The sequence below is a fragment of the Mercenaria mercenaria genome, chromosome 5 (genome assembly GCF_021730395.1).
Source record: "Mercenaria mercenaria strain notata chromosome 5, MADL_Memer_1, whole genome shotgun sequence".
NCBI lineage: Eukaryota > Metazoa > Mollusca > Bivalvia > Venerida > Veneridae > Mercenaria > Mercenaria mercenaria.
Window position 1 is genome coordinate 67,600,673 of NC_069365.1, and position 129,682 is coordinate 67,730,354.

Consider the following 129,682-nt stretch of genomic DNA (forward strand, 5'->3'; position numbering starts at 1 on the left):
TCTGGATCCATGCTGGTCGCAAACCCACTATGTTGGTTTTCTCATGGCACGACTCATATGTGTTTTTAAAGTTTTAATGTTTTTAAAGTTTATGGTTAATAAAATAAAGTATAATAGTAATAAAAGAGTATAGATGTAGTTCATGGTCACTGGCAGTTATTCTCAGGCGTTTCAGGAGTGTAAGAAAGGTAATCGCGGTTCTTACCCTGGATGACAAAATTTAATAAATTTAATTATATATTTCATAATCTGTTCATTATTTTGTCAATTTAGACACAATTCAGGGGGATACAACAATTAAACAATGCAAAAACAATAAATACTCCAGCCTAGACCCAGACATGCTCCAAAAATAACACCCGGGCCTTGAATTAAGGTCCCCCTTTTACTATATCATATGGTTCTAATTCTTTGGAATCAATCCAGGCACCGACCTGTATCTGGCAACGGGTCTCAAAATTCAAATCTCGCTGGGCTTACGATTGATTAGTTTGACTGGAAACAGTCATAACCACGCAGCACAGCGTAAACAAAATAAAAAATGAATAAAAAAAAGTTTGTTTTCATACTTTCCTCGATTATTTGAATGGTTCAGTCACAGGAACAGATGTATTTATAATTCTTTAATCCCGGAAAAGTACAAATCGCATATTAAAGATAAAACATATAGCTCTCTCGCTATTCAAATTGATTACCGGACCTCAGCCTGTCCTGTACGAGTTACCGGGCGCCTAGCCACTTCCATTCAGTAAGCGTATAATATTACATGATTCTTTTTAAAATTCACCGATCAATAATTTGTGCTAGTGTTTGTTTTTTCTGATGCCGTGCAATAAAACACGTGCAGACCTCGAACATATTTTTTGACAACTGACCTTCAAGTCATTCGATCAAAGGTTGAATAATATATTTTGTGTGTATATTTCTTATCTATATTCCAAAGTAGGTTATTTTGTTAAATCGCCATTACGAAATTTATATATTAATATTTCTTAGCCGATAAAGCTAGACGTCTTTGCCTATCACAAAAATCAATAAAAACCGATAATCCAATATCACAGCCTTCGGATGGATTCGTGGATTTCCGTACCAGTTGTTGTTGTATGGTAACACTGGTACAAAATAATTCCAGTATCTGACTTGATACATCTACAGTATAGAATTAAATGCAATACAACTTTTAACAATGCTTAAAAGAAATAAAAAGAGAAACATCATATTCAAAATATTATTGTTTTAAGTAAAAGTTAGGCCAGCATTTTATATAAGTATTAGGGACCTATGGGTTAAAGGTCAGTAATTCAAATTCTTCTTTGTTTCACATAAAAAAACGACAACTTCATGTCCTCTTTACGTATCTTTAGAGAACATCACTTTTACATACACCAATTTTTCATAAGAGTTCTATCACAAATGAACGAAAAAAATGAAAAGAAAATAGGGGGTTGAATAGTTCCTAGTGAAATGCCAGTCAGTTGTGGTCTGCTACCCTAAAAATGGCGCATATTTGCTCTCCTCCGCGCAATAAACACCTACTTTCGGTTTCGATCTGCAAAATTGTATGAACATGAAAACCGTCCCATTTCATGCAGAATGTATTCTAGTAGCAACAGAAAACGCGTGAAGAGCATTCATTAATTAATAATTTCGCTTCAAACTTTCAGTATCGATAAAGAATAGATATAACTCGAATGCTAGAGCATTTTTAATGAGATATTAATGTAATAATACGCAAAATCATACAAAAACAGCCGATTTGCAATAAATTGCCTGTAAAATTTCATACATCGCATTCGTAAATAGATATTTTGTTTTATCAGAAAATGTATTTAAACCGCTGCGACCATTAAATTCAGACTTTCGGTCAGATAATGCAAGAAAACAGAATAGAAAAATATTAAATAATAAGAAAATGGCATCAGTTTAAAAAAAAAAATGGCCAACATAGTTAGAGCGGCTAAGTAATGCTATATAGAATGACACATCTATCGATACAACATATGAGCCGCGCCATGAGAAAACCAACATAGTGGTTTTTCGACCAGCATAGCAAAATAAAAAAAAACTGAGTTATTGATATGAAACAACATATTTCTACCAATACATTCGTTTGGAAGTAGTTAAAATCACTTTTTAAGAAAAATGGAAAAAAAATTGCCATGGCAATTTTGCCATGGCAAAATCACGAATTTTCTTGCCATGGCAAAATTATTTTGCCATGGCAACACATTTTGCCATGGCAAAAGACCGATTTGCAATGGCAAAACCGCTTTTGCCATGGCAAATGTAATTTTCTCGCACTGATTTACATAAAACTAGTAATGATATCATATCAAAACATACTAACTTTAAAATAGGTGGGTTAATGTAACAATTTTAGGCAATTTTCATTTTTGTAAAGCGCGTATAAATATGGGCTGAATTTGCCAAATACCGGCGTGGCAAAAAGAAACCGGCGGCTATTGATTATGGTTTCGGTTCAAAATTTCAGGAAAAATTGTTTTCGATTATTTAAGCACCGGGAGTAAACGTTGGAAGAACGTGTTAATGTGTGTTGTTGTTTGTCAGTTAAAATGCGTGAATTTTTGTTTTTATGTCTATGTTTTATATGGTGTGAAATAAAGAGGTTATTTAACAGTGTTGAGTGCAAAACTAAATTCAATTGGACTCGTACACAGCAGCAATAACGCATATTTGGACTCGGCATTCGCCTCGTCCAGATAAGGCTTACTACTGCCTTGTGCTCGTCAATAGAATTCAGTATTGTACTCGACACTGTTAAATAACCTCATATTATATGCCTTTCTCTAAACTTTAGCTATTTCCAGTGTTTTCATTTCTATGGAAAGTAAACACTTTAGGCGCCGATATAAGATACACGATACGTTATGTAATTCCATATGCTGTACGGACCGAAAGTTTCCAATAAACTACAAGTGTATCAGATTTAAGAAATAAATGAGATCGATTAAATAGAGAATCGACGGAATATGTAATAAAAGCCGATAAGAAGTTTAGATGAAAAAAGTCACTAAAGATCATTGTAATGATAAAATATTAATTGTAACATCAAAATAAACGTGAACAAAAATATTACATATTCAGACTTTATAGAGTGAACCTCGAAACTTTTAACGCCGTGGAGCAACGTCCAAGGAATTAAAATATCATTAACAGTAAGTGGTGCCTGACACGGTATACATTCAGGTTGACCTTCTTCCTTTATAAGATAAATGTCAGTGCGTCAATTGGGTGTGAACTTTTCTAGAATGAGAATAAGTAAGTCCAGTCTGTGAACAAATCTGATCCCTTGGTGCCATTCGCCTAATGTGTTTTTGATATCACGGAGTTTATAAAAAGAAACATTGTTCCAAGACGAGTCCTAATTAGATCTATTTTAGGTTTTAAAAAAGCATATCATAATTTCGAATAACATTGTGGTAATGAACGGGATTTCTTTGCTGTAATATCTTTATTTCCATTAATGACAACATGACTTGAAATCCAACATAATATGATTATATAACTTTTTCAGAAATAGTGCATGAATCTTGCGTAATATATTTTGAATGAAACTCTTTTTCATATTTCAGTTATGAATCAAAATTAAGACAGGAAGTGGGCCAGAAAAGATGTTACAATGGTCTTCTCGGTATTTCGATATAAAGTTTTAAAATTTAGTGCAAGTCAAATAGCTCTTGCTGCGGTTGAAATTATGGTTGCGATATTTGGTAAGACCTACTTTTCATTGTTAAAGGTGACTGAAGGTAATACAAGTTATCTACAAATGATTGTATCAACGCATTATTTTGACAAGCGCTATGTTCATATTTATTTTGAAAATATTGAAGCCGGAAAGTCTGATACCCTGTACGAATGTGTTATTAACAAACGGAGTCTGGTATAAACAAAAACAATATACAATAACATAATGAGCGATGTCATATTCAACACATCCCTCAGGAAGCACTACATTTAGAAAATAAAATTACTTACGCTTTTTGAAAGCAAGGTAAAAAAATCTCTATATTCATAAAAAGAAAATGTAATGTTTGCCGCTGCAGGCGAATAATATCTTAACAACGCCAAATGGCATGCTTAAAAGCCTTTTGTCAAGTGCATTTAGACATATCTAATTACAGAATCTGTTCAGATTGCCTGTCGATTGCAATAACTCGTTCCTAAAGAGGAAGCCAAACAGAAGTAAATTGTGATATTTATTCTTCTGTTGTTTAATTTAGACATTACTTAACCAATTTGTCTGCAGAGATAAAATTATAGTGAAACTGAATGCGTTTGCGTTTATTTGTTCTTACGGGTGATTACAATAAGTTTCTTTTTGGCAGCAGCCTCAAGGTTGTATGCCAAATTCTAGGAACTGCATCATCTTGTTTATTTGTCTTGAATATTCAAAAGATAATTCAAATAAGATTTCTCTTTTAGTTTATTTATTAATATTGCAAATAAATTGATTCTTTTACATATCTAAACTATCTCAGATTACACTAAAATACATACAAAAGCATACTTTTTATGGTTTATTGTTTTTAGGTAGACCTAAGCGGTTCCAGTGGTTCTGCTTTTATTTTGTAATTTGGCATTTATTGTCTTCATCTACCGGTTACTTCATAGTTCATAGTATCCATTGCAAGCTTTGCATATAGTTGGTTATTAGTTTTGTCATTTGTATATACTAGGAGGTTATTATCAAGGCACACCAGCCTTGTTTATAATATTTTTATTGCGTATGATCCATTCGCAAAATAATTAAATATGTGCGTGTAATGTGCGGGAACGTCAAAGCTGTCTGATAACATTAACCTTATTTCCTTCCAACATTTTTAATGCATTCTATGACCGTAGTTTTTGTGGCAGTCTTACATCACCACATTAAAAGAGAAATCTAGCGAAATTATGGGATTTTTTGTAAAAGAAAATGATGATTGTTTCTCTGCGCACCCGGACGTGTGTCTGGTATCGTTAGAAGTGTGCAAAATATCGGTATCTCGCACACCAGGTCTCACGACCACTTATATCGACCCCATACTGGTCATATATGTTTAATTTCAGTACAAATACATTACTACTTTTAGTAACGTTTAGTTATTGGAATTAACACTCTACCGGTCCTGTAAGTAACGTAATTAATTTTTTCAAACTTTATTGTCGTAGCTCAGGCTTTTTTTTGAAATTGATCTCCTTTTTGTTTTTGCTGGGTTCAAAGTCACAACGACACAATTATAGGTAATGTGATGAGATTCCAGCGGTTTTTGATAGTGGTAGAAGATCGTAAGCTGTTCTAGGCATTATTTAAGGCCTAGGTTGACACCGAGTAGAACCACCGACATGACGTATGCCAGCTCGATAGTTACCTTACATGAAAGCATTATACACCTAAAGCGAGGTTTCGAACCCACACTGGTAAGGGGCAATTATTTCGACCTAAAGTTAATAGTACTGGTAATGCCAAACAATTCTACCACAAGGAATATGAGTATATCACACCCTGACTGTATTGGGGATATTGTTTAGAAACTTTCCTTTTGTATAAGTTAAATTGAGTATCTGCGTATATGATTCGTTAGGCTATATCACATCAGAATGTTCGTGTTTGACGTGCCTTTCGTTATAATGACATGTTTTAGGGATTCGCTAGTTTTACGTGTATTTACACTATTTCGTATGTTTGAGTATGATGTTGACTATGAGAAGGGCTTTAACTGTTGTAAACTGCCGTGTGTTGTTTGCTTCCACTGACCTATCCGATGCGGTGCTGCGCAGTGTTTCTGTCTCTCCGCAGTGTACTTGCTCGGTACTTATTTTACTTTGTCATTATATTCATTCTGTACATATTAATTCATAAATCTCTCTAAAAGTTTTGATCTTATTCAATCTTTGACATTGATAAACTCTATATACTACATAAGCGGTAAATGTCTAGATGTTTATCTAATTGTCTTAATGTGAATTGCCAAGACCTTCTGAATTCTCAAAATTGTCAATAAAACATTGTTTTGCCTGAGAAAAGCCAATGGCTGAACAATACTATTGCCAAATGTCAATACATTATATTTTCTCACAGAATTCAAACTGATTTAATTAGAATGTGTCAAAACTAAGTTATATCACGTGATCAAAACACAATATTGTCATTTTATTTTGAATTATAAAGGTATTTACGAAAGAAATATATTTGAAAAAGGCTAATAATCAGTATATCTAAATCTGTTCATAAATTCCTATTTAACCGGTATCATTAAACCTTGTATTATCAAGTTAAGAAGAAGATATATCAATACATTCTGTTTCGAAACTATTGAAGACAGGGTAAATTTAGAAATCTATACTTAGTCAGGAGCAAATAACAACACGGATATAAGTTTGGCAGCGCTCCTCTTCGAAAACACTGTATATGTACTGTAGTTCCGTATTTATTTGATATGCTTCATATGATATTAAAACAATATATGCCTTGTTTTTTCTTATTCGAACATGTCCTTTGAGATTTTCCAAGTTGCAAACAAAATGGTTTCCAATGTGTATTTTTCAAGTCAAATTGGTATTTTTTTCTATATTTTCCGGAAGGATTTATAGACAGTTTTAACTTGGAAACTTTTCACATTTTTGGAAGAATTAAACATTTTTCTTTTACGGTTGTTTAGCATAACATAAATTTCATTTACCAATTAGGTGGGATATATCTACTGGAATATAAATCTAAATATTCACTTTAACAGCACTGCATAACAAAAATGCATAACAAAGATTTCATATGAAACAATTAACTAAACTTAAAGCAATGGAATGTACATTTTGATCAAGTATTTTATGCAAATCTTAATATTATTATAATATCTTACAATTAGGTAATAATAGATAATTGATTCAAATGTAGAAACTTTTCATGATCATACGTATCCGACCTGAATTTAATTTAAAAAATAGTCATTCTCAAAATAGGGATAACATTCAATGAGAGGTCTAACAGATTCAAAATTATGGTTCAATACCGACAACATAGAGCATAGATAAAAATATAGAAAGGAAGGTATATTTTCTAAACTGACATTGACTTTCAAAACAACATTTCCATCTGGATAATTTGCCTATTATAATATCTTGAAATTTATTGTTTTCCCAGCATTTAAAATTTCATTTTTATTCGATCTAAAAGGAAAAAAATAATCCACAGCTGAAAAGAGAGCATTGTTCAAACATAGAATCACAAATATATTTTGCATTCATGAATATTGAATATTTATATTTCTTGCTAAGCCAATAATTTCTCAACATAAATAACATTTTTTATTCAGCTGAATTTTATATATATATATATATATAACTTTATATTAATTTATTATCAATTTGAAACAAGTTCTATAACTTTTACTTATCACCCTCGACAACTCATTTCTGAGGTTTTCTACCGCCACATGTAAAAAAGGGAAGCCAGTTCCACATTAATGTTGTGCCTAACAGCACGAGGGCTACAGACACTTTTTCATTGGTACTCCACAATTAAGCTACCGAAGCTATAAACTATCAAATAAACCTACCTGAACATTTATGTTTTTGTAAGAGGTTGATTAGCCAACAGTCTAATTTCATTTGCAAAGATACCCCCTTTCAATAAAGACAAGATAAAATGTGTTTCTTGTAAGAACATGGCAATATTTTTGTTATTATCATTCTTCATATACATCTTTAAATCCCATAGAACTATTGTACTTTTTATAATACTTTGCAAAGATATTGCGCGTAACGTCATTAAACAGATATGAAATGCAAAGCAAAAGAAACAAAGAAGCAGTGACTGGAATCTACATTGATCATAACCATCAAAATATATATTGAACCGCTTTAAAATAACAACGCTTTTTTATGTTCAGGCAAAAAATAATTGTGAATATATGCATAAAGTTGATTCTCTAATTTCTGATATTTTATTTTTAAATCACTCATGCGTGAAGACGGGGTAAATGATTTAGGAATTTTTATCATGATTTCCGGTCTGCGATAAATTTTATGAGAAATATGAGGCTAGTATTGATGAAAATCCCTATCTGTCCTAAAATTATTTTTTTTCTTTACACGATGTAGACATGGGTAATATCCACGTTTTTTTCAGTCCTAGGGTACATAGGATTGATTTTACAACACAAATGGAAATTCCAATTACCACGCTCATCGCATGGGGCTGTTTTGATCTTTGAAATTTTCCATATTTCTAGGTAACGAAAAATAAAGTGAAGAAAAAATGATGATATTTATATTCGCTGATTTGATCAGCATATCAGGCGAAAGGCATACACTGTAATTATTTGACTTTCACTTTAGTAAAGCGTCTCATTTTTGTAGTGTGTAAAATAGGAGTTATTAAGAGCTGTGTAAGTGGTGCGTTTCTAAAGCGGTTCAGTGTACATGAAGCAGTAATCAAAGTACCATGGCCCTTGACTGATTGTATCAATTAAAAGGATCGCGGAAGCGGCACCTGAATTTCGCACTTTATACAATTCAAACTTGAGACCTCCTAGCAAAGATTCATTACTACTACCCACACATTTAGCTTACTTTGCATATTTTTTCAAATCATCCTTCCGTATCATGAACTGTTATTAAAGTCTTCGACTTACTGGATTGTTCATGAACTTTCTTCAGTAAATTAAAAACTACCAGGGCAAATATGAAACATGCAAACATGACGACGCTCAAAGTCAAAAGCGAATAAATGAACCACATCTGTGAAATTTTGTCCATAAGGTGTCCAACTAAAAGTGGTATCGCCATGTTTCCAACACACATGAAAACAAAGAAAATACTGGTCATTTTACCTGTAAGCGTTCTAACGTTTTGAGATAGCCACGAGAAGACTAACCCAAAAATGGCAGACATTCCATACCCAACAATAACAATGGAAACCCAAACTAGAATATCTTTACCAAACACCACAGCGAGCAAAAGTAATACAGCACCAGACATTAAAATTGAGAAAAATGTAACAATCATTGTAGAAATATTCACGAATTTCACAATTATTACACCAGATAAACGCCCTATTGCAAATGCAATCCAAAAGACAGAGGAGGCGGTGGATCCCCTTGCTTTACTCCACTTCAGCTCTGATATGATAAAAGTCATAAGGAACCCTATAAAGCAGTGTTCACTTACAACATAAAACAGTAACACCAATGCTAAAAGTATTGTAAATATAACTTTCATTTTCTTACCTAGGAAGTATCGTATTTTGGACATATCTGTTTCCCTTTTTGAGAATTCTTTTAGAGAAACCTTATAGATATTACCATATGCAAAGCTCACAAGCAAATACAAGCATGCCGATACTAAGCAAACAAGTGATGTTATACTATATGGAACGTAAATTTGAGTTTTTCCGTATTTTACTAATGTGGTGTTGACATAAATTCCAGGTTGTGTAGGGATATCTCTAACATCTAATGGCGATGTAGTTACTTTCTGGTATATCGATGTCACCGTAGACGAATTTGAAAGAACTGAGTCGTACTGGCTATCAACGTTAATTCTTTCGGCTAGAAACGGCTGCGAAATCAAAGGTGATACAATTGCCCCGGCACTATATGCAAAGTGCACAGCTTGCATAAAAGGTCCAGCATTCTGCTTCCACACAACAACCATGTCAGCGGTACCAGCTATAAATAAAAAAGGTCAAATCATTCTTGTTTTTCATACTCAAGCTACCAAGTGCTTAAATACTGAACAAAATTGATTTCACAATTTACAACAAAAATAATACATGTGCGTAAAAGATCTTTCATTCCTGTACACTAGATACTACATTTGCATTTACTGTTCACTTGAACAAAGCATTTTGACACTGCACAAATATGTTCTATGTCATCTTATCGCTCGTTTACGAAAAGAAAAAGACTTGTTTCACATACACACAGTATGAAGTACCGTAGCATAATTTTATTACAATTATGGCGTCAGAAGGAGAACAAAAAACCTGTATCAACTGCAGCAGCGAACACCCCGTGAAAAACGTGCACAACAAGCATCGCAGCAAAATGAAAGCACCAGGGAGTGATAGCTGCCACAACACCCATACCAAGGACAATCGAGATGAAAACGGCGACTTTATTGAAGTGGTCGTAGGCAAATCCTGCACAGACTGAACCCAGCAGTCCTCTGAAGAGCACAGTATAACATATTTTTATAACTGAGAAAACAGTTTTTAAATATTCCTATCGCAATTCAGACTTGGTTATAAATTTAACGCTTAGCCTTACATTTTGAAAAAAAATCAAACACCAACAGATCCAAAAATGAAACTTTAACAGCTTATAAACATTTATATTACTCTACAAATCAATTGTCATGTCAGCAAACTAATATATACATTTTATTCTGGAAAAGGACTTCATAAAGGCTTTTGGACAGCTAAACGCCTTTTAAAAACTCACCATTTTCAAAGAACTGTTACATATCTTCGTTTTGATGCATATGCAATAATGTCCCAGGTATTAAATACATGCGTATTTGGGTCCATATGTTTGCTTTTAATCTATTTTAACGAGCAAGTTTATTACTTATATACTCTTCCTTTTTGTAGGCATTTTTGTAGGCACATGTTAAACTGACATCTGGCGTAACATGTTTGGAGTCCAGAGCGACGTTAAGTGAGTCCCGTTCCATAATATTATTGGAACTGTAATCCTCTGTCATAACTCTTCTTTGCCTTATACCTTACTAATTATCACAAATTTTTACGTTGGTGATCTGTAGTAGTAGCATATAATAGTTTGCTGATACAGTAAAGAAAGATGACTTTCGGTAGATAGATGTTTTATTTTTAATGTTAATTTCATAACCTTATTTACCCCAATGATTTTGCTGTAAATATCCAGGACGCAGTTGAAAGATCTTCATCTATTATCAGTCTTAAATCGGGGAAAGTGGGACCAATTAAAGCGCTTCTCCATCCCTGCAATTGAAATTTGAGCGGTGTTCATATAACGACGTATATTTTACAGTTCTGCAACAAAAAGCAACAAAGTTTCCTAGCTTTCATATCGTGTAAAATTGAACAATTCTGAAAATTAATATTAAAGGCACTGGACTCCAGATCGTGCGACAACAAAAAAAAAAAAGAAATTTATTTAGATATCTGGAAATTCATGCTATAATTCTTAAGAATGCTTTGAAACTTAATTACTGACAGACTATATGTAATAGAAACACATGAGAATTAGTTGTTTTTACTATTTTTTACAATGAAAATCGAAAAGCGTTTGTAACTCTTTACTCAAGGTATACTGCCTTACTGTAATTATAAATATCTATATATAACGCTCTTGATATACAAAATCCTCCGTAACGGTACTGGTAACGACAGCGGAAAAGTTCTTTCTTGCCGCGACGGTCCGGGTTTGATTCCCAACGCGGGCATCCTTTTTCTTAATTTGGCATTTTAAAGATTGTTTAGAAACAAGAAATCATATTCTAAATTAATATTATAATATGAACAAACTTTAATTTTAAAGAAAGATCATTTTTAGCCAAAGTCTGGAGGTCAGTGCCTTTAAACCCTTATTCAAAAAAGGTAAAATCCGCAATTACGATTAGACTTGATAGACTTGAAATTTATATTAAAATAAAGAGATTTAGCAAGATGTAAATATTTTACACTTGCTTGCTAATCTGTAGATGACAACATCTTACCAGTGCAAACATACTGATAAAGACGCAAGCCGTATGAAAAAGTCGATGTCTATATTCCATGTCTTTTGCCCTCCTACCAAGTAACGTCCCTTTCTTGATATCATTTCCCTCGTGTTCGATTTCGGCTTCAAAAGCCTCTACTGGATGTGTTTCAAGTTCATTTTTTACTTCTGTTTTGTCATCCATGGTAGGCTACATAATATCCGTCATCACATCAACCATTTTGTATTATTTTCCATTAAACTTATACTGACTGTCTGTTTCGTAGTTTTATAGATTACATTATGTAATTATTTGATTTCAGAAAATAGATAAATTCCAAGCATTAACTAATATCATAAAACACTTTGAAAAATGCCTTTGGCTACATAAGTGTCATATCTACTCATTTATTAAACTTTTAGGTCACATCATTACTATCTGTTAAAGTAAATTGACCATATTTGATTATTTTAAAGTTGAAAGATAAGGTATACGGCTGGTTTTACGATAAGTCTTGTAAAAGAACAATTAGCGCACACTCCTGTGGATTGTTTTGTGCTGTTACAAAAATTATTCTAACAATTAAATTTAATCAGATCGTGTTAAAAGATGCAGTAGGTAAAAATTACGTAAAATTAAGAACTGTAATATTCGGATTTCGCAAAAGGGTATTTGCAAAATATCAGGTATTGCGTTAGAAGATTTGTGGATTTGTTTTGTGTAATTATTGGATTAATAAATGAATGCGTGCGCATTACTTTTGACTGATGGGAAAACTCATCCAGTACAAAGGCATTTCACGAGAAATGGAAATATTTTGATTGCTAATTTCAGTTTTCGAAGAGAGAGCATTACCTTCTGAATGAAGATACCACAAAATGTGAAAGTCAAATTATAAAAATTAAACGACTCAGTACATACAAGAGATCTTTTTTATTCCATCCTGCAAACCGTCAAGAAAAAAATTGTAATTCATATTTAGATTTCCCCTAACAAAGTGATATCATTAGCTTTTCGCAGCGTCTGCAAATACCAGGTCTGGCTTTCGATTGCACGAAATATGATTAAATGTTTGATGTAGAAAGGGTAGTCTTCAAGTGATTAATGACGCTATGAAAGCTGTTATGATTAGTTTGAGTGTTTGAGTGACAGAATGCCAATACAGCTTCAAAACATATAGAAATACCATCCAAGACAAATTGCATACAATTATTACATAATCAGTTGAGGATGTCTTTCTCCGAATTATTTTGATTAGTTTAGCTGATGACTTATAATTCCACTCCATACTTTTACATGTACGCCTGCGCACACAATGTTTATTTCTTAAACTGAAAAATACTTGGGAGTGTAATGAGAGGGAGGAGGGAGATAATAAGACCGAGGAGTAAAAATATGATTGGTTGATGTCTACTGTTGACACTTTTTAAAACCTTTGTTGTGAATAATGTTAATGTCTATCAGATATTTCAAGCACTGTGGGCCGAATTGATTCTTTAACTTCATTGACATATTGCTTTAATATACATAATTATATAAAGTATGCAAATCTCTTATAATTGATGCAATCTTAAGTATTTAACAGATGAGTTTATAATACGGAATTGGTGAAAAATATAGGAATCAAATTAATCACGAATAAAAAAAAATCTGTTTGTATTTTGTAATTTTGTTTTTGTGTGACATGTTACTTATATGCATTTTGAAAAGAGCTAAAGACTGGTATAGAGATCAATTAAAAGTGCGCTAAATTAATTAATTATCGCATACAAATTAATAGTTTTAGATAGGATAATGTATATGTTGCCCCATATTATATACTTCTACTGTCTCTGATTTATATACATATTTGAATTGTATCAGGTCAATATGTTTTGCCCTGTATATTATTTACTTTTTCTTCTGTCACTGGTCTACATATGTCACCCTATATGATAAGTATTTCTTCTGTCACTGGTCAGTTTATTTAGTTCTTCTGTCGCAAGTCGATATATATAACCCTGTACAATGAATAATTCTATTGTCGCTGGTCTGTATGTAAACCTGTAAAATAAATATTTCTTCTGTACCTGGTCTATAATATTATATGCTGCTCTAAATAATATATACTTCTACTGTTACTGGTCTATATATATGTTGCCTTGTATGATATATACTTCTGCTTCGCTGGCCTATTTTTAACGATATATTCTTGAAAATAAATTATTTTTATAACAAACGCTACTTTCATGTATAGACTTCTTGTAGAGGTTACCGTCATATGTTCTTATTAAGAACGTTTTGATCTAGTAGTTATTGATATTTTTATAGCGATGAATTATGTAGAGAGGTTGTCAGGATGAAATGGTTCAAAATATAATGCATATTTTATACATCGAAAGTGTATTCACAGAACCCAATAACTACTAAATCGAAACGTTCTTTACCCTTATCATGCTGAACACGATTGATTCTGCTTTTTTCGCCATTCAGTCAGTATCATTTTTGGTAAGCTCCCCTTTTAACAATTAATGGTACTGTCCAAATTGAAAGATGGACAAGTTCATTATAGAAATTTAGCAGGGTAAGGGTTAATGAACACATATAACGGTTACCTCTTCAAGACGCGTCTCTTTATGACAGAAGTGCTTGTTATAAACATAAGCTTTTTGCAAGAAAATATAAGTTTGATACTCAACTAATGCATTCGGTACAAAATACCATGGATACTCTGGATGTAAGCTGCATACTGCTGTTTTTTACGTTATATTAAAAAATACATTAGTACCAATATCAATAAAACAATCACTCATTCAATAGATACGTTCCATTACAAATGTACTTTAAGTAGCTATTTGATCTACATGTATTGGTTTATAAAGTAGTACTGGTATTTGATGCAATATAAATATGCATATCATAACTGACTAATGGTAAAGTAAATTTATAAAAATTAGATGACTAAGTATGAACAAAAGATTTCAAGAGGCCCCGTCTCACTCCGTATTACAACAAATCAGACAACAAAATCAAATACTGTATAAGAATTTTCTTTTCCTACAAGTGGTTTCGTTAACCTTTCGCAGCGTCCTCAAATTCCATGTCTTGCTGGGGATTGCACAAAATCATGAAATATGACAGAATGTTTAACGAATAAAGTGTAGACTTCGTATGATTAATGAGGCAATGGAAGTTTGAGGTTTTGAGTGACAGAATGTCAATACATCCTCACAACAAATAGGCAAAACTAGCCAAGACAAATTGCTTACAACTATTACATAATCATTAGAGGTCAATACATCCTCACAACAAAAAGGAAAACCAGTCAAGACAAATGGCATGAATTATAACATTATCATCAGACGATATGGCACAACTAGGTACCGTAGAAAAGCATAGGCTTTTATATGTACGTACGTGTGCAAAATGTTATTTCTTAAACTGAAGACCACTTGAAAACTGATATAAATTAAAACAAGTCTATCAGGATTAATGATTATATTTTGGCAAATCATAATGGCATATTCATTATCCTACCTTTTCAATATTGTTGATTGCTTGTTTGGGCTTGAATGTAAACGCCTGCTACAACATATATTTAAAAATGCAATCGTATTACAGACCAGTTGTTTCCATTATGTATATGTAAAGTTCTCCCTAACTACAATTTTTCGAATGAATTACTTAATTTAGATAAAGTTATAAAGTTTTACTACAATACAAAGAAGAAAAGATCTTGCGATTTTCATTATTTACAGTCCAGACAAGTTTCTTGAGGTATATATAGCTGATGGATACCAACCCCCATAGCATTCTGTTACTCGAAGGTTGAACTTTCAAGGTTTTACAGCCTGCGATTGGCTACGATTTTTTAAGCATCTGGATGTTAGATTACAGTAGGCTGTTGAACGCGTATGCATGAAGGCCGTGTGTACGCCATTACAAACTCGTGTACCACCTAGGTAACACACAAGTATAACAAACATGTTAAAGAAAGTAGTATGATGTTCGACACAAAAAGACATTTGAAGTACATATTATAAAATATTGAAAATATATAAAAGAAAGGTTTTTTGTATTCTTGTAAATATGACAGTATAACGAAATATACAGAGATATTATTGTATAGTTATATATAGGCTAACATACCATTGTTTTATTATAAATGGTCATTTTTCCAGTGAACTTCCTGAACTGATCGGATTTCCCCAGGGGTCTGTTCTTGGGCCCCGCTTTTCCTGATATATTAATAATGACTTGCCAGACTCGGTCAAATGTAACGCAAGAATATTTGCAGATGACATCATAATATACCTTACCAACAACTCCATTTCAGATAATATATCTCTGCAACAAGACCTCATTAGCTTAGAAACCTGGGAGAAGACATGGTCCATGGAGTTCAACCAGGACAAGTGTGAAGTCCTTAGAATCTTTAGAAAGAAAAATCCTGTGGTCTACCCCTACAAACTTCACAATATAGAGTTAAAAACTTGTGAGGCAGCTAAATACCTTGACATAACTATTTCCAAAGATCTAAACTGGTCCAAACACATTGACAATATCACTTCCAAAGCAACTTCCACTCTTCGCTTCATACAACGAAATGTCAAAACTGACAATAAAAAGGTCAAAATTGCTGCCTATAACACCTACGTCCGCCCTCAACTGGAGTACTGTTCAAGCGTCTGGCATCCTTGGCAAAAAACCTTTACTGGCAAAGTCGAAAATGTCCAAAGGTCAGCTGCTAGGTATGTCATGTACGACTACAGTTACACCAGTAGTGTTACACAAATGCTGAAAACGTTAGAATGGAATACAAACCAATATAGAAGGTTACACAGTTCATTAGTAATGTTTTATAAAATAAGGACCCAGACAGTTGCAGTCGACAATCTCATCTTATTCCAACTAGGAACCTAATTACTTAATTCCCATGTTTCACACTCAGTACTTTTCTAACTCCTACTTCCCAAGGACCATCCGAATCTGGAACTCCCTACCAACTTACGTCAAATCTAGCCCCAGTCTCAGTATTTTTAGAGAGAGACTGGCGGTGGTCAGTATGTAATTCTATTGCCTCTGTCCTATTTTAACTATAGCATACTGTCTTTTTAATCTTTTTTTCTTTTAACATTGTAACATATCATTTCTTTAACAATTGTTTCTCTGACAGCGCCGCCCAGTGATGGTCGGAAATCGACGGTTGGGTGAAAGATGTAGATGTAAATGTAAATCTCAAATAATTTTTTGTTTAGTGAAATGAATTATGTACAATTTAATATGCTCAGTTTGTGATACATCTTGGAAAAAATCAAATCGAATAGTGGTTTTCTTGATCAGAAAATTTTTCATTTGGTAGGAATATTGAAACAATATTTTTCGCATATTTACATAAAACATCTTTTATATTAAATCTAGACTACACATATTTAACAGCCGAACAATACGGCCTCGGGAGAACATATCGATCAAACTTGCATTACATTTTGCATTAACAGTTGTACACTGCGGATATATATGACATCGTTAGAAGACAAATAGACGCATTCCTAAGATGTCGGGAAATAGCTTTAAGCTAATGTTTTTGTTATATATAGTATCCGACGTTAAATAAAGTTTCTTGTATCTTGTATCTTGTAAAGAAGTTGTTTTACATAAATCCAATATAAACACATTGTGCCTTGTCAGTAAAAGTCATATAGGGCCAGATTCAGAGTAACGCTTTTGTTAAATGTCGCCAAACTTTATTTACTTTGAAATTGCTAAAGCTGTATACGTTAAACGGACAACAGATTTTACGGAATCTAATGATTCGATGTATTTTGCAAATTTGGAAAAGCAGTAGAGTTTACACGTTTTTTCGTGCTAGAGAATTCCGAGAATTGATTGGTGCAATAGCCCTGAATGCACCAACAAAACCCGAGGGACACTGCAGGTGTTGTAACATGAAACAAACGTGTGTTATAGCTATTCTTGCATAAAACACAACCAAAATGCTGGAAATATCGAATATACAAGACTTTTCAGCTGACTTCAGCCAATCAAAGCCGGTCATTTCACGTTGTTATATATAGACACATGTTAATATGCATTCCAGGGGCTACTGTATGCATCCTTGTGTGCCGGGTGTACATTTATAAGTGTAGCACATATTGACTTATGAAAAGTTCTTATTAAAATCTAAAACAAGTGTAACTGCCCCTTTCTTTGATGTAATCGGTATACAATGAAACCTTAGCTGTCTTTACAGAACGTACAGGTGTCGTGAAATGCTGAGAGACCACAATTCTGCCTGCTTCATGCTGTTCTTCACACTTTTTGAAATGTAAACACTATCGTGTAATAGAAATGGACACACGTGTACATTTTTTCACATGGTGAACATGGATTGGCTGAAACAACTCCCGGTAGTAATTAGTGCGCATGCTCACCAAAACAGACCGAAAGAAAATCAGAGGTTCGTCACGGGAGTTCGACTAACCTCCAAGAGCAAATCTCGAGACAAATCTCTGATTGATAAGAATGTGAAAAAGCAAATGAAAAGATTTCTACTTCGACAAAAGCTGAAAAGGATTCCATTATTTGTTTATGTTAGACCCGGAACAGCATATCTAAAACGTTCTCCAACAACGCATGCCCACGAGAATATTCTTGTTTGCGCATGCCCGAAATCTTCAAAAATACCAAAGGTTTTATGCAAGAATGACCGTTAAGAAAACTTTTTATGTGTGTATTAGTATACGCCTTTACAAATTAAAAACAAATAGTAAGTAAGATTTCTATTCTCCGTACTGTTAGAAAATAGAATTATGGTGATTATATTAAAAAGTATTAACCATTTTGCATTTTAAACTTCTGTTCAAATAAATATCATTCGCAGGGTGCATTTCAAGCACAAGAGCATGTTTTAGACGCCAAGCAAGTAACAAACATTAAGGTAGTTCTGAACGTTCTGATAGTATTTTTTCTACTATACAGAGTTTGATTAAACCCTGATTTTTCAAAACTTCAGAATGTACTTAGAAAATTAGGCAAATAAAAAGATAAGGTTGTTCGCTTGAGTTTTTGCTAGAAAGATTTGAAAAATTTGGACACCACACAAGTTGTCATAATGGAAAACTATGGGAAAATCACAATTTTGATAAAATTTTCGCAATAAAATTTTTTCTACGATGTAGATTTTAATGAAATTTCTCTCGATTATAAACCAATGTATGGTCTATAATATGGCAAAATAAAATGTGTTGATCCGTGTGCTTGTTTTTAAGATATTTAACCATGATTAAAGAGATTCGCAAATATAAACCTGATATTGAAACATTATTTGGAATTATTTAACGTGTAAAACTTTTTCATATCATATCTTATCTCTAGGAAGATAAAACTGTTGCCATTTTAATAATTTTACTCACAGGTTGCCATCTATTCATTAAATAATTTTGTTTCCGTATGCCGAATCCAGGCTTTATTCTACGTTATCCGGATAATGACTTCACGCCATTATTTCCGGTTAATCAAACGTCGTGCAGAACTACCTTAACATAAATTGAAGCAGCGTATTAAAATGTGAAAATGGTAGCGTTGTTCAATTTCAAAACTTGTAGGAAAAATCCTATGGTGTTCATTATCAGATAAGATTGTTTCTAATTTACACTTGTTACCCTTGATACATCGATACCTAGAAATGGTTTTATACAAATTTGAATGAAATTTGAAACAAGCGATCATTATTCTGGCCGCCGTGTCTGATGCGTCTAACAGTTAGGTCAGGACATGCACTTCGATTGCTAAAATTGCCAACGGCTCGATCGAGTTTTCAGTAAAAACTCTTAAAACCGGGAACAAGATTTTACAGAGATCTGTGTGAGGTATATGTATTATGAATGTCTATTCTAATATAGTTTTCTGCCAGTATTATGTTCAATGTCTTTTAGTTTTGTTTTTAAAACATGCATGGTTCCTTTTTGTTAGATATTGAAAATGAAAAACTAGATAAATCATTTAACACAAAAGTCTCTCATTATAAAATATCATTTTAATCAGACTTTAAGACGAAAAGAACGTTTATCTTAATTTCATGGAAATCATTGGTTTGTACAGCATACCGGTATATACCTACCATTTTATTGTAAAATATCTACGCAACAACATCAATCCAAATAACACTTTGTTTACTGTCATAAAATATCAACATTATTAGCTTGCCCGAATTGCGCTGCAATTTGGACAATGTATTAATTCTGATAAACAAAGCCTGCTCTGTATCATTCTACATCGTCTTAATTTAATAAGAATATTTACACATTTCTTGTTCGTTTGTAAACATAAAAAGTACGTTTTATCAAACAACACTGTTGAACAGCCAAACAATACAGCCTAGGGAATATATCTATCATAGATGCATCACATTTTTCACCAAGAATAATACACTGTGGACATAACGGCGTCATTCAGTGAGCGAATAGACGAATTTGTTAGATAAACAAGAATCTGTTTAACATAAGGCCAATATTAACGCATTGTGTCTTGTTAGTAACAGTCAGACAGGGTTAGCTAACTTCAAGATGTTGCTCTTATTTTTACTGAGATACAGCCAAAGAGTGTTTACATTGACTCTGCTAGAGCTGCATATCTGGAAAGGCAAGAGATGGTGTTTGTGAATTAGAGGTGGAGAGCAAATTATTCTGAGTCAGTTATCACAAGGAACAAACTTTTCGTCCTGATGACCTTCTAAATGAAAAGAGTGCTATATAAATGTGGTATAATAATAAATACAAAGTTGGTATCTTATTCCGTTAGTAGTAACATAGTTAAAAACAAATGGCAATTTGCCCAAATGCATTTAAGCAGGGTATATTTTTTCTGGGCTGTTTGTGTATTTTAACGAATGTTCCCGTTTATTTTTATTGTCCACAAGATTATCAAATGAGTGTAATTTAAGTAATGTATGTACTTATCAGGACGAATAAAATTAAATTGTAGGTCGACTCTTAGACATAAAATTTTATAGGTCACCTATGATTTTCATATATTTCGTTAAGACTACGCTGAAAATAAAGCAATAGCATCATCAACAACGATCGTAAGAATTTGATGGCCTTAGCATTAGCAAGTTATTAAGGTATTGGACCCGTAATAGAGTACCTCCTTTTTGAAGAGTATTCAACTCCTACCATAAACCTACTTTGACTGCAATTTTCAGGGGTGACGTAGGTTCAAAGTTCACGGGGACCAAAGTTTTTTTTCATATGTTCCTTTTTTCTAGTAAGTTATTACTTCTTTCAAGACTTATTATGGATGTATTGTACAAAAGTGGAAAATTATCATTTTATAAGCGATTTCTTGCTGTTCAAAGTGAATTTACCTCTGAATCAGGAGGGGTAGAGTTAGACATTAAAAATAAATGCAGTAAAAGTTCTCTATTTTGCCTTCATTCTTTAGATTACATATTGTGAAAGAAATGCATGTAGGTTTTACTTCTGCCCCAAGGTTATTTTTAAATGAAGTGAGCAAAATCCAAAACAGACCCACAGGATTAGACCTTAATTTTTCAATGTTGGAATTTAGAATTCTGTCTCATTAAATCTGTTTATTAGGGACACCTTAGAAAAAATGATATTTACAGTTTTATTTTATGTTTTATAATTGTTTAACAGTAGTTTGTTGTTTCTTTTATCAAAATTAATGCTGTAATGAATTCTCTGCAAACGTTTTAGATAGTGGCCATCACATTGAAATTTGTCTCTACTTGAGTTTGAGGAAATTCCATAAATTATACAAAATTTACAAAAAACGGCACGGTAAAAGTTGTTTAAAATTTGCAACACGATGTGAAACATGGTCAACTTTAAGAATATACCAAGCAAATGCTACTTTTTAAACATTACTATTAGGGGTCCAATACCTTAATCAACAAACATGTTCTGTTCCAAGTCAATACTGAGCTGGACGATAGATCCACTGTGACAAATTCCTTCTATGACAACTTTCAAACCTTGTGAAATGCGTAACTGAAATGACCACTAAAGTTCGTCAGCCTGTAATGAATGCCTAGCTGTAGTCAAGATAACTTGACGTTATTTTAACGTTTTATATTAATCAAGAAGTAGCATTCACCCACTCAATGTACACATGAGGCTGATTTGTTACCTATTTTACGTTTTGTTTGAAACGTTTAAATGACATATGTTTCCTATGACTATTTTGCAAACCTCAAAACATTTTAAAACACATATGATGAAGAAATAAAATCTGTATAGGATATCGTGACTGCGGGCATTCCAAACAATCTGTTTAAGCAAGATTCTGCGCTGTAACAGTTTTTGTTTGGAACAAAAATTCCAATCAGTTTTCAGTTCAATATTCATTTTGTACAATGATAAAATATATGGTGTTTTTATAAACAAATTAAATTCAATCTTTCACTTATAACGTTGAGTTTATCTGCATGTTAAGTTTTTTGAGTGAAATTCTTGCCAAGTAAGTCTGATGGCAAATTAGAAAATTCAATGTATCAAAAGCGAGACAAGGTACGGATATTACTTGACAAGAAACAAAAGCAGTCGCGTCCACTCAGAACTTTTGTTAGAAAAGCAATTAAACTGTCAAACAATCTCTTAACCATATGTATTTTTCAACTTTCTTTTGTTTTGAAAAAAAATCAACTTTTGTTGACTAAGCACCAAAGTGCCCAAGCATACGTTTAGAAAACATCGTTGTTTACTTTTAAAAAATAAGTTCAACATGTCAAACTGGCATATGAGTTCCCCATAACTAAACGACGTGCCGCACGTAAAACCCGGAAGCTTTGCTAAAGGATGAAGGTCACACTTAGTGTCGTTTTTCTTGTACGGACTGTCGCATTTTTTTAATTGATGGATAAAGCACGATCTATGCCCCTAGCACCAAGGTTAGTGTGATAGCTTAGATGTCAATACTTTTAGGTCAAAGATGACTTCTTTAACATTTTTTTTTTGACATTTACAATCAATTACGTCTACAGTTTTACAAGAACATATATCTTATGTTAAATCTACTGTAATACCAAATGTTAAAAACACAATTTTAAAGTTATACGGGATTTACAATTCGTTTTTATAACTAGAATTACTTCCTTTTAAAAGCTATTAATTTTAAGAGCTGATTTGGAAGTCGAATCAAGTTTCAAGACCTTGAGCGGACAAAATCTCTTTATATATAAAGTAGCACTTTTTAATATATATTTCACAATGCAAAGTGTGGCATATCAACCGAAATTGTGGCACACAGGCTTAGCAAATGTTATATGTTTATGACGATAACTTAAGCATGTGAGTCACAGGTGACCGAGGTCGCATCAAGTTTCAAGACCTTGGGTAGGCAAAATCTCTTCGTACTTAAAGTGGTACTTGTAACATCTAACTCACAATGCAGAATGAAGCCTATCAAGTGAAAGAGTGGCACATTGGCTTGACAACGGTACAGTGCTGATAAAGCTTCTGTGTTATGTTCAAATTTTGGAGCTTTTAACCCCACTTTCCCAGTTTCTAATCCTTGTACCGTATGTCAGAATATTTGTAATATCTGAGAGGCAGCGAATTCACCATGTACTCTCTCCACTGACGAAGAGTCAAGCAAAACAGAAAACTACAAGCTCTAATAAATCTGTACGATATAGACAACGAGGTAATTGGCGAACTTTTACTATCAAAATGTCAGCCCTCTGCAACTGCTGATAACAATAAATACAGACATATGTTTCAGTTTCATATACGCAAAAGCAATGGAAATGATTCTTGATAATATCTGTTCAAAGTTTGAAATAATCAATGCCAGCTCATGATATTTATCTGATTTTAAAGCAGACGGTTTCTATGTTATCTGGTGAACACTGACATTCTCAGCGAACTAGTTTTACGACATTTCACTTGCCAACTTCCTTTCAAAACTCTGTAACTGATACTAAATATACTATTTAGATACTACCCGGAATATAAACCACTTAAAAACAAAAATAACGTAAGTGAGTACACTGTAAATTCATTTTATTTCGTGGGCAAATAATTTCGTGGTTATATTTCGTTGGTATTTGTTGATTTCAACTTCTGAAGATAAATAAATAAGAACTGTGCGTGTTCGTTGGGATTTAATTTCGTGTATAAATGATTACATGATTTCTATGAAAATCATTTCTCTTGAATATCAATGATTTCATAGTATATGTTTAGAAGTTTAAAGACGTTTTCCGATTTATAAAAGAGCACTGACAAGGTAGGAAAATGGATATAAGGTTCTATTGTACTAATATTATCAGAATTTAACAAAAACAATTGCTAAATGATAAATTCATTGTACAAATTTAAGGTAATAATATATAGATAGCATCAGTGTGTTGTATGCGATTTGCTTTTGTCTGCTTTCATACGACTAAAGTTTCCACTTTCTAGTTTTATTAAAGAATATCTAAAGATTACTAAATGGGCATTATAGCTACAACCTTTCAAAACAAAATCATTTTTTACAAGTCGGGTCTTTGTATAACAACATTTCCCGCCTGCATTATATTCCCGCCATCGACATTTCACCCAAATGTTATGGCACAAAAAGTAACATATTACAGAAATGTTACTACTTTTTGAATTAGGATTGTCACATGATATAGAAATTTACACGTTTTCTTTCTAGTCGGTAACTATTTGAACACTGACCAACTTGACTTGACCCGCGCCGATGCTTCTCTCGAAAAGTCATAAGTCTATAGATATTGCGAAACAGGGAATCAATGTAGCGATGGACAATATCGGATGTTAAAAGTGATTATTTACATGTTACTGGAGAAATCAACAATTTTAGAGGGTCTTGTTCCAGCCCATCTTCTATCGGTTGACCAGTAAATGGCCCTCTTAGCATTGTCACTGCTTCAGACAACAAGAATAAAAGCTCTTTAAAATTCAGGTCCAATCTCTTTATTCAGCATTTAAATACTGGAGAAGGAAGCCACAGTTTCATAGATACACAAAAGTAAGATATTCCGTCTTTCAGCTTTATTATTCGTCTAGCTTTGATCTGTGTATTATACATGTATTAGTTTTCTTTAAATGATGATTAGTTTATACTTTTTTTAGTTTCATTTATATATAAGCTCAATGTATAAATAAAAAAGCAAGTGTGCAATTAATTTTTCAATGCACGCAGCATGTGCAAAATATACGAATTACAAAAATAGTGAAACAAAAGGTAAACCTGTTTAGTACAATTAAAGTAGCTCTATTGTCAGACCCTGCCTCGAGAATTATAAATATTTTTTTAAAGCTTTATGTAGCCTTGATTCAGGTTGATTTATTTTTAAGTCCATTGTTTTTAAAGCATTGCATACGTGAATATTCTAAAATGGCGGTTCGGAAAGTGTTAAATACGGTACTTTATGACATTTTAGAACCATCATCACAAACCGTAAAAGTAGAAGGTTTTAAATGTTGCAATTTTAGCACTACAACTATTTACAGTTTCTTTAATAAGATATATCCGATGATTCTTCGGAAGCATAGAATGTTACCAAGCAAAACAGACAGCAGACTCGGTTTGACTGAGTCTGATCAGGAGAGGTAACCGGAAGTGCAACAACACTGACGTCCCCTAGCAACGGCTAAAGTGGAATTCTATACCATAGATATTGAATGGACACCGTGGTCCCAAATGACCTGTAATATAACAACACTTAAGCCATAAAACAAATGTGTACACATTTTGCACACACGCACGCACGCACGCACACACACACACACACACACACACACACTTGTATTCAAAAATATCTTCTGTATATCAAAATTGCCATCGCAATTTTCAGTCTCAAGTAAGCTTCACCTTGATAGGGGTCATAAACAAACCAGAAACAATCAAGCTATGAAGTTTTAGGGCAATGAGCAGAATCAATCTCCATTTAGAACTCTTTAGTCTCTTGTGCGAATGAGACCTTGTTTCTAACCTCCTGGTTTCAACAGGAGTCAATATTGACCACAGTCAATTATGTTTTCAAATATGATGGCCACAAGCAGCAATTATAATAAGAGTAATTCAGCTTAATAAGAGTAATTCAGCTATTAAGGTGAGGGCATAAATATGATACTATAACTAACTACAATATTGTACACTTTGTTCAATTTCTTCTGAATTGTTCTTGTCTTGTCACCAAATTTAGACAATATGCTTTAAAAGCATGTTTGATTTTCACTCAAACACTACGTTTTGTTCAGAGCCACAGTTACTTCTTTGTCCATCCTACGTAGTAGCAGAGAGAAACACCTAAAATTTAGTAAGTAGAGTGACACCTTAGCAACTTTCGTTTTCTGACCCATGGCGTCCGCCTGAAAGATAAAAAAGTGCTAATTTTTATTTTACAAATAGATAACATAAGAGGGCAGTTACGCGCAAAATATGTATCATCTTCTGAAGACCGTTTTTTGAAAGTGTCTCGATATAACAACTATTCTGGTCTCTTTTAATCAATGAGTAAAATGTCAGAAACAAAATTTATGAAAAGATTCCTAGTAATCAGTTTAATAATACACTGACAGTTTCACGGGATTGCTTCGATCAACCTAAGATTTTACATTGTAACAATGCAATAATACTGTTTTATCAAATAACAAGAATCAAAATAAGCAGTCAGAAACTTTGATACATTTTTCACAATATTTACAAATTCTAATACAATGTCTGGAAAAGTACATTTTTGTCTATTCAGGTGTGTTATAAAACATTCAAATTATTTTTAAGTTTCTACAAGTACGAACCATAAAATATTTTCTTAGATTATTTTGCGAATTTTTTTTCCCTGAAAGAGATTTAACAGTAATATGTCTTTACTTTTTTTGTCACAAAATTATTGATTTTCTTCGGATTTAAGTTCCAAAAAAATCATTTTGATGTTTTACATATCTTTACACGTCAAAGATTGTATATGTCAGATATTTTACAAAGCAGTCCAGAAAAAAGTAATAACTATTTGAAATCAGTGACTCGGTTTGATTGAGTCTGTTCATGAGCAGTAATGGAAAATGCAACACTGCCCACGCCCCTCCAGAAGCCGTATATCTTCTACTTTTACATGACCAAAGTTATAATGTTCAATAATTAACCCTTCACATATACAAAATAAGCAGGGGATTGAAAATACGCATGCATTTGTCTCATTTTACAATCGAAACAACTCCAACTGCTGATGTGGGTTTTAATTGTAGTTCTTTACATGAAGAAATCTGCTTAAACTATCTTCTATTTTAAGTAACTGCTTGAAATCTGTTTCTTGCACATAATTGTTACATCCGTGTCTGATTCTATAGTTGCATTAACCTTCCTTCTTGTCTTACCTTTTCTTTTCACTGACATACCAGCCTGTGATTTGCGTCTCTGTTCTGCCTTTTCAGCATTCACTCTCCACGTTTCAAGGTCATGTTCACTCGTCTTAACTTTCTCACAGAAATCCTTAAATGATTCTATAAACTCGTCTACTTTGAAAGACTTTTCATTTTCGCAATAGTAAACTGCAAGCTCATTGCATAGTTCTTTCACTTGCTCTATTGCTTTTTCTGTATTAGTAATATCGTTTTCTGCTTCCTGAAAAAAAGACGGAAGATTTTAAGTGTCTTAACATTTGTAAAGTGGGGTATATTAGAGTGTAGTTATTGAATGGTATACATTATTAGGAGTGATCATAACATAATGCAATTACAATATTTATCTGTGTTATTTCACAAAGTTCTGTCTATCCGTTGAACAATACTTGGCTTTCTGTTTGGACATTTCTAGAAAATTTCATCTGTAAGAGATTTGTTTTGAGCCTATTACCCAAGATATGAAAACCAAAAGTTATATATTTTGGCGGAAAATTTGCTATGAAGTTCACTTTCCACCGGTGTTTCTGTTAGCAATTAGTAATTAGTTCTAGACCTATTATATGCAAGCGCTTATTTAACTTGAAAAGGAACGTCGGCTTAACTGCTCTATAAATGTTCTTAGTGGGACAAAGTTAAACTGGGGTAGATACAGAGGTACACTGGCGAAAAGGGTGTTGCAAATTTACTACACTTTTTTAGTAGTTCTTGTATAGGCCATATTAGTTTATTTTAATGTAACCCACTTGCTTAGCTTAGAAAGTAGAACATCACGAGGTTGCGACTTCGTTCTTCAGGATCGCTGTATGTTTTCCTTATTATTATGACACATTACAGGGTCCTCCACATTCGATTCATACGGAGTTGAAAGTTACTTTCATGATGGGTTTAACGTCACATCGACACATTTATAGGTCATTCTTTTGATGGTAAATTAAGATCCCAGCCACCCAACGGGGCATGATTTCATCACAGACTGGAACAATCGACACTCCGTAATCCACCTCGATGAAACAAATGCTTAACTATTTACCTTAAGCGAGGTTTAAAACCCAAATGTGTGGGGGGGGGGGGGGGGGGGGGGGGGGGTAGTAAATGATTCGAAGTCAACCATGTTTTCCCATTGTTAGTTTAGTTGCGAAGACAAAGTCAAACCTAGTGCAGAATTATATTATGGATTGCATATTCAAAATTTCTACAACGTTAAGTGAAAAACAATGAAACAGAAATAAAGCGGTCGCGAAAAAGTTTATGCACTGTCACACTTTGTTTGCATTTTGAAGTTTTAAACGTAACAAAACAAATCATTGAATTATTCCAGGATTTCGCTACAATAATAAGCGCAATCATTAAATATTTCCCCACATAAAATATTAGAGGGTAAAATTCACAGCTGTAATGCGATTCCTATCTAATAAGGATATATCAAACTTTGTTGGGTTTCACATAACACCGTCACAATTATAGGACATTTGGCTACATTCCAGCTTTTGATAGTGGAGAAGACCCTAGTTGCCCCTCCAGGTATTTAGGCATGGGCTTATGTAGAACTACGGGCCTTCTAGATAGCTGAATTATTCACCCTAAATAAGAACCAATAGCGGTGAGGAGCATGTGATGCGGAGTCAACGATTTTAATCGCCAGGCCTTGAAGTACCATACATACCTTAATAAATCCCGAAAATTGCGTCTTAACTTCCTCATTTGCATCTTCCAATTGCCCCTTCAGGCGATTTACATCGTTATGAAAGCTTGTAAAGTCCCTTATGTTTTCATCTAAGCTGAATACACAAGAAAAATTTGTATTATATTCAGAAAATTATTGCATAGGTAAATTTGATCATCTTAAATATCATAATTACTATTTTGTGTATTTCTATACAATGCATTGATATTTCTATTCTATATTTTTCTTAGGGTTTCCACATGAAAGAAGTTTGACGCAGTGGATTAAGTTTCTTTTAGTTAGATATTACGTTTTTATGTGTCATTTTACCTGTGTGTGTACATATATGTCTATATTTGGTATACTTAATTTGAGTAACTTTGCATGAAACACCCTCACGTTTTTAAGAAATATATCTTCTGCAAATAGGACTTGTGCACTTTATAGTTTTTATGATTCATGATATGCATCTTCCGACGTTTGTCAGAATTAACAAGAAAAAGGTGATAATTTTTACATAGCGTTGTACCTAGACAATCGTACGTAGGGTTTCCATGATGCAATCCTTCTCCGTAAGTTAAGGGAAACCCATGAGAATAGTAAGATATAGTCTTTGATATAAACGAACTTCAATTTGATATCTGAATCAAGAACTTTAAATAGTGCTTACTGTACTGTATATTGTAGAATTTCAAGAAACAGACAAAATATTCAAACCTTGATGTTTTTTGCAGTGGTTCTAGAAGATCCTCAACGAATTTTAGAGAATTTGTATTTTTCTGCTGAGCCTCTTCTACAAGGAAATGCAGCAAAGTCATCTTCGCTGTATTTGACTTTGTCATCATAAGGTTATTGAGAGAATCTATACGAAACCCGATAGCTTCTCCAATTCTGCTTCCCTTTAAATTAATAAAACATCTTAAAATAGATAATGATATTTGAAGTTTTAGCCCGTCATTGCCTGGCTTTAATGTTATTCTGCGATATCTTACCATATTGGCAGTTATGCTAGTCAGCCTAAAATATTTGCCATGAATACCTTTTTTAGCGATATATACGTTATCAGGCAAAGTATAGAGAATGCATTAAGTAGCAGGCACCGTCCACGTCAGAAAAGCATACAATCAACAAGAAATAAAGTACTCTTTGTCAGATCAAAATAAGCACAAACAATTTCTCACTTCAATATATCCTTCTAGTTAACAGGTAATATAATAGGTAAGTCGCTTGTGACATTGTGGTATAACAGTTGAAGGATTTTAAATATTTAAATACAAATACCTTGTTTATGAAGTTCCCTACATGAAGCACAAATCTAAGAAACATTTTGAACGATTCGTTTTCCATAAAACTTCTGCAAACTGACGTTAAAACTTGGATATCTGGACGTATTGTACTAATCTGAGACCTGAAAACTGCTATAAGCAACATCATTTCAATTCTTAGCTTGAAGTCTGGTAATTGTATCAGCTGGTAATAGAATTTTTCAGCTTGTCCAAGCCTGTTGAATTCGCCTTCGTACCCTTGAATCTTCTCAATCTAGTGAGAAATGAAATGTCAATCTAAATCAAGTTCAATTTCAAATATTACAAGATAATACTTTTTCGCATATTCATGGCGTTCGTTGAAATCTACTTTTTCTCATATTTTGATTCTCTCAAATTCTTACAGACTGATCAAATTATTTCGATAGGTTTAACCCATCAAACAGTACGACAGGCGACACTCCCAATATATATGGTGCAGGAAAAGCTAAGGTACAAGCATCATTACAGACACGGGAGGACATATGTGAAACATCATCCCACCCAACCTCTTTTCCCATCTTTCTTTATCCTAACAGTGCTTTTTCCTTCAATAAAACATTTGTTGTTGTTTTGTATTCAAATGTGAAGGAATTATATCACGATGGCGCAGCCCAAGTGATATCATATTATGTATCTGGAAAACAAAGGAAAAACACTTGAGATATATCATTTTAAACCTAACACGGAATTAAGGATTATTATCTACATCCATAACGACATCAACCAAATCTTTTGTTTGGTTATCTTTTCCAGCAAGCCGCTGTTACGTTTGACGTAATAATGGTGACGTACAAACAGATTTTTTGTTGGATTGTTGGATTTAACGTCGCACTGACACATGATAGGTCATATGGCAACTTTCCAACTTTAATGGTGGAGTAACACACCAGGTGCCCCTCCGTGCATTTTTGTATCACGAGCGGGCTCCTGGGTAGAACCACCGACCTTCTGTAAGCCAGCTGGATGGCTTCCTCACATGAAGAATTCAACGCCCCAAGTGAGGCTCGAACTCACATCGATAAGGGGCAAGTGATTTGAAGTCAGCGACTTTAACCACTCGGCCACGGAGGCTCCCTAACAGATTTTTATTGCAAAATAACACACTGTGTCTTTAAGAGGAAAATAAATCTGGCCGCGTTAGAATTAAGAAATAATATATCAAAAACTGAGATTTGTTGTTGAATCAAATGAGTCCAGTTGGGAAGGAATTATACAAGGAGGTGTAATAATACCTATCTGAATGACCAACAATAATTCTATGCAAGAGCAAATCACTGTTTGAGATAAATTATATAGATTCTAACATGATATCAAGGATTATTATTTACACCTTTGAAGATACTTACCAACTACTTGTCTGTTTAATTTGTTTATTTCATTTCTTTTCCAACGCGCCGCTATGAGGCTTGACGCTACTGCGTAATTATTCTGACGTATTAACATTGATCTTAATCAACAAAAAGTTACTGAATAGTAATTCCTAACTAAATAAAATATCTTTTTGATGATATATCAGAGAAAATATTGGCATAGAAAATTCTAAAGAAAATGAAGACGCTTTCATAAAATATTACTTTTTAGTGAAAGTGTTCCAATTTTTCTGAATTAAAATCATTGTACTTTAACTTAGTATATACATGACCATAAGAAAACAATATGTTGACAGGAAACCGAAACCATCGATAAACAAAATATTTATTTCAAAATTCCATATCATAAATATATCATTACAGGATTGTCAACAAAATATACAAACGTGTTAAGTATACAAAAATATACCTCCTCTTGTTGCGGTAAAAGCTCCATCAGCCCCTTTAGTTTCTCTACACCAAGTTCTTTACAATCGCCTTCTTTTATTTGCTTTATTATTACATCGTTTGTTTTTTTGAATTGTTTCAGGAATATGTTCAATTTCATGCTCTTCTTCTCGCCCAGCAGTGTCACCTGGAGACGCAAATGATAACATATCGTAGCACAATTTCCCTCTAAAGAATATAATCTTCTCAGACTTTATATTAAATGTAGTCATCAAAATTCAAAACACAGTTATTTCTGATAGGAATAATACACTGAAATTTCATAGTCAAACAGACCTAAAACATTGATAAACATAACTTATACATAGCTACGATCATATCTTAGTAAAAAAAGTTTACCTCCACATTGGAAGCGTTTTTATTTTGGGATTTCGCTACATCTTTTTGAGAGAACATCTCTTCTACCTTTTTGTAATCTATGTCAATAGAATCTTTCATATTCAGAATCTCGTTCCAAATGCTTTCCTCTGAAATGTTATTGTTATATATTGTATACGTTCTATTAGCAATCCTATTAAAATAAAATATCCAGTTGGTTATGTAGGCATAATATCAATATAAATGCACCTTAACTAATCATAAGTGTCCTTATTACAAAACCTGTTCTGTTGTGACACTTTGATACAAGCAAAATTGAATTATCTTCACTATGAAATATCCTAATTGTTTTTGCTATACAGAAAGTTATGATATTGTGTCTAAAACCTTTTTCATTTTACCACAATGATATAATTGCAAGGAAAGTAAACTAATAAATATTTGTGCTTGTAAGTACTTGCCTATGGCAAGAGTTATCATTTTTTGCGGATCACAGCTTTACAATAAATATCAAAACTTCAGTTATTGATGTTAACCAAACATTCATTAATTTCACATTTATAAAATCATTTATTTGTTATTTGAAGGACTTAAAAATCAATTTCTAGACTTTATCTATGAACATTCTAATGTCTATCTCTAATATATAATTTGAAATACAATCATTTAAATTCAATTATAGTATAAGATTATTTTCGTGTTGCAAGATTGTTTTTATCTTCTAATCGTGATAGTTCAAATATATAAAAAGGAACAGATTCATGCCGAAGCTTCGATGTAAGAGGTGTTTGATTTTCCACGTGGCTACAAGGTGCTTACTCGCCAGAAAGAGATATAATCACATTCCAACGAGTTAGTTATCAGGCAGCTATAAGATAATATGTCGTTCCCATGAGATATCTCCTTCCCACGAGTATCTCGTAGCCACAAGATTAATTTCCTTGTCCCAAATTAGTTATCCTTGGCCACGATATACACATTCTCTTTCCATGAATATTTCATCTTTGTACCTCTTTGTCACAAGATAACACGCACGCATGTCATTCGAGACACTTGGACCCGACTTTAATATCTTAGACATTGAGATGAAAAAATATGCATTTTGTCACTTCGCAGCTTCTATTTATTTATGAATATTTGGTTATCTGTATTAACTAATTTCAGTGTCAATTTCATTTACAACAGAAGGTATTTATTACATGATTTTATGTACAAAAGAATTCATATAAACTGAAAATTACTCTTAAATGCATATGCAGGGATCTTGCTCCACGTCATGGTTCTCATTTTCTTATTAGGTGTTGGTGTGTCGATCGGTTTTGGTGCTGGTTCAGAATTCTGCGGAAGAGATATTCCAAATGAAGGAGCACTGGGTGGAAGAGGTGCTCCTGTGATGAAGACTTCCATGTGGTGACGTGATGAACCCCTAGGTAGTGGGGATCAGTGTGCGTTGCGTTGGAGGACCTCCAGGTGGTGGTGGTGGCGGCATTGGTACTCTAGGCGGTGGGGAAGCTACGGGTGGTAGTGGCGACAGTAGCGGTGGTGCCGTCGGTAGCGGTGGTGGCGGTGGGGGTGATGATGCGTTTTGGAATGATGGAGGGGGTTGAGGAAAATGTGAACTTCAGTTGTATGAAAACTGTGTCCGAGCAGTGTGTAGGTGGTTAATAGGGGCTATGGATGTAGTGAAGGACTGTAGGAGGCAGTGGCGGTGGTGGCGGCGGTGGTGGAGATGGCGGTGGTGGGGCGTCGGGAATAGATGGTAGGGGTTGGGGTTGTGGAATATGTGTGATGTAGTTACAGAATGTTGTATGGCAGTGGTGGGATGGTGGATGTGGTAAAGTAGGTGTAGGGTTGGGTGAGGGTTTATGAGGATTGGAGGCATCTGAAACTATAGTGCAGAGCGATTTAAATAGCTAATGTGCCGATTCGTGAGAGCCTTGCTATTATCTGTGAATTCTGTCTGGATTGCTACGTCTGTCGTTTCTTTTCCTTGCTCTTCGTCTTTTGGTAAAAGCTTTTCTCCATCAATGTAGGTATCATTTCCCGTTTTTTGTTGTGTCATTTTTTCTAACTGCGTCGACAAGTCTTCACTGAAATAAATAAAATAAACAAACTTGCAGTTTATCAGGTATGTACAAATGTCATTCAAAAGTCCGTGTCGTTTCGCTAAGTAAAAACACAACTGAACTTCGAGGTTTTGGGGGTATTTTTTTTTTTTTTTTTTTTTTTTGTTGTTGTTTTATTTTCAATAGTCTAATGTTTTTGTTCTGTTTAATCACTTTGTGTGGTATTGTAAGTTGCTTCTTAAGAGCGTACTTAAAATGAGAACTTAAGGTATTGGACCCGTAATAGAGTACCTCCTTTTTGAAGAGTATTCAATTCCTACCATAAACCTACTTTGACTGCAATTTTCAGGGGGGCGTAGGTTCAAGGCCCCATGGGACCAAATTTTTTTTCCATTATTTCCTTTTTTGCAGTAAGTTTTTACTTCTTTCAAGACTTTTATGGATGCATTGTACAAAGGGAAAATTTCATTTTATAAAGCAATTTCTTGCTGGTCAAAGTGATATTTAACTCTGAATCAGGAGGGGGTAGAGTTGACATCCTTTGAAAATACGAGTGTCATGAGGGTAAAAGTGTCTTGTTTGCCTTCATTCTTTAGATTACATATGTGGAAGAACTAAGGTAGATTTTACTTCTGCCAGGTTATTTTGAATTAAGTGAGCAAAATTCAGAACGACCACAGATTCGACCTTAATTTTCATGTTGGATTAGAATTCTGTCTCATAAATCTGTTTACTTCAGGCACACTAGAAAAATAATATTATAAGTTTATATTTGTGTTTTTAATTTTTTAACAATAGTTTGAATGTTCTTTTATCAAAAATTAAGGCTGAAGAATTCTTGCAAACGTTTTAGGTAGGGGCATCACATTAAATTTGTCTTACTTGAGCTTGAGAAAAACATAAATTATACAAATAATTACAAAAGGCACGGTAAAGTTGTTTTTAAAATTTGCAACACAGTGCGGAACATGGTCAACTTTAAGAATATACCAAGCAAATGCCATTTTTTAAACATTACTATTAGGGGTCCAATACCTTAAGTTCTTTTATTGCGGTTTATAAAGAAATAGCCTGATTATGTATACTAGTACATACATACGTGTATGTTTAGTTTAAGAGCAAATACTGTACATGTATTTTATTAATCACATTTTCTTGTGTTTTCTTTTCACGTACCTTTGTGTAGTTTGTGAAGCATTCTTGAGTAAGTATTGTAGAAATTGGAGCAACGAAGTGTACAGTGGTGTCCCCTTTACCTGTTTATACAAATAACAATATATTGTGCATGCCATAGCCAAAACAAAGCTGATGGAAATCCGGACCTACATGAAAAGTCAAGGCAAATACGAGAAAACAGAGCCAATGTGGGATTTAAGTATTATGATTGGTTATATCAAGGAGGCTAATGCGGACTTGAATTAAAAAAGTATCATTCTAACAAGACCAGCTAATAACTTACATACTTGCAGAGCAAAATCTATCTCAGTTTTATTCTGCAATAAACCTAAATGCTAAATGCAGCGGCGAAGCACGCATTTGTATGTTCACGTTTGATGAAAATACTCCTCTGATTCTCGTCTAACGTTATTTGAAATAGCCCAAGTCCTGTTAGAATCGAAATAATAAGTATCTGAATGAGGTTTATCGTAGAATATCCCTCGTTTGTCGTTCGGCCTTCGTGATATATTCATACGCATAAGAACTCCAATCTCGGATAATTCTACCATAAATCTAGATTTACAAAGTCTGTTGAGATCAAATAATCTGTAATAATATTAATTTCTTCATACTGAGTGGCACTGATATTTTCTAAGAAAAACAATTTTCTCTCTAGGCTCATCTCAACAGACTTATAAAATGCGATTCTGAGGTTATATAACATCATGAGGAGCCATTAGTAGCACCTGTCAATAGCATCCAAAACTGACCGCAACAAGGTTAATTGAATGAACTATTTCAAATGACCTGAAAGTAAAGCCTTTCTCCTGCAGAAGCAATTGGCTAGGCATTTATAGTTGCTGAATAGCTGCTGCTGAACTTTTTAATATTCACATCGTTTGATTTTTTTTAAATTGTTTACATTATTGTAGAAAATATGTGACAGGGGTTTATGTTTTTAATATAATATCATTAAAATTGCTTTAGAAATCGCTAGTTTGACTTTAAAAAAATCATTACAAAGGAAATTACTTGTTCAAAAAAAAAGAAGAAAATTGATGCATCATAGCAATTAAGGCTGCCATTTACAAATTCTGCCTGTAACTGTTAATGGAAAATAATTAAAGGCTCATAATAAATCACATGGACCTTTAAAACTACTTATAGTTTAAACTGCGCATTTTACTACTTACTTTTTACTTATTCAATTTACAAAAGAACAATTTTATTTTAATACTATTAATTTTCTTTTTCTAATTAGTAACAGTGGCAAATCTATGCAGCCAGAAGTTCTGCGCAATTTAAAAATTCAAATAAATATTATGGCATAACCATTTCTGTGGTAAGTTAAAACATGGACATGTTTTTTAATACCCTGAGATGTAGTAGATGGAAATACAAGTAGTATGAAATTTTACCCGAAACAATGTAATGCAGAGGAAGATCTGTAAACTTCCAGGCATTGTATTCGACATGGGTAGACATCAGTCTATAACCTACCTAACCGACACTGACACCAGGGCGAGTGCAATAGCTCTACGTTTTCTTCGAAAAGTCGAGCAAAAAACTGCAGTTAACCAAATTTTGTAGCAGCATTGAGTAAGCATATCAGCATTCAATATGACTGAAAACTACACAGGTCTTTAAATACTTTTCGTGTTTTTGCTGCGCTGATCTAATTTTCCAGTTGGAATAAACTTTCCTACACCCTTTATATCGTTACAAGTATTCCATAATACATACAACATAAAAATGTTTGAAAAAATCTTCATGGAAAAAGTTGAAATTATATTCATTTTTCCCTTAAACAACCTAATTGATTAAACAGGTCTAATTTTAAATATGACATATAAACTTTCAGATTGATATGGTTTTCTAAAATTGCGACCTTCAATTACGTTGGTCAATTTTCAAACCATTTTTTATGTTATTACTTATTATAGCACCCTGGTGCGCAGCATGTCTTCAGTATCTTATCAGAATCATAACTGATGTAATACATTGCACCATGCATTCACAGGGACCACTACAGTCTAATTAAAATGAATCTACATGGCGAATGTAGATGGGAAAATAATTTGTGATTTCTTGCAGAGATTAATCTACCCTCTGACATAAGTAAACAAGAGCTGTCTGTTGACAGCGCGCTCGACTATTCGAAGCATTGATAGAAGTACGGTGTCAAATTATTACCTGAAATTTTCGAATAAAAGAAAAGGAACAGATAAGACAAACCATATACCTGCATTTGTGGATTTGGTTTAGTCTTGCTCTATATGGCAATGTGTAACCATGTTGGTGAGCAAGTGTTCAAAGTGTCAAAGTCATATATTAAACAGTTGGTAGACGAAATATTGAATGGTATGCGAAACGTAACTAATTTCTATGTCCAGAAAAAGTCCATAACTGAGCTCCAGTCCTTGTCCTAGGTAAGCGGACTATGAAAGAAGTAAACAAGCGGTCAAAGTTTCAAAGCCATATGACAAACAGGTAAGGCATATAGACTGGTACGAAAAACTTCACTGGTTTCCAAGTCCAAAAAGGGCCATAATTTAGCCAAAATAGTTGACAGAGTTATGTACTCCTGCCTACAGTTTGAAACCATGATGATAAACAAGTGTTAAAAGTTTCAAAGCCACATGTCAAATACCTTTGACAAAACGTTAACTTGTATGAAAACTAAACCAATTTTGAAGTCCAAGTCCAAGAGGGCCATAATTCAGCCAAAATAGTTGACAGAGTTATATACTCTTGCCTACAGATGGAAATCATGATGATAAACAAGTGTTTAAAGTTAAAAAGCCACATGTCAAATAGTTTAGAAAAAATATGGACTTGTACGAAACCTGAACCAATTTCCAAGTCAAAAAGGGCCATAATTCAGCAAACATAGTTGACAGAGTTATGTGCTCTTGCCTATAGATATATATCATGATCATGAGCAATTGTGCAAAATTTCAAAGCCACATATCAAATAGTTTTGACAAAACATTGACTTGTACACAAATTGTACCAATTTCCAAGTCCAAAAAGGGCCATAATTCAGTCAAAATAGTTGACAGAGTTATGTATTCTTGCCTACAGAAAGAGACTGTTATAATAAACAAGTGATAAAAGTTTCAAAGCCATATGTCAAAATGTTTACAAAAATGTGAACTGGTACAAAAAAATTAACCAAGATTTCTAAGTTAAAAGGGGCCATAATTCAGCCAAAATCATTGATAGAGTTATGTACTCTTGCCTATAACTGGACATGTGCTGGATAGCAAGTGTTGAAAGTTTCAAAGCTTTATCTCAAAATACTTTGTCAAAAAGTGGACTGGTACGAAAAACTTAACCAAGGTGTGACGCCGGCGCCGGCGCCGACACCGACGCTGACGCCGTGGTGAGTATGATAGCTCTACTTATTCTTCGAATAGTCGAGCTAAAAAGTGGAGGTATATTGAATAAAATGTATTTAATTCATTCACAAAAATGATTTGAAGGTATATTTAGAAAAAAATAGTTTTCAATTACTAACCTCTTCCCTCTGATTTTTAGCTCGACTATTTGAATATATGAGCCGTGCCATGAGAAAACCAACATAGTGGGTTTGCGACCAGCATGGATCCAGACCAGCCTGCGCATCCGCGCAGTCTGGTCAGGATCCATGCTGTTCGCTAACAGTTTCTTCTATTCCTATATAGGCTTTAAAAGCGAACAGCATGGAGCCTGACCAGACTGCGTGAGCGTCACACAAATGTTAAAGTTTGCGTACCACCCCAAATATTGTCAAAGTCCATTAAGATATTGCTTTGATATTTTGCATACTTGTTTACCATCATGCCCCCAGTCTGTAAAAAGGAGGAGGCAACTCTGTCAAGCATTTTGACTGAATTATTGCCCCTTTTCGACTTAGAATATGCTTATGTAAATGTTAAAGATTTGCGTACCAGCCCAAATATTTAAAAGTCCATTTAGATATTGCTTTGATATTGCATACTTGTTTACCATCATGATCCAGTCTGTTAAGGGAGGTAGGCAACTCTATCAAGCATTTTACTGAATTATTGCCCTTTTCGACTTAGAATATGCTATTGTAATGTTAAAGTTGCGCACCACGCCAATATATTTTTCTCAAAGTCCATTAGATATTGCTTGATATTTTGCATACTTGCTTACTATCATGACCCCAGTCTATAAAAAGGAGGAGGCAACACTATCAAGCATTCTGACTGAATTATAGCCCCTTCTCGACTTAGAATATGCTTATTGTAATGTTAAAGTTTGCGTACCACCCCAAATATTTTAAAAGTCCATTTAGATATTGCTTTGATATTTTGCATACTTGTTTACCATCATGACTCCAGTCTGTTAAAGGGAGGAGGCAACTCTATCAAGCATTTTGACTGAATTATTGCCCCTTTTCGACTTAGAATATGCTTATTGTAATGTTAAAGTTTGCGTACCACGCCAAATATTTTCAAAGTCCATTTAGATATTGCTTTGATATTTTGCATACTTGCTTACTATCATGACCCCAGTCTATAAAAAGGAGGAGGCAACACTATCAAGCATTTTGACTGAATTATTGCCCCTTTTCGACTTAGAATATGCTTATTGTAATGTTAAAGTTTGAGTACAACCCCAAATATTTTCAAAGTCTATTGAGATATTTTGCATACCTGTTTACCATCATGGCCCCAGTCTGTAAAAGGGAGGAGGCAACTCTATCAAGCATTTTGACTGAATTATTGCCCCTTTTCGACTTAGAATATGCTTATTGTAATGTTAAAGTTTGCGTACCACCCCAAATATTTTCAAAGGCTATTGAGATATTGCTTTGATATTTTGCATACTTGTTTACTATCATGACCCCAATCTGTAAACAGGAGAAGACAACTCTTGGGCACGCTTCGGGGGCATTTGTTGCTGCTAATAGTGACAGCTCTTGTTCAAAACTTTATTCTAATCTACGGGACCGTCACACATTATAACTTCGTAGCGATTTTTCTCAGAACTGTTTTATCCCTCTGTCGACTATAATTAGCTGAAACGCAAATTTGGTTTTGCAAAACTCTAGCGACTGTTTTACTTGAGTTTAAGTGGCACATCATATTAAACTAGCGAATATTATAAATAATTTATCGATCAAGAAACGTCTAAAATCAAACAGCAGGAAGCATGATACAACCCTTTTTGCAAGTGAATGATGGCAGACCTGATCCAAACTTAGTACATCGATCTGAGAAAAAGATCGTTTAAAAATACCGGTTTAAACTCCCCAGTGGTGGTTTTGCCACTGACAGTTACAAGGCGGTACACCACTGTGTTCTTTTATTTGTTCGTTTTGTCCTGCTCGCGTCCGAATGCTGTTTTTTTTTAACGTGGCTTTCCCTGTTGGATATTCATCCTTGTTGTCGAGAAGTATCTTATTAAGTTATTTTGTTACCTTAAAGCCTCTATAATGGTTCCGCAAAAGATTTATATTTCACCCAAAACACGCTTATGTCGTCAAGTATATGTACCAGTAGTCACAACACGTAAGTGTAACGAATTAAACACTTTCCAATTCATTGGTCGGCAAAAACAAAAAGAAGAAAACTTCAGTAAAAATATTCTAGTAATAGTTTCAGTGTAAATACCTGGGAATCGACAATGTTTTTTGGTCTAAATTGAATTCTATATTTAATAAAACTAGAACCTGATGTTCTAAAATTACATTTACACACGGCAATTGGGACCCCTGTTACGAAAGTAAAACCGAATATTGTCTCATTAAAGAAAAATATTTCACATAAAATAAACTCCGAAATATTTTACATCCAAAATTAAAACATTTTATATCCAAACTTTGGCATAAATACTATGTTTGACTGAAACAGATACTGAAAAATCTAGGTCAAAGGTAAAAACGTCATGTTCGTCAAACAATCCGAAACCCGGTTACCTGTTCTACGCGCAAATTCCATTTGATGATCAAAATTTAAATATTAATGGAAAACGCTGATTATTTTTCTTGAAGATCAAAACTAGTTTTTCCTACTATGCTCTTACCCATTGGTCAAGACTCTTTGTTTATATTAGCACTGCATCAGTCGCATGCAAAATGAGTTCTGTCATGCTTCCTGGCGTTTAACATGTTAGAATCGAGTTCAGTGAAATATGTTAATTAATGGTCTTTTTAAAATGAATCACTTTTACTCAACTAACACTGTCTCTTAAAAAATGAGTTCTTTCACAAAACTAATATATGCATTTCAGCGTCATTCTGATTCAGCCGACATAGAGATTCGAGACAAAATATGAGATAAATCGCTATATAGTTAAATTTTGAGGCGGACCTATGAGTTTTCAACTTGAAGAAATAAAGAAATAAAACTCTTTTCAAATGTACCTTGTCAATAACAGCTGAGAACACCGATTGTGGATCATTTACATCTACAGTCTTAGTATCCATATGTGCATCAGTACCTGCGCATGCATGGTAATCTTCTTCAAAAACATCACACTGAAATATAAACTCATCATCATCTTCGCTTATCATATTTTTTATTTAACGAGAATGTTAAAAAATGTATGTAACAATTTCTGCAGAAATGCTTAAAATCCAGTTCACAACGACAAAGTTATATGTACAAATTTTAGGTGTGGAGTTGTTTTAATTTTTATATTCTATGTAAAGCAAATTTGTTCCTGGAAGCATGTCGTAACCACGGTGATTATCTATAATGTACATAAAAAGCTACTTCACTCAATATATCAGATATCTATATTGACATAAAACTACTTGCATACCTCAACGCTTTGGTTTCAGTACTGTTTTGTTTTATATTGCAATCTAGTAATGTAAAAATTGTGTCAATTAGTTTAATATTTTAGAAGGACATGAGGACAGGAAAGAAAACCTGAAGTTGGCTGTAGGGTTCTGATTTTCTCACATTGTCCATCAACACACTCCTGCGGCTTTTTTGCCTACTATTAGAGGGCTTTATTCCTATTTCTAAGTCAATACATTTTATTTTAAATGGAAAGACGTATTAAGTTTGAAGTTATAACTCCACTTAATTTGTGTAGCAGACTCATGAGGGTTTTGAACTTGAATGTCATTCAAATCACATTTTTGATTTAGTGAGTTAATGCAATTTCTGAAATGGTTATTTCGTTATCTGCTGCTGAATATCTTTTCGGCGTTCATTGTTATTATACGCAAAAATGTTTATAATTATTCTAGGGTGGTACTCTCAAACACTCGTACATTTTTTGAACATTTATTGTCCGCTATTGTTAAAATAGCTTCCATCAAATTAAGATTATGAGTTTAAGGCATAAATGAGTAAATCCAAAATCGTAAGAGAATGTTTTTTTTTTCACTTAAGAAGCAATTTGATAACAACTATGCTCAAAAACTCATTGATTTTCACTTTACCTTTTCTAGTTTGCACTGGCAAAAAATGATTGATAAGCGCATTTTAAATTCACTTATAAGTGGATATTTCTGATGTTCTCACGTACACTAACAAACACATCCGATATTGCAGTTTTTGCCACTACTGTCAAAACGCGCTCGGTTTAAATATAATGTGGTCAAGTTAAAATACTACTTTAATATAGATACACCAGACGTACTCTTTTCTTATTCTTGTCGATTATATACTGCAATTAAGGTAAAATTTCTAACTATACATTTTAGATTACTTAAATGCTACAACTTCTTTAAATATTTACTGTCAAATTGTATTTCCTTCGATAACTCTGTTTAGAGTTATTGCAACATAAAATAGTTAAGGTAGTTATGCACGTTTGAATCAATTTTTTCTACGATCTAGAATTTGATTAAACCCTCATTTTTCATTATACTAAGAAAATTCAGCAAATAAAAATAGGATCGTGTGCTTGATTGTTTGCTAGACTAATTTGAGAGATTTGGACCTCACACAAGTTATCATAATAGGCGCTTATGGGCAAATCACTTTTTAGATAGCATTTTCGCGAATATTTTTCTGCCATGTAGATTCTAATGAAAATTCTCACAGTCGTAAATATATCGATGTATATTGCTTATAGTATGGGGAAATAAAATATAAAGGTCCGTGTGCGTTTTTTAATATTTGTACAATATGAAAGAGATCCGCAGATTATACGCTTCTTTTAAACATAATTTGAAATAATTCAACCTTTCAAATGTTTTAATATCATGTTTTACCTTTAGAAAGATAGTCATGTTGCCGTTTTGATAAGTTTACACACGGGTTGTCATTAATTCATGAAACGATTATCATTTCCGTATAACGAGTCTACGTAACGCCATCACATCCGGTTTATCAAACGTGCAGAACTACCTTACCTGGTGCTTGAAACTGGCTGTGTGGTGAAACTGTGTGAACGCTACATTTGCAATATTTTAAAACAATTATTAATAGTTTATTTTAAAGATTTATTACTGATAAGCGACAAAAATGAATTAGAAGACATAAATAACAGTGCAGTTAATAGTTGGATTTATGGGAACACCCATAAACCTGTAAACCATTTAATACAAAATATCTTAAACAGAGTTCCCGAAAAACATTGAGCATCTACACACTAGGTTTTGCACCATAACATATTACCACGCAGATTTGCATTCATGCGTGCGTGCGCGCGTGCGTGTTTGTATAGTTGTGTGCTGAATAATCAGATACATATTTACCCTAGTATGCCTGTTAGCTTTCTAATATAAGATATCTTTCCATGGTCACGCATTTTCTCTCTTTTAGACAACTTTGTATGATAATGTTTTTTTTCGACGGCTTCAGTGCCATTCTGTTAATGACTAACATGGAAGATAACAGGGCGATATTATTAGCAGAATACCGAACACTTTACATTTTACCGTAATCATCCTAACGTTTAAACTAACCATAGCAAAAGAGATGTTTGAAATATCTTACATATTGCTTTTCAATATATGGTAATTTCTTAGTAAAATATTAAATAAAAATATCTTTCTCGTTTAATGTAACTTCAAAACATTTTATTTTATTTCTTAAGTGAGTTTTTTATGGAAAAAGTTAATGCGCTTGCAATTATTATTCTCATGGATAGAGTTGAAATGTAGATAAAAAGCTGGAGCTGTGTTCCTTAAATAGAACAGTATCAACGCCTTTGAATTTTACATTTAGATATACATGTTACGGGATTCATTTCCACGGTAACATTAGTTTAGTTTAAGAAATCACTATTTTCTATTGAAATTTGATCAATTTTAGAGCAAAGGTTTAGTATATGAATGCCAAATTATACAATTTGTATTAGAAAATGGCTGTAAAAAGTAACCTATAACCCAACTATATTCCTCATAATATCAGCTGCCATCATCCATTTTCTTACATTCCGCATATTATTTCAATACAACTACACAAAAGCCGCAAAATATTGATCATTATCCAGAGCGAATGACTTATAAAAATATTTCGATAAATCATGGTTGTTTAAAATTAGTTCAAATAAAAAAATTGCTAAGAATTATGTACTTACAAGATTAAAGCTATTCATTTTTGCGGTAACTGACAAGTGACGACATAAAATCGATCATTTTAAGGCAAAAATATTTTGCAGCGTTTCAAAGGTAATTTATTCGTTATTTCAGCATTATTAAACAAATAAGCATCAGACCAGAGACAGATTAAACTTGTTGTGAAATCTGCACCCTTATTTTTGACTGGCATTTGTCTAAAATTGATGTAAGATTAAGAAAATAAAGTTTTCAATATAGCACTTTAAATTACCTAGGAAATACAAATTAAAACAAAAAGAACTAAAAATATCAAAATTCATTAGATTTTTAAAGGTTTTTTTCTAAATAAATCCTCTAGATTCACGGAGATCCTAATTTTGTTCTTTCCATTTTGAAGCATATTTTTTGTGTCATTAAAGCTGCAAAATATTTTTGAGATCTTTTGATTGTAGATCTAAATACGTTTTTCCTTTTAAAATATAGTGGGTGGGGTAATTATGTCAACATGTAAAAATGAAAGGGATTTGTTAGTGACATTTATGCTTATATAATACTGATATCACCTTGTATTCATAGTAACCTATAAGACCTGAAATCCCTTTAACATTAATTGGGATATTATATGGTTTACAAAGTACCACCATTGTTTTCGATTTTATCAAATTTCATAAATGCTTAAACAGTTGGTGAAGAAAATGCCCTATAAAATTAAAACGAGTTCCGAGACATGTGCTTTTTCATCTTTTGTTTGTCTTAGAAACTAATGCTCTTCAAGCTTACATAGTATGAAAAAATAGAAAATAAAACGATCCTACATCCTTAATGAATGTTTAGCTGTAGTCAAGATAACTTTACGCGATTTTGACGTTTTATATTAATTAACAAGGTGCTTTCGCACACTTACCGTACACTTAAGGCTGATTTGTTACCTATTTTACGTTTTGTTTGAAACGTTTAAATGACATACGTTTTCTATGACTATAAGGTGGCTGTTTTTAAGAAATAAAAACTGTATAGGATAGCGTGACTGCGGGCATTCCAACAAATCTGTTTAAGCGAAATTCTGCGCTATAGCAGTTTTTGTTTGGAACAAATTCAAATCAGTTTTCAGTTCAATATACAATGATAAAACATATGGTGTTTTAATAAAAAAATAAAATTCAATCTTTTTCACTTATAACGTTCATCTGCATGTCAAAGCGAGACTAGGTACGGATATTACAACTTGACAAGAAACAGAAGCAGTCGGATCGTCTCAGAACTTTTGTTAGAAAAGCAATTAAACTGTCAAACAATCTCTTAACAATACGTATTTTTTTAACATTCTTTTCTTTTGAAAAAAATCAACTTTTATTGACAAAGCACCAAAGTGTCCAAGCATACGTTTAGAAAACATCGTCGTCTACTTTTAAAAAATAAGTTCAACCTGTCAAATTGGCATATGAGTTTCCCATAACAAAACGACGTGTAGCACGTAAGACCCAGAAGCTTTGCTAAAGGACCAATGTCACACTTAGTGTCGTTTTTCTTGTACGGACTTTCGATTTTTTTTTAATTGATGGATAAAGCACGATCTATGCCCCTAGCACCAAGGTTAGTATCATAGCTTAGATGTCAATACTTTTAGGTCAAAGATGACTTCTTTAACAGTTTTTTTTTTTTTAGTTTTAGTTTTTTTTTGTGTTTTTTGCTTTTTTTTTTTTTTTTTTTTTTTTTTTTTTTTTTTTTTTTTTGACATTTACAATGTCTACAGTTTTACAAGAACGTATATCTTATGTTAACTCTATTGTAATTTCAAACGTAAAAAACAAAATTTTAAAGTTATACGAGATTTACAATTCGGTTTTATAACTAGAATTACTCCCCTTTAAAAGCTATTAATTTTAAGAGCTGATTTGGAGGTCGAATCAAGTTTCAAGACATTGAGTGGGCAAAATCTCTTCATATATAAAGTAGCACTTTTGATATATATCTCACAATGCAAAATGTGGCATATCAACTGAAATTGTGGCACACAGGCTTAGCAAATGTACAATGTAACATGTTTATGACGATAACTTAAGTATGTGAGTCACAGGTGACCGAGGTCGAATCAAGTTTCAAGAGCTTGGGTAGGCAAACTCTCTTCATACTCAAAGTGGTACTTGTAACATCTAACTCACAATGCAGAATGAAGCCTATCAAGAGCAAGAGTGGCACATTGGCTTGACAATGGTACAATGCTCATAAAGCTTCCGTGTTATGTTCAAATTTTGGAGCTTTTAACCCCACTTTCCCAGTTTCTAATCCTTGTACCGTATATCAGAATATTTGTAATATATGACAGGCAGCGAATTTACAAAGTACTTTCCACACTGACGAAGAATCAAGCAAAACAGAAAACTGCAAGCTCTAATAAATCAGTACGAGATAGACAACGAGGTAATTGGCGAACTTTTACTATCAAAATGTCAACCCTCTGCAACTGCTGATAACAATAAATACAGACATATGTTTCAGTTTCATATACGCAAAAGCAATGGAAATGATTCTTGATAATATCTGTTCAAAGATTGAAGTAATCAATGCCAGCTCATGACACTTTTCTGATTTTAAAGCAGACGGTTTCTATGTTATCTGGTGAACACTGACATTCTCAGCGAACTAGTTTTACGACATTTCACTTAACAACTTCCTTTCAAAACTCTGTAACTGATACTTAATATACTATTTAGATACTACCCGGAATATAAACCACTTAAAAACAAAAATAACGTAAGTGAGTACACTGTAAATTCATTTTATTTCGTGGGCAAATAACTTCGTGGTTATATTTCGTTGGTATTTGTTGATTTCAACTTCTGAAGATAAATAAATAAGAACTGTGCGTGTTCGTTGGGATTTAATTTCGTGTATAAATGATTACATGATTTCTATGAAAATCATTTCTCTTGAATATCAATGATTTAATAGTATATGTTTAGAAGTTTAAAGACGTTTTCCGATTTATAAAAAAGCACTGACAAGGTAGGAAAATGGATATAAGGTTCTATTGTACTAATATTATCAGAATTAAAAAAAAACAATTGCTAAATGATAAATTCATTGTACAAATTTAAGGTAATAATATATAGATAGCATCAGTGTGTTGTATGCGAGTTGCTTTTGTCTGCTTTCATACGACTAAAGTTTCCACTTTTTAGTTTTATTAAAGAATATCTAAAGATAACTAAATGGGCATTATAGCTACAACCTTTCAAAACAAAATCTTTGTATAACAACATTTCCCGCCTGCATTATATTCCCGCCATCGACATTTCACCCAAATGTTATGGCACAAAAAGTAACATATTACAGAAATGTAACTACTTTTGAATTAGGATTGTCACATGATATAGAAATTTACACGTTTTCTTTCTAGTCGGTAACTATTTGAACACTGACCAACTTGACTTGACCCGCGCCGATGCTTCTCTCGAAAAGTCATAAGTCTATAGATATTCCGAAACAGGGAATCAATGTAGCGATGGACAATATCGGATGTTAAAAGTGATTATTTACATGTTACTGGAGAAATCAACAATTTTAGAGGGTCTTGTTCCAGCCCATCTTCTATCGGTTGACCAGTAAATGGCCCTCTTAGCATTGTCACTGCTTCAGACAACAAGAATAAAAGCTCTTTAAAATTCAGGTCCAATCTATTTATTCAGCATTTAAATACTGGAGAAGGAAGCCACAGTTTCATAGATACACAAAAGTAAGATATTCCGTCTTTCAGCTTTATTATTCGTCTAGCTTTGATCTGTGTATTATACATGTATTAGTTTTCTTTAACTGATGATTAGTTTATACTTTTTTGAGTTTTATTTCTATATAAGCTCAATGTATAAATAAAAAAGCAAGTGTGCAATTAATTTTTCCATGCACGCAGCATGTGCAAAATATACGAATTACAAAAATAGGGAAACAAACTGTAAACCTGTTTACTACAATTAAAGTAATTGTCAGACCCTGCCTCGGGAATAAATATTTTTTTAAAGCTTTATGTAGCCTTGATTCAGGTTGATTTATTTTTAAGTCCATTGTTTTTAAAGCATTGCATACGTGAATATTCTAAAATGGCGGTTCGGAAAGTGTTAAATACGGTACTTTATGACATTTTAGAACCATCATCACAAACCGTAAAAGTAGAAGGCTTTAAATGTTGCAATTTTAGCACTACAACTATTTACAGTTTCTTTAATAAGATATATCCGATGATTCTTCGGAAGCATAGAATGTTACCAAGCAAAACAAACAGCAGACTCGGTTTGACTGAGTCTGATCAGGAGAGGTAACCGGAAATGCAACAACACTGACGTCCCCTAGCAACGGCTAAAGTGGAATTCTATACCATAGATATTGAATGGACACCGTGGTCCCAAATGACCTGTAATATAACAACACTTAAGCCATAATACAAATGTGTACACATTTTGCACACACGCACGCACGCACGCACGCACGCACACACACACACTTGTATTCAAAAATATCTTCTGTATATCAAAATTGCCATCGCAATTTTCAGTCTCAAGTAAGCTTCACCTTGATAGGGGTCATAAACAGACCAGAAACAATCAAGCTATGAAGTTTTCGGGCAATGAGCAGAATCAATCTCCATTTAGAACTCTTTAGTCTCTTGTGCGAATGAGACCTTGTTTCTAACCTCCTGGTTTCAACAGGAGTCAATATTGACCACAGTCAATTATGTTTTCAAATATGATGGCCACAAGCAGCAATTATAATAAGAGTAATTCAGCTTAATAAGAGTAATTCAGCTATTAAGGTGAGGGCATAAATATGATACTATAACTAACTACAATATTGTACACTTTGTTCAATTTCTTCTGAATTGTTATGTCTTGTCACCAAATTTAGACAATATGCTTTAAAAGCATGTTTGATTTTCACTCAAACACTACGTTTTGTTCAGAGCCACAGTTACTTGATTGTCCATCCTACGTAGTAGCAGAAAGAAACACCTAAAACTTAGTAAGTAGAGTGACGCCTTAGCAACTTTCGTTTTCTGACCCATGGCGTCCGCCTGAAAGATAAAAAAATTATTATATACAAATAGACAACATAAGAGGGCAGTTACGCGCAAAATATGTATCATCTTCTGAAGACCGTTTTTGAAAGTGTCTCGATATAACAACTATTCTGGTCTCTTTTACTCAATGAGTAAAAAGTCAGAAACAAAATTTATGAAAAGATCCCTAGTAATTAGTTTAACAATACACTGACAGTTTCACGGGATTGCTAAGATCGACCTAAAATTTTACATTGTAACAATGCAACAATACTGTTTTATCAAATAACAAGAATCAAAATAAGCAGTCAGAAACTTTGATACATTTTTGACATTTTCGTCTATTCAGGTGTGTTATAAAACATTCAAATTATTATAGTATGTTTTTACTTTTTTTGTCAAAAAATTATTGATTTTCTTCGGATTTAAGTTTCAAGAAAATCATTTTGATGTTTTACATATCTTTACACGCCAAAGATTGTATATGTCCGATATTTTACAAAGCAGTCCAGAAAAAAGTAATAACTATTCGAAATCAGTGACTCGGTTTGATTGCGTCTGTTCATGAGCAGTATTGGAAAATGCAACACTGCCCACGCCCCTCCAGAAGCCGTAAATCTTCTACTTTTACATGACCAAAGTTATAATGTTCAATAATTAACCCTTCACATATACAAAATGAGCAAGGGATTGAAAATAAGCACGCATTTGTCTCATTTTACAACCGGAACAACTCCAACTGCTGATGTGGGTTTTAATTGTAGTTCTTTACATGAAGAAATCTGCTTAAACTATCTTCTATTTTTAGTAACTGCTTGAAATCTGTTTCTTGCACATAATTGTTACCTCTGTGTCTGATTCTATAATTGCATTAACCTTCCTTTTTGTCTTACCTTTTCGTTTCACTGACGATTTGCGTCTCTGTTCTGCCTTTTCAGCATTCACTCTCCACGTTTCAAGGTCATGTTCACTCGTCTTAACTTTCTCACAGAAATCCTTAAATGATTCTATAAACTCATCTACTTTGAAAGACTTTTCATTTTCGCAATAGTAAACTGCAAGCTCGTTGCATAGTTCTTTCACTTGCTCTATTGCTTTTTCTGTATCAGTAATATCGTTTTCTGCTTCCTGAAAAAAAAAACAGATAATTTTAAGTGTTTTAACAATTGTAAAGTGGGGTATATTAGAGTGTAGTTATTGAATGGTATACATTATTAGGAGTGATCATAACATAATGCCATTACAATATTTATCTGTGTTATTTCACAAAGTTCTGTCTATCCGTTGAACAATACTTGGCTTTCTGTTTGGACATTTCTAGAAAATTCCATCTGTAAGAGATTTGTTTTGAGCCCATTACCCAAGATATGAAAACCAAAAGTTATATATATTTTGGCGAAAAATTTGCTATGAAGTTCACTTTCCACCGGTGTTTCTGTTAGCAATAATTAGTTCTAGACCTATTATATGCAAGCGCTTATTTAACTTGAAAAGGAACGTCGGCTTAACTGCTCTATAAATGTTCTTAGTGGGACAAAGTTAAACTGGGGTAGATACAGAGGTACATTGGCGAAAAGGGTGTTGCAAATTTACTACTCTTTTTTAGTAGTTCTTGTATAGGCCATATTAGTTCTTTTTAATGTAAGCCACTTGCTTAGCTTAGAAAGTAGAACATCACGAGGTTGCGACTTCGTTCCTCAGGATCGCTGTATGTTTTCCTTATGAATATGACAGATTACAGGGTCCTCCACATTCGATTCATATGGAGTTGAAAGTTACTTTCATGTTGGGTTTAACGTCACATCGACACATTTATAGGTCATTCTTTTGATGGTAACGGAAGACTTCAGCCACCCAACCGGGCATGATTTCATCACAGACTGGAACAATCGACACTCCGTAATCCACCTTGATGAACCAAATGCTTAACTATTTACCTTTAGCGAGGTTTAAAACCCAAAGGGGGTGGAAGTAAATGATTCGAAGTCAACCATGTTTTTCCATTGTTAGTTTAATTGCGAAGACAAAGTCAAACCTAGTGCAGAATTACATTATGGATTGCATATTCAAAGTTTCTACAACGTTAAGTGAAAAACAAATGAAATAGAAATAAAGCGGTCGCGAAAAATTTTATGCATTGTCACACTTTGTTTGCATTTTAAAGTTATAAACGTAACAAAACAAATCATTGAATTATTCCAGGATTTCGCTACAATAATAAGCGCAATCATTACATATTTCCCCACATAAAATATTAGAGGATATAGTTCACAGCTGTAATGCGATTCCTATCTAATAAGGATATATCAAACTTTGTTGGGTTTCACATAACACCGACACAATTATAGGACATTTGGCTACATTCTAGCTTTTGATAGTGGAGGAGAAGATCCTAGTTGCCCCTCCAGGCATTTAGGCATGGGCTTATGTAGAACCACGGGCCTTCTAGATAGATGAATTTTTCACCCTAAAAAGAACCTATAGCGTTGAGGAGCATGTGATGCGGAGTCAACGATATTAATCGCCAGGCCTTGAAGACCCATACATACCTATAGCGTTGAGGAGCATGTGTTGCGGAGTCAACGATATTAATCGCCAGGCCTTGAAGACCCAAACATACCTTAATAAATCCCGAAAATTGCGTCTTAACTTCCTCATTTGCATCTTCCAACTGCCCCTTCAGGCGATTTACATCGTTGTGTAAGTTTGTAAATTCCCTTATCATTCCATCTAAGCTGAATACACAAGGAAAGTTTGTATTACATTTAGAAAATTATTGCATAGGTAAATTTAATCATCTTAAAAGTCATAATTACCTATTTGTATACTTCTATGCAATACATTGACATTACTACTTTATAATTTTCTTTCGGTTTCCACAAGACAGAAGCTTGACACAGTGGATTAAGTTTCTTTTAGTTAGATATTACGTATTCATGTGTCACTTTACATGCGTACATACATGTCTATATTTGGTATACTTAATTTAAATAACTTTGCATGAAACACCCTCACGTTTTAAAAAAATATATTTTATGTAAAAAGGTCTTGTGCACTTTATAGTTTTTAATGTCATTGCATCATGCTCCATGATATGCATCTTCTAAAGCTTGTCAGAATTAACAAAAAAAAGTGATATTTTTTTACATAGTGTTGTACCTAGACAATCATACAGGTATGTATAGTTTCCATGATGCAATCCTCCTCCGTAAGTTAAGGGAAACCCATATGAGAATAGTAAGATTAGTCTTTGATATTAACGAACTTCAATTTGTAGAATTTCAAGAAACAGACAAAAATATTCAAACCTCGATGTTTTTTGCAGCGGTTCTAGAAGATCCTCGACGAATTTTAGAGAGTCTTTATTTTTCTGCTGAGCCTCTTCTACAAGGAAATGCAGCAAAGTTGTCTTCGCCGTATTTGACTTTGTCATCATAAGGTTATTGAGAGAACCTATACGAAACCCGATAGCTTCTCCAACTCTGCTTCCCTTTAAATTAACAAAACAGCTTAAAAGACATAATGATATTGTGCAGTTTTAGCCCGACATTGCCTGGCTTTAATGTTATTCTGCGATATCTCACCACATTGACAGTTATGCTAGTCAGCTAAAAAAACAAATTGTCGTGAATACCTTTTTAGCGATATATACGTCATCAGGCAAAGTATAGATAATGCATTGAGTAGCAGGCAGTAATAATACACTACCGACGTCAGAAAAGCATACAATCAACATGAAATAAAGTTCTCTTTGTCAGATTAGTGTGAGTCTGCAGCATTTAGCTTTCTTGGTATGAGATGTCTTACTTGCATACAGAGAAGCCCCATTCAATGAAATAAACAAAATATTTCTCACTTCAATATATCCTTCTAACAGGTAATATAATAGGTAAGTTGCTTGTGACATTGTGATATAACAGTTGGAAAGATTTTAAATATTTAAGTACAGTTACCTTGTTTATGAAGTTCCCTACATGAAGCACAAATCTAAGAAACATTTTGAGCGATTCGTTGTCCATGAAGCTTCTGCAAACTGACGTTAAAACTTGGATATTTGGACGTATTGTACTAATCTGAGAGCTGAAATCTGCTATAAGCAACATCATTTCAATTCTTAGCTTGAAGTCTGGTAATTGTATCAGCTGGTAATAGAATTTTTCAGCTTGTCCAAGCCTGTCGAGTTCGCCTTCGTACCCTTGAATCATCTCAATCTAGTGAGAAAAGAAATGTCAATCTAAATCAAGCTCAATTTAAAATATTACAAGAGATAAATTTTTTTTTCGCATATTCATGGCGTTCGTTGAAATCCAATTTTTCTTGTATTTTGATTCTCTCAAATTTTTTCAGATTGATCAAATTAGTAATAAAAAGAGCATTGAAACTAGAGGGTAAACGAAATCATTTACACGAGAATTTTAATGTTCTTTCTGTTTGTATCATAGCCATCCATATATGGTAGTTCAGTGGGCGTTCCACAATGCCATATACAGCAGTTCAGTGAGTACTTAAAATACTTCCTTTACAAATGTGTAAAGCTAAGGTAAAATAAACAATGCGAGAGCAGAAAATCAATAAAATACACCTCGCTGTCTGCTGTTCCAGACAGCTGGCATACTTTCCTATCCAACAGTGCGGTAACTAACGTGCGGGTATTTAATACCTGCACACTTTTAGTTACCGCACCCTGCACTCAGTGTATACGATTTACCTGCACCAAAGTTGTTAAGAAAACACTCCCAAATTATATGGTAAGGAAAAGCTAAGGTACAAACATCATTTCAGGCACGGGAAGACATATGTGGAAAATCATCCCACACATCCTCTTTTCCCATCTTTCTTTATCCTAACAGTGGTGTTTTGTTGAATAAAACCTTTGTTGTTTTTTTTAAATGTGAAGGAATTATATTACGATGGCGTAGCCCAAGCGATATCATGAAATGTATTTGGAAAACAAAGGGAAACACTTGAGACATATAATTTTAATCCTAACATGGAATTAAGGATTATTATCTACATCCATAACGACATCAACCAAATATTTTGTGGGGGTTCTTTTCCAGCAAGCCGCTGTTACGTTTGGTGCTATGACGTAATAATGGTGACGTACAAACAGATTTTGTTGCGAAATAACACACTGTTTGTTTCTTTAAGAGGAAAATAAATCTAGCCGTGTTAGAATTAAGAAATAATATATCCCGAACTGTGATTTGATGTTGAAACAAATGATTATTGGTTCAGTTTGGAAGGAATTATACAAGGGGATGTAATAATACCCGTTATTATTATTATTATCATTATTATTATTATTATTATACCAGATTTGTTGAGCGCTCTTTTCATATGGAATATACGTTCAAAGGCGCTTTACAATTAAAAATGTGACATATCGCAGATATGTAGGCAAATAACAAAACATGACATATGCAATCACAATACTGAAACTGAACAATTTGATTAAGCGCCTTTTTTATAAATGATATATTCAATGGCGTTGTACATTATAATAAAAAAATAATAGTTATTACAACAATATCATCAATGAACAATGATAATATTTGCAGCCTTATTGTAACAAACAGCCATGACCGCACCCTTCCCCTTGAGGTCGATTTACCCCTATTGCCAATACCAGTGCTTTAAACACCTGGTACGCCCAGACGGGCTTCATACAGAGGTTCACCCGCACCCCCCCCCCCCCCCCCCCCGTTAATGGTGCCATCATACACTGTATTAGGTAGAAATACCACACACTTCAACTGAAACTCAAGTCTTACAAAAAAACACACACATAGAACGTCATAACCCTTAAAATGTGACACGATGAAATAAAAGATGAATTGCCAATTTATATAATTGCATGATGAATTGTACAGTTAAGAGATCTTCGTCAGTAACGAATGACTTGCCGTAGTTCTGTATCACAAAAATAACAATGGCATATTCATTATGGGTAGAAAAATCACAGTTGGTATCTATGTGTTGTAGAAAATTTTGAAAAGGTGTGTTTTGAGAGCTCTTTTGAATGAATTAAGTGATGAATCGTTTGTGAGATTGTCAGGGAGAGAGTTCCATAGTTTTGCGGCGGCAACTCTGAAACTTCTTTCCCCGTAGGTAACCAGTCGACGTTTTTGTGGCATAAGGGTTGTTGCTGCACTTGCTGACATCAGATTTCTAGTTGACACGTACACCTCCAGTAAGTCTCTCATATACACCGACCGGCGACTGTCCATGCAAGGCCTTGAATGTTTGAATGAGAATTTTGTATTTGATTCTATCTTATATCTGAAGCCAATGAAGATCTTTAAGGATTGGTGTTATATGTTCAAAACGGGTTGTTTTCGTATTTATACGTGCAACTGTGTTTTGGACATTTTGCAGTTTGCTCGTTGTTGATTCTGGGTTTACGTGGCTTCAGTTGTCGAATGTGGTCTAATATGACTAATGTGTCGTATTTGGCCGTAGCATGTTCGAGTCACAGAATTAACATGATGGTCCATGTGCATGTTCGAATCAAGCGTATCACCAAGGTTTCGAACAGTTTTTGATGGTCTTATGCCCAATTCGCCCAACTTTCAGTTCTAGATTTTCAACATGTTTGGAGTGTTTTTGACTCGAAAAAAGAATTACTTCAGTTTTGTCAGCATTCAATTTTAACATATATGAATTCGTCCATGAGATGATTTCTTTTAGGCATGATTTTATTTGGTTGGTCATTCAGATTTCCTATCTGAATGACCAACAATAATTCTATGCAAGAGCAAATCACTGTTTGAGATCAATTATATAGATTCTAACATGATATCAAGGACTATTATTTACACCTTTGAAGATACTTACCAACTACTTGCCTGTTTTATTTCTTTTATTTCATTCCTCTTTCAACTCGCCTCTATGAGGTTTGCTAATTCCGACGAATTAATATTGATCTTATTCAACAACAAATTACTGTATGGTAATTCCTAATTAAATAAAATATCTTTTTGATGAAATATCAAAGAAAATATTGGCCTTAAAATTCCAAAGAAAAGCATATTTTTTCACGAAGACGCTTTCATAAATAAGTTCCCCGGAAACCTAAACCATTGAGAAACAAAATATGTATAACAAAACTCCTTATCATAAATATATCATTACAGAATTGTTTTACAACAAATTATAGAAACGTATTAAATATACAAAAATGTACCTCCTCTTGTTGTGGTAGAAGCTTCATCAGCCCCTTTAGTTTCTCTACACCAAATTCTTTCAAATCACCTTCTTTTATTTTCTTTATTATTGCATCGTTTGGTTTTCTGAATTGTTTTAGGAATATGTCCAAATTCATGCTCTTCTTCTGGTCCAGCAGTGTCACCTGGAGACGCAAATGATAACAGATCATAGCCCAATTTCACTCTAAAGAATAAAATTTTCTCAGAATTTATATCAAGTTTTTCATCAAAATTTAAAAACAATGTTATTTCTGATAGAAATTGTAGATTGACATTTCATTGACAGGCAGATCTAAAACATTGATTAACATAAATTATGCAAAATTCTCACTAAAGTACATCTCCAGTTAAGCTACGCTTAGGATTTGAAGACGTGCTATTGATAGCCTCGTTCTGACTACCCTTCCGCTAGCCAATCAGAGCGTTACTTACAACATTTTGTATGTGAAGTAGAAGTTTAGAAAATCTATATTTAGCCTGGGTTTTTCATATTTACAATTCTTATGACGACCTCATCGCGACAACGCCCTCGTGTTAAATCACATGTCAAGGTACAGACTTGATCACGTAAGGTGTCAGAAAGCCGGTTACCTCAGTCGGTAGGGCACTCGCCCTGTAAGCGAGGGTCCCGGGTTCGAGACCTGTGTTGACAACAAATTTTTATCTCACTCTTTAACATTCGAAACTATTTTGGCTGGTTCAGACAAATGCTTCTTGAAACGAGTCGTCTGACTGTTTCAAATAAAAATAGATTTATAAAAATAGCAATTTCTGAAATCCAAATATACAGAACGATAAATGCGAATGGGTCTTTTTCAGATCTTTATTTAGAAGATCAAGTACTTAACTCATATTGAAATCATATCTTAGTAGAAAAACGTTACCTTCACATTGGGCGAAGTGTTTCTATTTTTAGATGTTTTGTCCTCTTCAGACAACGCTGTAATTGGAGCAGCTACTCCTTTCTGAGAGAACATCTCTTCTACCTTTTTGTAATCTAGGTCAATAGAGTCTTTCATGTTCAAAACCTCATTCCAAATGCTTTCTTCTGAAATGTTATATACGTTCTATTAGCAATCCTGTTGTAATCAAATGTCCAGTTGGTTATTTAGGCTAGGAAATGGAGAGATCAATATCAATGCACCTTTACTGATCCTACGTGTCCTGTAATATAAAATCTGGTCTGTTGTGACATTTTGATACAAGCAAAACTGTATTATCGTCACTATGAAATATCCTAATTGTTTTTGTAATACAGAAAGTTATGATACTGTATTTAAAATCTTTTTCATTTTCCACTCAATTGTGTACTTACAAGGGAAGTAAACTAATAGATATGTATGTTTGTAAGTACTTGCCTATGGCAAGAGTTGTCATTCTTTGCGGATCACAGCTATATGATATATATCAAAACTTCAGTTATTGATATAAACCAAACTTTTATAAATTTGACATTTCTAAAATCATTTCTTGGTTATTTGAAGTACTTGGAAATCAATTCCTAGACTTTATCTTTAAAAAGCTAAGGTCTGTCTCTAGTTAGCCTAGTTAAATATATAAAATACAAGCTTTTGAATTCAGTTTTAACATAAGATTATTTTCATACTGCAAAATTGTATTTTTTATCTGTTTGTGATAGTTCAAATATATTAAAGCAGAAACACATTCATACCGAAGCTTTATTGTAATAGGTATTTGATTTTTCCCGTGGCTACAAGGTACTTACTCACCAGAAAGAGATAAAATCTCATTTAAACAAGATAGTTTTCACGCAGCGATGAGATACTATGTCGTTCCCATGAGATATCTCCTTTCCACGTGTTAGTATCTCGTGGCCACAAGATAATACCTTGTTCCTATAAGTTAGTTATCTCTTGGCCATGATATAATATCTCGTTCCCATGAAAATTATCTTCTTCCTTGAGTTTGTACCTCTTTGTCACAAGATAAAAAACGCACGCATGTTATTCGAGACACTTAGACCCGATGACCACGAGAAGAAAACATATGCATTTTGTCACTTCGGAGCTTCCATATATTCATGAATATTTGGCTATCTGAATTAACTCATTTCAGGGCCAATTTCATTTACAAAAGAAGGTATTCATTACATCATTTTATGTACAAAAATGTTCAAATAAACTAAAAATTACTTTTAAATGCATATGCAGGGATTTTGTTCCACGTCAGAGTTCTCATATTCTTATTAGGTGTTGGTGTGTCGATCGGTTTTGGTGCTGGTTCAGAATTCTGTGGAACAGATATTCCAGATGAAGGAGCACTAGGAAGAAGAGGTGTTCCTGGTCGTGTAGGGACTCCAGATGGTGCTGGTAATGGACCACCAGGTGGTGGGGGTGCAGGTGGTGCTCCTGGCGTTGGAGGGCCTCCGGGTGGTGGTGGCGGCGGCGGTGGTGCTCCAGGTGGTAGCGGAACTACGGGTAGTATTGGCGACAGTAGCGGTGGTGGTGGCGATGGTGGGACGCCGGGAATAGATGATGGGGATAAAGGTTTAGGAATATGTGATATTTCAGCCACAGAACCTGTGGTCTGAGGCAGTGGTTGGGGTGGTGTAGTTAGTGAGGGTTTATTTGGATTGGATGCATCCGAATCTAAAGGTGCAGGCGACTTTAAAGTAGGTAATGGTGCTGATTCTGGTGTTGATTCTGTGAGAGCCTTTCTGTTTTCATCTGTAAATTCTGTCTGGATTGCTACGTCTTTCGTAATCGTTTCTTGCTCTTCGTCTCTTGGTATAAGCTTTTCTCCATCACTGCAGGTATCATTTCCAGGTTCTTGTTGTGTCAATTTTTCTGACAGCGTCAACAGGTTTTCCCTGAAATGAAAAAAATAAACATATGAAAATTGCACTTTATCAGGTATGTAAGAAGTAAGAAGTCATTCAATATTTTGTGTTGTTTGGCTAAATAAATGCACAACTGAACTTTGAGGTTTTAGGGGTATTTTGGAGTGTTTTTTTTTTCCAATAGTCAAATGTTTTTGTTCTGTTTAATTATATTGTGTGGTCCTGTATGTTGCTTCTGAAGAGCGTACTTAAAATAATCTTGTACTAAAAGTTCTTTTACTAAGGTTAATAATGAAATTATGTATACTAGTACATACATACGTGTATATTTAGTTTAAGAGCAATTACGGTATTTTATAACAACATTTTCTGTGTTTTGGTTTTTTTTCACGTACCTTTGTGTAGTTTGTGAATCATTCTTGAGTAAGGATTGTAGAAATTTAAACAACGGAGTGTTCACTGGTGTCCCCTTTACCTGTTTATACAAACAAGAATATATTGTGCACGTCATACTGTAGCCAAAGAAAAACTCGGGAAATCTCAAACCTACACGAACAGTGAAGGCAAATACCAAAGCAAAAACAAATTCAATACAGGATTTAAGTATTATGATTGGTTATATCACATAGGCTAATGTGGACTTGAATAATAAATGAATTATTAATCAAGTTATTTCATATTGGCATTTTCATATGTCCTTTAGATAAGGCATTCCTCGGTTAAATAACAAAGTCAATATGAAATAAAAGAGATCCAATGCCCATTTAAATATTTACTTCATTTGTAGAAAACCTTTGTCTACGGTGGCATATTTCTGCGTGTGCGTGTGTGTGTGTTTCTGAGAAAAAATCCACAATAAATAATATTTTGTGAAAATATTTTAGCACATAATTTTGTGTTATGCTCAAAACTGCCACGAGATGCTTGATACCTATCACAGTAATATCCTGAACTTGCCAGAAAAGTTATTCAATATCGCAATAATTTATTTTTTTCTAGATATTTTTATAGTGTTTTAAAAAAAAAATATGTGCTCAAAATTTCGTTACTGCAAAGTCACAGCTGCTAGAGAGCTCTAAATAAAACATGATGATATCAGTTAGTAATTGGCCCCAGACAACAATATCTACTGCAAGACGGTGGCAAGTTTAGTGCAAAATTACAGGGGTTCAGCAGTGTTCCATCAATTAAGTAGAGTGCTATTTATAGATATAAAACTGGCAAGCTCTGGTCATAAAATGCAAAAACATATCGAGAAAATATGGTCAAATATATTTCAAGGAAACTTTTCAGAAAAGTTCGAAATTTCTGTTTTAGCTAATAAATGGCAGTTGTGGGCACTTACGCTAAAAGTATCGAGATAATAATGTAAATCTCGCAATAATATTTTCAGAACACTTTCGACTATTGATATAATCTTTTCAGAAAACTTCGCTTTATCATGATAATTCTTTTAATTATCGCGATAGCTATCTAGCTATCTCGTGGCAGAAATATGCCACCATACTACCATCAAATGTACTTTACTATACACAATGTATTAATTAATCGCGTATATTAAGTTTGCAGTAACAATGTAATATTAAACAAATAATCAAGGCCTTCTAGTGGTTTATCGTCTGATTTACCACGGTTCAGAGTTCAGATGCGTAGGAATTGAACGATGAACCGTGGCAAATTAGATGATAAATCACAAGAAGGACTTCAACCGTTGTTTATCGCAGAATATATAAAGCTTGATTTTCTTCTTTGTTTAACTGGAAATCAAATCGAACCATGTTAGAATTAAAAATAAACTTCTTAGTGGAAAGAAACATTTGTATTGCGTTCATCTATATAATTGTATGTACAAAATGTTATAATTCTAAAGCTAATGTATACTACTTTTGTTATCATAAAATTGTTCATTTTATGTTTGCACAAACTATTTGTTTGTCTTGATGATATTTTCAAATAAAGTATGAACCAATTATAACTTTAATTACCTTATAAAATTGTATTATGCCGTATTGCAAGTATATTATGTATTTAGTTAGAAACATTATTGTACATTTCTATGTATCAGTTTTAGTAAAACATGAAGACTAAATGATATATTTACAAGGCGGGGGAGGGTGGTCAAAAAACCTTAACTAATGCTCTTAAAATGTCTTTCTGTACCTATTTTGCTGAAATTTTAAAATAAACAATTTTAACTGAATAAAATGAGTGTTGGCCATTAAATTACGACTTTCAGAAGACATAGCTGCAATATTTACATTGTGTATAATTCTGTGACAATGTAACTACCGCTAACCCAGTCAAACATCCATATGGCTTCGAAATCGCACAGTCCGTCTGTGTATGCGTGTATATTGTGTGTGCGTGCATGTGTGTGTCTGTATAAATTCTTGTCTGGGCTGTAATTCTGCTATTCATAAAGGGATTTTGAAATATATTTACATTACTCTTCGCCATAATGAGACGAAGTGTCTTGCGCAAGATGCAGACCCCTAGCTAAATGTCAAAGTCACACTTACGAGTCATACGTTTACATAGTCTGTTTCGTGTCCGGTCCATAACTCTGTCATCCATGGAAGGATTTTAAAATGACTTAAATGTTTACCATAATGAGACAATGTGTCATGCGCAAGATCCAGATACACTAGCTCTAAGGTCTATGTTAAATATTAACATGGTCTGTTTTCTTGTCCGGTCCATAACTGTGCCATCAATGAAGGATTTTAGAATTACGTAGCATAAAGGTTTCCTATAATAGATAACCTGTCATGCACTAGCTCCAAGGTCAAGGTCACATATAGAAGTCAAAGGTTAACATGGTCTGTTTCTTGTCTGGTCCAAACCTCTGTCATATATCAAGGGGTTTTAAAATTACTTCGCACAAATATTAACCATATTGAGATGGCGTGTAGCGCTTATGACCCGGGTCTCTCAGGTCGAGGTCATTCACAAAATGATTCATCCCTAAACAATTTTCTGGTGTATTTTGCGCGGACAACTGTAGCCTTCTTGTGCACGCTTCGGAGGCATTTGTCGTTAATAGTGACAGCTCTTGTTCTATACTTAATGCTAATCTACAAGTCCATCAAACAATGAAACTACGTAGCAATTTGTCTCATAACTGTTTTTAACCTCTGTCGGTTAAATCAGTCTGAAACGTAAACATTGGGTTTGCAAAACTTTAGCGACTGTTTTACTACATTATATTAAACTGGCAAATATTTTACATAGTTTATCGATCCTTAAACGTCTAGTGTCAAATAGCAGGAAGCAGTGAAAAAACCTTTTTTACAAGTGAATGATAACAGACCTGGTCCAAGGTAAGTACATCGATCTGAATACCGGTTTAAGCTCAGTGGTATTTTGCAACTGAAAGTTCCAAGGCGGTGCTCCACTGTGTTCTTTCATTTGTTTGTTTTGTCCTAGTTTACTTGCTTTATGTGCCTATGTATGTTGGTCGCGTCCGCGTCCGCGTCCGCGTGCTGGGTTAACGTTTGGGAAGGTTGTGTTTTAGGAATGTGGCTATCCCTGTTGGGTGTTCATCCTTGTTTTAAAGTTAATATTTTTATCGTTGAGAAATATTTAATTGAGTTATTTTGTTACCTTAAAGCCACCAAAAATGTCCCAAATAAGATTTCTATTTCATCCAAAATAGGCTTATTTTGTCAAGTACATGTACCGATAGTCATAGCAGTCACAGCACGTACGTGTAATGAATTATATACTGTTAAATTCATTGGTCAGCAAAAAGAAACTTCAGTAAAAATATTCTAGTAATAGTTTGAGAGTAAATACTTGGGAATCGACAATGTCTTTTGATCTAAATTCATTTCTGTATTAAATATAACTACTACATGATGTTCTAAAACTACATTTACACACGGCAATTGGGACTTTAAAATATCCCTGTTACGAAAGTAAAACCGAATAGCGTCTCATCAATGAAAAATATTTCACACAAGATAAACTCCGAAATATTTTACATCCAAAATTAGAACATTTTATATCCAAACTTTGGCATAAAACCATATTTGACTGTATAAGATACTGAAAAACTAGCTCAAAAGGTAAGAATCATTTTCATCAAACATTTCGAAACCTGGTTACCCATTCCATGCGCAAAATCCATTTTATGATCAAAAGTTAAATATCCATGGAAAACTATTTATCTAAATTATTTATCTTGTAGATCAGAACAAAATTTACCTACTATGATCTCACCCATCAAGACTCTTTGTCTATATTCGGACTGAATGATTTATCGCTTTTACTCATGTAACACAATATCTTAAGAAATTTATGTTTCTTTCACAGAATTAATATATGCATTTCAGTCTCATTCTGATTGAGGCGACATAGAGATGCACGACAAGTTATGAGACATATCGTTATGTAATTAAATTTAGTTAAATTTTCAGGCGGACCTGTGTGTACCTTGTTATAAACAGCTGAGAACACCGATTGTGGATCATCTACATCTACATCCTTAGTATCCATAAGTGCATCCTCATCTGCATGGTCACCTTCTTGAAAGACATCGCACTGAACCCTAAGTTCATCATCATCTTCGCTTATCATGTTTCTGATTGTTACAAGAATGTTCAAAAAATATATGTAATAAATTCTGTAAAAATTTTCAAAATCCAGTTCACAACCACAAAGTTATATGTATATCTTTTAAGTGTGAAGTTGTTTTGATTCGGTATTTTCTATGTATAGAAAATTTGTTCCTGGTAGCATGTCGCAACCACGATGATTATCTATAAGGTAAATTAAAAGCGACTTCATTCAATATATCAACATATCAGATATCACTATCGACATAAAACTACTTGAATACGTCAACGCTTTAGTTTGAATACTATTTTGTTTCATATTGCAACCTAGTTAAATGCATTTGTGCAGTCAACAAGTAAAATCTGTCAATTATTTTAGAAGGAAATAATGACAGGAAAGAAAACCTGAAGTCGGCTGTAGGATTTTGATTTTCTCACATTGACCAACACACTCCTGTGGTCTTGCCTACAAGTAGCGGGCCTTATTCTCAAGTCAATATATTTTATCTAAATTGGAAATACTTATTATGTTCGAAGTTATAATTCCGCTAAATTCGTGAAGCAGACGCATGAGGGTTTTTGAATTTGAATGTCATCCAAATTACATTTTTGATTTAGTGATTTAGTGCAGTTACAGAGATGGTTATTTTATTATCTGCTGCTGAATCGGGGTTCATTGTAATTATACACAAAAATTAGCATATTTGCAGGATATCCGCCATTTTAAAAACTGTTTCTTTGAATATTTCTTTATAACAAAAGCTTTACCTAAAAAAAATGTCAAATTATTAAAATATGGCTAATTATGTACCATTTTATCAAAGAGATTAAACTTGTTGTGAAAAAATGCACCCTTATTTTTAATAGGCATTTGCCTAAAATTCATTTAAGATTTACAATAGGGTAAGGGTAATTTCAAAAATACATTTGTATATTAAAGAAGAACAGGTCTGGATCTGATATATTTCTTACTGTAATATATAATGATAAGCTACAATAGAAATAAAAGTTTTCAACATAGGACTTTAAATTACCTATGAAATATGTATTGAAACAAAATAAAACAAAAAGAACAATCAAAATTCATTAGGTTTTAAAGGGGGTTTTTCTAAAAGAATCCTCTAGATGCAAGGTGAGCCCAATTGTTTTCTTTCCATTTTGAAGCATATTTGTTGCAAAATATTTTTAAAATCTTTAGTTTGTAGATTTGAATACGTTGTTCCCTTTGTAAAGAAAGTGGGTGGGGTAATTATGTCAACATGTAAAAATGAATGGGATTTGTAAGTTACATTTATGTTTATAAGATACTGATATCACCTTGTAAGCATAGTAACCTGAAACCTTATAACCTTAAGTAGGATAGTATATGTTTTATAAAGCGCCACCATCTGTTTTTCAATGTTGTCAAATTTCAGAACAGTAAAGAAAATGTTCTATAGAATTTAAACAAGTCCGGAGACCTTTTCTTCTTTTTCTTCTCGTGTTTGTCTTAGAAACTATGTTTTTCAGCTCACATACTAGTAGTATGAAAAAATAACGTTAGAAAATAAAACAGTCCCACATCCTTTATGAATGTTTAGCTGCAGTAAAGATAACTTTTCGCGATTTTGACGTTTTATATTAATAACCAAGGTGCTTTCGCCAACTTACTGTACAGTTAAGGCTGGTTTGTTACCTGTTTCACGTTTTGTTAGAAATATTTAAATTACATATGTTTTCTATGTCTATTTTACAAACCTCAAAGCATTTTACAACACAGATAAGGTGGCCGTTTTGGAGAAATAAACTCTGACTGCGGGCATTTAAACCAGTATATTTAAGTGAAAATCTGCGCTACAGCAGTTTTTGTTTGGAACAAATTCAGATCAGTTTTCAAGTCAATATACAATGGTAAAACATAAGGTGTTTTATAAACAAATTAAATTAATTTTTACCATTATAGTGTTCAGTTTATCTGCATGTAACGGCTTTTTACTGACTTTCTAGCCACGTTAGTCTCATTGCAAATTGGAAAATTAAATGTATAAATGCGAGACAAGGTAAACACAAAAAGAACAAAAGCAGTCGCGTTGTCTCAGAACTTTTGCTAGAAAAGCAATCAATTTGTCAAACAATTTATTAACCATACGTAATTTTCTTTGAACTTTGTTTTAAAAAATCCACTTTTGTTGACTGAGCACTGACGTTTCCACACATATGTTTAGAAAACATCGTTATTTACATTAAAAAATGAGTTCAACATGTCAAACAGCCATATGAGTTCCCCATAACAAAACGACGTATCGCACATAATACCCAGAAGTCTTGTTTAAGGATCAAAGTAACACTTAGTGTCGGTTTCCTTGTTAGACTTTAACCTTTTAATAATTGATGGATAAAGCCCCATCTATGTCCCTATCTCAAAGGTAAATGTCATAGTTAAGCTGTCAATAATTTAAGGTCGAATGTGACTTCTTTAACAGATTGTTTTACATTATCAATCACGCCACTTCTACAGTTTTACAAGAACATAATTTTTTTGTTTAATCTACTATATAAAATATTTAAAACACGAATTTAAAGTTATACAATATTTACAATTCGTTTTCATAACTAGAATAACTTAAAGCTTATTATTTTAAGAGCTAATTTCATTTACAATGTATTTATATTACTACCCTTCTGTTTCAGGATTCACCTTGTTTCATTTTCTTTAATTTCATTCAGTTTATACTTATTTCTACATGTATATCAACTCATGAATTGTGATAAATTTACTGAAATAAAGAAAAGCGGTGAAAAAGTATTTAGCAACATGCCGACTTTATTTTGATAATGTATTACTGTACACTCATAGACATTGATAATCGGTCACCTTGATTTTCATATATTTCTTTAAAAATAGGTTGAAAATAAAACAAAGGTATACACTCACTTTATTTCAAAATCTTAATACCAATATGGCCAGTTTCATTTCATTAGAACATTTGAGATTTAGTAACAACAACAGTTTGAACAACAAACCTACACTTTCTTAAGTCACAGTTTCTCTTGGTTAAATTAAAATCATTTAGTTGCTCAAAAGCAGATTTCGACATTTGCCACAGCAATTGAGTCTACATGACCATGAAAATGACGCCATTAACAAGTGGTAGAATATTGCACAAGGCGTCATTTAGAAATATACTATTTCGATGCGTAGCCATTTTCAGGCAGTTGTCAATCCGAACAGCGGACATACGAGATATTGGTGGAACTTGTTTTGCAAAGCGGCGTACGCCGTTTTACGCCGATTTCAACTTCCGAAACCGGCACACTGGCGCCAGACCAGAAAGAAAATGCCTCTGTACATGTTATACCCTACCCCTAGGTATTCTATAAGAACCATAGTCATGAAGAGGAAAATATACTAACCCGTTTCAATCGTACATTTCTCAACTTAAACGCGCAGTTCGGTCCATGGGTACCATACTTAGTATATTGAACAAGCGATAATTTATCTTCCATCGTGCACCAGTCACATCAATATTACACATTTCTGAGATAATCAACATATTTTACGCTTTCGTCAAGGTTAAAGAAAAAAACTTGCGTGACCTTCCCTAATGAACATCCGGTCTAGAGGTCACGACAATGTTAGGCGAAATGTAAACAAACAAAAACAGAATTTAAAAAATTCCCAATTTTACACTAAAACTCGAAATGATGAATGAAATTCATCTTGTATATGATATTTAATTTGAAATCATACATTGGTCTACATCTGCTCTATTTATTTTATTCATTTTCCACTTTATGCTGCATTTTCACATTTTAGCGAACACGTGTAATTAAATGACGATTGACATACATTTTCACAACAGCCAATCAGAATGGTTTTGTAATCTAGAACGGAACTTCACCAGGAAAGTTCAAGCAAGTGTTTTGTGAAACGTTGAAGAAACTATAAACTACGCGTTGTTTTTCAAAGATAAGAAGTATTGAAGAAATGTGACCGGTACACAATGGAAGATAAATTATCACACGTTTGATATCCATAGTACACATTTACCGAACTGCATGTTTTAAGTATGAAATGTGCGATTGAAACGGTGTTAGTATATTTTCCCCTTCATGACCATGGTTCTTATAGAATACCTAGGGGTAGGGTATAACATGTACAGAGGCATTTTCTTTCTGGTCTGGCTCCAGTTAACAGGCGCAGCCACTTTATTTCTCTCGTTTGCGCCGCCGGGGTACGCCGATTGCGCCGGTACACAGAATGCGGCGAGATGCGATGAAGTGATAACAAATATGGCTGAAAACCCCTCGTAAGGAAATTTTGAAGTAAGTGAGCGATTATTATTATAAAGTAAAAAAGATGTTTGTGTAAAATAACTTTTAAATACTTTAAATAGAGATGGTACCTAAAAAATTCAAATTCATCTTTACATATTTTTTTCAGAGTGAAATGATAGCTAAGTGCACTAATTTACTAAATATATTCATGGTTTTCCTCTTCTCCATGTAAAAAATAGAAATATTTGATATCTAAAAAATGACTTTCTCAAAATATCTGAAGCAAAATGGACAACTCTTGTATTGACCGTTTTTCAAAGATTTTAGGACTTCCCCAATTATAGTCTATATCAAAATCTCCCACAGCTAAATAAATTCAATAAAGTATAAGGTAAGTTTACTCTACTTTCAACATTTTGAAAGAGCCTATACTGAACTTCCTTTTGTCTTTTCATAAAGTCAAATTCCAAGACTAGCCAAGTGTCTAAAACGCTTAAAAAAAATCTGAGTGAAAGAGAATGACATGCTCTTTATTTTAAGTTTACCAAAACCATACCAAAAATGTACCTTAAAGAAGTTATTAAAGATTTTATATTGTAAACAAACCCCTACACCATTTTACCATCAATATTTTCCACTCATAAATGCACTCAATTCAGGTGATAATTGTTGATATATTTGTAAATGAGAGGCCCCAACAAAAAACCTTTTTTCAAGTTGTGTAAACAGTATAAGTTTTAAATTAATGTTGATATCTGAAATTATCCGATTACTTTGTTTTCAACAATAAATAAACACCTTTTAGTTTGTTTAGGGTAGTTGACCTGTAACGAAAATCATCAAATAGAGTAATCTCCATATGCTTTTTCAGCATTTATTCGTTTTTCAAGGAAAGCAAACTTTGATCGTGCTAGTTCCCTCCAGAGAATGTTTAAATTGAGAATTGCTTAAAATACATTACATAGAGTCTTTTCCTGTCAGCTACCTTAACATGTAGTAATAATTACAACCACTACCTTAAAACATTGTAGTTATATTTGACGACAATGAATTTTTGTGTGACCAATTTAACTTTTTTTTTGTTATTTCTCATTGTTGGATATATGCATTTTACATTTTGATATATAAATGTTGTGTAAACCAATGTATCACCATTGAGAACAATAAATAAACAACTTTAGCTAAAAGATCAAAACTTAATAAAGTTTCTTAATGTCGTTAATTTTCTTCGAAGGAATGTATGCATTATTCTGTATAATCTTCATGTATTACTAAACTTTCTGTCAGGGCCTCATTACAACATACTAAATAACTGTCAGTGTAAGTCATGAGAAAAGCGTGCATATTGTATATTGAATACAAAGGGATTTAAACAAATGTAGGTCATATTTTGTCTGCCTGATAAGTTGTTTGAAAAAGGACCTATCTGATTTTTCTTTCACTTTTGATCAATGTTTAATGTTGGCTTCAGTTTATTGATCAATTCAGAGTTGTCCCCCTTTGATTTTTTGGGGTAGGTACCATCTCTACTTTAAAAAGATAAGAATGCACGTAAACTAACAAAACACTTTTCATAATTGTTTTATTTGACATCAGTAACAGGACCCTTTAACAGAATATTTAATATGCGCTAGAAGGAACCTTTTGGTAAGCTAAATCTTGTATCACTTATTAATTCTGTAACTACAGACAGCTATCTCAGCAATAGCCGCCATATGTGTTTAACCATATTGCTCGATTCACTCGTAATATAGGCGTACGCCGGTCATGTGGCCGGCTTACCCTGATACGCCAGCGGAGAATGCAAATCAAGCAGGCCCATTGATTGAAAGTGTGTCTTCGGAAAGTGTTGGTGTTGTTACATAAACTATTGTTGTTACTATATCTCAAATGTTCTAATGAAATGAAACCGCCCATATTGTTATTAAGATATCAAATAATCCTATTGTTTACATTACTGTTTTATTTTCAGGGCATAAATAAATAAATAAAGAATTCTTTTTAAAATTACAGGTGACCGATTATAAATGTCTGAGTGCATAGTATTTTACTTATTCAAAATTGCCATACGATTGTAATACAGTTGCTAAAAACTGTGTCCTTCTCCAGTTTTGGTTATACTTCTGTAAAGTCAGGGACATTCATCGTCTGTATATTGCCTTCTATACAGGAACAAGGTTTTGTGAAATATTTGAAAATATTGCCTTCTATACAGGAACAAGGTTTCGTGAAATATTTGCAAACTGTAGCAATTCAGCTGAAATTGTTGCACATTGGCTTTACAAAGGAAACATGCTTATGAATATAACTATAATATGTGAGCCCCAGGGGACCGAGGTCGAATGAAGTTTCAAGAAATTGTGTAGGCAAAATCACTTCCTGCGTAAAGTTATACTTCTGACATATTACAAAAACGCAAAATGTAGCCTGTCAAGTGAAAGTATGACACACTGCCTTGACAACGGTATCATACTCATAAAGATAACTGTTGTATGTGAGTCGCAGGAGAACAAGGTGGAACCAAGTTTCAAGACCTTGGATCGGCGAAATCTCTTTATAATTGTTGCACATAACTTACAATGCAAATACATCATATCAGCTGCAATTTTGGAACATTGGCTGACAATGATGCCTTGCTTACGAAGATAAGCTCATCATGTAAAACACAGGGAACCAAGGTCAAATCAAGTTTCAAGACCTTGTGTCAAAACAATCTCTTTATACTTAATGTTGCGCTTGTTACATTTAACTCAAAATACAAAATGTAGCCTAACAGCTTAAGGTGTTTCATATTGTCTTGACAATGGTACCATGTTCATAAAGATAATTACAGTATGTGAGTCACAGGGGACTAAGGTCGAATCAGGCTTCAGTCGAGTCAGCAAAATCTTCATACTTAATGTAGTACTTGTAACATATATCTTAAAATACAAAATGTGGCCAACCAGCTTTAAGTGTGGCACACTGGCTTGACAATAGTTCCATGTTCATAAAGATAACTAAAATTTGTGAGTCACAGGGGACCGAGGTAAATATCCGGAGTCTGCGGCTCAAACCGCCCGGGCTCGATTACCACTTTCATCAAATGAGATTTTGTCTTAAAGATAGTAGTGTTAGAATGCGATCAAATATTTGGATTTTAAAAATATTGTGGCCTCTTCGATGTATTTCATCTATGTGCTGCTAGGCACTTAAGACATCACACAGTCATTATGTTTATAAAATACAGTATTAAAATTGTTTGATGAATACAGTATATTTTCATAAAACAAATTTATCATTTACTTAGCTTTAGGTAAATCCTCGTCGACCAATTTGAGACAAATTGTATAGTTCCTGCGTAGTCCTACCAAAATAAATTACTGAATACGTCTTAATATCTGCGTGACCAATTGTTGGCTTTGATTTGGCGGTCTTAAGATTTAGAGCTATAGCTCTCAACCGTTAAAATAAAACCTTCTGTCAAAAATTGCCAAATTAAACCACCTACTGTTTTTTTTGTTTTTTTTTGTTTTTTTTTTTTTTTTTTTTTACAATTATAATGACCAATTAAAGTTAAAAAATGAATCAGTGATAATCTCCTGAAAGACAAGTTACGAGTTATTGAGATTTAAAACCGTTATTTCCATCAGATTATTTTAGTATATACATGTAATTTTCATTCACGAGTGATATTGTCGTTATCGTCATAGTGTGTACCGGTATCTGTCATTATTCAATTATGATTATGTTATGTTATATCAATACATGATTCTTATTGAACGAAAAGGACTATTGGTAGTTCGAATATCTCAGATTACAGTTTTTATCATTTGTTAATATAAACTCATTTACAACTTACACATCTTTTATAATATATTTGTTAACATATTGTATACGTTTTCGTACCAGATATCGGCCTATGATCGACAACTTCAAAAGAAATCACGTGTCAAGTAGCACCCCATTATGAAGATCAATGATCAACTAGCAACCGCTGTTCTGCTGACTGTAACACTAAATTGCTAATTTGAATATATATACGAGCAAAATAACCGTTATTCTGTAGTATTCGCCAATAGAGAAGTCATTGCCAGTTGAACCCGTAGTAGTTAGCTCCCTTACGTTGAATTATCGGCGGATGTTATTCAGGAGTGGTGCTTTTATTTGGCGATTTTATAACTGGTACAGTCGTTGTTGGTTGAATGCCAATATAGCAAACATTTAACCACCGACGATATATCTAGGTATACAGTATTAAAGAATCAACATTTCTAGTTGCTTGTACCGGTTGTGTTTCGATGAAAAAGATGCTGATGCATTACAGTGGTCTTATGCTTCGAGATCAGAATTGCAAAATCGCTTATTAAATACTTATCTATTTGTGAGAGCATTGATCTTTTGATAATAAGCTATGTGAGCTAAATCTTGTTTTTACCGAGGTCTTTTCTAAAACAGCTCTATTTATGTGAAATCGAAGCGGGAGAGAATGTTTGTCAAATAAGAATTATTTATCTTTGATCTTATTTTGAAAAGTGGTTAATATATGTGTCAACGTTTCAAGCTTGTTGCTACAGCATTGACATTTAAAACAAAGCTGCGAGAGCATTTCTTTTGAATATTCAAGCGTTTTCTCAATACAACTAAATTCATGTGAATCCCAATTGGGAAAGGGCTATATGTCAAATAAGAATCATTTTGCTTTATCTTCTTGGCAAAATTAACAGTAGAAAGTGGTGAACATGCCAGCTAAATATTTGTGCTTGATGTGACAGCATTGGTCCAAAGAAACTGGCTGTGAGAGCATTTTTTGACTTACCCATATATTCTTGAAAATATCACTATCCACGTGCAGTAAACTTAACAAAGTATTGCGTTGGTAGGGAAAACGTAACCTGCGTTAATTGCGGCATTGCATTCAACGAGAGGAACAAGAAAATCGTGATTTTGAATAGTGCTTTCTGTGAGAGCTTTTGGACTTTAGAACGGACATTTTTCGAGTTCGACGTTCTAGTTGAAACGTCACAAGTCACGTGATTGTGCGCCGTGATGTAATGTACTTGTTTTAAGTCAGGGGCATTGTTTTGACAATGAGCCGCACAGGACTCGGATCGAATCGACTTTCAAGACCTTGAATCAGTAAAATAACTTTATGCATGTAATATCTGTATCATAATTCACAATGCAAAATGAAGCTTGGGGCATTGACTTAGCAATGACACTGTACAAATGATAACATCTTTTAAGGTATTGGACCCGTAATAGAGTATCTCCTTTTTGAATAGTATTCAATTCCTACCATAAACCTACTTTGACTGCAATTTTCAGGGGGGCGAAACAGACCCACATGATTCGACCTTTATTTTTCAATGTTGCAGTTAGAATTCTGTCTCATTAAATCTGTTTACTTGAGGCACCCTAGAAAAAATTATTATTACAGTTTTATTTTGTGATTTATAATTGTTTAACAATAGTATGATGTTTCTTTCATCAAAATTAATGCTGTAATGAATTTTCTGCAAACGTTTTACATAGTGGCCATCACATTGAAATTTGTCTCTACTTGAGCTTGACGAAATACCATAAATTATACAAAATTTACAAAAAAACGGCACGGTAAAAGTTGTTTAAAATTTGCAACACAGTGCGAAATATGGGCAACTTTAAGAATATACCAGGCAAATGCCATTTTTTAAACATTACTATTAGGGGTCCAATACCTTAATTAAGATTCACAAGTTGGAATAACTTCTTGACCTTGGCTTACAAAATCTCTTAAATATGTAGTAGTTTTCGTAACATACAAATCAAAATGCAAAATGTAGCATATCTGCTTGGTGTTTAAGGCATTGTCCTGATAATAGCACCCTGGTCATAAAAATAACTTCTTAATGAGAATCACAGCTGACTGGCAAAATCTCTTCTCAAGTTCGGTATATTTTGTAAAGTGTATCTCATAAATCAGAATGTGGCTTATCACCTTAAAGTATTGCCAAGTAACTTGACAATGTTACCATGCTCATAAAGGTAACTATAGTATGTGAGTTACAGGGGACCAAGGTTGAATTAAGTTTCAAGACCTTAGGTCGGCAAAATCTCTTCACACTTTAAGTACTACTAAGTATTACTTGTAGCATATATCTCGCAATGCAAAATGTAATTTATCAGCTTAAAGTGTTGCACATTGGCTTGACAATGGTACCGTGCTCATGAAGTATGTGAGTCACAGGGACCGAAGGCTAATCAAGTTTTAAGTCGTCGGGTCGGCACTCTGGTACATACATAAATTAGAAATTGTAACAATTACTTACACGGCAAAATGTAATATTTCAGCAAGTGCGGCACATTGGTTCCACAATTACCATAATTATGAAAATAAAAAAGTATGCGAGCCACAGGTGATCGAGGTCAAATCAAGTTTCAAGACTTTAGGTCGGACAAATCTCTTTATACTTAAAGTCGTGTACTTGTAACATATAACCCACATTGCAAAATGTAAGAAAACAACTGAAACAAAAGTAAAATGCTAATGAAAATAATTTAGATATGTGAGTCACAGTGAACCGGGGTCGAGTCAAGTTTCAAGACATTGGGTCGGCAAAATCTTTTCATTTATTAAGTAGTACTTGTAACACATAACTCACGATGCAAATTGTAGCATATCAGCGGACATTATTGCACATAGGCTTTACAGAGGTAACATGTTTATGAAGATACCTTAAGTGTGTGAGACATAGGAGACCGAGGTCGAAGTTTCAACATCTTGGGTCGGCAAATCTCTTCATAATGAAAGCGGTACAGGTTACATATAACTCGCAATGCAAAATGTAATCTATCAGCTTGAAGTGTGGCACATTAGCTTGACAATGGTACCATGTTCATACAGATTACTACAGTATGTGAGTCACAGAGGGCCAAGGTCAAATCAATATTTAAGAACTTGGGTTGGCAAGCTCTCTTCATATCTAAAGTAGTACTTGTAATATATACTCTCAATGCAAAGTGTAGCATATCAGCTAAAAGTATTGTGCAAAGGCTTAATAAATGTAACATGCTTATGAAGATAAGATAAAGTAGAACTTTTAACATATACCTCACACTGCAAAATGCTAACATTTCAACTTGAAGTGTGGCACATTGGCTTGAAACTTGTACCATAATTATAAAGATAATTAAAGTATGTGAGTCGCACGGAAATAAAATCGAAACAGGTTTCAAGACACTGTAGCGGTAAAATCTCATACGTAAAGTCGTACCTGTTACATATACTAGTACATGTATGTACTTGGAAAATTACCTCAATTTCCGCTTTTATGACTGCCTGACGGACAAACATTTAGTTGTCAAATTAATGAAGACAATTGCCTCTGTTGCCATACACTCATTTCTCTCTACGACAAACTTGTCTGTCCGATATGTAGTATAAAACGTGTGGTTGCATGGAAAACAGCAGGTTTAACTATTAGACATTGATCATCAAATATCTTGCTTCGCTTGTATTTCTATACAATGTAAGCTTATTCACATAAAAAATTGACCTCATATGTTTTCTGTAATTTTCAGTTTTTTAACAAACGTATCTGATTAAAGTAATTGTAGTTAGTTCATCAGTTTTTCTCTACTCCTCCCAGAATTACCATCAAGGAACTTTTACAAGAAAGATGTTTTTTCTGAATACGAACATTTACTAGCAAAATATCCTCCAGTTTGTTGTTCATAATAATAAATACAACCATATGTTGTCAGTATTTACGTACACAATATTCTTAAAACTACACACTGCAAATAAACTCTACACTAACATGACATGGTATAATACGGTGCCCCTAAAGTGACATGTTACACACATTTTTTCCAATTAGGTAATGTGAGACTTTTTTTTATTTCGTTTAAACGAAATCATTTCGTTTAAACGAAATAAGTTATTTCGTTTAAACGAAATTATTTCGTTTAAACGAAATAATCATTTCGTTTAAACGAGATCATTTCGTTTAAACGAAATCATTTTTTAAGCTTAAAATGTTTGCTCATTTTTATATTTATCTTATTTTAAAGCAGACTGCCATTAGGTTATCTAGTGCACGATGACGTATTCGGCTTTATGAAGGACACATGAAAGACAAAACATATGTAACATTAGAAAAAAATCTAATATATATATATAAAGTAAAATTTCTCAGAATTCTTTCTAATATCCGTTTCCTATGAAGCTAGTTAAGTACAGACATTTTTAACAATTAATTAGTTATTCTTCATAAATAACGTTTCCGACAACTGTCTAATGATAAGCGAATTACATAAAAACTGTTTTATTTAAACAATGAAACTTTTGGGCGAAATAACACTTAACATTTTTTTCGCTTTCCAACACGTGTTTTTATCACATTGTTTCAATATAGTGTTCTTTATCAAACAATAAAATCTATAAAAAGATCCTTTGGAAGCATAAGAACGCAGCTAACGAAAAGAAAATTGTAAACGAATACAAGGTTTAGAGGTTTCTTGACTCAATGTGCTCTCAACCCGTGTTTAATTTGTATATTGAAGTTGTATCATTAGTTTACAATTTGAAATATGTAACATCTTAATTGTTATAAGGACCTTGTGGTAGCATGCCTGCTTTTGGTTAGGAAATAGTGGGATTACGGTCATTGAAATGCAAACACTTTCTTTAAACAAGTCGTAATTTACTGGTGGTCCTTAAGCGGGGTTCTGCTGTAAGAAGCCCAACCTTTGAATTTATTTGTAAACAAAACAATGTACGGTCATGTCAGCTTATATGTAATAGTTGCCGTTTCAAAATATAAATACGATTTCCCCTAGACTGAAATAAAATGCCCACCAAGTAGCCGAAAACTACTGCAGAAAAGCCAGTTATTTGTCTGGAAAAGTCATAAAACTAGTACAAATTTTGTGTGCATTAAATGTTGTAATTGAATACGTTATCATTCGGTTGATAATAAAACAAAACATAATATATTCAGCTTACAAACAGTTGAGCGGCCAATTTGTCCAAGTCACTGACTTCGAATCACTTGCCCCTCGCCGATTCGGTTTCCAGCCTTGCTCGGGGCATTCATATGAGAGAGCCATCCAGCTGGCTTTTATGTGGGTGGTCCTATATATATCCAAGTGTCAACATGTCGTGAAACAATACACTGAGGAGCACTTCTTCCACTTTCAAAAGCTGGAATGTCGCCATATCACCTATCATTGTGTGACGTTAAACCCTACAAAAAACATAAATGGTTGAAATATAAATATAAATTGATGCTACGTGTTTGAGCTGCAGTGATATATACATGGTATCTAAGCAGCTTAGTAGGAAATATCCCAGATACTCTTCATTTCATTTCATTTCATCTATCTACCACATCATAGTCTTAAAGCAGCCGGATTATATTATGACGAACAAAGAGTCTAAATTACATTCCTATAATTTCATTAAAACAGGCAAAATAAACAACTTGCAAGAGCACTGGTACATCGTATATGTAAGTTAATAATGGCACACTACTTAGAGTGATTCCTCGTAGAATAAATCAGTAAGACGATCACTTGGAAGCATAGAATGCAACTAAGCTGAATAAAAACAGACGCGATTTGATTAAGTCTGTTTGTGAGACGGAATGAAAAATACAACACCATTCAAACCCCCGGCATAAGCGAAATTCTACTACACTTATACTGCGAGAGTGGATCCTATGATCCCAAAGGACCAGAAAGTATAACAACACTTAATCAAAGTACGGAGAGACTTCCATGGAGCATTTGAAATAAGCAGTTGCTTTCTGATAATATTGCAAGACTGTATGTATTATCTTTGTTTATTTTGTTGCGGTTTACAAAATACTTCTAGAGTTCTCACTAATCTTGAATTCAAAGTAGTCAGAACAAGATATAGCCCTTGCATTAACATTCTGTGGAATGTTCTAGAGTTTGTATGCACAATGTAACCTTGCAAAAAAGTGTAATAAATTACTAGGATAGATATATTATGTATAACATTTTGTTGGTTAAGCACGCCCCTTTTAAGATCTATTTACAGATTTCATCGCCTGTATATTTTAGGTATTGTCATTTTCTCTCTACCAGGTCTCATGAAAGTTATTCAAGTGAAGGACAAACTTTGATATATTTTAGTTGCATTTGTTGCCATTAGAACCACTTTCATTTTGTAACTAAAACATTGGTTTATAACAGACATTGCCCTCAATCGTTAAACTATGTTTCATGAAAAAAAAAAATAGATTATTGCATGACCAGCTTACGGACAGACTAAACACAGATTGACAAAATAAAATAGCTTGCATATTCTCCATATTTCCCTCTTTCTACACTACGTGGTCATAAAATACCGTTTAAAACTCTCAGACTGAGGCACCATTCCTTCTTTGTCATACATTTAACAGCTTTTTGCCAAATATTTCTAAACCAGTGTATCTAAATAAAAATAATCCCAATATGTAAAATTGGCATGTGTGTTTCCTGTAACAAAGTTACATGTCCCACATAACACCCAGACGCCTTGCTCAGGGTCAAGGTCACAAGGTAATTTTCCTTGTCCGGATTTATATTGTTTATCTATTGAAGGATATTGCAAGAACAAACATTCACTAGATGATGTGTCGCATGTAAAATCTAAGCCTCTAACTCAGACGTCAAAGTTATTATTATATAATATCATTAGAGGTCAAATATTATATAATTATGTCAACGATGGCTTCTTTTGCAGTTTTTGACACTATAAACCTTTTATACAAGAATATATCTTATCTCAAGTTTACCATAAAGAATGTTAGAAACACAATTTTAAGGCTATTCGAGATTTTTCTCTTCGACTTCCTTATTTATATAACATCAAAGGATCTGCACCGTCTATATATTGCCTTCTATCTACAACAAGGTTTCGTCATTAAAAGAACTGTACTTGAAAAGTTAAACAAGATCTGCTATAATTGTGACTGCCTGGTGGACGATCGGTTCAGCTTTCGATTGAACAATGCCAGTCATCACGGATTCATATCGCATAAATTTTGCACTGTGACAGGCGATTCATTACTTTGATAAACTTACATCAAAACTTTCGCAGTAGGACCAGGTTGTCTGATAAATGAAACAAAGTTTCCTCAATCGCTCTGTTTCTCATATTCTGTTAAGCAAGCAGTTTGGGTACTGTGAAAACAGATGGTATGGCGTATGTTTTTGAACTATCAGAACCTTCCCATCAAATATATACAATGTTTGTTTTTACTTTGCTTGCAGTGTACTTTTTATTAAATCTCCAAGTGTATTCGCGTAAGTACTTAACCTTTCGTGTTAAACAAGTGAAACTTTCGGATGTTGTCCCAACTTTCCCAGTACCCAACCTTGCTCCGTATGTCAGAATATTTGCGAATTCATCATGTATCCATTACATTAACCATGGATCAAGCAAAAAAAGAAAGCTGTAATCTATAACAAATCTGTGCAAGACAGACAACGAGGTAATTGGCGAATTTTAACTATCAAAATATCATGCAACTGCAACTGCTGATAATAATAAATATTGACATATGTTTCAGTGTCATATACGCAAAATAGCTTTGAATGACATATTGGAAATGATTCTTGATAATATCTGTTCATAGTTTGGACGTAATTAATGCCAGCTCATGATATTTATCTGATTCCAAAGCAGACGGTTACTGTGCTATCTGGTGCATATTGACGTACTCAGCGAACCACATTTACGGCATTTCACTTGCACTCTCTGCAACTGATACTAGCTTTACTATTTAGATACTAGCCGGAATGTTTCTGAATTATTTCATAACACTGTTTTAAAGAAAATTCAAACAGAATAAGTGAGTATACTGTAAAATTATTCAATTTCGTGGGCAAGTAATTTCGCGGTTATGCCCGAAACGGCTATTTTGTGGGTATTGGCAGATTTCAAATTCTGAAGATAAATAAAATGGGAATTGGATGTGTTCAATGGGAATTGATTTCATGAATAAAATGCAAATATGAAATCTTTGAAAATCAGTCCCCTTGAATATCAATGATTTTACAGTATATGTTAGATCTGTGTCAATTCAAAAAAAAAACGCTGACAGGGTAGAAAAAGGGTTACTAGCGTGATAGAAAAGGTTCTATTGTATTTATATTATCAGAATTAAGAAAACGAGCGCACGTTATGATCCCTATATTTGATTAATGCTGTGAAAAGACTGAAAGCAGAATTCATCATACTGATTTTCTGGAAAACCACATTGAGGTTATGTACTCATTAACTCTTGAATGTGATTTGAGCCGTGCCATGAGAAAACCAACATAGTGGGTGTGCGACCAGCATGGATCCAGACCAGCCTGCGAATCCGCGCAGTCTGGTCAGGTTCCATGCTGTTCGCTTTTAAAGCCTATTGGAATTGGAGAAACTGTTAGCGAACAGCATGGATCCTGACCAGACTGCGCGGATGCGCAGGCTGGTCTGTATCCGTGCTGGTCGCAAAGCCACTATGTTGGTTTTCCCATGGCACGGCTCATTTTTATTTTCTCTCAATGATTTATTGCAAACATCATATGATTTTAATTTCTCTCGAATTCATGCGGGAAGGATATTGATTTCGTAGTCGAAGCTCAACGCTTAAATACGGAGGAAAAGCTTTTGAAAGTACTATTTTTTTTTTGTGTGGTTCTCTACACTGTTTTCATTGTTTAAATATACATTTGAGCCGTGCCATGAGAAAACCAACATAGTGGGTTTGCGACCAGCATGGATTCAGACCAGCCTGCGCATCCGCGCAGTCTGGTCAGGATCCATGCTGTTCGCTTTTAAAGCCTTTTGGAATTTGAGAAACTGTTAGCGAACACCATGGATCCTGACCAGACTGCGCGAATGCGCAGGCTGGTCTGGATCCATGCTGGTCGCAAACCCACTATGTTGGTTTTCTCATGGCACGGCTCATTTAATGTCCAGACGTACTATTATAAAGATAACATCAGAGCGTTGTATGCGATTTGCTTTTCTTCTGTCTTCATACTTGTACGACTTTTTACTTTATCAATGGATGACTAAAGGAGCCATTATTATAGCTACAACCTTCAGTGACAATAGTTATTTCAACAAGTCGGGTCTTTCCTTAACACTATTTCCCGGCTGCATTAAATACCCGCCATCGTTTTTTCGGCCTAACAAAAATGTTTCTACTGTTTGCTCGTTATTATCAAATGAAATAGAAAGATAGATGTTTCCTTGACGGTAACGGTTTACGTTTCAATATCCTTGAGAACACTTACCACTGGCCACCCTACTTGGTCCCACGCCGATGCTTATATCGAAAAATGTATAAATTTTAAAGAATCAGGAATCAATGTAGCAATCAGTGTGGTGGAAAACATCTGATATCACTTTTAGCGCAAAGTAATTTTTCGCTCACAACTGATGAGACCATTGGTAGGCTCTTGTTCTAGCCTATCTTCTATTAGGTGACAAGAACATGTTCGCAAACAGCTTTTCATGTTAAACATGTGTTCTACTGTCAAATTCTGGCTCTCCAAGCCTTGTCACTGCTTCAGTCCATAAGTATAGAAGCTCTTGAAAAACCAGGGTATCTTTGTGAACCTTTTTCTCTATTCGATATTTAAACCCAGGAGACAGAAGCAATCGATTCATGGAAACACAGAAGTGAGATACTCCACCTGTCATTCGGTATGATTGTTCATCAAGCTTTGATATGTGTATTATAATTATACTGTTGTTTAGTTATACTTTATTTCACTTTTAGTTACATATATACACAATGTACAAATAAAAATAATTTTGTAACTATTATTTCAAAACAAAAAAATACGTGCAAAATATAAGAGTTACTAAAACAAGTTTTAAAAAAAAGTAAACATATCTATAACAATTAAAGTCACAGTCAGCTCCTGTCTCGAGGATAATGTAGAGACGATAACACATTGAATTAGACTGACTCAAAGCCAACGAGAATGATTGTTTTGAAAGCAAGATTAACCTGGATATTCTAATATTGGCAAAAACGGTTTTAACTGTCAGTTATAAAGATGTGAAATGTTGACGTTTATTACCTCCATCACATGGAACATAAGAAAAATTTTAAATATTGCAATTCTAGCGCTGCATATTATTTTTACAGTACCTTACTTAAGTATAACCCAATTTTTGCATTCTGATATGTTTTCAATATCCTATGTATATTCAATTTGGTATTTAGCTCTTTGTGTCTCATCTATACGAAACAGGAGCTTTTTTAAACAAAATGTGCTTCCCGAGATTACATATTATCATATACCGGTAAGCTACATCTTTACAACTGTAATTTACTGAACCATAAACAAAGAAGTTATAAAGTTTTATGACCATAGGCCCAAGCATGAAGATCAAAATTTCATTTTAGACCAAACGTCAACCTGTCATTTAGTACCGGGGAATTTAGATTTACATTACAGTGTAAATGGTTTCAAAGGGTATAAGGAATCCAAGCCATTCATCCTTGTGTAGACGGACACCCAAATTTAGAATTCAAAAAGTGGGAGGGGCGTGACACAACAATGGTGGATTGTATCTGAATCAAACTTGATTTGTAAATTATAATTATACACCTGTGTACAAAATTTAATCCATTCATCCTGTCAAGAGCTATCGAATGGAAATTGACATTTTGCTGAATTTAATGTCACTGTACAATAGCTGATTGACTGTGATTAATATCGACGTAGACCTGCATGTATGATCATATATCTCTGTACCAAGAAAACACTGGCATGGTGACTCTAGAATACATCCCTCCTAAACTTCGTTGCACGGCGGTATTACAACGTTACTAAGTATAATGGACGTAAACAGTTTAAGATTTACCTTTGAGACCAAATACAATCATTCTCTTACGTTTGATTACTGTTTTGTAGGCGATGCCTAGTTGCTAATTGTAATTGGCCTGCTGTACCACGAATCTCAGGAGCCATTTACTGACTGAAGATAATTGTTCTACGAAGTTCGACAGAGCTATGCCATTCTTAACTTTCTTATACGATATAATTTGGAATCTGAATGTCATTGTGACTTTAACTTCCATCTACTGACCTTTCAACAATTAATGTCATATAGTAGTGACCACGTGCAATAATTCTATAAATTATGAGTAAAACAATACATCCCTCTTCTTCGAAGGTGGCGGCATCAATATCAAAAAGTACAGTTCCTACAGAACTTTCTGAATTTTTATGGCTTGTTACAAACTGTAGATAGTTTTCTCAAAAGTCGTTCAGCAAGTTTGAAACAAATATTGTGTATAACACAGATTTATATTAAAATAGAAAAAGTGGAAACTCAACACGACAAAAAACGAAAATGTTGCAGGCTCGGTTTGATTGAACCTGTTCATGGACGGTAATGGAAATGCATGCTACAGTTCACGGACGGTAGTGGAAATGCATGCTACTGTCCACGTCCTCTAGACCCGGGTTGAGCAGTCCTCAACATTTACACATGCTACAAGTACAAAAATCTATTTAGAAACATCCGTAGATGTATTCATACGGCGGTGCACATGGAACCTTCAATGATACACAAGCGTGTAATTCCATGAAAAGCTACGTATGGTCCCCAGTTAAAATTATGGGTAACCATGTTTTTAAAGCATCAGTAAAAAGATAATGTATGTTTAATTTTTGTGAGTCCTCTAGCCAATTTTCGAAATGGATTTCTATAAGAAAATAGCACTTTTTACGGCATTGTGTGTAGGAAAAGGTTCCACAATGTAGTTTTTAATGCAACTCTCTATAGTTGAAGACTAAATATACTATTTTCAATTATATCACTAAATATAAAATATAGGTTTATGTGCTTAATTTTTCACAATTTGCCAAATATCAACTGGAGCTCATACACAATCATTTCCTTTGTGTTATAGTTTTAATTGTTTTGCATTGAAACCTATCTATCTCGTATTGTTAAAATCAGGCTTAACAAAGACAGAAGTTCTGACTCTTTTCTTAATACACAAAAAGTTTAAAGGTCCAATACTAAGGAAAGTGGACATTTTAATTTCTTTTAAAAAGCACAGAAACTATTTCGTTTAATTGAATGAGTTGGTTTAGCAATTCGAAATATCGTCTATAATGTCAATTTTTTTCGATTGAAGTAGAAGAAAGTTAAAAAGACCTGGGGGGTCATTCTGTCGATTCATTGAAATTCAACATAATACACATACATTTCTTTGAGTTCCAAAGACCTTCTGTAAATTTTGACCTGCCAATCTTCATTATTTAGTGTCTTGCAGAAGTCTATGCACTGGCTATGAAAAAAATTGCCAACTCACTTTCCCTTAGTAATGGACCTTTAAGTGATAACCGACAATATTTATACAATCGGGCAAAGTTCTAAGTATTCCGGATAAATGACGTTAAACCACTTTTTCTGGTTTATCAATTGTGCGAAGCTGCCTTAATACGAGATAAGGTTTGCAATTTAAAAGAAATATTTCAGCAAATTGTCAAGGTTTCAAGACACAGAGACTTCATTGTCCATCGTTCTTTTTCTTCTTGGATAAGCTTCATTGTGCATCGTCCTTTTTCTTATTAGAGAGACGCCTCAACACCTTACCCTTTCTTATGTCATTTACTATGTTATCAAAACTTTTCTTGTTGTCTGACCCAACGTGTATGCCTGAAAGATAAATAATTGCAATTCAATTGTTTTACTGAAAGTTTACCGGATACAGAAATTGAAGTTCCTTTTTAATCCAATAAGTAACATGCTGCAAATAAAAGTTCTGGATTTCTTTCATAAAAATGTCCCTGATGTCAAGTTTAATGATATGACGACCCTTTCACTGGGCAGTCTCATCTAACTAAGATTTTACACTGTTTTCGTATATTTATACCAAATAACAGGTAGGAAAATATGTTAAAGAACTTTGATAACTTTTCCACAATATTTCCAGTGCATTTTGGCAGTGTCTTGTTTCTTCACTTGTGTGATAAAGCTATCAAATTACCCAATTCTTTACAAGAACGTTCACAGGTACGGACTAAAAACTTATATCTCAGTTTTTACAAAATACTCTTAAAGGTCCTTTACATGAAGATGGATTTACTAAACCAGGAGTTTGCCATTTATATCACAAATTTATATCCGAAAAAGCAAGTGACAAGGAAAATGTGATATCTTTTTTATTCTGTGTATGCCAGATATCATACAACTGGGTCCAGAAATAATTTAAAAAAAAGACTCATTTCATATCCTTGTAAAAATCACATTTTGTCTGGGGAAATGGACAAAGTCTAGTCAAAAGGTATACATAGACCCTTTACTCCTCTTTTGAGACAAATATAATACTGTACTTTATGTAAATCAGGAGAAATCTTAATTCAATGAATAAACATGGCTGTGATCCTTAAACCTAGCAGACATTGATATGTGAAGCGTTTGATTCATATACGCCCTTCAAGTCATTTTGTGGGTATAAATGCTTCAATAGCACCCGATCAAACTTCACGCATAGAGAAAGGGCAAAATAATGAAAATAGAACTGCTTGTGCCATTTTATTACCAACAGAAACTGCTTATCTGGTTTCAAAAGTGTAATTGTTGACATAAAATGCTTTATTTCAAAGAACTGTTGTATAATATTTTATGGAAATCTGGTTTCCGTCATATCATCCTTCTTCCCGGTATGCCCTTTTCTAACTTTAACTTACTTGTCTTACCTTTCCGCTTCATTGACATATCGGCCTGTGTTTTGCGTCTCTGTTCTGCCTTCTCAGCATTCACTCTCCACGTTTCAAGATCATGTTCACACGTCTTAACATTCTCACAGAAATCCTTAAATGACTCTATAAACTCATCTACTTTGAAAGACTTTTCATTTTCGCAATAATGCACTGCCAGTTTATTACATAGTTCTTTTACTTCATCTATTGCTTTTTCTGTATCCGTAATATCATTTTCTGCTTCCTGAAAAAAACGAGAATACTCCTTTAGCTAGTTACTGAATACTCAGTATAAATTACGAGGAGCGTTCATAGCAGCAATGGCTAAACTATATAATTCGGTTATCATTCTGTAAGTTCTTATCAACCCGTTATGTGAAAATGGGCTTTCTGTTGAACATTAACCCAAAAAGTTCAAAACGCCTAATAATTGTTTTGAACCGATTATCCAATTATGTTTAAATGACAAAAGAAAGGCCTAAGGTCAAAACCATTTTGGCTACTTATTTTGCTTTAAAGCCCTTCTCCGCAGGTTGTTTTATTAGCAATTATAATAAATTCTGGTGTATTGCGTTCAAACACCTTTTTAACTTAAAGGACTTTGAACACTGGCTTAACTGCGCTTTAGATGATCTTAGGGCTTACAGTAAGCTCTGAAAAAGTCCTCTGTAGCAGTAATTTATCAATTTATCAGTCTAGTTTTTTTTCATGATAAACTATAAATAATATCTTCCGTTTACAGTTAAGTTAGAACTAATAATGTCAAGTATCTTTAAACGTTTTCATTTTCTTTGCAGAAGGGTTTTCATTTCATGCTAAGTATGTATTCTTCAACGCAAAACCGGACCCTGTGGCAAGATACTGACATTTAGAATCTACTTTATCTTTAGATACCATGAAAAAAAAGAAAGGTTAAGAAAAATATTTTTCCGCAATTGCATTTATTATCATTTAAAGATGATCGCGTTCACATTTTTTACTAATATTTACACAGCATACTTTTTCAACTAGAATTTGCATTATTTTTTTATAAACTCGCCTCGTAAGACAAATCCTATAAATTTCTACTTCTTTATAAATCTAATGCTACCTTTAATTATATGTGAAGCTTTAATCATGGTATACAGCAAGTATTGATCATACATTTACATTAAAGGTTTTTAATATGTTCTATTAAAACAATGCACGGAAAATAAGGCGGTCACACAAATGTATATGCATCTTAACTTTTTTATTTGCGTTTTGAACCTGTAGAAGTAACAAGAAACTTTATTTAAAGTCGACTTTTGCTAAAACAATAAATTAAGCCAACTATTAGGAATGCATACCAAAATAAATCCCGAAAATTGCGTCTTTACTTCCTCATCGGCATGTTCCAGCGAACCCTTCAGGCGGCTTACGTTGCCTTGTAAGCTTGTGAATTCCATTATGATTCCATCTAAGCTGAACCTGTAAGACGGTTTGTACTACATTTAGAAAATCATTGATTACATAAATTCTTTATTATAGATATCATACTATTTTATGTACTTATTATATTGATATTCCTATTTTCCAATATTCTTTGGGTATCTCCTAGAAGAATTCACATCGGATAAGATTGTGTAATATGTTTGTATCAGTTAAGTATTCTATTGTATTTGTATTTTTTACAAATAAATGCTTATCTTTTACACACTTAAATGAAAACAACTGAGTTTTTAAACAATATATCATTTCGCAAAAAGGACGCGAGTTCTTTATTCTTGTATCAAAGGGTCATACCTTGTTTTTTATTTACTGGCATCATACCCATTGACGCACTATAATAATGCATCACACAAGTCGAAAGAAAAAGTGTTAATTATTTAGCAACATGACCACACAGCTACGATTGTACGTAAGGACACTTTACATGCTGCAATCGCTTCTTCATAAGGGAAATCCCGTAGAAGAAATGCAACATATAGTATGTGACAAAAAATGAATTTCATTTTGATATTCGAATCATACAGCAAGAACTTCATATAATGTGCTGTGCGTTAGAGAGATAAAGATCTTCAAACCTCGATGCCTTTTGCAGTGGTTCTAGGAGATCTTCAGCGAATTTTAGAGAGTCTTTATTTTTCTGCTGAGCCTCTTCTACCAGGTAATGCAGCAAAGTCATCTTCGCCGTATTTGACTTTGTCATCAGTAGCTTGTTGAGAGAACCTATACGAAACCCTATTGCTCCACCAGCACTGCTACCCTATAATAAACAATAACTCTTAATCCATATAACGATAAGTGAAGTTTTATCCAGACATAGTCCGTCGATATTATACTACCTTGAATTTTATGTTTAGTCAGCTCTAAAATAACTTTTTCACAATATATACATTTAAGGCAAATTGAAAGGAATGCATTCAGAGGCAGGCATAAGAAGAATTCATTTTATAGTTACTTTGTCGTGAGAAAAACGTATAAATTAATTAAACCGAGTGAGCTAGTATTTTGCTTAGTTACAGTCTATTCTTCCAAATGATTCATTGTATAGAATCAATAGAAACGAACGAAAGTTAAAGTCTAAATCGCATAGACACGAAGTAGGATATGTCAGCAAGCAAAGACGTACCTAGATGATTCTATTTTAATCCCAGGAAATTAGAAACCTCATGCGAGCTTTATGTATTTTGCTAGCTACAAACAGCATGTTTGTAGTTGCAGAGCTTAAAAAAGGTACTCTTTGTCAGGTCAGTGCGAGTCAGCAGTTTGAAGTTTTCTTGCTATTAGATGAATTGGCATAAAGGAAAGCGCCGTTCAATTAACACTAACTACTCCTTTCTTATTTTGGTATTCCTATAATTTCATGTGAAATTGTGATATAATAAAGAGGAGGCTTTTACATGTATAGTTATTATTCTAATATAATATTTGCAATTACCTTATTTATGAAGTTTCCTGCATGAAGCACAAATCTCAGAAACACTTTGAGCGATTCATTGTCCATGAAGTTTCTGCAAACTGATGTTAAAACTTGAATATTTGGACGTATTGTACTAATCTGCGATTTAAAATCTGCTATAAGCAACATCATTTCAATTCTTAGCTTAAAGTCTGGTAATTTTGTCAACTGGTAATAGAATGTTTCAGCTTTTCCAAGCCTGTCTATCTCGCCTTCGTACCCTTGAATCATCTCAATCTTAAAGTAAAAAGAATATGTCATTTTCAATCATGTTCAATTTCAAACATTATCGGAGTAAAATTTATTTCGCACATAAATGACGTTCGTTAAAATCCAACATTCTTTATATATTTGGAGGTTTACAGATTCTATCTATCCATCAAACTATTTCGAAAAGGTTTAACCCCATCAAGGATTTAGGCATCGACTACGAACCGGATAAACTAAATGTATTACGTCGATATGTTTTCTTTTATACTAGCCCAGAATAATGGAAATTCAAAAACAAATGGTGCAGCCGACAATGGACTTGAGACGAATATTGTTTCCTGCTGCCTTTTTTTATACACGGAGTTGTAAATGGGTTTACATCTACGGCTTTGATGTCATGAACGAAAGAATAAATAGCGGTTTTTTTTTTTTTTTTTTTTTTTTTTTTTTTTTTTTGGTTTTTTTTTGTTTTTTGGGTTTTTTTTTTTTTTTTTTTTTTTTGTTTTTTTTTTTTTTGGTTTTTTGGTTTTTTCATTGATAAAATTACTGGCGTATTATTATGTAACACGGGTCACTACTTCGCCTTGGAACTCAAAACAATAAGTTTATTTAATAACAATCATCATTGTGTTGGATTTCCTAATTAATTAAAATCCCTTTTAAATGAAAAATCAATGGGAAATAGCACAGAATTAGCAAAGAAATGCACTTTTTCACTGAAGACGCTTTCAGAAAATATTATTTTTATTGTAATTGTTCCAACTGTTCTTAATCAAAACATATAACTTTAGCTTAGATGCATATATGATCATAAGAAAACATTATATTGACTGGAAACCTAAACCACTGCAAAACAAAATATGTAGAACAAAGCTTGTCAACACAATATACAATTGTCCTAAATATACCTCCTCTTGTTGCGGTAGAAGCTTCATCAGTCCCTTTAGTTTCTCTACACCAAGTTCTTTAGAATCACCGTCTTTTATTTGCTTTATTATCACATCGTTTGGTTTACGGAACTGTTTCAGGAATATGTTCAAGTTCATGCTTTTCTTCGGATCCAGCAGTGTCACCTGCAGACGCAAATAATAACAGAACTGAGCATTATTTCACTCTAAAGAATTAAATACTCTGAACTGAAATGAACTGCAATCGTCAAAACAAACAAAAATGTTATTATTTATAAAATATATTATGGAAAGTCTGAAACATAAATAAAGGTAAGAGATACATAGGTAAAACCTATTAAGCCGCACTATGAGGAAGCATCCGCGCAGTCTGGTCAGGATCATAATGTTCGCTAACGGTTTCTCTCATTGCAATAGGCCTTGAAAGCGAACAGCATAGAGTCTGGTCTGGAACAATGCTGGTTTCAAACGCACTATGTTGGTTTTCTCATGGTGCGGCTCATTTATTGATAAAACGTTTACCTCCGCATTATGAGCAGAAGAGTTTCTATTTTTAACTTTATTGTCCTCTGCAGACAGAACAGCTTTTGGAGCAGCTACTTCTTTCTGGGAGAACATCTCCTCTACCTTTTTGTAATCTAAGTCAATGGAATCTTTCATATTCAAAACCTGGTTCCAGATGCTTTCCTCTGAAATATTATACATTATATACATTCTATTATCAATCTGACTGAATGCTGTCTGTACTTTCGTGTTCTTCAGTCATATTTGATCTATTATTTAAAATTTCACAGTATGTCAAAGCTTTAACAATTTTAAGAACTTGCTTTTTAAAAATGCAACGACAGTTTAAGAGAATTTCGTGTTGGAAGATCGTATTCTAATGCGAGGGTTAAAAAATAATATGAAAGCGTAAACAGATTCATACTGAAGCTTCGAAGTGACTACAATATCATTATCATAGGAACGTTCCGACGTTTGTGTATCTCGTAGCCTTGAAATAATATCTCGTTTCAACGAGTTAATATCTCATGGCATAAGGATACCTCGCCACGACCTAAAGAAAACGATAAAAAAGTAAACTTGTCACCTCGGAGTTTCCATATAACCTTGATCGTTTTTTATCTACATTAACACATTTCAGCGCCAAAGTCATTCACATAAGAATATTGATTGTTACATAATTTCGTATACAAATATATTCGAATAAAATAGAAATTACTTTTAAACGCATATGCTGGGATTTTGTTCCATGTCAGGGTTCTCATTTTCTTAAAAGGTGTTGGTGTGTCGATCGGTTTTGGTGCTGGTTCAGCATTCTGTGGAACAGATATTCCAAACGAAGGAGCACCGGGTGGAGGAGGTGCTCCTGGTGGTGGAGGAGCTCCAGGTGGTGGTGGTGGTGGTGGTGGGCAGCCAGGTAGTTTAGGTGCAGGTGGTGGACCGCCAGGTGGTGGTGGTGGTGGTGGAACACCAGGTGGAGGCGGTTGCGGTGGCGGGGCGCCGGGAATTGATGGTGGCGGTGGTGGTTGTGGAATATGTGACGCTTCAGTTCCAGAAGCAGCGGTTTGAGGCAGTGGTGGGGGTGGTGGGGGTTTAGGCGGATGTGGTGCATCAGGAACTAATGATGCAGGCGACTCTACAATATCTGATGGTGTTGATTGTGTGTGAGATGTGAATTCTGTCTGGATTGCCACGTCTGTCATTTCTTTTGCTTGTTCTTCGTCCTTTCGTAGACTCTTTTCTGGATCAATTGTAGTATCATTTCCAAGTTCTTGTTGTGTCAATTTTTCTAACAACTTCAACATGTTTTCACTGAAAATAAGAAAACAAACACATGAAACAAGCAGTTTATCAGGTATATGATAAGTACGAGTCACGTAATGTTTGGCTGTTTAGATATACAATTTAACTGGTTTCTAATGGAGTTTTTTCAGGAGTCAAATTTATTGTTCTGTTTAATTACTTTATGTCGTCCTTTACGTAACTGACAAATAATATACTTAAAATTAGAACTGAGGCTCTTTTCCTGAGGTTTCTAATGAAACAAAAAACATAAGAATGTATACTAGTACACAAATGCGGGTAATTGTAGATTTACGGCAAGTACGGCATTTTATTCACAATACATTGTTTTCCCCACATACCTTTGTGTAGTTTGCGTACCATCGTTGAGTAAGGATTGTAGAATTTTGAGCAATGTAGTGTCCAATGGCGTCCCTTGTACCTGTTCATGCAAACGACTTTCAGATTATGAATTATATATTTTAAGTTACATCTGGTGGAACACCCTACTTCTAAGTAGTCAATGTAATTATAAGGACGTATCACACATTATCATTTTTCTTAACAATTAGTGGCACAAAATTCCCGATACCCTGGTAGACCTATTGTTTGTACATTACAGTCTATCCTTGGGTTGGGGCGGGGTCTCATTGTTTAGCGAAATAATGCGGTACTCATAGATAAATCTATATTATATATTATAATTTATCTATGTAATACTGGACACAATATTAGAAATATTGTAACAGAGTAAAAATCAAACTCTACTCAGAGCAAATACAAGAAAACAGGGTCATTACGGGATTAACATGGGAATTGCGGGTTTGAGCTCCATATGAGCCACTACCACACCTTACACAACAACACTAGGAAGCGGACTCGAGAATGGTTAAAATAATCTTAAAGTTTCCACCATAAAGCTAAAATGAATTTGTATAAACTTAGTATTGACTGGTCAAATCGAGGAGACAGAAACGGACTTATATAATTATCATTAATGAATATATATATTCAATAAATATATACATTAGTACCTAATAAGTACATTGTATGTAAGATTTTACACATAAGTGTTCGTATTTTCAAATATAAAATGTGTGTATAGTAAGCCTTTATAAACCATACAGAACTGTATTATAAGATACATTTCTTGTATCATGCGGGGAACATTATTTTATTATAAATTTCGATTCGCCTTATGCACATTTCTAGTAAAACATGGCAACTGAAAGACGTATGTACAATGGGTGTTCAAAATTACCTGAATTAGTGCTCTGAAAAAGTATTTTTCAAACTATGCTTTTATTGAAATTTCAAATTATAAATTAAAGACTGAACAAATTTCGCGTGAACCATTAAATTGCGAATTACGAACATAAGTCTTATTTATTTTTTATTGTTTCTATGACAACGTCAATACCGCAAACATAGCCTAACTTCATTATAGAATTAAAATAGCAAGCCAAATCAACCATAACAGTTCGCATTTACCGATGATTCATTAAATTGACTTTCTACACATTTCGTCCAAAAATAAAAGCGGTTCATTTACCATTCCTTTGTTATTGATGAGTTAATGATACACCGAACTGTAGGGAAGTGGTAAGTAATGCTTTTGTCAATGCAAAAAGAAAAAAAGATACAAAGCTGGAGTAATGGGGACTGCTATTTACATTCAAATGATGAACTTGATTCTAACCGTCATCTACAATATGAATCAATATTCATTGATTTAACGGTGATGGGTGAAGAAATGATAACACTTTTCCATGCATTTATTGAACACCCCTCGTACTTTGTATTTCTATACTTAGTTCTAATCTAGAAGTGAAAATTTAATTGGAAACAATTTAACTCTTTTCAAATGTACCTTGTTATAAACAGCTGAGAACACCGATTGTAGATCATTTAGATCAACAGCTTTGGTCTCCATAAGTGCATCAGTATCTGCGTGATATTCATCTTCAAATACATCACACTGAACCAATAGGTCATCATCATCCTCGCTTCTCAGATTTCCAATCGTATCCAGCAAGTTTAGATCTGTTATGAAAATCGGTTAAAGGCTTAAAATTCAAATCCCTAACACACGGGTACGTGTAAAGTTTAGCGATTTGGCTTTGGTACATTCAATTTAAGCAGATGTTTGTGTCCCTTATATGCAATTGTTTTAACACAAGGTCTCGAAAAATTTCGATTAGTATGTTGTTCAAAGGGGCCTCCGTGGCCGAGTGGTTAAGGTCACTGACTTCAAATCTCTTGCCCGTTATCGATGTGGGTTCGCGCTTCACTCCAGGCGTTGAATTCTTCATGTGAGGAAGCCATCCAGCTGGCTTACGGAAGGTCGATGGTTCTACCCACGTGCCCGCTCGTGATGAAATAATGCACGGAGGGGCACCTGGGGTCTTCCTCCACCGTCAAAGCTGGAAAGTCGCCATATGACCTATAATTGTGTCGGTGCGACGTTAAACCCAACGAAATAAATAAGTATGTTGTTCAGTCCAAATTTCAAAAGGACAACGAAAAAGAAGTTAAATTCATTTTAAAGAAAAATCACTTGAGACATTTGTATTTATTTTCATTATTTTGATCTTTTCTCACGAGCATTTCGTAACTAAGACGATTATTTAAGCCAAAAACTTCTTCCCTCTATGGATATCAATAGAGACAAAAAACCACTATTTTTCATTAAAGAAGTGATAAAATGGCAACCATACCCAGAAATTCGTTTCTGACCCTCACTCTATCTCTAATGTTTTCATTTGCGAAAATGATTGCATTGATAAGGGCCATGATAGTATATTTATATGTGGCTACTTCTGACGTTCTTACTTCGTGCACCAACAAACTCATCCGGTAGTGCATTTTTTGCCAGTACTACAAAAAAAAAGAGTTGACTTTAGTAGTTATGGTATAGTGAAATTAAGCCTGTTACATACTCCTCCGAAACTACACATGTCTGATACACCAGACTTGTCTCTTTTCTAATATTATTTTTGTCGAGTATACTCTTTAAATTAAGTTAAAATGTCCTGACTACTAGTATATATTTTAAGCTATTTAAATATAACAGCTTTTTTGTTGTTGTTTTTTTTTTTCAAAATATTTTTAATTCAATAACTCTGTTTCAAGTGATTGTGACATAAAGAAAAACATGGATGTCACTGGCAACAGATTTGTACTTGTAACGTTGTATAGTGATATGCAAGTTAAATCAGGGACTCCATAAAGATGCATGTTAAAATTATGATGTGTGCCGAAATCTTTTATTATATTTATAATATAAAATCATTATTTCAAAGATTTAAAGAAAACAAAACAGAGGTTTAATTTGTTAAAATCAATAGGAACATCAAACAAAATTGTCAACCGTTTCACAGAAAAAAAATTCAATAAATGTAACTAAAAATAACATGAATGATTGAAAATCTAGGTGTGAAACTGTGACGTGTTACCACGAAGACTTAAACATGTTTTGAAACTAAAAGCCAGGTTTGATGATTCATTCACAACTACCATGCCTCAATGTAAAAAGTATTACTAGTATAAATGAATATTATGAATCCAAATGAAATGAGGTTCCTCTATTTTCTGATTTTTTGTTTGTTTCGTTTTTCATAGCTGTCTACTTATACTGTGATTTTGAATGTTCTTATGTGTGTTCGCATGTGTTGTGTGTTCGCACGTGTGTTCGCACGTGTGTGCGAGTGTGTTGATCAAACAAATCTATATTTTACCCTGCATCTTTCTAGAGTATCTAGCGTAAGGTAGTACCCATCTTTGGAGTAGACACACAATGCTGACAGCAGTTCAAATATTTGCATCTTCACCATCAGATGTTTTGTCTCCAGTGCTGCAAACAGGAGTGAAACAAAGTTAGTCTTATATAGATATTAACAGGCATAAAATCTAAGAAATAAAGTACAAGGTTCAAATACAAGTCGAATACTTTATTTTATAATTAAATACAATTAACAGGGATAATTACTGTATTCAAAAATATTATATCCATGTTAAACTATGATACTATTTGATGTGAGGAGTCTTCACATATATATTACCACGGCTTGACCACAAGTGTACGTCTTATGACTAAATAGTCACATGCATAACGCAGATATAACACAACACTGTGTTTCTTACCTCAGCCGTCTCATGATAAAAAAAAGATCTTTTGGTTTTCACACATGATATGAAATACGTATGGCGTATTTTTAGTGTTTAAATACTGTTTTCTTTTTAATGTTCACTATCAAAATAAAAATCAGTAAAACTGATTCATGCATTGGTTTTATCACATAAATGACTTAGACGCCATATGTTATGGTCAATCGCCTAGTGTAAACTATTGAATGACAAGTTATTGATGAGTATTAATACATTAAGTAGACTTAATGTATTGATAATTGTCATATTTTTGGCTTTGTTTATCGTCCTTACATTTGAAATACCGTTTATGTAAGGTGTTTTCTCCCTTACAAAAACTGTAAGCAACTAAAGGTTGCGTACTTCTGTCTCCCATTTCGGGAAAAAAATAAATACTTTTCACGAATTTTATCCGATTATCTAATAACATTTCCACAATTAACATCTTAACACGCTAGTACTAACAAAAACTGCTCGTTACAATAATCTTTACAATACAAAAAATCTTCTAAAACATACATATATTGAACTATATATGTTTAATAGATATATTATATAAGTTTTTACTGCTTAATTCTAAGAGATACGATGTTTAAATACATACCTCTGATTAGGCAAATAACGTATTCCCAATGGTTTATAATGAAGTCCTTTCCAGATGCTGAGTTGACAAGCGATGTGGCGCATTCTGATAGTAAGCTCATCTTTGTTACATCAAATAAAGTGGTTAATCCCGCACAAGCTACCACCTCCATTTGATCTAGTAAGAGATCGAGACCTCGGAACGCGATAAACTCTTCATTAAATGATCCGTCCTCTTTTGAGATTTTTCTATTCAAAACAATTAGAAATGTCAGTTTGGAATACCTAAGAAGATCAACAACAACTTCTGGATCACTGTTCTCCAAATTTGGGAATTTCAAACGGTTTACTATGCGGTCTCTAATTGCAGCAAGTTTTGCATTGACCACAGGTTCTCTTAGAAAAATGTCATCAATGCCAAAATCAACACTTGACCAGGGGGTTAAATCATTCGTGCCAGGAGTACATGATACATCAGTCTGGTTCCTGTCCTTGTCCTCTTCGGTTATCTCGTTTTCTATGTCAGCAGCCGTGTTTTTCTCTGTCGCATCCTCTGCGGGTTCTGTTTGTGTCCAGATTGTACGCATTTTAGGTTCTCTTTTAAAACTCAGCATGGAAACATTGGACATGGACTTCAGTGAGATCATGCTGGCACGTGAACGATCTCGGACTCCAATGGATGCGCTGGATAATCTGTCAACAGAGAGTCTTTCAAACGAACATGCTGACTTCCTATCCTTTCCCTCTGCATTAATGTCTTCATGACATTCAACAGTAATTGTAACTAAATTATCTGTATCATCAATTGCCTCCGCTACTTCTTTGTTTGTGTCTTCATTTGTTTCATGAACTTCATTACATTCTTGCAATTCGGCATGCGATCCATTCTGGTCACTGCTGGCAGGTTTTGATTTCTTGCCCGCTTTAAGTTTTGAAAAGAATTCAAATTTCTTTTTCAGCTTCGGAAACCTCCCGAGTCGGGATCGGGAAGTGGAGTGTGCATCATGAGGACGATGCCGGATACGGTTCCACGTCTGTTTGATTTTCAGCATTGTTGCTCGGCTTCACAATCTTTGAAAACAATATACAAGTGGTTATTTTTTCATATCATTATATATTGATTCAGAGGAAAAAAATCCTTCCCGTCATTGAATCAATAGAATTTTCTATTAACAAAACTTTATATAGATATAAAGTTGCAATTAATATAGTTTGTATATTCATATAAGTATTCAATTATTATTATTATTATTATTATTATTATTATTATGAACTGAAAGTATTTTGAAATGTTTCTTGGAAATTATCACTCATTCTTTAAAATTGATGAGTAATGTACTTCGGGATACAATACGTCCGGTATTGGAGAGGGCGTCGACAATGATGACCGGAAATTCTTAAGCGCTCTGGCTCTAAACAATAATGAGTAAATAGATTGAAAATCCCAGCAATGACTGTAAAATTTAAAAATGTCGGCAAGGTTTATAGTCACTTACGCAACCCTTGACATTTCCGTCTACATGTAACATTTCCCACTAAAGTAATTGCAGAGGGCCTCAGAAAAAATGAACAAGCGTTTATGATTAATATTGCCATGTATAATGATGACATATATAAATATGTACAATTAATATAAAACACTACACAATATGACTTGTCATTTAATATTATAAGCTATTTTAAGTACACTCAATTGACGTACTGTTAATATTACTTGTAAATATTATTAGACAATGCGGATGTTTTCGTAAATAATGACATTTACTTACTTGTAAACTTTAAATATATTCCAGATTTAACACCATGATATTTTTGAAACAAAAATGTTAATAGTAGTATATGTAAACACATAAACACGGCCGGTGTCCGACGACATTTGATTGATAATCGTAATAAACAAACATGTTATACTACATCACATTGCATTTTTCAACCAAACCTGTGATTTAATACTGAATGAAACTGATCAAAAACAAAAAAGTAATTCTGTAAATTATTAAAATCCATGTAGGTGATATGTTCGATTCTTGACTAAGCGTTCTGTTTATTTTTCGTTGAAACTATATAACTTTCGTCCTGTGTATCGATAAAAACCAGTCAATTTGCAGCCCCGATTAGCCTTGATAGTCCGCTCAGTGATTTTATCACAAAGAGTATATCTTAGTACATTTTGCTTAAAGATATACTAAGCACATCTTTCAATAAAATATTTCATCATAGATATGTAGAAAATCCCTATCAAATTTTTAAAACACTTAGCTTAATATGAAAGCTAATATATTCAGAAATTTTTTATAGATGTATAACAAATTAATTCTATGTCTAGTTATGTAACACATGCTATTTATACAAACAAACATTCTTATTTAGTTTCAAGTTTCAAGTTTTTATTATTAACTTCTCAGCATGTATATAACATAAACATGAGATCATATTCCAATAATAATAAAAACACATAATCAATAGAGGACAACTCTTATTCAAAAGCGTGAAAGAAGGAATCGGCGTTTAAGTTTCAACTTTGGACTTTGTATTCATATACAATGTATTACTTTTATTCAAAATCTGAATACAGTAGTTCATTACTTATCATTACTTTGACATCTTAGCTCCGGTATTTGAGTCCGTAACCTAGTCTATAATAAGAAAATTTAATTTCCTCACTCAGTAACTAGGTTTTTGATTGGTCAAATTGTTTGCACGCGCTCCTGTGTAGCTTTATAATGAGTACCGATAGGCGAAACTAGTTTGCATGTTTTGTAATAAAATACTGTTAGAAAGGCATGTGAAATCGTTTTATTTACTTAATTTATATATATATATATATATATATATATATATATATATATATATATATATATATATATATATATATATATATATATACTTTACTTTATATTATTTACTTAATTTATAGACTTCCCCCCTTGCAGAGTCTTTTCATTGTCAGGTATTTATATATTATAGCTTTCTTGGAAACTGTTATATATTCTGCGTTTTGGTCACTGGGGTCAAGGTCAAGGTCGCTGTTACTAAAAATAGAAAAATTGTTTCTGCGCAATAACTTTACTAAGGAATATGATATTGCGTCCATACTTGGAATTTAGGAGGTTTGCATGGATATCATCATTTTAGATGTATTTTGGGTTGCTTAGGTCAAGGTCAATTACATTGTTACTAAAAATAGAAAAGTAGTTTTCTCACGATAACTTCAGTTAGCAATGAGATAAGCAGACCAAACCTGGTAAACAGGTAGCTTTCATTGAGACCATTTTTGTTTGTTTAAGTTTAGGTAGCTTTGGTAAAGGTTATTGTTCCTAAATATAGAAAAATGGTTTTCAATTAATAATTTAGAACGAATAGCTTTCATGAAGAAATTTAATTGCTTTTAAGTTAACTGCTTTTGCAGGCAGAGAATGCTTCTTCAATGGTAAAACATTTATCCAGTTCGGCGGGGGATACCAATTCACTGAATTTGCTTGTTCAAAAAATGAAAGTTGGGCATAATATGAACGGAGTCATATATTAGACCAGATTTAACTATATATAAGAATAGAAACAAAAATGACAGACTTAAACCCAAGGTAATACATAAATGAGTTTTTTATTCCCAGACAATTAAATTCAATATAGATCACATAAACAGTACATCTGAAACATTCCCATAAAATATTCAACCCTTATCATGCTGTACACGACTGATTCTGTCTTTGCGACCAGTGTAGATTATGATCAGCCTGCACATCCGTGCAGTGTGATCATGATCTGAACTGTTCGCCATTCAGACAGTATACTTTTGGTAAGCACTCCTATTAACAGATAATGGTACTGTCCAAACTGAAAGATGGACAAGTTCATTATAGAAATTTAGCAGGGTAATGGTTAAGATAAACCACAGGGCATTTTACGATATTGATCAACTTCCGTCAGAACCTACATCTATATCTTCTCCATTCTTTTGACGAGTATAACATTGATAGATAATAGGAGGTTGCATTTCTTTTAAAGATGGTAACGGTACTGTATCATAATGCACAAAACAAACTAGTTTTTATCGAACAAAATGTATTTATGTAGATTATAACGTTCGACAATGTAGGAAAAAAATGAAATACGCCATTTATTTGACTTTTGGGGTAAGAAATGCTAATGACAAGACCGGAATACTAGAGATAATTGTGTGTGTGTCTGTCAGGAGCAAATCACCCTAGTAATAACGTCAATGTCCTAGATTTAGACAACTTTTGAAATGCAGTTCCTGGAGAGAAAAAATAACATTAAATCTATGAAGGTAATCGTTCTATATTCACATGCTCGGAAGTGTTTCCTTTTTTATGAAATGCTGACACTTAGTAACATAGATGGTTGAAACAGGAAATGGATGATATGTATCCTTGGAGAGATATTAATTCTTAAGTTTAACTGATTTGTTCTTCACAAACACAATGCGAAAACGAAACTGTATAAAACTTATAAACATTAAAAGGCAAAAACGAAATATCTTACCTTTATGGCACCGGAAGCTATAAGTCAATGAAAGAAAGCATCTGTGTGATATACATCCTAAGAAATGCAAGCAAAGAAGATATAAAAAAATATTTAAATCAAAATATAGTCCAACTCTTGTAAAGGTTAACTTTTAATTGAAATTTAGATTGAAGATCCTGATTAGTCTACTCTCCATGTTAGCGTATTAACTTCCTCAAACACCGGAATACGACAAGCATTCGTGACAAGCATTTTGTTATTCAAAAGTACTTGAGAATTAGTGTTGATATTGTTGTTTTCCAGAGGGTGGACAAACAAGACATTATAGGTTATGGGAAAGTTACATAAATGATAGGCCTACAGTGTACAAAATTTGCACTTTAAACGATACAATATTTTACATAGATACAAAATTAACGCTTTGAACGATACAATATTTTACATAGATACAACATTAACAATATTTTACATAGATACAACATTAACGCTTTAAACGATACAATATTTTACATAGATACAACATTAACACTTACAACGATACAATATTTTACATAGATACAACATTAACGCTTTGAACGATACAATATTTTACATAGATACGCCGTAAACCCTTTAAATGATATAACATTTTATATAGATACAACATTAAAGGATATAATAATTAACCCTTAACTGCTGTTTGATCCACATAGCGGCTTTATATATCTGATATTACTTGTACATAATTCTGAAAGATCCAATGTGTGGCAGAAGGTCTTTTATTAATTTCTCATTATACCTTTGATGACAAAGACAATTATTATTGACACATTGTAGTTCTAGTATGGCTCTTGAAATGTTTCGAAAATAAAAATATTGTAGAGAGTTTACGGAAATGATGCTTTCTAAGATTTATTTAACAATGATATCCTGAAAGTTTTATAATAATCCATCAACAATTTGAATCCACCATGGGCGCAAACGTGATTTATCGATATTACTTATTCGATTAGAACGACCAGTCTAAAACAAAACGTATTGACAGCTAGTTTACAAAAACAAACATGGTTGATATACAATGATATCGCATACGAATCGGGTATTTTCGAAGCTGCACAGCTGGTTCTTCTGTCCTGCTTGAATCTCTCCGTTCTGTATGGGTAGTGGGATTTATAGGGATGTTGCAATTCAAAACAAACAAAAAAACTGTTGTAAATAAACACATGTAACTGCATGCGCAGTCAGACCTATTAGCATATGTACATGAGAATGAATGGGAATACGAAAGCGTCATATTGAAAATTGCTTCAAAAAGGCATAAACTTAACATTTATGCGATGTGTTAAGTGAGAATTTCGAGTTAATAGTTGTGGCATATTTAACACAATACATATTAGCGTTTATAAGACCACTTTCAGTGAATTTCGGTAGATGCTAATATTTATCCGAGCGGTCTAGATAAAAATACACTAATAACATAAAAAGACAAGAGAAAGTATCAGAATGCAATAACACTAAAATGAAAGTACTTAAAATGACGTACTAGTATATATAATTTTCCTAATGACTGCTTGTCGAATTGATTTATGTAGCGAAATGCCTACTATATAAATATTCCTCAAGCTATCTGCTTAGTGATTTAAAAAAAATGATTCGAAAAAGATTAGCATATATAAGAATCAGAAGAATAATTAAAGATACTTGAAATGCCAAGAACTTCAATACAAATGTATATAAAAAGATAACACTTAGCTTACAGCAAAATGCCTTACTAAAATAATCACCAGAATGCCACGACCCAGGCTTCTATGACCAATAAAGACACAGAATGCCCTTATCTGTTCTTTGTAGGAATATCAGCCTAAAGGCCTGATGCAACTGGTATATTAAGCCACAAAAGACTCTTAAAATGCCACTAAAGTACTACGACCCGGGCCTTCAATGCCTTTCAATATATTTAGCTAAAGAATGCCTTTCTTTTGCTTTAAAATTGTCTACTTGGCACTGTCGGCCCAAAGTCCCAGCTTGACTAGTGCAACAAATAATTAATTAAATAATTAATTATTTTCGATGTGTCTCCTTCGAATACCAACAGCGAACTGAGAGTCATCTAAAGCGAAGCCAGGTCCTTTGACTTGCTTTTTGAACTGCGCATGCGCCAAGTTCCTCTAGGAAATGCGTAGGGCTACTGTGACATAATTACGTAAATCGTCAACTGATTGGATAAAATACTTACATTCATTTCAAAGAACACCCTCCTGACTTTGACTGATTATACGTGTACATATATATGCAAACAATAAGCGTTTATCGATACCTATAAAATAAAGCTTTCAACAAGGAAAGTCGTCATGATCATAAACAGAAGAATTATAAATGATATAAACGCAATCAATGCTTTAATTAATTTACTTCAAATACGTACGGTAAGTGATTGAACAGTACAATAAAGGGGAAAGAATTAGGTAGCACCTCTCAAAAGCAGTTTTGTTAAAAGGCAGTAATTGTAAGGAACGATCTAATTTGAGTATCAGGGGCATTTTGTCACACTATCTTACGGAAAATGTTGAAAACAAAATCAAAAGCTTTTTGTCTCATGACTTACCAATGGAAGTCAATTTGAGACAGATCTTGTAAGTTGAAAACACATAAATGAGAATATTAAAAGTTCGTTCCATGTCTCTCTAAGAAAGGTTTGAACTATGCGATGCGAATTATTTTTTCAAACATTAATGCCATATTCCAGCTGATTCTGTATTTACCTGTTGGACCCTACTGTATGTACGAAGCTTTAGTGCTCGAAGACGACTTAAAGCTTGGTCAAGATTGACAATGAATGACAATCGGCTTACTGGTTTGGCTCTATATTATTATAATGGTCGTTCACAAAAATATGCCATTTGATAGTTTGGAAATTCTTCAATTGTTGGGCTCTCCCGAACATAAAAGAATTTATCTAGCTTTTGATTCTTGAATATTGAAATGAAACAAAATTATACTTCATAAATCACATGGCTGTTACCTTTTTAATTTCTTTGAATAACCAGAAAACGCAGGTTATATATCAACCCCACTAGGCTGCCTCTGGCCTCTGTTAAAATTTGTCTCTGGCCACGGTACTGTCGCGGTGCTGTTTTACGTGTGAAAAATATCGTTCTTGATAAGGATTTTGGGCTGTTCTCGTTCAAATTTAGTCAATAAAAATAAGTAAGCATTCAAAAATATTAACTCTCCTTACTATCATAATGGCATGATCCGTTTCAGACTTTTGTAGATCTATACTCCTTTTGTCAATGAGTAATGAGTTCATCCATTATAAAAGAGTGACTGAAGCACAGAAGAGCAAAAGAAATATATTACCTTTTTTGTAAGCAGTTTGTTTGTTTGTTTTGGGTTTAACGCCGTTTTTCAACAGTATTTCAGTCATGTAACGGCGGGCAGTTAACCTAACCAGTATTCCTGGATTCTGTACCAGTACAAACCTGTTCTCCGCAAATAACTGCCAACTTCCCCACATGAATCAGAGGTGAAGGACTAATGGTTCAGACACAATGTCGTTTATCAAATAGTTACGGAGAACATACGCCCCGCCCGAGGATCGAACTCGCGGCCCCTAGATCCGTAGACCAACGCAGTTACCTACTGAGCTAAGCGGGCGGGTAAGCAGGTCTGTCATTGAAATGGAAATAGCAAAAACAGAAACATGTGCAAATCAGAAGGCTATATGCAATATACAAGTTATCTATTTTAGACACGATTAGTTTACTGTTTATATTTAAGAAATGATATATATCCCAAACAGCCATTACATGAATACTGAAAATAATTGTTTGGAGTTCAAATGCGAAGGAGTTATATATCACGAGTGATAATATTAATACATATATGAGCGACAAACAAAAATTTTATTCAAGAGAAAATCACTATTTTGAGATATTTCATTATTATTCTAACAAGATATAATGAAGGATCACCAATTAATATTCGCCTCTTTTGTGCTGTTCTAAGTCTTCCAGCGCGCCGCTATGATGCATGACACTAGAGCGTAATAACTTCGACTTAGAAACAGTGATGTTGTTGCAAATAACAAACAGCTTCAGTCTACTTTGTTTGGTAGGGAAAAAATTAGGTCGTATTAAAAAAACAAAGAAAAAAAGTAGAAAATAATTCAGGTCCTGTTACAGAAACAATTTCAGTTGCACTGAACCTTGGAGAAAATATAACATTTCTGACCCAGCTGGATGATCAGGTACACGTTGTCTTTATTGAAATATAGCTAGAAAAGATATTGCAGAAGCAAGAGATTATTACATAATGATTGAACACATTGTTTCGAAGACGACGTATATGCATCGGAAATGTGTTAGGAAACATGACTGAACTTATAAGGGAAAAGCGAAAAAGACTTCCGGAACACAAAATTAGCGTGTTGGAAATTACACATGGAACTGGTCTCGGAACTGTATGAACTGTATTTTTGAACTTGTATAGAAACTTCTTGGGTTTGTTGTTGTGTTGTTTTGTTTTCTTTAACGGTCTCCGTGGTTGTGACGACAACGATATTTAAAGTTGGAGACACATTTTCGCCGTGATCTTCCGTCGAAAAATTAGATCAACAACAACAACAACAACAACAACATGGAAAGGAAGTGACGTCATGGAGGGAAGTTGTTTATTTTGATTCAGTTGACTGATTTTGGAAAAAAAAAATAGATTATTTGTAATTTCAAAGTTGATTTTCACTAAAAAGTATTTATTTTGATAAATTTCAAAATTCTGCGTTGATACATATATATTGCATACCTATAAAGTAAGAATTACAGGATTTACGGAGTGAGACTGCTGTGGTAGGAATCAGCTGTTTGCTGTCAAAAGGGCAAGGTCGAATTCACGTCTCCGGTTTCTTCATTAGCCTTATTTCAGTAACATGAAGTAAAATTTGTTGTATTTAGCGATGGCTTTGAATATCAGATGAAGGAAAAGGCATATTTTACCAACAAATAAGTCATAGCAACGGTTACCAAGAAGAATAAACAAGTACTTAAAAAAAAATTGTTCATCATTTGGAAAATAGTTGTGCATCAATTCATTCAACCGGAAGTGTTTTTAATTTACAATGGCGGTTTGTTTGTAAATAAAGTTAGTAATATGTGAAAATGCAGAGAAGAAGAAGAACAAAGAAACCCACACAGGTAACAAACAGCGAAGATAAGAAAGAAAAGGGGAAACAGGTAAAGAATTCTATTAGTCATATATTAGAAGCAGAAACTTTTTGTTGCTCCTGTAAAAGTATAGAACCACCTCAACATATTCAAAGATTTGATGAACGTCCTTGGATTCAATGCGACCTTTGCAAAGGGTGGTGGCATCTGGAATGCGCTTTCTTAGATATTAAAAGTGCAAAAACTATTCAGAAATTTCCATGTGCGTTATGTGTCATTGAAAACTCACCCTGGTTAAATAATGTAAAAAAGTCAAACAGTGTCTCAGATTCTCTAAATAAAACTGAAACTACAGATCTAATTGATGTTACGGTTGAAATCGATAACATAGATGAGAAAAATAAGAGAAATTCGCAGTCAAGACGCAAAAATTGATGAAAGAAACTGTGGAGAAAACACCTACCAAAAGATTAAGTTCTGAACAGGTCATTGACCCAAAACCAGATTACATTGTTATTGAAAGTACAAAGTACAATTCTGCTCCTGCCAAAGCAGCCATATCAAATACACTACCTGGAAAAAAGACAGAGTCAAAAACTGCAGGAAAAAACATTGAATTAGATGAGGAGAAACTCAATTTAGCCAGAGACACAATACGCGAAAGTGAAACAAAACACAGTATAGAGTATATAGCAATTATTGATGGTATTGAGGATCCAAAACATTTTCAAAATAGCAGATCCATAATAAAGGAAATATACAAGTACAAAGACATAAATATAAAATATACATACCCATTATCTAGAGGGGGATTAGTGGTCCATACTGGAAAAAAGGAGGACATCGACAAGTTAAAGGAGGAGTGGCCTGAGGAAGCATTCAGAGGATCCGGTAAAAAATTGCAAGTACATGACAGAAGTAGCCTGCCAAAGTGCACCTTGAAAAACTTTCCACCCTACATAGCAGAAGACCAAGCGGTAGGTATTATAGAAAGTCAGACTGGAATAAAGACGGAAATCAGAAGACTCAGATATAGAGACACAAACAAACCACTCCCAATTGTAATTGTCACCTGTAAAACACCTGAAGACCTACAAGTTTTGTTCAGGGCAAATATCAACATAAATAAGAAGAGAGTGTCAGTTGAAGGATACAAAGGGAAAAGAAATCTACCAACAAGGTGCTACAACTGTCAAGGTTTTGGACATATTGCCTCCTTGTGTACAAAGGACTTAAAGTGTGAAAGGTGTTCATTATCACATACAGGAAATTGTACCAACTCAGTTAAGTGTTCAAACTGTTTGGGAAGCCATACAGCTGGTTCTTCTAAGTGCTCTGCTTACATCAATTTGAAGCAGCGCCTAGAGAGCCGTATCAATTAAACAATCAACTGATTTTTTTTTTTTTTTTTTTTTTTTTTTTTTTTTTTTTTTTTTTTTTCCCCACTTAAAAACACTAAATTGAAAATGAAGATTGGACAGGTGAATGTGAGATCAGTTAACACATCTTTCGACTATATTGAAAGTGCATTCAAGAATCAAAATATACAGTTATTAGCTTTGTCGGAAATATGGCACCCAGAAAATGTTATTAAAGACAATATAAAAAAACGCTGGCATTGGATTGCAAGTGAGAGAAACCAAAATAGAGGGGGTGGTGTTGCTCTTATGATAGACAAAGGTGTAAAGATATTTGAAAGAAATGATTTAAGAAGGAGTAACATTGAAGCTGTGTGGTGTGACATCTATACAAATGATAATAAATTTACAGTGGCTTCCATATATATTCCACCAGAAAATGAAGAAATGATGAAAGAATTACTTCAAATTGTTGACTCAATTAAAAACAAAGACATGCCCTTATTACTGCTCGGTGACTACAATGCAAGACATCAATACTGGCATGATGGAGGAAACAATAAACTTGGAGGTATCTTTTATGATTACCTTTTAGGTACAAATTTGGTAGTATTAAACAACAATCAACCAACACGCAGAAACAAAATCATAGATTTAACAGTATCCAGCCCGGAGATAGCAAACAAAATAAGTAATTGGCAAGTGCACCAAGAAATCTATTTGAATTCTGACCACAACTTAATAACATTTGACATAGGAAAAAAACATGACAAAGTTATAATAGAAAAATGGGACTTTGAAAAAACAGATTGGTTGCTATGGAAAAATGTATGTTCACAAGAAATAAAAGAATGGCTGAACAACAGAAATAAAGGAACAAATGTAAATGATGACTATGACAGTTTGGTTCTATTTATTAAAACATGTGCTGAAAAAGTGATCCCCAAGAGAAGAGTAAGTACATACAGCAAAGGCTTTTGGACAAAGAAGTTAACAGAACTCTCCAAGAAATTTAAGCAGGCCAAAAATCATTTCACAAGAAGGCGAGATCCGGCTAATCATGAGGCTCTAAACCTAGCTAAAATGAAATTCCAAGAAGAGATAAACAGAGCAAAAAAAGATTATCTAGAGATGTTAATGAAGGAGCTAGAACCAAAAGATCCGGGTAAATTTTGGAAAATTATCAATACTGTCAGAAACACTGAAACAAGGGCAGTGGTGCAACCTATATTAAAATGTGACAACACTCTTGCAGTTTCAGATCACGAGATATTTGTAGAGATGAAAGAACGGTATGGAAAAGAAAACTTAGATGTAAAACAAAGTAATCCTGTATGGTATGAAAAGGTGGAAAATGAAGTAATTCAGACAGAACTTGAGGAAAAAAATAATATATTAGCCAAGAATTATGATGATGTGTGTGAGTGGGAAAATGCAAACATTTCTATCCCTGAAATAGCAGCAGCTATCAAAGAAGCCTCAAGTAATAGTGCCCCAAATCCAGAAGAAAATGTATATGCCATAATGCTGAAAAATGGAGGTACTTCGATTGAACAAGCATTACAATATATTTTCCAGAAAAGCTGGAGTGAAGGAACACTTCCAAAAGCATTTAAAACAGACCATAAAGTGATTCTCCCAAAACCAGGAAAAACAAATTACAACATGACGAGATCATATCGTCCAATTACTCTCGAAAGTGTTATAGGTAAGATAATGGAAAGAATTGTAAAGAATAGACTTACTTGGAGAATAGAAGTGGAAGGAGGCATTGCAGCAACGCAATATGCATATAGAAAAAATAAATCTTGCACACAAACTGTATTGCGAATTGTTAACTTGGTAGAAGAGGCACATAACAATGATGAAAAGATAACATTGGTACTGATGGACTATGAGTCATGTTTTGAGAGGATATGGAGAGCAGGCCTTATGAAGAAAGCCACAGATTCAGGAGTAAAGGGTAGAATGTGGATGTACCTCAAGAACTTTTTAACAGACAGAAATTACTATATTAAAGTCAATGATTACTCTTCAGAAGAACTGACATCCAAGGTTGGAATCCCACAGGGATCTGTTTTAAGCCCGACATTGTGCAACATATACACTAGTGATTCCCTTGATAATGTTGGAGGTAAGCATGCAGAGTATGCAGATGATGTCAGTCTACTTAATCAAGCCCCAGACCTAAAAGAAGTTGTACTGAAAACAAATGAAGACCTAGACAGAATTACAAATTGGTGTAACAAATGGAACATGAAAGTAGCTCCAGAGAAAACTAGTGCAATGATATTCTGCAAGAACAGAGATGATATTCAAAGTATATGTGAGGACATTAGCATTGAACTAGACAATAAGAGAGTCGAAATAGTGCGCAGCAAGAAAATCCTTGGAATAACATTGGATGACAAACTCAGTTTTCAAGAACATATAGCTGTAAAAACAAAATCAGGATATGAAGCATTGAGAAACATAGATGTATTTATTAATCAAAATGCTGGTTGTGCTCAATCCAATTATATGAGATTGTACAAATCCCTGGTCTTACCTGTGATAGACTATGGAGCACCCATATTTATAACATCAAATGACAGCTACTACAGACAATTCAATGGGGTACAAAGAAGTGCAATGCTAAAAGCAACTGGATGTGTTTCAACTACCAGTACAGACACTTTAGAAATTCTTACTAATTGCACCCCAATGGAACTTCATATGAAATTGCGACAGTGTCAGGAATTAGTAAGAATAGCAGAAAAAAGAGAGACAGACCCTCTAAAAAAAGAATTCAATACATGGATGTCAGAGTGTCAGAACTCGAAAGGCAGACCAAAAACATTCCAGTTAATGATCAGTAGATTCAATGAAGTAAGAGAAGACATCAAGTTAGAAAACATTGAACAGGAATTCCAGTACAGCAAAGAGCATCTTGGGTTATCCAGGACCAAAGAGTATGTCCACACAGAAACCTTTCATACCTCAAAGGATATGCAGGTATCAAATATAAAAGACATTTTAGGCACATGTAAAGATAACTGCATATTAGCATTCACAGATGGATCTGCCATTGGGAACCCTGGTCCAACTGGAGCCGGAGCTGCAGTATACTTAAATGGCTATGACTCTATCCCAGTTTTATTAAAAAGGTCAGTGAGCAAAAGGGGAAATAACTTTTCTGGGGAAATTGTTGGTATTGAAATTGCTCTGGAATTCTTGTCTGAAGTAACAAGTCCAACTGCTAAAAAGATACATATATTTACAGACTGTCAGGCAGCAATAACATCAGTGTTCTGTAAAGAAGTACCAACAAAAATGATAGAAAACATCATCACAATCAAGAAATATTTGGCAAACCTACAAGACAGAAAATATGAAATAGAAATTCACTGGATCCCAGGCCATAAAGAACTTACAGGAAATGAATTGGCAGATTCTCAGGCAAAAGCAGCTGCATCTGAAATGTGTACATCAGATACTGAGGAGAACACAGAGAAGAGAGATGCAAGGGAAGTTGTCAGAATTATGAAAGAAAAAATAAAAGAAAAATGGAACAACAAATACAGCCTGTCAGAAAATGTTGAAAATATTCAAGAAGTTTATCAGCAAGCAGGAGTTAGGTCGTTGGTGGGAGAGGAAAACAGGGAAACTTTTTGTATGATCAATCAGCTATTAAGTGGACACACAAGATTAAATGCACACTGGTCAAAAATTGATTCAACAAAATCAGCAATGTGCTGCCAATGCAAAGTTCCAGAAACAGCTCAACATTACATATTCCATTGTGCCAGATTCACAAAACAAAGAGAGACACTTGAACGGGACATAGAGACAATACTATATAGAGAAAATATTAGTTGTGGAAATATATCAATGGCCACCCTAGTAGGAGAACTGGCTGATATTAGGGTTGAGGCAAGGAGAGAATTAATAGAAGTTTTCAGCCAATATATTCAAAATTCTGGTCGCTTCAGCAGCGAATCTGAATAAACTTCTTCCCAATATTGACATATAATTAAATAAGCAAATGAGTTTAAGCACGAGTTTAAAAAGTACCAAGGATGACAATGATGTGGCAACACATTCGCACTAGAGTTAACAGCTACACGATAGCGAACTAGAACAACAACAACAACAACAACATGTTTAAAAAGTGTGTATTTTTGGCCATTTTGTTATGTTTTTCTACTTTTCGAGTAGATTATATTGTCCTTCCCCCAGTCTTGTTGTAGAAATTGCGTTAAATAACTCAGATACATATCCGCTTACAAATAGCAAACCTCAATAACATATGGCAGCTCACTTAATTCTCGGATGATGCACTATTCGGATCAAATAGGATTTTGAACAGCATTATCATATATTTTTCTGCTTCTCAGTTTATTAAATAAATCTATTAATTTAGAGACTGATTAACATAATGTAATGTACGTTTGAACTTCTTTGCTGTTGCACATGACTGAGACAAAGACATAAATTTCTATTTCTCAATTCACTATTTAGTCCAAATAATAGGATGTTTTGGGACAGCGTGATAACTTCTGACTGTCGCTCTGCTGTCATGTCCAAACTTATTCAGCATATTTATGTTATGAAATCTGTTGGGAATGTTTTCTGGTACATGTACAAACTATTTGTAATCATTACATTTTCGCCGACCAGTCATAATCGGAAATCGATTGTTGGTTGTAACGATGTAGATGTCGATGTACATAGATCTCTGGTAATGATTTTTTGTTGACATTAAAGCACAAACTTGCCGGTGTCAGGGTAGATATCTCCTCGCATCTGTCACTTCATATTTTTGAAGATTTAAGTCTCTTATTTTAAATTATGAGTTATATTCAACCCATTTGAATTTTTTACATGAAGATTAAAGTATGAGAGCAAGTAAGTCTGACCAGTATAATATGTTTTTTTTAGATTTTTTAATGTCTTTGTTTACCTAACAGTAAAATGCAGATACGGGTAAGGCTTAGACAGTCAGGGGTGTAACTGTTTTAGGTTATGTAACCTATTTCAGTTACTTTTTCAAGAATTTTATAACCTGTATTAGTTATAAAATAAGGATAACCCAGGTAAGTTATTAAAAAAAAGCCTTTTTACTGTTCTCACAAAGTGAGCTTTAAAATGCAATTAGTAGCAAACTGTGGTTAATCAAATTCTCTTTTAGTCTGATAATGACCTGATGAGCATAATGGGATGTTAAGAGTCTTATAGCTTAAAAACCATTTGCGTAAGACTTTATCAGCCTTGCGTAAAAAAATTTACCGCACAGCTGGAAAGATAAAAGGCCAAGGATTCAGGAAATGATTGCATTAGTCACATTCAAAATGAGGAATTGACACAGGAGGGCTTTGTAATATTTTATGATAACTGAAACAAGTTATGAAAGTAAACGCAGTAACTCAAATGGGTTATAAAATGTGATAACTTGAAACAGTTACACCCCTGACTGTTAGAGGGATGACAACTAAAAAATATCAGATCATAAATTAAGTCATCCCGATAAGACAAATGAATAAGGCTATTTGTAATTTATTTTTACATAATGTAAAGTGACACATATTGGGACAGACTGATGGAAAGACGGACGGACAAACAGATTGACGGACAAGGGCAACTCAATGTGCTATTTTTGTTCCATCTTGCAAAACAAAATGAAGAAAAGAAAAGATACCAGGCAAAATTTATTGTATTTTATACGTTCGTTTCATGTGTGATATCGTTCATATCTCAAAAAATATTTGACCCAGAGTCATCAAACCTCACAGGATTGTTATTCAGCATGTAAGCAGTGTATCAGGGTTTAAATTTGGGTCTCACACAGTCAGACCAGAGTTACGGCCCTTCACTTAGGTATATAAAGGGCCTAAGTTTGTGTCGCATGTATCTCAAAAAGTATTTGACCCAGTATTATGAAACATTACCGGAATATTACTCAGCGTATGAAGTTCTGCATCTGGGGTATTGTTAGAGATATCAGTTAGTCAACCCTTGACTTAGTAAAAAATATGCATGAAAAGGCATAAAAGTTGTGTCGCAAATATATCAAAAAATATACTGGTATGACATAGGGTCATGAAACATCATAGAAATATTATTCAGCATGTGAAGTTGTGAACCTTGGATTTTGTTCTGGCTTTTTATCAGTCAGACCAGAGTTATGGCACCTGGTGTTCTGATTGGAGTTATGGTCCTGGACTTAGTGAAAGATACAGTTAAAGTGCTTGTGTTGCATATATCTTAAATGAAATTTCACCTAGAGTCATGAAATCATGTCAAACATGTCAAGTCTCCCGGATCGTCCATGAGACTCACAGATTTTCAGTCCATCTTCCAGTCATACGGAAATCTAATATTTCTCCCAGAAATCCAAAATTCAAAGCTCATGGTTTCTTGTATCAAACTAACCCTAATTACACACTGTAGCTGAAATAATTTATCACAATCAATATATATTAAGTTTAACCAAGTCACACTCTGATGACATTCTGCAAACAGGTGGTATGTGCTATTTTTAGATGAGCGGTGATGTTTACATAAATATGATGAAGACAGCTTGTTTATGGATGATTTAGGTGGGAAAAGGTATTTAGGGATACAGTTGAATAGATAATAGAGCTGAGACCTTTACTGGAATAATGACGATCATTACCACTGATGGCACAAGTGAGAAAACAACTTGAGACATTTTACAGCTATAATTTTGTAATTTTTAGCTCATCTGATTTTTTGAAAAAAAATGATGAGTTATTGTCATCACTTGAGCGGTTGTCGGCGTCGGCGTCGGCGTTGCCTGGTTAAGTTTTATGTTTAGGTCAGCTTTTTTCCTAAACTATCAAAGCTATTGCTTTGAAACTTGGAATACTTGTTCACCATCATAAGCTGACCCTGTATAGCAAGAAACATAACTCCATCTTGCTTTTTGCAAGATTTATGGCCCCTTTTGTACTTAGAAAATATCAGATTTCTTGGTTAAGTTTTATGTTTAGGTCAACTTTTCTCCTAAACTATCAAAGCTATTGCTTTGAAACTTGGAATACTTGTTCACCATCATAAGCAGACCCTGTACATCAAGAAACATAACTCCATCTTGCTTTTTGCAAGATTTATTGCCCCTTTTGGACTTAGAAAATCAGTTTTCTTGGTTAAGTTTTATGTTTAGGTCAGCTTTTATCCTAAACTATCAAAGCTATTGCTTTAAAACTTGCAACACTTGTTCACCATCATAAGTTGACCCGGTACAGCAAGAAACATAACTCCATCCTACTTTTTGCAAGATTTATGGCCCCTTTTGGACTTAGAAAATATCAGATTTCTTGGTTAAGTTTTATGTTTAGGTCAACTTTTTCTCTTAAACTATCTAAGCTATTGCTTTGAAACTTGCAACACTTGTTCACCATCATAAGCTGACCCTGTACAGCAAGCAACATAACTCCATCCTGCTTTTTGCAATAATTATTGCCCCTTTTGGACTTAGAAAATCATTTTCTTGGTTGAGTATTATGTTTAAGTCAACTTTTCTCATAAACTATCAAAGCTATTGCTTTAAAACTTGCAACAGTTTTTCACCATCATAAGTGGACACTGTACATCAAGAAACATAACTCTATTCTGCTTTTTGCAAGAATGATGGCCCTTTTTAGACTTAGAAAATCATGGGTAGGACAATATTTCTATTACACAAAAAAATCAGATGAGCGTCAGCACCCGCAAGGCGGTGCTCTTGTTTTTTGTTGTATTAAATGAGTAAAAATCACTTTTACTTTAAAAATCTAAAATGTTGATTTGAAAAATGGGACGTATTATGGGAACGTCCCAGGCGGGCTAAAGGCCGGGTGGCATCCACAGACTTTGTCCGGAGCATATCTTCTTCATGCATGGAGGGATTTTGATGAAACTTGGCACAATTGTTTACCATCATGAGACGGAGTGTCTTACGCAAGAACCAGGTCCCTAGGTGTAAGGTCAAGGTCAGACTTAGAGGTCAAAGGTCAAATTCAAGAACGACTTTGTCCGGAGCATATCTTCTTCATGCATGGAAGGATTTTGATGTAGCTTGGCACAATTGTTCACCATCATGAGGCAGAGTGTCATGCGGAAGAACCAGGTCCCTTGGTCTAAGGTCAAGGTCACACTTAGAGGTCAAAGGATACAAGAATGAAAACTTTGTCCGGAGCATTTCTTCTTCATGCATGGTGGGATTTTGATATAACTTGGCACAAATGTTCACCACCACAGGATGGAGTGTCATGCGCAAGAACCAGGTCCCTAGCTCTAAGGTCAAGGTCACACTTAGAGGTCAAAGGATAAAAGAATGAAAACTTTGTCCGGAGCATTTCGCTTGTTTGGAAAATGGGACGTATTGTGGGAACGCCCCTGGCGGGCGGGCGGCCGGCATCCACAGACTTTGTCCGGAGCATATCTTCTTCATGCATGGAAGGATTTTGATGAAACTTGGCACAGTTGTTCACCATTATGAGACGGAGTGTCATGCGCAAGAACCAGGTCCCTGATTCTAAGGTCAAGGTCACACTTAAAGGTCAAAGGTCAAATTTAAGAATGACTTTGTCCAGAGCATATCTTCTTCATGCATGGAAGGATTTTGATGTAGCTTTGCACAGTTGTTCACCACCATGAGGCGGAGTGTAACGCGCAAGAACCAGGTCCCTAGCTCTAAGGTCAAGGTCACACTTAGAGGTCAAAGGATACAGGAATGAAAACTTTGTCCAGAGCATTTCTTCTTCATGCCTGGAGGGATTTTGATATAATTTGGCACAAATGTTCACCAACACAAGACGGAGTGTCATGTGCAAGAACCAGGACCCTAGGTCTAAGGTCAAGGTCACACTTAGAGGTCAAAGGATACAAGTATGAAAACTTTGTCCAGAGCATGTCTTCTTCATGCATGGAGGGATTTGATGTAACTTGGCACAAATGTTCACCACCACAAGATGGAGTGCCATGTGCAAGAACCAGGACCCTAGGTCTAATGTCAAGGTCACACTTAGAGGCCAAAGGTCAGATACAAGAATGACTGTCCGGAGCATTTCTTCTTCATGCATAGAGTCATTTTGATGTAACTTGGCACAATTGTACACCATCATGAGATGGTCCAGTGTCATGTGCAGGTCCCTTCTTTAGAATTACTTCCCTTTGTTGTTACTATAAATAGCTTATATTGTAACTTTTTCATTACTAGTCATAGGAAAAAATCGAGATCACTTTTTCTGTAGTACAACATCATGTTACATCCAATTCTGAGGTGTATTTTGACCTATCTATCTGGTAAGATTTTTGTCTGGACTTACAATTTTTTCTTTTTTTTTTTTTAAAGATTAACTTCCCTTAGTTGTTACTATAAATAACTTATGTAGCAGTGTGTATATAATATATATAATTAGTCTGTGATATTGGTTGTCCGATTAGCTCAGTTGGTAGAGCATCTGACTTGCAAGCAGAAGGTCGCAGGTCCGAGTCCTGTATCGGGCTGCACATTTTTCCGCTCCTATTACATTGGTGCCTTGAGTGGTGACTAGCCTTGGAATCCTAGAGATAGGGTGAAGCAATGGCTGGGTTAGTCAAAAGAATCGGAGTTTGTTTTTGTAAAAAAGGAGGGAGGAATGTAGCAGCGTGTATATAATGTATATAATTAGTCTGTGATATCGGTTGTCCAATTAGCTTAGTTGGTAGAGCATCTGACTTGAAAACAGAAGGTCGCAGGTTCGAGTCCTGTATCAGGCTGCACATTTTTCCGCTCCTATTACACTTACATTGTAACTTTTTTATAATTGACGGTAGGGAAAAACCAAGACCGCTTTTCTGTGGTACAACATAGATGTTACTTTCAAATTTTAGGTGTATTTTAAGGTATCTCTACCTGGTAAGGAGTTTTTCTGTGGATTAAGAAAAACAAAAGAATTACAATAATTACTAAAAAAAAAGCATTGTAAACAACCACAAAATTAAAGTTCCATTTGCAAATACAGGTGCTAGTGTAAAGAAATTTGCTGTGACAGGCATATAATGTGACGTTCTGGCACTCTTGTTTTCTTTGGCCATTGTTTTGCTTGGAGTCTTCTCATCCTCTGCAGAATGAAAAGACAACAGGTATCACCACAACAAGACAACACATTATACAGAACTGTCATCTTTTTGTTTCAGTATCTACATTGGCATGTTTTTCATTTTGAACTTCGCTTGCAAAACATGAATCTTTTATAAATAAGCATTGTACTGATCATACTAAGAGCCTTAGGTGAAATCGATGATTCTAACTAACACAATGCTTCTTAATTTCTTTCACTGTTTAGACTTCCAGGTTTTGAGCTGATACTCATTAAACTATTTTACTAAGAATAAATGAATGTTCTTCAAGTTTCAGGTATCTAAAATCTACCTAATCGTGATCTTTGGAAACATGTCTACTTATTCATTCCCTAGATATATATTTGAATTCTCTTTCGCATCTATTTTTGCAAAAGTACACAAATGTAAATGTAAAAAATTTACAATTGAAGGTTTGATGAAAAAGAGAATGTGTCTGGTGTGAACAATGCAAAGTCTTCAGTTCAGAGAGCAGTGAAATCGTCAGTGCTGCAACAGTTCCCTACCATTGAAGGTTATATGGATCAGATCTTACCAAAGAAAGATGCCTTGAAACTTGTGAAATGGTAATTTGCGCTATTTCCTTTCAAACTTGTTTTATTTTAAGTCACATTTTTACAGTTTAGGTCATCAGGCAACTTAAATTTCCAGCCTTTAATGGTGAATGAAGATCCCTGGTGGCCATGCTTACCATTCTTTCAGGCACTGGTGGACATGTGTTTGGAAACATGTTACTTTTTAACCTCCACCCATGGCTATAATATATCTTTAAACATTAACCGTTACTATAAAAGAAAGAGACTTTCTCCATGGCAGCTTGATGGCTTAGTAACCACATATGAAAACATCTGGTACCACATATGTCAAGAATGAACACTGCTGAGTAAAGAGATTGAAGTAAATTAAAGTCTGTTACCTTAGCTACTAAGCCCAAGAACTCCTTCTATCCATTTTAGTACATGTATTTATTTTGAATACTTGGTAAATAGATATGTTTTTGAATATAAAAATCCATTTTATTTCTTCGTTCATCTCACGTTTCATGCTGATAAAAAAATATATACAGTATCAGTTTATAATGTTACAAAAACAAGACATAAATGTTGTTGTTTTTACCATATTTCAGTCATGAGCATATAGAGATCCTGGCCAACTCGAGCGGGGAACCAATATTTTTCAGACAAAGAGATGGACCTTACTTCCCTACACTCAAACTTCTTCATAAATGTATGTAAAGAAGTTACTGTTGGCATGAAGCATACTTGATCAATTTTGATTATTTTTTTCTGAGAAATTGTAACTTGAAATATAGTGCACCATCAATAGAGCAGAAAATGCTCAGGACAAAAAAGTGTTTGTTGTACATTGGTTTATTCTCTCAGAATGTAATAAGATAGGTTGCAGTTTAATACTCGTCCTGATACCCGTCAGTTTAATATTTCCTTCTGTATTTCGACAAGCATCTCTATCATACCTCTTAATAGCAAAGTGTTAGCTATTTCAAGGTACTTTTAGAGTTGTTTTGCTGTATGCAGCTCATTTTTAGGGATGCCGTTTCAAATTTTCTTGTTAATATATGGTATCTTTTTCTGCTTAAGTTAGATTTTGGATCACTCATCTCTCTTAAATTTTGACTTAATGGTAATAAAATTTAGTTTTAAAAGTGTTTCCAAACCAGTTGCAGTGACATCATATCTATGGATCCCAGAGAGGTCAGTGTTATCCTGGGCCAAGCCATTTGATCTCCGCAACAGTTAGATAAAAGACATTGTGTCCGAGATCATTCTATGTTATGTCCTCCTCTTGCAATTCATGTTGAGAAGCTGGTGCTGCTTGCAGGGAAAATGTTATTACTGGTCAGGGCTCCAGATAAGATGAGTATTAGCGTAAATTACGCTTTGAAATAATGCATGTACGCATGTCTGATAATTTTAAAGCGTATGAAAACGTATATGAAATATCAGAAACGCACGCAATGACATTTTGCTGGCGTAAACAAAATCTGAATCGTCCAGATGCTATATGTAACAGAGCACAGTCGGCATTAATTCTCCCACATTGAACGTACACACGCATTGAATGGTACTCTATAAACCTAGGTTAAACTATTTTTTACACTCGATGTCTGCGTACATATCAAATAGTTGGGAATTAATATTGATGGTACGTTAGTGTATATAAAAGCGGTGTCGATTTAAAATATCAACTTCCAGTGCAGAATAAACAAAAATGTCTCTTTCTAAGAATGTATAAGTGAGCAAACACTCTACGCATTCTTTAAACCAACAAAACTGATCCCCAAAACATAGCTAAAGGTATATTGAATATTCTATTTTATTCGGTAGCGAGTGTGAAGCCAAAGCAAGCCAAGGGGAAAAAAGAAGCAAAAACTTAAATGATGATTTGAAACTAAACTGCAAACAAATCCATGGTGATACACCCAATGAATATGCTATAGAACTGATTTCTGGTTTTTTCACATTTATAGATTTTCAGGAGTAAAATTACTTCTAGTCAACTTCAGATTTTACCATTTTACTCATTCACAAAAAGATATGTTGAGTAAATACTCATTGACCAAAAAAATTATCTGGAGCCCTGACTGGTACAGAATCCAGGAACTCTGACCAGTTAGGTAAATGTCTGCCATAACATAACTGAAATACTGATGAAAAACAGAGGTAAAACAGAAACATCATTTCACATTATGCTCGAGTTACAGGTTTAACTTTAATGTTCATTTTCTTTCATTGCTGTAAATCATAACAGTTAACGTAATGAATTAGTTTTGATTACAGTAATTGGATAGAATATGCTTCAAAATGAAAATTAAAAATTGTGATTACTTGGAACCAACATACAGGTACACAGATCTCACCAGAGGTCTTACCTTGATTTATCTTTGAGCTTTGAGAAGCTTTGTTGGACCTCTAATGAACGAAAATAGTCTTAAGTTATTAGCTTTCATTAAAATAGGACAGTAGTGCCTGCATTTCTAATAAACATTTTTGTTACAATCTGTCTGAACAATATCACGTTAGAGAAATATATTTTGAATTATTCAAGTTGAGAAAAATTCTTTCCACAGCAACAAAGTGTCCTCTTGTGGATAAGAGAGCCAAAAAGTTGGTAACAGATTATGCGTTGACTACAAGCTGTTTTGTACTGTGAGCTTATTATGAAAGTTGCTATCTTTTCAGATCCTTTTATTCTACCACACATGCAGGTTGATAAAGGGGCAATCCGTTTTGTTCTCAGCGGAGCAAACATTATGTGTCCAGGGCTAACATCACCAGGAGCCAAGATGACGAAAGTTGATAAAGATCAGATTGTGGTAATGCTGGAATTCTCATCTTAATGTGAAAAAAAAACTTAAGATAAACAGAGTCTGCAGATTTTTAGTTAAGTTTATTTTAGTCCGAGTTTTAAAGACATTTTCATGCTTATTTTAGGTAACGGATCTCTGTTATTTTCTTGTGATTATGTATTCTCTTCAGGCAATTTGGCATTGTTCAGAAATAAATGTAGCTAAGTGTGCACATGGCTCTCTGTAAAAATCAGAGAATGCTGAAATTCATTATGGAGAATAGGTAATTTGCTGATGGTCGTTACAAGTCCACAACCTTTAATCATGCTTTCCTGAAACAATCAAAAGTTATTTCTGTATGTGGAGAAGCAGCTGTGACCCTAGTGAGACTTGAACCAGCAGCTTCAAGGTTGAATAACTTTTCGACAAAATATATGACTCTCCCCTTCAAGACTCGGACATATAGTAAAAGAGAAACAATGGTAATATGTCGAGTTAAATTTATAATTACCTGTTACTATAACTTTAATGATACACAGTTTATTACATGTTCAACACCATTAATGTATCAGTGTCTTTCTTTCTTGATAAAGGCAATAATGGCAGAAGGCAAAGGTTGTGCTCTTGCAATAGGTGTCACAAAAATGTCAACAGATGATATGTAAGTAGTATCTGTTTTCTTTTCAGAAGTTTATTAAAAGTGACTGCCCTCCAGATTAATGTTAAAACATCATGATTTTTAAAACAAATTAAATTTGTAGAATATTTTAAATGAATTTGATTCTAATTGGGTTTCTGCCTCTGCATGTTTTTTGTAGCGGTTTCGTCATAAAAAAGCCATACAGTCGACATCGTACTTGCGACCACCTCTATTAAGCGATTTTTATATTAAACGACCGGTCAAAATCCCTCCCGAATGTTTTCAGTACATAAGTTCATTCCATTAAACGGCTTTTTTTATTAAACGACTAGCGACTACATTAATGTAGTCCCGACAGGTAAAATATTCGACAAAAGTATCTATTAAACAACCGGGTGTTGATGATGATGCTGGTGATGAATTGATTTTATAGAACAGAAACATATGTATACATTTTGAAATATATATACATGTATGTATGTATGTATGTATGTTCATAATAAATACATTTGCATTGACAGTTCAAATAACTTTTCTCTTCACCTGACTAAAATTCATTAAGAGACCATTCCATTAAGAGACCACGTTTTAGCAGTCCCTTGGGTGGTCTCTTAATACAATGTCGACTGTATTTATGATACCATGTTTTAGTAGTTTCCATTGGGTATGAAATACTTTGGCATATATAAAATGCATGGAGATTGAAAAGCACAACCATGTATCTCATACCATTGTAGACAGAAATTTTACCTCTTAAGGTGTGTTCATGTATTTCATACGCAAATAGAAATTACTAAGCTGTGTTTACTCCTTATATTTGTCTGCCCTTCTCATATCAATTGATCTAATGTGACAGAAGTTGTACATCTTTAAAACAACTAAATTGTCATTTAACGGGGCGGAATGAAATGGCAGATGATCTGACACACTGTGTGACGTTCAGAATAATGCATAATACTGTGAAATAAGTAATATTCATTTGGGACTGTCTTCACAGATTTCTTGTTTCTGTCAATCAGCAAAATTTAATCCCAACAAATAACACAAGTCTCTTCCATTTTATCTCAAAATGTTGAAATGCACAATTTTGTATACAGATGAAGTAGTCATTTTGGCCAAAACCATGAAGTTTCATGCCCATGAAATTGAATGATTTCACAGCATCTTTAATCTATTACGATATATCAGGATGTGACATATATAACCAATCACAGCCGCTTAACCTCTAGAATGCTCCACCTTGTCTTTTACATGGGAATACAGCAGCTGTATATAGCCTTATTGAAGGAAACACATTTAAACTGTAATTCTAATATTATGCTTTTCTCTGTTAAAACACTCTTACGCTAGAATGACGTCACGTTAACATGCGGTGACGTCAATGTTTTTGTTGTGACCAAGAAAGAGTGCTACTATATTTTATCTACTGTTTTAGATTAAGGGCATATTAGAATCGAAATAATTTATACCAAAAACCGTATTTTAGCACTATTTATACACTTGGGCGGTAATACGTTGTACAAATAATTTCACTCAGGCTGCACCCTCGGGAAATTATTATGCCTGACGTATAACCGCCCATCGTGCATAAATAAGTGTTTAAACACTCTTTTGCTATAAATTATTTCTTAAATATAACATATGAAAGTTGTATATAATGCTATTATAATATTTCTTTCAGAAAATTGTGTTGTCGCTTCTTTAAGTACTATCACAGTCAGTGTTTTTTGTATTTTCCAGCCTAGAAAAGAATAAAGGTATTGGTGTGGACAATATACATTACCTAAATGATGGACTTTGGAACATGAAAGCAGTTAAATAACAACAATGATGACCTAGTTTGTAGTTTATTAAAAAGAAAATATTTGGTGGACCTTCCAAGACAAATTGTCACTCTGTGTCTATACTGAGAATACCTTCAGAGAAAAACAATCTGAATATTATGGATCTGCTATGTTGAGTTCAGTGTAACCTCTTTTACTGCAAAAAAAAATTGGGGTGGAAAAACTGTGTTTGTTAAACAGACTTAACTTTCCACTGTTTGTTAAACAGACTTAACTGTGGAAAGTATCTGGGAAAAACTGTGTTTCTTAAACAGAAGTTGTTGCTATGGAGATGCTAATCTACAGTCAGAAAGAAAATATCTGTCTTTGTAGAGAGGTGTTGGTTTCTTTAGAGATGTTAACAGAGGTTGCACTGCATGAGGGAACTTCCAGTGGTACTTTATTTATTCTTTACCTTTTCCGAAATGATTAAATGAAATGTAATATTAGCTAATGCATAGCATTTAACCCATGAAAATTAATTTATAAGACAAATATGGAGATTATGAACAGGCACTTTTTAATGAAATAGTTGTTGTTTGATATATTAGTGAAATATTACTCAAGTAATTGAAGAAAATAAATTTAGGGTGCAGTGTGTGGATCAATATTCTCAATATGTGATTTCTGCATTTTACTGTTACTTTTGTTATATGAAGCAATGTACATGTAGAAACATAGCAATGACGAATGCTGAAATAGCATACTAAAATACCTTGTCGTTAAAGGTCCACTTTAAGTTATGTTACAGATCATAAGTGCTAAAATTTGAAGATTGTGACTGTATATGATAAATCAATTAGAAAATCTGATCATCAAAATATTGCATTAAATCTTTCAAGGGAAAAGCAAAAATAAGGAAAATTCAAAAATACAATTGTATATTAATTATTATCATTCTGTGGCAATTTTCAGGTAATCCAGAACCTAATCTGTGATGTACATTGGTCAAGTTTGCAAAATCATGAATGAATTTTATGTATTAATGATATCTAATGTAAAAATGTGTTTGTTTAATCATGTTTTTTAAAGCTGAAGACTTCCTCTATACTTCTGATATGTAGGATTTTAATTTTTCTCCCACTTTTTACCTACAATACCCCATTAAATCAAAAACAACTTACTTAAAGTACACTTTCATTGAGAATTCTTAGTGTAATTATGATGCTTTTAACCTGTGATGTCACATGTTGGCATTTTTTTTTTTTTCAAATATTTTGTATTGGCATTGTCTAGATTTTTCGAGGTGGTATTTTTTTGCCATTTACCTCTATACATGATGTAAAGCTTTTGAGTTATATAGTGATGTTAAACCTGCGTTACTTATTTTAGAGGTATGTTAGTTATCCCAATTGCATGCTTGTTGTGCAATTAGATACAGGAATTTAATAAATGCAAATAAATAAATTGTTGTAGCTATTATGTTATATTATCCACAATCTCCGTATGAATAAGTGGTCTTCATTTGAGATTTCAGTTTTCTCTGGTTGTTGGAGGAAACCACTTGCTTGTATGAGCTACAGCAAAAAAGCACCAAAATACCATATGAGCCACGCCATGAGAAAACCAACATAGAGCGTTTGCGACCAGCATGGATCCAGACCAGCCTGACCAGGATCCATGCTGGTCGCTTTCAAACCCTATTTGAATTAGAGAAACTGTTAGCGAACAGCATGGATCCTGACCAGACTGTGCTGATGCGCAGGCTGGTCTGGATCCATGATGGTCGCAAATGCACTATGTTGGTTTTCTCATGGTGCGGCTCATATGAGATTACATAATCACACAGGTATGGCTGAATGTCATAACTGGTCAAATTGCTTAAGCCTGTTTACATTATAAGCCAAATTTGCTAAAGTATAAAGATTGAGTAAATTTTGTCTTGGGTATTTTGAAATGTAAGATTTGCTGTGATTTCTTTTAATGTTCAATCTTTAAAAAGGCAGGAAATAAATTTCAAACTTTGTTTAAAACCTTGTAGTCTGTAAAATGACTTAGTATAAACATTTTGATGAAGTATCCTTGAAAGTATGAATATGCTATGGACACACATCTAGTCACAGATATGGAATACTGGTTGCTGTTTTTATCACCATTTCTCAATACCAGATACATATTCTATATCAGATGCTATAAAAGTGAACACATTCAAATTTTCACTCCATCATTACTGAAAAATGTAGACTGGTCCCTTTTGAACTAAAAGTGGGCAGCCAGTTAGAACAGGAACCATATTTTGGGACATGGAACCAGATTGTGTGAAAATGCTGTCGTAGCATATCTTCCATGAGTTTTGATATACATGTATAAAAATGTTTATAAAACTATAAATCTGATATTGAAAGATATCAATGGATACTGTTAGTATTATAGATATAATATCATTATGAGCAAACACTGGAGTAGTTTCCCCTTCACCAATGGTGATAGACAAAGTAGCATCCACTTAATCTGGGACTTCTTGAAATTCTGATTTTTAGCAAGATTTAAGGCCTTTCAGAAGCATTTGTGCCTGATGACCAACATACATTTTAAAATTTGGATTCAGCATATCCAAAATATGTTAAAAAGACATGCTAAACCAAATATTTATTATTACTAACAAAATGCTTGACATGTAACTTATAATGGCTGAATCAGATCAGATCATTGGCAGAAAGCAGAGCACAGCAGCAACAGAAACACCATTAAGACAGGCCAGAAGACAAAACTCATGGCAGCTCAGTCCAAGTGGGTGAAAAGAACTTTATAATGGAGTCTTCAGCCTGTCCGATCAGATACAAAAGAGAAGAGAGTAGCAATCAACTGTAAAGGGGCTGAACACAACACATGCAATGTTTCTCAAAATAATTGGGTTCTAGCCCCTTTTAATAAATTTAACAATCTTAAAACTTGGTAGATAGAAAAGTACTTCCTGTAATCAATTAAGTTATATTTTTATTTTGCTTATTTGCTCAGTAACAATAAACTTCTGCTACTGACCATGATCTTGATTCAGTTAAAAAAGTATGAAATGAGTGTTTGGGCTTGCCATTTGCCATAATTATACTATAAATTTTGCTAATTTCCAGTTGCTAAATAGCTATTTGCTACTGCCAGGTTAGACATGCATGTCATTTGCTAAATGCTAGTTTTAGGTCAATTATATAGAGAATATGAAGAGTTACCCTCCTTGGCCCAGTGTCGGCTTTCGCATCTTGGTTAAAGTTTTGATGCACTTTCTATTAATCTCTATAAAAACTTGATGGATTGGTTTCAAACTTAGGTAAGTTATTCCTCATCACCATCCACATCATATGGCACAAGGCCCATAACTCTCACCAATATTTATGATTTTTCTTCCCTTTTTAACTTAAATTTCAGGTTAAAAGATTTGGTGCACTTTGACACTATCTCTGTTATAACAATGTCTAAAAGGATTTGATTCAAACTTAAAAACAGTTGTTCCACATCATCACCCATATCATATAACACAAGGTTTTTTACTTGGACACCATTTTTTCATGAATTATGTCCTCTTTTTACTTAGAATTTTAGGTTAATTTTGATGCATTTTACTATATCTCAGTAATTACAGAATGGATTTGATTCACGCTTAAAATAGTTGTTCCACATTATCATTGGTCACATACTGTGAACAAGGGCCTTAACTCTTGCATCAATATTTTATGAATTATCCCCCCTTTTTACTTACAAATTTCAAGTTAAAGTTTTGGTGCAGTTTTACTCTGTCACTATTATTACCAAATGAATTTGATTCAAACATTCTGCATCAACACCTACATCACATGACATAAGGGCCATAACTCTTGCACCAATATTTCCTGAATTATGCCTCCTTTTTACTTGGAATTTCAGGTTAATTTTGATGCTGTTTCACAAAATCCTTATGACTTAATGATTTTGATTCAAAGTTAAACATTTCTTCCACATAATCATCCTCATTGTATAAGGTCCATAACTCTAGTGTAAATATTTCAGAATTATGTCCCCTTTATACTAAGAATTTCAGTTTGATTTTGATGCTTGTTCACCTTATCTCTAATATTACTAAATGGGTTTGATTCAAACTTTATGATAGTTCCACATTGCTTTTTCACCATATCTCTAATATTACTAAATGGGTTTGATTCAAACTTTATGATAGTTCCACATCATCACCAATTTTATATCGCAGAAGATCCATAACTCTGGTTTCCTTATGTTATGAACTGTGGCCCCTTTTTACTTAGAATTTCGGTTCAAGTTGTGATGTACTTTTGCTCTGTGTTATTACTAAATAGGTTTGATTCAAAGTTAACATAGTTATTGCACATGATATGACACATTCTGCATTACTCTTGCAGACATTTTCCATGAATTATGTCCCTTTTATACATAGTTAATGTTTTGATACACTTCACCTCTATCTCTGTTATTACTATTAGTAAATACATTTGACACAGACTCAATTAAACTATAGACCCATTTCACGTTACAAATACAAATACAAATACATGGCATTGATATAGCGCAAAAATTATAAAATATTCTATTGCGCTTACGTAATAGATAAGCCGCACTGCAGTCCAGTAACAGCCCCAGCTTCCTCAGATGTGCCCATTTTCACTATTCAGCATTGAAATAGTCGAGCATGCTGTCTCCTGTGACAGCTCTTATTAAATTGCTAATTGCCATTTGCTGATTGCTGATCTGATATTTATCCAGCATAAAACATACTATGGGAGGCTGGTGCGCCATGCTAATTGCCAAATGGTAAATGAAATAGTATTATGTTAGTCTTTGATAGTATATACACTTAACAACTTTTTTAACGCTTCCAGTAGCCTACCGAAGATAATTCCGTGAAATTTTCAGGACAATTAAAGGAATATCAGACTTTGTTTGATGGAAAGCTAACAACAAACATTTCAGTAATTTAATGATTTTTGTATTTTATTTGATGTAGCCCCGATGATTTACAACGTCGCAAAAGTTATCCAATAAATACAATAATATATTTTTACTCTTTGAAAATACTGTAAGAATCTTTCACTGGTTACGGGTAAAGATGGGAATATACGGCATGAGGGTAACTGTTTGGGCGGTAACGAGGCTCCTGCCGAGTTACCGCTTTTAACAGTTACCCGAATGCCGGATATTCCCATTTTTACCCGCTACCAGAGATTGATTCTTTTTCTTGCATGCCTTATTCTTCAATTTTAAGAAGATATAAAGAAAAACGAAGGTTTTTCTTTAAGGCGCTATTTTGTTATAGTAGCGTATGAATTTACGCATTCATTCATAAATTATAGCACGTGAATCATCTTACACCCCTGGGTGTAAGTTGAGTTTTTCTAGCACCGGAAAAGCACGGGAAAAATCCTGTCCGGCATGCAAGAAATGTATAACTTACCAGTCAACACAAGTTTCACGTGCACCGCGCCGCCCGCTTAGCTCAGTAGGTAGAGCGTCGGTCTACGGATCGTGGGGTCGTGAGTTCGATCCTCGGGCTGGGCGTATGTTCTCCGTGACTATTTGATAAACGACATTGTGTCTGAAATCATTAGTCCTCCACCTCTGATTCATGTGGGGAAGTTTACAGTTACTTGCGGAGAACAGGTTTGTACTGGTACAGAATCCAGGAAAACTGGTTAGGTTTACTGCCCGTCGTTACATGACTGAAATACTGTTGAAAAACGGCGTTAAACCGAAAACAAACAACTCCCATTAAAATATAATAATGACGGCGATTACAGAGGCGTCGCGACTGGAGCAACAGGGACGGCGGTCGCCGCCCCAATAATTCGGACAGTAACGGCAAGACGGTGTTTCAAATATTTTGAAAATGTGCAGATTTTCTCAT

At 33.9% G+C, this 129,682-nt stretch overlaps 6 protein-coding genes and 1 non-coding gene across 9 annotated transcripts; 2 read left to right on the plus strand and 5 right to left on the minus strand.

Moving 5' to 3' along the window:
* Positions 1–4,472: 4,472 nt before the first annotated feature.
* Positions 4,473–12,108, minus strand: LOC123559100 (sodium-dependent glucose transporter 1A-like). The gene is made up of 4 exons (XM_045350914.2): positions 11,701–12,108; positions 10,860–10,963; positions 9,986–10,167; positions 4,473–9,668 (listed from the first exon to the last, which is right to left on the minus strand). Exons 1-4 carry the CDS (start codon positions 11,884–11,886, stop codon positions 8,590–8,592), a joined length of 1,551 nt encoding a protein of 516 aa, XP_045206849.1. The 5' UTR covers positions 11,887–12,108; the 3' UTR covers positions 4,473–8,589.
* An 11,744-nt stretch (positions 12,109–23,852) lies between these two features.
* LOC123558488 (inverted formin-2-like) lies at positions 23,853–33,553 on the minus strand. The gene is made up of 8 exons (XM_053544661.1): positions 33,388–33,553; positions 32,168–32,295; positions 31,791–31,955; positions 29,986–30,243; positions 29,422–29,603; positions 28,705–28,819; positions 27,015–27,261; positions 23,853–26,009 (listed from the first exon to the last, which is right to left on the minus strand). Exons 1-8 carry the CDS (start codon positions 33,551–33,553, stop codon positions 25,975–25,977), a joined length of 1,296 nt encoding a protein of 431 aa, XP_053400636.1. The 3' UTR covers positions 23,853–25,974.
* A 19-nt stretch (positions 33,554–33,572) lies between these two features.
* On the minus strand, positions 33,573–41,998 carry LOC128557355 (uncharacterized). The gene is made up of 4 exons (XM_053544663.1): positions 41,747–41,998; positions 35,389–35,468; positions 34,069–34,236; positions 33,573–33,765 (listed from the first exon to the last, which is right to left on the minus strand). The coding sequence occupies exons 1-4, from the start codon at positions 41,894–41,896 to the stop codon at positions 33,573–33,575; spliced, it is 591 nt and encodes a 196-aa protein (XP_053400638.1). The 5' UTR covers positions 41,897–41,998.
* Positions 41,999–48,114: 6,116 nt separating this feature from the next.
* Positions 48,115–64,645, minus strand: LOC123557499 (inverted formin-2-like). Its single transcript, XM_045348983.2, has 10 exons — positions 64,341–64,645; positions 60,302–60,381; positions 59,260–59,936; positions 57,991–58,154; positions 57,085–57,249; positions 53,852–54,109; positions 53,207–53,388; positions 52,519–52,633; positions 50,792–51,026; positions 48,115–49,913 (listed from the first exon to the last, which is right to left on the minus strand). Exons 1-10 carry the CDS (start codon positions 64,482–64,484, stop codon positions 49,879–49,881), a joined length of 2,055 nt encoding a protein of 684 aa, XP_045204918.2. The 5' UTR covers positions 64,485–64,645; the 3' UTR covers positions 48,115–49,878.
* A 20,196-nt stretch (positions 64,646–84,841) lies between these two features.
* Positions 84,842–101,674, minus strand: LOC123557500 (inverted formin-2-like). Of its 3 annotated transcripts, none has more exons than XM_045348984.2 (14): positions 101,480–101,674; positions 96,996–98,044; positions 95,983–96,098; positions 94,963–95,122; positions 94,116–94,288; positions 92,608–92,687; positions 91,683–92,275; positions 90,983–91,149; positions 90,461–90,625; positions 89,322–89,579; positions 88,465–88,646; positions 87,748–87,868; positions 86,408–86,663; positions 84,842–85,373 (listed from the first exon to the last, which is right to left on the minus strand). In XM_045348984.2, exons 2-14 carry the CDS (start codon positions 98,023–98,025, stop codon positions 85,261–85,263), a joined length of 3,414 nt encoding a protein of 1,137 aa, XP_045204919.2. In that variant the 5' UTR covers positions 98,026–98,044; positions 101,480–101,674; the 3' UTR covers positions 84,842–85,260. The 3 variants fall into 3 exon arrangements, with proteins under 3 accessions (XP_045204919.2, XP_045204921.2, XP_045204920.2); XM_045348986.2 differs by having other exon boundaries at positions 86,417–86,663; positions 101,480–101,673; XM_045348985.2 differs by lacking the exon at positions 101,480–101,674 and adding an exon at positions 98,743–99,138.
* A 10,296-nt stretch (positions 101,675–111,970) lies between these two features.
* LOC123557501 (malignant T-cell-amplified sequence 1-like) lies at positions 111,971–125,254 on the plus strand. The gene is made up of 6 exons (XM_045348988.2): positions 111,971–112,110; positions 118,481–118,633; positions 119,194–119,294; positions 121,268–121,401; positions 121,968–122,035; positions 123,755–125,254. Exons 1-6 carry the CDS (start codon positions 112,100–112,102, stop codon positions 123,834–123,836), a joined length of 549 nt encoding a protein of 182 aa, XP_045204923.1. The 5' UTR covers positions 111,971–112,099; the 3' UTR covers positions 123,837–125,254.
* On the plus strand, positions 117,632–117,704 carry Trnas-uga (transfer RNA serine (anticodon UGA)). The gene has a single exon. It is a non-coding gene; the product is annotated as a tRNA-Ser (tRNA).
* Positions 125,255–129,682: the final 4,428 nt, after the last annotated feature.

What these genes read in the sequence shown, in the direction of transcription:
- LOC123558488 (XM_053544661.1), bottom strand. Translation starts at nt 33,553, where the DNA reads ATGGAAGTCTTCATCACAGGAGCACCTCTTCCACCCAGTGCTCCTTCA. An exon ending in AAAACGCTTCCAATGTGGAG is followed by an intron (nt 31,956 to 32,167) that starts GTAAACTTTTTT and finishes TTGCGTCTCCAG; the next exon opens with GTGACACTGCTGGGCGAGAA. An exon ending in TTTTACCGCAACAAGAGGAG is followed by an intron (nt 30,244 to 31,790) that starts GTATATTTTTGT and finishes ATTTCTCACTAG; the next exon opens with ATTGAGAAGATTCAAGGGTA.
- LOC123557499 (XM_045348983.2), bottom strand. Translation starts at nt 64,484, where the DNA reads ATGATAAGCGAAGATGATGATGAACTTAGGGTTCAGTGCGATGTCTTT. An exon ending in CCCTGCATATGCATTTAAAA is followed by an intron (nt 58,155 to 59,259) that starts GTAATTTTTAGT and finishes ATAACATTTCAG; the next exon opens with AAGAAAGCATTTGGAATGAG. An exon ending in AATTTTCGGGATTTATTAAG is followed by an intron (nt 51,027 to 52,518) that starts GTATGTTTGGGT and finishes TTTTTTTTTCAG; the next exon opens with GAAGCAGAAAACGATATTAC.
- LOC123557501 (XM_045348988.2), top strand. An exon ending in ACTCAAACTTCTTCATAAAT is followed by an intron (nt 119,295 to 121,267) that starts GTATGTAAAGAA and finishes CTATCTTTTCAG; the next exon opens with ATCCTTTTATTCTACCACAC. An exon ending in AAAATGTCAACAGATGATAT is followed by an intron (nt 122,036 to 123,754) that starts GTAAGTAGTATC and finishes TGTATTTTCCAG; the next exon opens with CCTAGAAAAGAATAAAGGTA.
- LOC123559100 (XM_045350914.2), bottom strand. Translation starts at nt 11,886, where the DNA reads ATGGATGACAAAACAGAAGTAAAAAATGAACTTGAAACACATCCAGTA. An exon ending in TTATCAGTATGTTTGCACTG is followed by an intron (nt 10,964 to 11,700) that starts GTAAGATGTTGT and finishes TTTCAATTGCAG; the next exon opens with GGATGGAGAAGCGCTTTAAT. An exon ending in TTTACAGCAAAATCATTGGG is followed by an intron (nt 10,168 to 10,859) that starts GTAAATAAGGTT and finishes TGTGCTCTTCAG; the next exon opens with AGGACTGCTGGGTTCAGTCT.
- LOC128557355 (XM_053544663.1), bottom strand. Translation starts at nt 41,896, where the DNA reads ATGATAAGCGAAGATGATGATGAGTTTATATTTCAGTGTGATGTTTTT. An exon ending in TCTCAGCTGTTATTGACAAG is followed by an intron (nt 35,469 to 41,746) that starts GTACATTTGAAA and finishes TTGTATAAACAG; the next exon opens with GTAAAGGGGACACCACTGTA. An exon ending in AGCAAGGCTCTCACGAATCG is followed by an intron (nt 33,766 to 34,068) that starts GCACATTAGCTA and finishes ATACAACTGAAG; the next exon opens with TTCACATTTTCCTCAACCCC.
- LOC123557500 (XM_045348984.2), bottom strand. Translation starts at nt 98,025, where the DNA reads ATGCTGAAAATCAAACAGACGTGGAACCGTATCCGGCATCGTCCTCAT. An exon ending in TCTCAGCTGTTTATAACAAG is followed by an intron (nt 92,688 to 94,115) that starts GTACATTTGAAA and finishes TTGCATGAACAG; the next exon opens with GTACAAGGGACGCCATTGGA. An exon ending in TTCTACCGCAACAAGAGGAG is followed by an intron (nt 89,580 to 90,460) that starts GTATATTTAGGA and finishes TTTTACTTTAAG; the next exon opens with ATTGAGATGATTCAAGGGTA.